We start from the raw sequence: 101,442 nt of genomic DNA on the forward strand, positions 1-101,442 counted from the left end.
CATGTGTAATAAAATCTTACTCAAGGTGTACCATAAATGTTTCTTAACTCTGAATGAAGACTCCAATTTATTAATAAATAATGCTAAAAAGCCACAAATTCAAATTGGAATTCGTTTTTCGGGATCTCGAAAATCCCGTGTGTGTCTGCGGTCGAAAGGAAGTGCGTCCATAGGAAAACAAAAAAAGACTTAAAAAACGTATACAAGTTTAATGTAAGTTAAGTCAAATTGAAAGTCATATTTAGAATATAATCCCTCATGTTATTGCGATTTATTCTAAAAAAGAAAAATAATTACAATTGTGTGCCAAATTACACCTCATGAAATTCTAATATAAAAATCTAAGTAATTACAGATGTAAACAAATAGATAGACAAATATTTTACTACATCTTCTGTTAGATGATTGAAATGGTGATGGACAAAACACAATTATTTTATTTTGGTTAAATTGTTTCAAATCACAAACTAAAGACTACAACGACATAGCTTTACGAAACAGATAGCGCTCATATCTTGCGAATCTCATTAGATGATTCCTCTTGCAGAGTCGAATTATCACTCAGCAAATTACGATCACACTTGGTAGCCTGGAAGAGAAAATAAAAACAAATTACAAATGTGGCGAAAAAAAATTATAAAAGGAAAATAATATGAAATAGTGGCCTCAAAATGGTTATGTCTTTTAAAGTACTATATGTGTGTTAACTCCCGAAAGTTAGCATAGATTTGCGAACATAAAATGTAGCCGAAAAGTTCTTGCTAAAGACAGTCTCTAATTTCCAGATCTAGCATCTAAAATCCAAAACGCCTTATAATAAGATTAGTTATCAAAAGAGAAACATCTTTAGTTGATTGACTACTGCAATCAAATATTCTCAATTTAATTTTATATGTTCACAATACCTTCTTTTATGAAAACATTTTGTGAGAATCGATGCCACTTTTATGGAGTGATATCTTTATTATACTAAATCCAAAATAGAACAATTTAAGACAATTATTGTCTCGAGGTCGAGTTTTGATTGTAGGTTTGGAGTACAAACATACATTTGAAATAAAATAACCAATGTTTATGCATTGCATTGTGACCTTTGCATAGAAATATAATCCCGTCATTTGTGTGGCCACTTACCTCTCTAAACTTATGTAGATATACTCCCAAGGGATCCAAATAATTATCGAAACCCAAAGTTGCAAAAGCGTATAGCAAATCGTCACCATTAACTGTTTTCCGATTTTCGGACATACTCCTTTCAATAGCCTCAGATGTAATGAACGATATAAACTCAGATACACATTCTTGTATGCATTCTCTTGCATCTTTGGCAATCTTGCCATTTTCCGGAACGGGAATTTTCATAATTTTTATAATATTACAAATTGGCAGAAAACGATCCTGTTCCCTAAGCATGTACGCATTAGGATTTTGTCGATTATCAGAGTCTTCATCTGGAAGAGGACAAAATACATCCCAATAAACACAGGATGAGCGTTTTTCAAATGCAACAACTTTTCAGTTTGAGGGTAACTATAATTATCAACATAAATTCAACTTGACTTGAAACAGCTCATATTCAATACATCTTCAAATTGTTTGCGAATTACTTCCAATTTGCCAAAATGTTGACGAAATCTTTGAAAAGGGGTTGAAGATCATATGAGAAAACTTTGACAAAACACTACCCTAAAATGCAACGAAAAAAACCATGTGGTTTTCAATACTTGTTTGTGCAACGAAGTTCGTGGTCAATTGAAAGAAATAAAAAAGATTTTAGACAAAAAACTGAATTTACTCCAAATAGTTTCTAATAATACGTAAGTGAAAATAAAAAAATGATATGAAACTTTAAGGAAGACACTAAATTATATCTCTTTGCCCAAAACTAAAATTATGGATTCTACGTTCTTTAAAACATTAAAAAGCTGACCGATGAAAAAATGTTGGACAAGTAACTGGAACTGCTTCAAATAGTTTATAATAATTGGTAAGTCAATATGAAAAATTAAATCAACACTTTAGAGAAGTCACTAAATTTAAATCTCATTGCAGAAAACTAAAATATTTGGATGCTGCATTCTTGGAAACATTAAGAGGTTGACCAATGAAAAATGATGGTGGCTTATCGAAAAGAGAAAGTTTCCATAAATCAAAGTACAATGAATTAAACTTGGTATTTATGCTTTTCCATATCAACTACTGGGTGATAATTCGCATCACGCATATAGTTTAATTTACATCGCATCATCGGTTTAATTTGATATTTTGTGAATTGAAATTGCTGGAAATTTATTCTAACTTTCTAGTCATCAAGTTCCTTGCTAATTTCCCGAATTTTAATGAGTTTTACAACAATTTTGTGACACCAACGTTCTTGAGGAATTTTGTGGTTTTCAATACATTTTGTGCCACGAAGTACGTGCTCAGTTATTTTTATTGACATAAAACTGAAATTAATCCAAAACGGTAATTATAATTGGTAAGTCAAAATAAAAAGTGAAATGAAAACGTAATGGAAATCACAAAACTCGATTGTTTTGCAGAAAACTAAAATCATTGGATGTTATATTCTTGGAAGATGTTGACCGGTGAAAAAATGATGAAGGAAACAACAAAGAAAAGATTCCAGAAAACTTGCAAAGTGCAACCAATTAAAACAAAGTAATCATCCAAACCACCATCTTATGGATACACAACCACCACCCAGGAACGTAAGGGTTGATATACATAATCTAGAGCGCGAGATCCAGCGCTATAAAAGAGAGCCTCTAGATCAAGCAGCGTACCAGGCAGGTTTGAACAGGATTCATGAGGATACTGTAGCTGAAGCGGTGAGAAGCTACAAGGTTAATCCTGTTCTTGGAGTCCGACCACCGCCCATAGCACCGGAGGAAAGAGACCTCCCACGGCAGACTAGGGTAGTTTTGGCCCAATTAAGATCAGGCAAGTGCAGCCGCCTCAATTCCTACTTATCGGTGATTGATAGCAGCGTAGCTGACGTTTGTCCAGTTTGCAACCAAGGGCCACACGACACGCGTCATCTTTTCTCTTGTCCAGCCAAACCAACCCGACTTACCACCAGATCACTCTGGACACACCACACCTTAGTCGCAGAGTTCCTTGATCTGCCAACAAGCTGATGTACCAAGCGTATAACATGAAATGGATGAGATCACAATAAACTGTTACAACAACAACAACAACAAAACAAAGTGCAACAGTTCCTAAATCAAGAACTTCTGGATGAAAATGTGCATTACATCAATTTACATTCCGTCATCAGTTTGATATTTTGTGAATTCCTCTTGATGGAATCTATTCTAACACGCAGGCCATCAAGTTCCTCGATAGTAATTATTTGAAATTGTCAGCATATTAATTAATAATGAATTAATTAACAGTTATGTGACACCAACATTATGGGGGAAATTATACATGAAAAATGTTTAAGTTATTTAAAGTTGTATTGATAGTTTTAGCTATTAATACCTTTAATAAGATAATTATGTTTTGATTGGTATTATAACATATTATTATTTTTATATATTGTTAATGTTATTTTTAATATTATTATATTTTTAACGAAAAAATTAATAAAATGTACAAAATCACTAGAAATTTAGTGTTGACTTTCAGTAAGAACTGGGATTGACTTTCATGCAAATTGTGGTTAGAAAATATTCGCAGCAATATTAATTTTTAATTTGTCTCACATTGGAAACTGTTTGAGAAATTATTGAGTAGCAATGCATTTCAATTTGAGGATTACAATTGAGAGATTATTGCTATTGTGTTGAATTTTACTGTTGAGGGTAATGTCTGTTTTTTGTTGAGAACGCGATTTTCTCAACAATTTCTCAACTTGAATATTACCCTAATCCTTTGAAAAAATGTTTGAAAAATTATTGCATTTTAGTATTTTTCAAACGTTTGTGTTTATTGGGATGGAATAGAATGTCAAATTAATTTGCTCAGATATATTACTTACCTGCGGACATTTCTTCATCTTCACATTTAACGAATTCATACTGTTGCGAATCGTTAGAAGTCATTTTAAAGATTGTAAATGAAGTAAATTAAAATTTACTATAATGCCTATTTTGCTATTTGATTGACGCAGTAACAAAAAAATGTTTGTGTTTACATTTATATTATATCACTCTCTTTTGTGCTCTCAGCTAGCTGTCAAATAAAACAAACGTGCAGAGTTGTATTCAACAAATGATAAAAACCACACATTTCATTGGTATTTGAATTCAACATACATTCAAGCATTTTTCAAATATATCCGAATTCCAAGTAGAAAATTAAAAAAAAACAGTTATTACTGCCAACCGTCGATGGCACCAAAATCTCAAACTTTGTCCTCCAATTTAAATGCATCACAGCTCAAAATCAATTTTCAATCTTTAAATATCCAAAATACATTTCAAATTTATAATGAAACACATTACAATTTTAGTTAAACTTTCATGGGATTTAGAAAATTTAAATATTTTGACTATTGTTTTTTTCTGGATTTTAACTGTGAAAACCAAATTTGCCTCTATTTGGAAGCTATTTTTCACTATTTCCAAGAATGGCTGTTATCGTAAACTTTTCTTACTTCCAACAGTCTTTAGAGACAATTTCTATATACATACATATTTATTAAAATGTATATACTTTCGAAGAGTTTTTAATTGTTGATTCTAGGTAACAGACCAACGTGATAACTTTTCTGAAATTAGCGTTTTTGATGACAACAAATATCCAAACGTGATTATTTTTTCCTGTCCAGGTTTTATTTATTTTGTATAAAGTATTTATCATAAAAATACATAAATAAGGACATACATAAATGAAGTACAAAAACTCTGTTAAATGTAGTATAGAATAATTCATAACGATTATATTAATGTATCTTGTAGACAAAAAAATGTGATAATGACATTCCAAAAGCCGTAAAAATGTATTTTCAAACATAAAAAAGTTGCATTCGTATGATATACATGTGTTTATTCTTTTAGAATATTATTAACTTTAAAAAACAACAATTATTCAAATTATAATTCAAAGCGAAGAACACAAAACATAAATTCATATACACATTTTTAAACATTAAATAGAAGAATAATTATATTATTGTTCTTTGTTAATAAAACGATTACCAGAGTTAATAAAACATGTTCACTTTTCAAAAACAAGTAAGAAAAATTGGACAAAGTAAAAAATAAAAACTACATATAAAATAAAACAAAAATAGGTAAAGTATAAAAAATTAATATAATAAGTGTCACAGACACCTAAGAAATAAAACGATAAATGGTATAAAAATACTTAAAGAACAGTATTAATGGAATACTCGAACAAAAATTCTTTTAAAATGCTTAATCAGCCATGTAAATATTTCTATTAAAATCGTTTATAAAACTTAAATTTGAGTTTTTACGAATCTTGTACAAAACTTGCATAGAATTATTATGCATGAAGTTCTGAATTATATCCCGATTTTTCATTCCTTGTGATGATAATTCATCAGAATATCTGGCATTTGGAAAAGATTTATCATTGGTCACATTATATGATAGATTTTCGTCAATTTGTTGTCCTTTAGAAATTAAAAAGTTGTGCAGCGTAACGCATGCAGATATTATATTGGAAGCATTTTCATGATCGAAAGGTAAAACTGTATCAAGACACCTAGAAAACAAATAAAGCACACATAAAACATATTCATGCATTTATAATTTTAGATCGAACCTAAAACGGGCTTTCAATAATGCATACGATTTTAATGCCACAGTTTGAATTTCATTTAATGCGATATTCACGGATTCCTGCATGATGTCTTTGGGTTTTCGATATGGATTAACAACACAAGAACTTAAATGATATTTACGATCGGCTGATCAAAGTTTATAAATTAGGGATGGAAACAAATTAAATTAAATATGAATATTTCACTAAATGGCGATAACAAAGGACTTACCTACTAACCAAGTATTTGGATTAATTTTCTGTGCGTTTTGAATAATGCTGTTTATATGACTGCGAGTCCAAATATAATTTGGACGTGTTGAACCAGAAAATCTTGGATTGACATCCAAGAAGAGGCACTTCTCATCGCATATCTGAAATGGGGAAAATTGGTTGTCCGTATATTGTCATTGAAGCTTGATTGTAAAATGAGTAACTAAATAATTAAAAGGCGGACCGAATATGTACATTATTCATTAAGTAAAAGCTGATGTTGGAAGTAACCGACATATCTGATGATTCGCACTTGCTATAAGTAGCTTAAAATCTTGGGGTGTGTGGTTTGATTTTTTCGTTAAAAACCACATCATTAAAGACCAATATCGACGACTTTCAGATTAGTTTAGTCAATTCTATTATCGAATGGACACAAATCCAGGTTCAACTCCATGATTTAAAAAAAAACATAAATTGCAACAAATTATCTAAATGTATTCATGGGTATATATTTACCCTATTGTAATCTCAAGTAAAGTTTGGACCACCGTGGTGCAATGGTTACCAAACCCGGCTTCCATACAAAGGCTCATGGGTTCAATACCTGTTTCAATGGAACACCCCAAATGTTATCCAGCTGTGATTTATCCCCTCTAAGAAATGTGAAACTCCGTTCGGATTCGGCTATAAAATGGAGGTCCCTTGTCATTGAGCTAAACATGAAACCCGGCAGTACTCAGTAATAAGAGAAAAGATTACCACTGTGATATCACAATAGACCGCATAGTCTACTGAAATAACGGGCTGTACATATACGTAACTTAACCTTGGATCATAAGTTTTTGCATGCTTTTAGATGTTTATGACAGTAATATTTTAACTCCAATACAAGTGTAAGGCCTTGATCAGTCTTTTAAATTGCAATCCCATTAGTCCAGTTTAATTGTCGTTTCACATGAATTGCATCTACCATTTTTACCGATTCACTCATTTTCAATTAATAAGAACGTTAAACTTACCAATTGAACGGCAATTGTAGCCGCTGATGAACACCGTTTATTTAAATACATAGACTCTTCATGTTTAGGAACTTTTTGAATGTATACATTGTAACAATTCAATACCCCAACGACACCTGGAACACCGAATTGTTTGAGAAATTCGGTTTTTTGTAACTCTTGATCCTTTTGCGAAAATGGAAATCTAAAAACAAAAAGTCAATTCAATAATTTTGTGCGAGAATGTCAACATTCCTACCTCACATAATCAGGACTTAGAAAGTGTACAATTATCCGACAAATATCTTCCACACATCTGACAACAGTTGGAATTGTAAGGAAAAACTTAAATTCATTCATTTGGAGCACAAGTTCCAAGTCGCCCATTAGATATGATAAAGTGGCCAGCACTAACATATCAAAAGACAATGTATTATGGAATACAATGCACTGGTGATAGGTCCGATTGCGGAGCTCCATCAAAAGACATCTGATCATGACTTTATCGAAGCCAAAACATTTGCAAAATATTTCGTCGTTTAAGCTTTGTATGATATTTTCAACAGTGTCATCCAAGCTAACAAAAATCACGTCTTGTTGGAACCATTGCCATATGTTGTCCCCTCGAAAGTTTTCTTCGATATGGTCACGAAAGTTTGCAGCATTTATATATGAGTCCATTTCAACAATAATAATTGAATTTGAGAAATATACAAAAAAAAACACTAGCGTCAACCAACGAAAATCTACAAGCAAGAAGAAAGAAGAAGCAAAACTAACGGTATCTCAAACAATCAATGGCCGCAAATACAATAAACAATCAGGGTTGTAACATCTCAGAGCAAATTAAGTCCCTATTAGAGAAATGCTTGCTTTCAAGCCGATTTTAAACATACTTTCAAAAAATTAACTGATATAGCATTCAAAAATATTATCAAATTAAATTTTATCCACAATCTGTTCAATTTATAAAGAGAGCCCAATAAACACAGGATGAGCGTTTTTCAAATGCAACAACTTTTCAGTTTGAGGGCAAATATAATTTTGAACATAAATTCAACTTGACTTGAAATAGCTCATCTTCAATACATCTTCAAATTGTTTGCGAATTACTTCCAATTTGCCAAAATGTTGACGAAATCTTTGAAAAGGTGTTGAAGATAATATGAGAAAACTTTGACAAAACACTACCCTACAAAAAAAAACCATGTGGTTTTCAATACTTATTTGTAACGAGGTTCGTGGTCAATTGCAAGAAATTAAAAAAAAATGGAAAATTTTAGCCAAATAACCAAATAGTTTATAAAAATAGGTAAGTGAAAATAAAAAATGAAATAAAACTTTAAGGAAGTCACTAAATGTATATCTCTTTGCAGAAAACTAAAATTATGGATTCTACGTTCTTGAAAACATTAAAAAGCTGACCGATGAAAAGATGGTGGACAATTAACTGGAACTGTTTCAAAAATTTTATAATAATTGGTACGTCAATATGAAAAATTAAATCAACACTTTAGAGAAGTCACTAAATTAAATCTCTTTGCAGAAAACTAAAATCTTTGGATGCTACATTCTTGCAAACATTAAGAAGCTGACCAATAAAAAATGAGTGGCTTATCGACAAGAAAAAGTTTCCAGAAACATTACAAGTGCAACCAATTAAAATTGTTAAAAACAACAAATTGTTGAAATCAACAACTTCTGGATGAAAATGTGCATCACATCGTCAGTTTAATTCATATGCTATTATCAGTTTAAAATGGATATTTTGTGAATTCCTTCTGCTGGAAATCAATTCTAACACGCGGTGCAGTACGTTCCTAATTTCAAATTGCCCGCATGTTAATAAATTTTAATGCTGTTTTATGACACCAAAAGGAAGGAAATCGAATTATCAATGCAAAAGTGTTTACTAATAATGTTTAAGATATTTAAAGTTTTGTTGTTTGTTTTGCTTTTTTTTCTTAAGGCCGGTACTATGTTCATTCTTGCGAAAAACTTTTATAGAAACCATTATTTCGCACATAGAAAGCGGTGTTTATTTAGGTAACTTGGAGCGCTATTTTACAGGGAGCGATATTGAATTAAGTTGGTGGTTGCTGCTTGTTATTACAAAATAAACATTTTATTTTCCTTGGGCAATTGATCTGCTACTCCTTTGATCCTTTGTATAGTTTCGGAACAAAAATATAATCCGTGTTTGTGTTATAAACCCACACAAATAGTTTTAATAAATAAATTATTTCTAAATTCACATTGCAAATGGCGCCATGCTATAAACGTCAGTTTTTCAACTCGAAAAAACAAAGTACCACAAATGGAAAAATTTCGCTAGTTTTTCGCATTTTTTAATTTTGTATGGAGTTTCAACGCGAAAACCGAACAGAGTACCGGCCTTTATTTGTTGATATGTTTAATAAGATTATTATTTATCAATTGGTAGTGTAGTGTACTATTATATATTTTATTTTGATGAAAATGAATAAATTATACAAAATTCATAGAATTTGGACTTTGACTTTCAATTTGAAGTGGGGATATCATTCATACAAATTTAGGTTGAAAAGTATTTGCAACGATGTTAATTTTGAATTTGACTCGCATCGGAAATTGTTTGACAAATTATTGAGTAGCGATGCATTTCAATTTGAGGATAACACTTGAGATATTATTGCTAATGTGTTGAATTTCACTGTTGAGGGTAATGTCTGTTTTTTGTTGAGAACGCGATTTTCTCAACAATTTCTCAACTTAAATATTACCCTTATCCTTTGAAAAAAAGTTTGAAAAATTGTTAAAATTTAGCATTTTTCAAACATTTGTGTTTATTGGGAGGGTTCAAATGTCCAAAATGTGAATCTTGTTTGTAATATGTAGAAATCAATGTAAGAGATTGTTGAGAAAATTGAGGGTAAAACACAGGCATATGAAATTGAGATTAAATTCTATATTTTACAAATATTAGAGAATGATGAAGCAAGCATTTTGTATAGCATCCAGTACTAAAAGAAAAGCAGGCTTATATTACGTTCACATTATTAAGGTGGGTATTAACCCTGCCAACATTTTTTGAATTTGGGGGCGCTTCTGAGAATCCCCAGTACGTCGAAAACAATCATATACGATATCAAAAACTCGTCGGAAAAGCGCCGTCACTATTGAGAAGTTGTACCACGCCAAGTTACTACAAAAAGGTTTATCATGAGTGCAATTATTAGGTGCCTTTATAGATCAATTTAGAACGACGCCAATAAGAGACCCTCCAAACAATCAGAAAAAGCACATTTTAAGATAGTGGTAAAAGAATCATTGTGGTCGAGTAAAACACGCTTGTTTAGATATTTAATAATTTGATTAATTATTTAAAAATTCTTAAAAATATAACATTTATACCACTATCACATCACATTTAACATAATTTTTTGCATTAATGATGAGGTAAAGTTACAAGTAGCGAGTTACATGTTGCAGCGTCTATCAGCCAGTGTTTTTATTCGATGGAGGCAGCGTGTCTGTAAAATATTTGAAAAACAATCACTTTATTCCATTTGGAAAATCAAAAATTGTTCACCAATATACCTTTCACAATTTTAAGCGTAAAATCTATGTTTTCAGAACTTTATTTTCGTTTTTATTTAAATAAAATATAACAAGCTGGTTGCGCTTGGCGTTTCACAAAAAATAAAATGGCTTTTGTAAAAGTAGTGATGGCAAAATACATGTATGAAGTACATTTTGTACTTTATGATATGCTGCCCCCCATCACAGTAGGATGGTTGTAGTGACATTTACGAGTCTGTGGTAGCGATGAAGATGAAATGGAACTTTGAAATGCTGGCAGGGTACAATCACACAACTTAAAATAGATGTCAGCTGAAATTTCGATCGATTTCAGTAGATTTACAACGAGGAAACTTCAGTTGTATCTTTGTGGATTTCGAAAGTCATTTCAGTCTTTATGTTGGTCAAAAACAAATGGAATTCAATTCGTAGCTCGCCCTACCAGCATTTCAAAGTTCCATTTCACCCTCATCCTACCACAGACTCGTAAATGTCACTACAACAATCGCCAACTGTGATGGGGAAGTATATCAAAAAGTACAAAATGTACATGAAAGTATTTTGCCATCACTATTGTTAGAAGACCCATTTTATATTTTGTGAAACGCCAAGCACAACTAGCTTATTATAACCTGCCAACATTTTTTGAATTTGGGGGCGCTTCTGAGAATCCCCACTACGTCGAAAACAGTCGTATACGATATCCAAAACTCCTCGGAAAAGCGCCATCACTATTGAGAAGTTGTACCACGACAAGTTACTATAAAAAAGTATTGCATGTGTGCAATTATTAGGTGCCCTTCTGGATACATTTTGAAGGACGCCAATAAGAGCCCCTTCAAACAATCAGACAAAGTGCATTTTAAGATAGTTGTAAAAGAATCATTGTGTTCACGTAATACACGATTGTTTAGATGTTTATTAATTTTATTAAACATTTATAAAATCTCATAAATATAACATTTATACGACTATCACATCACATTTAACATATTTTTATGCATTAATAAAAGATTGATGTTGAGTTACAAGTTGCAAGTTACATGTTGTCTATCAGCCAGTGCTTTTATTCCCAATGGAGGCAGCGTGTCTGGAAAAATATTTGAAAAACTATCACTTTATTCCATTTGGAAAGTCAAAAATTGTTCACCAATATACCTTTCACAATTTTAAGCGAAATGACTAGTTTTTCAGCACTTCATTATCATTTTTATTTAAATAAATTATAAGAAGCTAGCTGTGCTTGGTGTTTCACAAAATATAAAATTGCTCTTGTAACAATAGTGATGGCAAAATACTTTCATGCGAATAGTTATGGCAACATACTATCACAGTTGGCGATTGTTGCAGTGTCACTTACGAGTCAGTGGTAGCGATGAGGATGAAATGGAACTTTGAAATGCTGGCATGGAATTTATTTAAATAAAAACGAAAAAAATGCTGAAAACATACATAGTTATTACGTGAAAGGTATTATTGTGAAAGGTATATGGAATAAAGTGATTGTTTATTTCAAGTATTTTTCCAGAAACGCTGCCTCCATAGAGAATAAACAAACGGCTGATAAACGCTGCAACATGTAACTTGCTACGTGTAAATCAACATCATTCTTTTATTAATGAAAAAAGTTTTATTAAATGTGATGAGATTAAGTATTAAGTTCGAGTTTAGCTGCTAAAATCGTCATTTTTTCACGGTTACTTTTCTTTAATAATCCATTTTTTGGAATATAAACTTTGTGAAAATGTGCTTTGGGCTTATCCCCATCAAGTTATAATAAAATTTACAATAAATATGTATAATTTTATGCATTTTTCTTACTGATTTTAGCGGCTAAACTCGAACTTAGTACCCAACTATAAACGGAACATTCGTGTTTTACTTGGCCACAATGATTCTATTACAATTACATTAAAATTCACTTTTTCTGATAATTTCTCGCAGATCTTATTGGCGTCGTTCTAAATTGATCTAAAAAGGCACATAATAATTGCACTGATGAGAAACTTTTTTGTAGTAACTTGGCAACTTCTCAATAGTGACGGCGCTTTTCCGAGTTTTTGATGTCGTATCAAGGCATATTAATTAAAGGTAAAGTCACGTGCAAGCGTGTGTACACCCCATGCTATTTAGAAAGTCAAACTAAAATGACAGGTCACTTAAGTTGACATTTTGTGTATGTGTAGTGTTGTTGCATGTAAATAAATGCAATATTTAGGTACACAAAGAATGTAAACAAACCTACTAAACGTAAACAAAGCCTTTGACAAGATGAATGTCGATATTAGTCACCTGATTGCATGACTTTACCTCTTTAATATTCTCAGTAGTGCCGTCAAATTCAAAAAATGTTGGCAGGGTCTTATGTTATGTGCCGTCCAGTTTATTTCTTCAGTTTGTAAAGAAAACATATACTAATGGCCATTTTCTTATCCTCCGATTAATTTTAACCGGTGGATAGACCTCCGGTTAGTAAATTTTTTGTATGGGATCAGCTGTTTTATCGACACGATAAATAATAACAAGACATTGAGAAACTGGCCCTAAATTCGCAAATGATCGAATTCTTAATATTCCAGGGATTCATAAAAATTGATCCCTATTAATGTAATCAATGTGGATACACTACTTGTGCATTTGTATCATGCATATGAGAAGCACAATTGTAACTTATTGGGTACCTCTTTTTACAACCAAGTACCGGCGCCCTGTATAACCTACAATAATTTTGATTAAGCATTGAAAGTAAACAAACTTTAACAAGTTTAAATTATTAAAATGATGCCTCTAAGCTATGCAAATATATACAAAACGCCAGACGAACATAAACCGCCCGAGGAGACCGATTTGGCCGATGATACGGAATATCCAAATTTAAATTCTCGAGACTACGCCAGGCGTCCATTAAACCACACAGTTCGCATGCATGATGCTTGGGAATGCATATCCATAAGCACACCATGCACAGAAGAGCAAGGAAATGTGTCGATTTGTTGCAACAAGTTAAGTGGGCGCGAATGGACGGGAACATTGTGGGGATTCGATAAAGTCCAAGTGGCCAGAAATAAAGAAAATTCTATATCACCTGAATCATCGTGTTTCAAATTGCAATGTCCAGCTATAATAAATTGTATGGAATATGTGACCACTAATATTGTAAGTTGGTTAATTGAGTTTATCCATTTTCACTAATTGGAATCTTTTTAGTTAATACTTGCTTTTAATAACGGAAATCTTCAATTATGGTCTACACATTCAGAAGTACGCAATGCTAAGAATCCTTATTGTTTATTTAAAATTGGCGAAAGATGTGAACATATGAAACCCATAACATCTTTAGCAACCTGCAAGGCCAACCAAAACAGTGCGATCACTGGCAGTAAAGATGGTTGTATAAAAGTAAGTTTGGCATTACAAGCCTTGTGGTGCTGTACGATTTGCAAGTACTAGATAGATTTTTGAGTGTCTTTTTAGATATGGGATATGGGTACAGCTGATTTAATTTCTAAGGGAAGCTATCGTTTTGCCCATACTGATTCTATAACAGCAATAGCTACATCAAGAGCAGATGAGAACATTTTTACCACTTGCTCTTTGGATAAAACATGCCTTTTTTGGGATGCTCGGGAAACTCGACCTGCTATAGGTATAATACATAGTTCCTAAAAACTATACACTGAGTTTTTAAAACGAACTATTTAATTTCTTTCTAAAGCCTTAGTCGATAATCATGAAGTACGCTTTAATTACGTATGCCCAAACGATAAATCTGAAGATATCTTATATTTGGGTGATGAATCTGGTTATGTTTTAGAGGTAGATATACGACAGCCAAATCAAATACAAAAGAAGGCGCAATATTTTGATCGACCAGTACGAAAAATGAAACCAAATGGGTATGTAAATAAAAAGTTCGCATTAGACATGTTTTGATTTTTGTATGTATTCCTTACAGAGAAAACTTTGCTGTGATCGCTGATTCAAATTTAACAAAAATATCAAAATTATCAGATCACTGTATTTTCTATGAAAATGAAGATACACAAAATTTTATAAGAGATGGCGCTTGGATTACGCCCGAAGAATTTATAACAATAGGGTTTGAAGGAAAATTAAGAAGTCACAAAATCTAGAACTATTTTAAAAATAGATTTAGATTTCTTTTGAATAAAAATGTAGCTGTGAATCGATACATCTTAAAATGTCATATATTAACTAAACGGTGGCTAGCTATTCAATGAAAATTTTGTAATTCGTTCAGATTTTTTTTTTATATAAACTTTTAATCAAAATATGAAGAAAAAACTTTCGCTGATAAACATTGTAATTTCTTACGAAATACCACTAAGTTATAAGCAATACGATACGAACTAAACACATATTCATGAGAAATTTGAAAATTTGCTTAATTTTGTAATATATATAATTTCTGTTCAAAATCTTTGAATGAATATCCAGTAGTTTTAGATAGACTATATAGTTTTAAGCAGGACAATGCTAATGAATTAGAAATTTTGAAAGATTCCAACAAAACTATGAGTAACAATATAAATATAAACTTAGGAATATTTAACAAATTTAAAGCAATAGTTAAAATGTAAATTAATGTTTAAATATATTCATTAAATGCAGTATGGACAACTTATTTAATTGATTGTTTTTTTTTCGTTATTTTGAATATGCATTTTCCTTAATTGGGGTTTTTGTTGCGAAACAGCATTTTTTATCAAAAAATCATTCATTGGTTTTATCATTCATTTCTGAACTTAATTGCTTAATTTCAACTAATATGTGTTTTTACAGGAAATCAGAGAAGAGAAAAACTGCCGCCAAACGTTTTTTTATATCCTGCAAATAAATATCATATTAATGCTACACCAGTTCCCAAAACGATTTAGGTCATCTCGTAGGAAGCAAAACTCGTCTAAGCTATCAGATGGGAAGAAATTCTTCACATCATCCGCATATATAAAAATTCTAGAATTAGCTACGAATTGGGGCGAGACGTTGATAATAAATAAAAAATAGAATGGGTCCCAAATGACTAAGGCATACCCGATGGCTGAAACAACACGAATATGACACCCCGAATGATACAGTATGCGTACGACAATCGAGATATGACGAAATCCAGTTGATAAATGAAGTGGCGAGACAAATCCCATCCACCTTATATAAAGAACTTATGACAAAGCCTGTCGAATGTGTTACTAAATTCAGTATAAACGACATCTGCTTGCTTACCCAGCACAAAACTGACGAATAACACGCGAAGTAAATTGTAATAGATTCGATTGTAATTGTAATAGAATCCTTACGAAACCCATGCTTGCAAGGACGCAAACCCGAAGAAACGACATGGGATAAAATATCCATAACAAATTTTCTTAAAAATCTTCGGGATAGCAATCAACCTTGCTATCGTGCTATAATTCCCCACTTCAAAAGGACTTCTGTCCAAATATGAACACAATTTACGGCACCGTGTTGACTTTTTGTTTTTCGTAAAGGCCGGTATGCACCTCTTGCGAAAAATTTAGTTCCCATAAGAAATGCATTGCTATTTATGCGAACGAAATTTTCGGTAGCGTTCAATTTCGTAAGCTGGTACGCTCGTATAATGAACATTTTTGTTCATAACAGGGTTGTCAAAGGCATATTTTGGAGAGATGTTGACAACGCATGGCAGCAAACCTTTAATTTATTACAATAATTGTGTGAGTAAAAGTTTTAAGAGATCTGTAAATAATCAACAATTTATATGTATTTGAAACAAATATTAACAATTTTTAAATGCGATTAGATGGTTTAAAATTTGTGTGCATTATCGGCCTTATAGCCCGAAAGGGGTTCACATCCCCATTTCGTAGGGATATCATACGCACCATGATACGGATCATGGCGGGTGGTTTCAAACCTAAACAGTTGACATTCATGGAACAGGTGGCATTTTTTTAATGAAATTCTCCAAACATAATAACGTCCAAGGCATATTAAACAAGGTTCTTTCAATATTACAAAAACAACAATGTCACCACCATATTGCCATTTTGATTTACAGTCAAAATCAAAACATTATTCAACAAGTGGTAGATGTAAGCAAAGGCAAAATGAAGCTATCAATCCAACCAAATAAAACAGTTCTGTTATCATTTCATAGCAAGTTCAAAACTTTTTTTATAAAATAATTTATTTTATTTTATTTGTCAGAGTTGAAGAAATAGACTGCATTGTATTTGGCAGGAGGAGATGTCAAACCCAAAGTCTTCCAAGCTATCAAAATTCCTCGTACGTCGGTTATTTAGTGTAAGTAATTGAATCAGCTTCAATGTTGAAGTATTGTACAAATTCTACTCTATCCATACTGACGATCCCACTTCTGAAAGGTTTCACTGTATGCCGTTAAATTTCGAAGCGAAAAATTCACTTTAAAGTATCAATTTCAATTTATTAAGACAATACAATGAGCCAAATTTGAATGTGATTAAAATTGGCAAACAAAACTAAATGATATCGTATTTAGCGGACAATTTTTTAGCATGAGGGAAACCCTAACATTTATTTAAAATAAATAATATGAACGTAAATATTTGAATATTCTTTTCAAACTTATAAAAAATAATAATGGTTCAAAAATAACAATTTCTGGATGTACTTATGCATGAATGCATATCGCTAAAATATGCTGTAGAGAATTTAAATATAACAAAGTTTCCATATACCCACATTTATAAGGTATGCTGGATAAAGTGCAATCAATCAGTTTTCAAATTAAGAAGTAAACTTAGAATAAAGACAAATTTCTAGCTCATCACAGATAAAATGCACTGCACTATATTTTCGGGAATATTCAGTGGTTCGTCACATAAATCTCCTGTGTTTTTATCAACCATAAAGATCTCATTCAAAACTTTGTCAGGATCGTCGGGATCCAGCGTAGATACCAGAACTAAAGAACCTTCGGCCAATTCAGTAAGTATCTGTTGAATATCTTGCTCATTTAATTCACGTTCGGACATAATCGAAGAAGTGGTATCTCCACATGTAAGATCAGGTGGTGGAACGATGGATTGCGGTTGAACGATAGATTGTGGTTCTTGTTGTATTTCTGCAGGGTAAATTTGCTGAGGAGATACCAATGTTGGTGATGGCATTGGCAATGATGGGGGCGAGGGCGATGGCGTTGGTTGAGTTATTATGGATTGTTCTTTATATGTTGTTTGTGACATGGACTGTTGCCGATTATTTATTGTTGTCAACGAACCATCGTCTAAATTGACAAAAGTTCGACTTTCAGAGTATAGCTCTACATCCGGGGAATTATTATGATAACTATTTCCATTAGCATAAGATGATGACGAATCTGTACTCGAGGATTCAGTTATTTGCTCTGAAGATATTGATTGTAAAGGAAAACTGTTTTCCTGTAAAGGCATACTACTTGAATTGTCCTCCATAATATCGGAAAGCACGTAATGGTTCCCACTTTCTTCCCTTTCTACATCATCATTGTCCCGGTTTACTTCCATTTTTGTGGTAAATAGTGGCATTTGTTGTGGTTCATTCTTTACTTGTTCGACCTTAATAGATTGTGAAAGAAAAGCTGGTGCTGGCGACGGTGGTGCCGGAGACGTGACGTCGGACTGTAGAACCGACTGTGATGGCTGATTACCCATTGTTTCTGTTTTATGTGTAACAGTATTGGCTTCCTTTTTAATGTTTGGTACACGACGTCGACGTCGTTTGACTTTATCATTTACGCTTTTTATTTTGCTATTTGAATTAATTTCGGAAACTTCGGCGGATGAGTTTGTGTTATTGTTGATTTCGTCAATTTGAGATTGAATAGTTGTTGCGGCAGGGACAATATGTTCTATGTGTTTGGATTGTGTTTTACGTGGCTTTTTCTGCTTTTGTTCATTCTCAGTCTCATTTTGGTAAATATTAGCACCTTTCAATGCAGCATCCGCATGACTTCGAACATATTTTCTCTGAAATTATAAAAGAATTTTACAATATTAAAAAATTGAATAGTAGTCTATTGAGTTCCTCCCATATTGTTGGTCAACGTGCGTGAGTAAAGTTTTTCATCGTGACTGCGTACGTGAGTGAAATTTCACTCACTTTCGCACACAGATTCCCTTATACTAACAAATACATTGTGAATCCGTAGGCCGTGATATTTTCTCAATGAATGAGAATTTTTTTCTCACTAGGGGTCAAGCGAGAGATTTTTTATGAGAGAAGTTTTAGGAAGTTTAAAGGAAACAAATTGGGAAGGCTCAAACCATCCAAATTGCAAAAACATGAGTCCGAATCTTTGTGACGGTATCAAAATACATTTTCTCTGAAAAAAAATGTAATCGATTAAATAGGAGAGCATTTTCTGTATTTTATATATATTAAGAATTGAAGAAGAATTGTATATTAAGAATTGAAGTGCCCTGCTTTCATCTCATGTTCACAATTTATGTTCCTTGAAAATTTTTAGGGAAATAGGAACATCTATTTTAGAGGCTACAATTAGATAAGGAAAAAAAAAATAAATAAACTGGAAACATATCGGCGAGTATTTAGTGTCAGCCCTTTAATATAGGCTTACTTAGACTATTCAATCCATTATAGCGAATTTCTCTCCTATCAATGAGCGCTGTCCGATTCCATATTTAGTTCTTTTTTATAGCATTGTTTCACATTATCGGGCAGCACTCAGTGATAAGAGAGAAGTTCACCAATGTGGTATCACAATGAACTGAATAGTCTAAGTGAGCCCGATACATCGGGCTGCCACCTAACCCATAGACCTTGTAATACATACACTATTCTCTTAAAAAAAAAATGTGTCAGTTCCAAAAATTTATTTTCTGACATTTTGTTTTGATTTTTTCTTAAAGAGTCAGTCCCAAACATTAATTTTCGTGCATTTGATTTTGTGTTGTTCGTAAAGAGCAATGCTGCTCAAAATTAAATATCGTATTTTCGCGGTTTTGGTCACAATTTTTTGTTCAACTATGAACTTTTAATATATTAATTTATTTATAAATCCTCTGTTGCATCATAAACGTTCTAATTTTGTGTAAAATTGGCAAACTACAAAAAGGAAAACGAAAGAGATTGTAAGCGTGCTCTTATTTTTCTCGTTTATTCTTAATCTTCAGAACTATCAAACATAGTTTGACACCCATGGCTCATATATGTATTATAAGGTCTATGACCTAACCTAACCTTCCCATTACGGTGAAAATACTTAGAGAAGCTTCGAAACACTCAGAAATGTCACCAGCATTACTGGGAGGGGATAATGTACCACTGAACAAATTTTTGGCGTTTTGGTAAAAACTGAAATCGGGCATGCACCATGGTTGAAATTTTTCAAAATTGTATACTTTAATGCTTATGTTCCATATTTAGACTTACCTTCTTTACTTCTTTGGATGCCGCTTCTTTAATCCGTTTATACTTTTCAGCTTCCTCTTCTAGTCTTTTATCCTCCTCTTCTATTTGCTTTTTCAGCTCTTCAATATTAAACTTTTTCGGATATAGTAATGCTTTGTTTATCAAATGACCATTAATACGTTCCTCTTTTTTAAACTTCAATTTTAAATCACGCCGCGTCCTGTTAGGAAACAATGGTACCATAAGAGAGAAATCTGTCCCCACTGTTTGTAGGCAACGGTAAAATTTTATTGTTTCCGAGGAAGGCCAATCTCGTGTTCGTTTTTGCCTTGAATAGAAACCATTCATTCCGGTATTCTCGTCTAAGTAAATCAATGAGGAGTTAGCCAAAACTTTGCGAGCTTCTTGCTCTGCAGTAGTTTCAATTACCAGTGACGTATCATCTAAAATCAATTCTCCATTCGAATTGAGTTTAAGCTGTGGTACCGGCATTGATCCTTCGGCACTATCTTTCTCCTTTTTTTCTTTGAAAGGTTTCATATCTGAGGTATTGGTTGATTTTCCACTATTTTCAATTTTTAAATTAAGATTAGGCTTTTGTTCCATAGGATTAGTGGCAGGATTATAGAATATCAAATCCGACATTTTTAACAGTGACTTATCTGGGATACCGTTTACGAATCTTGCTTCAAAATCCCTTTTCAAATTTTGTTTGTGCTCATCGATTTTACGGGGTTTATGAGTATTAACCATTGTATCGGAAAATACCGAACATCCAGATTCCGTTCTTACTCGACCCATTCCCCCATTGACCACACCATTGGGTAGATATTTATGTGGAGTGTGATGAGATAGACTACTGGAATTTGAATTTGTACTAAATGAACTGGAAATGTGTCTTTCCCTTCTTTGGACAGGGACTGCAAAATCATTATGATCATCACTTGTATGGGGAGACGGCGAGGATCCCAAAAAACTATTACGCCTTTGGCCAAACACGGGTGTTGCCTTAATACGCTGTCTAGCATGAGCATTTTTTGATGGTGATGAAGGAATCTCATTTTGAGACTTTTGAAGATCCAAGTGTAAAGCATTCTCTTCAATGTCTGAGTAAAAAACATCGTCGGTTCCAGCATTTTGTTCATTATTAACAGAACGTTGATATTCGACCTTGGGCGGACATTTAAATGCAGTTTCACACTGTTCGTCTTTCTTCGTAGGAGAATTTCCAGAACTTGAGCTATTTATAGACTCTTCATTGTTGTTAGCCCCACCCTTCTTCTCATTAAAGATATCACAACGTGCATTACTACTACTGCATAGATTATCTTCTGCATTCGTGTCACTTGTGCTGTATGTGGATGAGGATATAACCTCTTTTTCAGAAAATGTGTTTGCAGACTCTTCAATTCGATCGCACGACGATGAAATGTCCTTTGTGTCTTCTTTACCAGCAGATTCTTTTTCCAGGTCTAATTTGCTTTCTCCTGAAGGATCATCTTTAATGCTTTCACCTATCTTAGGTTTCGCTTCTGCTAACTTTGATTTCCGCTTTGAGTTTAGTTGTATGTTAGCTTGCGCTTTTATTCTTGGTCTTCTCATAGCCATCCTGATAGATTTAGAAATTTAGGTTCAAGTTTTCATTGAGATTTACGGAAGATTTGCAATTCTTGGATTGAATTACCAAAATAAAAACAAGACATATAACCAACCAACCACGAGACAGTTCAAAAGCGTTGCATATTTTTGTATTATAGTACTAAGTACGTTTCACTTACAACTTTGTGTTGAGACATATGAAAGAGCAGTGCTGCCAATTTGATGCTTGTAGCACCAAATTTAGTGCTTTTTGATATCCTAAAAGCAACAAATTGCCTTTTTAGTGCCTTTTCAAAAAAAATCACCAACTTGGTGCTTTCTGGCATATGCTTTTTTCAATTTATACAGTATTAAGTTTAATTGATGGTATCTTTTCGTACAAATATTTGAATTAGACTTTCAAAAGTTTAAGACTCTGAACTATTTTGCCAAATATAGAATTTGATTGTTATGATTCTTGATTCTTTTTATTGATTCTTTTTTTAATCAATATTAGTATTTAGGGTATTCTTCAGAAATGTCTAGGGACGGGTGCCGAATTTCGGAACATCCCTGCCAGCATTTCAGGTTCCATTTCATCCTTATCGCTACCACAGACTCGTAAATGACACTGCAACAATCGCCAACTGTGATGAAGGAAGCATATAAAAAAGTATGTACATGAAAGTATTGTTACGAATTTGATAATTGTAGATTTAAGTTTATATCTAATTATACAATTATATATATAATTAGCTATAATGCATTTGGACGTCAATTGCCTGTTTCGGTATCAGGCTAACATGTAATATGATTTAAGTTTATTTAAATTAGTTTCCGTTAATTTAAAATTTCAAATTGTAACGATAAAATTTCGTTATCACTTGTTGGAATCATCTATTCATTTTCTGGTACTTTCCTAAATTTCTTTTATGTTCTTTTGTTTGCTTATTTCCATATCGAAATGTTAGTTCTTAAGCTACGGTCAGACTAGTCAAATATTTGATCAAAACTGTCAAATATTTCTTTGCCATAGACTGACCAACAAACTTTTGTTTGAAGCAACCCAATAAACACAGTATGAGCGTTTTTCAAATGCAACAACTTTTCAGTTTGAAGGCCGGTATGCACCTCTAGCGAAATTTTCGGTAGCAAAAATTTATTTAAGTCTACAACAAAAAAACAGGGCTGTGTACACAAATTTTAAACCAGCTAATCGCTTTTAAAAATTGTTAATATATGTTCCAAATATTCCTCAAATAAATTGTTTATTATTTACAGACCTTTTAAAACTTTTACGCACACAATGATTGTAATAAATTAAATGTTTGCTGCCAAAATATGCTTTTGACAACCCTGTTATTTTCATTAGAGGTGCGTACCAACTTACGAAATTGAACGCTACCGAAAATTTCGTTAGCATAAATAGCAATGCATTTCTTATGGGAATTAAATTTTTCGCTAGAGGTGCATACCGGCCTTGAGGGTAAATATAATTTTCAACATAAATTCAACTTGACTTGAAATAACTCATCTTCAATACATCTTCAAATTGTTTGCGAATTACTTCCAATTTGCCAAAATGTTGACGAAATCTTTGAAAAGGTGTTGACGATAATATGAGAAAACTTTGACTAAACACTACCCTAAAATGCAACGAAAAAACCATGGTAACCCAATAAACACAGGATGAGCGTTTTTCAAATGCAACAACTTTTCAGTTTGAGGGTAAATATAATTTTCAACATAAATTCAACATGACTTGAAATAGCTCATCTTCAATACATCTTCAAATTGTTTGCGAATTACTTCCAATTTGCCAAAATGTTGACGAAATCTTTGAAAAGGTGTTGAAGATAATATGAGAAAACTTTGACAAAACACTACCCTAAAATGCAACGAAAAAACCATGTGGTTTTCAATACTTATTTGTGCAACGAAGTTCGTGGTCAATTGCAAGAAATGAAAAAAATGGAAAATTTTAGACAAATAACCAAATAGTTTATAAAAATAGGTAAGTGAAAATAAAAAATGAAATAAAACTTTAAGGAAGTCACTACCCTGCCAACATTTTTTGAATTTGGGGACTCTTTTGAGAATCCCCACTACGTCGAAAACAATCATATACGACATCAAAAACTCGTCGGAAAAGCGCCGTCACTATTGAGAAGTTGTACCACGCCAAGTTACTACAAAAATGTTTCGCATGAGTGCAATTATTAGGTGCCTTTATAGATCAATTTAGAACGACGCCAATAAGGGACCCTCCAAACAATCAGAAAAAGTGCATTTTAAGATAGTTGTAAAAGAATCATTGTGGTCGAGTAAAACACGTTTGTTTAGATATTTATTAATTTGATTAAACATTTACAAATTCTTAAAAATATAACATTTATACCACTATCACATTACATTTAACATAATTTTTGGCATTAATGATGATGTTGAGTTACAAGTAGCGAGTTACATGTTGCTGCGTCTATCAACCAGTGTTTTTATTCCATGGAGGCAGCGTGTCTGTAAAATATCTGAAAAACAATCACTTTATTCCATTTGGAAAATCACCAAATTGTTCACCAATATACCTTTCACAATTTTTGAAAAACAACAAAACTTTAAATATCTTAAACATTATTAGTAAACACTTTTGCATTGATAATTCGATTTCCTTCCTTTTGGTGTCATAAAACAGCATTAAAATTTATTAACCTGCGGGCAATTTGAAATTAGGAACGTAATGGACTGCGTGTTAGAATTGATTTCCAGCAAAAGGAATTCACAAAATATCCATTTTAAACTGATAATAGCATATGAATTAAACTGACGATGTGATGCACATTTTCATCCAGAATTTGTTGATTTCAACAATTTGTTGTTTATAACAATTTTAATTGGTTGCACTTGTAATGTTTCTGGAAACTTTTTCTTGTCGATAAGCCATTCATTTTTCATTGGTCAGCTTCTTAATGTTTGCAAGAATGTAGCATCCAAAGATTTTAGTTTTCTGCAAAGAGATTTAAATTTAGTGACTTCTCTAAAGTGTTGATTAAATTTTTCATATTGACGTACCAATTATTATAAACTATTTGAAGCAGTTCCAGTTAATTGTCCACCATTTTTTCATCGGTCAGCTTTTTAATGTTTTCAAGAACTTAGCATCTAAAGATTTTAGTTTTCTGCAAAGAGATATACATTTAGTGACTTCCTTAAAGTTTTATTTCATTTTTTATTTTCACTTACCTATTTTTATAAACTATTTGGTTATTTGTCTAAAATTTTCCATTTTTTTAATTTCTTGCAAGACCACGAACTTCGTTGCACAAATAAGTATTGAAAACCACATGGTTTTTTCGTTGCATTTTAGGGTAGTGTTTTGTCAAAGTTTTCTCATATTATCTTCAACACCTTTTCAAAGATTTCGTCAACATTTTAGCAAATTGGAAGTAATTCGCAAACAATTTGAAGATGTATTGAAGATGAGCTATTTCAAGTTAAGTTGAATTTATGTTGAAAATTATATTTACCCTCAAACTGAAAAATTGTTGCATTTGAAAAACGCTCATCCTGTGTTTATTGGGATATATTTTATTTTGATGAAAATGAATAAATTATACAAAATTCATAGGATTTTGGCTTTGACTTTCAATTTGAAGTGGGGATATCATTCATACAAATTTAGGTTGAAAAGTAGTTGCAACGATGTTAATTTTGAATTTGACTCGCATCGAAAATTGTTTGACAAATTATTGAGTAGCGATGCATTTCAATTTGAGGATAACACTTGAGATATTATTGCTAATGTGTTGAATTTCACTGTTGAGGGTAATGTCTGTTTTTTGTTGAGAACGCGATTTTCTCAACAATTTCTCAACTTGAATATTACCCTAATCCTTTGAAAAAATGTTTGAAAAATTGTTGAAATTTAGCATTTTTCAAACGTTTGTGTTTATTGGGATGCTGCTAACGAGTCAGTCTTAATTAAAGCGTCAAACGAATAACATCAGTGTTAACGAATTGTAAAGTGAATTAGTGTAAAGTCATAGTAAGTAAATTGTAGATTAACATTATTGAAAAGAACAGTATTTTAATTGACGGGTAATTAAAAACGCCTAAATATAAAAACGTAACAGTATTTTGCCATCACTATTGTTACAAGAGTAATTTTATATTTTGTGAAACACCAAGCGCAACTAGCTTCTTATAATTTATTTAAATAAAATCGATAATGAAGTGCTGAAAACATAGTTATTCCGCTTAAAATTGTAAAAGGTATATACCCTGCCAACATTTTTTGAATTTGGGGACTCTTTTGAGAATCCCCACTACGTCGAAAACAATCATATACGACATCAAAAACTCGTCGGAAAAGCGCCGTCACTATTGAGAAGTTGTACCACGCCAAGTTACTACAAAAATGTTTCGCATGAGTGCAATTATTAGGTGCCTTTATAGATCAATTTAGAACGACGCCAATAAGGGACCCTCCAAACAATCAGAAAAAGTGCATTTTAAGATAGTTGTAAAAGTATCATTGTGGTCGAGTAAAACACGTTTGTTTAGATATTTATTAATTTGATTAAACATTTACAAATTCTTAAAAATATAACATTTATACCACTATCACATTACATTTAACATAATTTTTGGCATTAATGATGATGTTGAGTTACAAGTAGCGAGTTACATGTTGCTGAGTCTATCAACCAGTGTTTTTATTCCATGGAGGCAGCGTGTCTGTAAAAAATCTGAAAAACAATCACTTTATTCCATTTGGAAAATCACCAAATTGTTCACCAATATACCTTTCACAATTTTAAGCGTATTATCTATGTTTTCAGAACTTTATTTTCGTTTTTATTTAATTAAAATATAACAAGCTGGTTGCGCTTGGCGTTTCACAAAAAAAATGGCTTTTTTAACAGTAGGGATGGCAAATTACTTGCATGTACTTTTTGATGTACCTTTTCATGATGGTTGTAGTGACATTTACGAGTCTGTGGTAACGATGAGGTTGAAATGGAACTTTGAAATGCTGGCAGGGTAGGTGAACAATTGTGACTTTCCAAATGGAATAAAGTGTATGTTTTCCAGATATTTTACAGACACGCTGCCTCCATCTAGAATAAAAACACTGGCTGATAGACCCCTGCCAACATTTTTTGAATTTGGAGGCGCTTCTGAGAATCCCCACTATCCCCTTCTGAGAATCCCCACTAGTAACTTGGCGTGGTACAACTTCTCAATAGTGACGGCGCTTTTCCGAGGAGTTTTGGATATCATATACGACTGTTTTCGTCGTAGTGGGGATTCTCAAAAGCGCCTCCAAATTCAAAAAATGTTGGCAGGGTCATTATCGTTTTTATTTAAATAAATTGTAAGAAGCTAGTTGTTGTTGTTGTTGTTGTAACAGTTTATTGTGATCTCATCCATTTCATGTTATTCGCTTGGTACATCAGCTTGTTGGCAGATCAAGGAACTCTGCGACTAAGATGGGGTGTGTCCAGAGTGATCTGGTGGTAAGTCGGGTTGGTTTGGCTGGGCAAGAGAAAAGATGACGCGTGTCGTGTGGCCCTTGGTTGCAAATTGGACAAACGTCAGCTACGCTGCTATCAATCACCGATAAGTAGGAATTGAGGCGGCTGCACTTGCCTGATCTTAATTGGGCCAAAACTACCCTAGTCTGCCGTGGGAGGTCTCTTTCCTCCGGTGCTATGGGCGGTGGTCGGACTCCAAGAACAGGATTAACCTTGTAGCTTCTCACCGCTTCAGCTACAGTATCCTCATGAATCCTGTTCAAACCTGGCTGGTACGCTGCTTGATCCAGCGGCTCTCTTTTATAGCGCTGGATCTCGCGCTCTAGATTATGTATATCAACCCTTACGTTCCTGGGTGGTGGTTGTGTATCCATAAGATGGTGGTTTGGATGATTACTGCGATAACAACCCAGGAGATACTGCTTTGACAGCATGTAGTTGTGTCTTCGCACAGGGATGATCTTTGTCTCCACATAAAGGTGATCCAGGGGTGTGCTGCGGAGACACCCAGTCGCAGTTCTAAGAGCAGCGTTCTGGCAGGTTTGTATGTTATTCCACTGCGTATCACTGGTTTGCGGTGTCCACACTGGCGCTGCATAGTTTACCACTGACCGGCCAATTGCCTTATAAGTAGTTAGCAAGGTTTCTTTGTCCGCACCCCAAGTACTGCCGGCTAGTGACTTGGGGACCTTGTTTCTACCACGGAGCTTATTACAAATTGCAGTGGCATGGGCAGATGACCTAAAAAGGCTGTCGAATGTGACCCCAAGAATCTTGGGGTAATTTGTGGTCGGAATTATTACTCCATCGACTCTGATATTCAACTGCCTGCGCACTTCTGCCGTCCATGTAGTAAATAGTGTGGCTGAGGATTTGGTGGGGGATATCCTCAAGTTTCTCGCAGTGAAATAACTGGTAAGATTAGCTATGTAGACGTTCAACCGATCGCAAATGTCATCAACATTGGGCCCAGATGCCAAGATTGTACAGTCATCCGCATATGATACAATCTCGACGCCGTCAGGAGGGGGTGGAATCGAGGACATGTAGAGGTTAAACAGTGCCGGAGATATCACCCCACCTTGGGGAACTCCCTGTTTAACTCTACGCGGTCTTGACTTTCTGTCCCTGAATTCCACGTACGACTGGCGTCCACACATATAATTCAGCACCCAACGCTTCGCTCCTGCCGGTAGGGACGTATTCTCGATGTCCTCAAATAATGTGGCATGGTTGACCGTATCGAATGCTTTCGATAGGTCAAGCGCCACGAGGACCGTCCTGTGACACGGCCTGGGCTGGTTAAGTCCCTTATTAATATGTGTCGAAATGGCATGTAAGGCTGTTGTCGTACTATGTACCTTACGGAATCCATGTTGATGGTGGGCAGCTGGAAAATTCTCCACAATGCTGGGGAGGAGTAATGCCTCAAGTGTCTTGGCTACTGGCGACAGAAGGGATATCGGTCTGTACGATTCACCTTTGCTCGAATCTTTGTCCGGTTTCAGTAGTGGAATCACCCTTCCCATTTTCCAGACATCGGGTATAATGTGTGATTCCAAAGACAAATTGACGAGTCTGGTCAGGTACTCAACTCCCAGTATTCCCAGATGCTTCAGCATTAGCATTGAAATTCCGTCAGGGCCCAGCGCCTTAGATGGTTTCGCGCTGTTGATGACATTGGTAACTTCGGCTGCAGTAAATTGTGGTGTGTCATCGGCTCGGAGACCACGTACACGACGGGTGGCTCTCCTTTTCGCTCTATCACTCTCGGGATGCTCGACAAACTGTCGGTTGAAGTATTTGGCGCACCTCTTCGGATCAGTCACAGTCACGTCGCCAAATATGACTGAAATCCCATCATCCCTTGTGGAGGGGTTCGAGAGGGCTCTAACTGTTGACCACAATTTACCAGTTCCTGTTCCTAAGTTACATTGCTTCAGGTGCTCTAACCAAGTGTTCCGCTTGTGCTCGTCGACTATCTTACTAATCTCTAGATTTAGTTCTCTGATTCTAGGATCAGCAGGGTTAGCACGACGGCGTTCATCACGCTCGTCTGCGAGTCCCGCCGCTTCGGCTGGGAAGTTGGGCCTCACTTGGGCAATTCGACCAGCGGGTATGAAGCGAGCGGCTGCTGCGTTGATGATGTCCCGGAACTCCCTCTGGGCAACATGAACATGTGAGGGGGACGGGAGCTCACTGAAGCGGCGATCGGTGTATTCTCTGAAGCCTTCCCAGTTGGCTTTCTTTTGATTAATAAACGTCCGGCGTTCAGAGGTTATGAAATCGGAGGGTCGGTTGATGGTGAGAATTATGGGGAGGTGGTCCGAACCCAAAGAAATGACGGGTTGCCAGGAGACGTCATTTATCAGACCAGGCGATGCTAACGATAAATCTGGCGAACTGCTGCAGTCACCCATAATTCTCGTGGGGGCCTCTTCGTTCACCGTGCAAAATGTGGAGTCGTCTATCTGCTCTGCCAAAGCTATGCCCCTCTGGTCATTACCCAGGAGAGAATGCCAAAGTTCATGGTGGGCATTAAAATCTCCTAAAACCAATCGGTTATGCCCGCTCAACAACCACTCAATGTTTGGGCTATAACCAGGAGCACAGCTACCAACCGGCGGTATGTACACATTGTATAGCTCTATCTCGGCAGCCCCACACTTAACTGCTACCCCCATACATTCCATGTACGTGTCATTAGTGTCTACCACAAGCGTAATAGGTCTATACTGCACGGAACGGTGTAATATGAAAGCCAGGCCACCACCTCCATTTCTTGTGCGATCCTTCCGTAGGACATTGTACCCATCACAATGTCGTAGGCTGCAGGTGGGATTCAGCTTTGTTTCCTGGATCGCCGCGACCCTTATCCTTTTCCGATTCATAAAGTCTACGATCTCACTAATCTTACCACGGAGCCCGTTGCAATTAAATTGCAAAAATGATGCACTCTCCGGAACTGGTACAACAATATTCGGTGTAAGATGCTGCGGCGGAGAATATTGTTGTGCGGGAGAAGTCGGTGGGGTCACATAATCAGATGACCCACTGCTGCTGTCATTGGCACAGCATCCTGCCACGAAGTCAGTTTGACTATACTCCCGCAGCGATGTTAGGCCGGAGCAGTTCCGGAAGTGCACCCATTCCATGCACCGGTTACACCTCACCGAAACCGAGCGATGGTGAATTCGATTTCGGCAGACGGCACAGTACCATGGTCCGGGGTTTTCCTCTATCCCGGCTCGGACCAAAAGCAGGCGGAGAAGGCTCCCCGGGATGCACCTTCTCCAACACGAAAAAACGGACGAGACAACACGTACACTGAGGTGGCAGCCGCTGGCCGATGGCTGGTATCCATCGGGTCAATCCGGTGCGTAGAACCCGCCGCCGTGGGATTGTAAGAAGCTAGTTGTGCTTGGTGCTTCACAAAATATAAAATGGCTCTTCTAACAAAATGCTTTCATGCGAATAGTGATGGCAAAAATACTATCACAGTTGACGATTGTTGCAGTGTCACTTACGAGTCTGTGGTAGCGATGAGGATGAAATGGAACTTTGAAATACTGGCAGGGACGCTGCAACATGTAACTTGCCACTTGTAAATCAACATCATTCTATTATTAATGAAAAAATATGTTAAATGTGTTGTGATAGTGGTATAAATGTTATATTTACAAGAATTTATAAATGTTTAATCAAATTATTAAACATCTAAATAATCGTGTTTTTTTTTACCTCAATGACTCTTTTACAACTATCTTAAAATGCCCTTTTTTTGATTGTTTGAAGGGGCTCTTATTGGCGTCGTTCTAAATTTATTAAAAAAGGCACCTAATAAATGCACTCCTACCCTGCCAGCATTTCAAAGTTCCATTTCAACCTCATCGTTACCACAGACTCGTAAATGTCACTTCAACCATCATGAAAAGGTACATCAAAAAGTACATGCAAGTAATTTGCCATCCCTACTGTTAAAAAAGCCATTTTTTTGTGAAACGCCAAGCGCAACCAGCTTGTTATATTTTAATTAAATAAAAACGAAAATAAAGTTCTGAAAACATAGATTATACGCTTAAAATTGTGAAAGGTATATTCCCTGCCAGCATTTCAAAGTTCCATTTCAACCTCATCGTTACCACAGACTCGTAAATGTCACTTCAACCATCATGAAAAGGTACATCAAAAAGTACATGCAAGTAATTTGCCATCCCTACTGTTAAAAAAGCCATTTTTTTTGTGAAACGCCAAGCGCAACCAGCTTGTTATATTTTAATTAAATAAAAACGAAAATAAAGTTCTGAAAACATAGATTATACGCTTAAAATTGTGAAAGGTATATTGGTGAACAATTTGGTGATTTTCCAAATGGAATAAAGTGATTGTTTTTCAGATATTTTACAGACACGCTGCCTCCATGGAATAAAAACACTTGTTGATAGACGCAGCAACATGTAACTCGCTACTTGTAACTCAACATCATCATTAATGCCAAAAATTATGTTAAATGTAATGTGATAGTGGTATAAATGTTATATTTTTAAGAATTTGTAAATGTTTAATCAAATTAATAAATATCTAAACAAACGTGTTTTACTCGACCACAATGATTCTTTTACAACTATCTTAAAATGCACTTTTTCTGATTGTTTGGAGGGTCCCTTATTGGCGTCGTTCTAAATTGATCTATAAAGGCACCTAATAATTGCACTCATGCGAAACATTTTTGTAGTAACTTGGCGTGGTACAACTTCTCAATAGTGACGGCGCTTTTCCGACGAGTTTTTGATGTCGTATATGATTGTTTTCGACGTAGTGGGGATTCTCAAAAGAGTCCCCAAATTCAAAAAATGTTGGCAGGGTTGGTGAACAATTTGGTGATTTTCCAAATGGAATAAAGTGATTGTTTTTCAGATATTTTACAGACACGCTGCCTCCATGGAATAAAAACACTGGTTGATAGACGCAGCAACATGTAACTCGCTACTTGTAACTCAACATCATCATTAATGCCAAAAATTATGTTAAATATAATGTGATAGTGGTATAAATGTTATATTTTTAAGAATTTGTAAATGTTTAATCAAATTAATAAATATCTAAACAAACGTGTTTTACTCGACCACAATGATTCTTTTACAACTATCTTAAAATGCACTTTTTCTGATTGTTTTGAGGGTCCCTTATTGGCGTCGTTCTAAATTGATCTATAAAGGCACCTAATAATTGCACTCATGCGAAACATTTTTGTAGTAACTTGGCGTGGTACAACTTCTCAATAGTGACGGCGCTTTTCCGACGAGTTTTTGATGTCGTATATGATTGTTTTCGACGTAGTGGGGATTCTCAAAAGAGTCCCCAAATTCAAAAAATGTTGGCAGGGTAATAATTGGCGTGGTACAACTTCTCAATAGTGACGGCTATTTTCCGACGAGTTTTGGATGTCGTATACGATTGTTTTCGACGTGGTGGGGATTCTCAGAAGCGCCGTCAAATTCAAAAAATATTGGCAGGGATGATAAAGATATCATTAAAATCGTTTGTAGTGAATTCACAGAATCACTCATGAATGAAATTAGAAATAGACTCCCACTAAATATTAATATTTCATAATATTTGCAAATTTTATGTCGAAAATGAAAAAAAAAATATTTGGAAATTTGAAAGACATAACTGGTCGAAATGTATTGGATGAAAGCATTAAAACTGATCAAGGTGCACACTTGAATAGAGGTTCAAAATTTCATAAATTAAAAACGCTTCAAATCAAGCGTTTAGCTTTTTTTAGTAGAACATTGAATTTTAGCAGGCTTTAGTATTTTCGTGGTGGGAGGTGGTATGTTGGAATTTATAATATATTTTTGGTGCTTTTTGCCCTTCGGGATTTGGCATCACTGTGAAAGAGTACTTAGTATTATGAAATCTGACAAGTTCGGCCCATAAAAATTCTAAAACAAATCTATTGCTGATAAATCGGAACAAAGTCTTCATTATCGTGGGCATTTAAGAAAAACGGTATTCACTTTCAAATTTGTAATTTTAAAAAGTATTCCCGAAAATAAAGTTATATTCAATGGATATTTTTCAATATGATTTTCCGTTAATCAGCCACCGGCGTTACAAAAAAATCTCATCGGCCTTGTTGTGCAATCATACCTTTTTATGTTACCACTTAGTACGGAGATCTGATTTTAGGTTAGATTAGAGAAATGTCATAAAATGTAAACAAAGTAGAGTGCTCTCTGAAACGGCTGTGGACAAATTCGGGAAAAACGCCATATTTTTGTTGGTTTTTTGTCAATAAAAACACAGGTTGTTAAAAAAACATAAAACGTAAACATATAAACAGTTCTTGTAGTATATTTTTAGGGTAGCTACTACCAGTAAATATTTCTTATTTCATTATTCAGAACAAACGCATTATGGGGAAAAACATGGTGCAAGATGCGATGTTATGCAAGCAATAAAACAAGAACATTACATTTTATTCTCGAATCATATGTAAGAAACTAAAAGACGGTCTTAAAAATGGTTTTCAAACGAATTGTTTTGAATATAAAACATAGTTCCAATGCAACTTTGAGAGCATGGTGTTATCAATGCGAATCCATTTTAGCTCAACGGTCCCGAAGACTACAGCAGCTATGTACGTTTTATAATCGCGTCTATGGACCTCAGGGACTTAAACTTTTGATACGATCCTATCATCGTCAGTTGCCACAATTTAAAGGTAAAAATGTTCTATTAAGTGCCGTAGGAGCCATGGGGTTATCTATAAACGGAGCTTCGGCTTTCGATTGGTCAAAGGAGCGTTTAAGCCTGGCTAACTTTGAAAGCTGTCAAGGTGATGTAGAATTTATTAATACCCTCTCCCAGAATAAACTATGCGACATGTGCAAAGAATATAAAATGAGGTATTGCTATTGTCTGGTCGGTAACAAAAAACGGACAGTGAATACAAACGGAAGGGGACCATCAAAAGGTGTCGGAAAAAACGTATTGAGCCTAAATAGGGAAGGGGCTACAGAATTAGGCAATGCACTAATTCAAAGCGCCGAAGAACAACCTTGGGAGCCATACATGAGCAAAGATCAATTTACAATTTGGAGGCGTGAGGAACGCTCTGCTATGTACTCATACAAAGTGTATGCCCGTTTTAATGATATATCAGCAGCCGATTTAATGCATGTACAGATCGATATAGACTATAGAAAGGAATGGGATAATACTGCAATCGCTCTAAATATGATTGAGGAAGACCCAATGCCTGGTACTAATTCACATTTAATATATTGGGAAATGCAATGGCCTAAACTGTTCAACAATCGTGATTATGTTTTCTGCCGCCGCTACATACGTGATGATAAGCGTAAACTTATGATGGTGGCTAATCGTGGGACAACTCATCCAAACTATCCGGAATATACCAATAAAGTAAGAGTGACGGATTATTGGAGTTTTATGGTAATTAAACCCTTTCGCAGCTTTCAAGAACCGGGTGTTCATTATGTACTAACCTATTATGACGATCCCGGCCTACCCATACCACAAAGTGTCAAATCTTGGGTTGCCCAAAAGCAAATGCCCGATGTTTTACGTAATATGTACCATGCAACCAAAAACTATTCATATCGAAAAGCCAATGCCATGAAAGATGCCTTCACCAATTTTACGGCGAAAGACGACAACGAATATACGGGCAACAAGTCTAGAGAAAGTTGGTTCCAAAAATTCCTATTAAGACATAGTAACAACGAAAGTATGAAGGAAAAAGAAAATTAATTTTTAATAAGCGATGATATTAAAAATGCATATTAATTAAAAATATGCAAGATTCTATAGAAAGCCCAAAAAATTAATTATTGTGAAAGATAATGAAAAAGAACCTACTATATCGATCGAATACAAAAAACCAGAAAATAAAATATAGTAACATATGTAGCAAATAAAAAAGGGTATGGTCTTCGGCCATAGATGCTTCGAGAAAGAGGCAAATTTTGAGAAGATGTAAAAGGGTAAATGAAATCTGGAATGGGTTTTGTAGAACGTATTAAGATGGCATATAGTGAATATGATAGTTATTTAAAGAGAATATTAAGCCAAAAACTATGTTAAATGAATTACTATGTAATCTTTTATCTTGTGCCCTTTCACCCCTCACCACCATACTCGAATTTAACCGGCAAAACTGTTTCTTTACCTCGCTGCATCTTTATGTCTAATCCACAAAAATTAAGTTGTCAATGAGAATTGATGAGAAAGAAAGATTTTTTCCCCTAGTAATAGCGATTACACTGGAAAATAATCCCCACAAATGTTATACATTATATTCTTATTTCTCCATTTAAGCTTATAACAACTCCCAACCATCAATGATAGTGAGTTTATAAACTGTGATCACAAAATGAAAAAAAGCTATTAGACAAAATATATTTTCCAATTTTCTTTTAAGTGGTCACAGAGCTCTGTTTTTCTTTTTGTTGTTTTTTTAGTACACACCTTGATTTGTGCAATATTTCTGCATTTTAACGATAAAGTGTGCATTTGGTTATGAACTACTTTTGTTTTCCGTTTCAGAAATTAAATTCAAATTGATTTTCTTTCTGATTTATTATAGCAAGCGATCTCACGTTAAAAGAGCGAGTTAAAGAATGGAGAATTTAAGATTAATTACTACATACTTTAGATTTTCTATATACACAAACAAAAAATGAATATACGAATAAATCTTTGTTGAAATTTATTGATAAAAACGTTCATGTGTTTTATTACAAACTAAATACAACCAAAGGCAAGTAATGATAAGGATTTTCAATGCTGTAGAATTGAGTAAAAGCTATTTTACAATTTACTTTAAACCACAGTTTAACGAAAAGAAGAGCAATCTGGTTTAATAACATACCGCGAGGTCGTAACTTCCCTGTCTGATGCAAAAGTATCGCTAGGCCTCTTTATTATTTGAATGGTGATTCGTGCAACGATTCCAAAGAGTGTCTGAATGCTCAACAATGTCGTTGTTTGATATCATACGAGGAAGGCTCGAAAAGACCGAAGTATCGCCGGTAAGGATATGGTAAGAGCAACTTAACTGGTGAATGGAAAAATTATCTCAGTCTTATCACGATAAAAAAGTACGAACTACTGTCTAATAGAGCTCGACTGAAGCGGGTTATTGGCCGAAGCCTGTGTTCGGCAAAAAAGCAATAATCGTCCGAAGCCGATTATTTTCTTCAAATTTGTTATTAAAGAAATTTGGTGTGTTTTAGTTCAATTAGCATATTTTTTCAATAAAGGCATAAATACGACAACAAAAAGGTAATTCAGTCCATGTCTTAAAATATTCTTTTAGAACTAAAAGACTAGTATTCAAAGTATTCAAAATTCATTAGTTTGATATTATAATGACAAAAAATGATTTCTTATATTCTTTTTTTGGCGTTTTATTTGTACTGGGTGTTTTGACTGAGACAAATTCAACACTAGCACAATTCAATATGAAATAAATTATTCAATTATTCAAAAAGCTTCGGTTAATCGGCCTCTTGACGCCGATTATCGATTTTTGGCCGAATGCCGATGCTCTGCTGTCTAATCCAATATATTATCCTAATTGGGTCCCGTGCAATTTCTTTTTGCTTTTAATCTTAAAAAAACTTGCTAGGCACAAGCGTAAGTAGTTGTTAAAAATGGTGGAACATCGCTGAGCCAAGGAGAACAAAACGGTAATCCGGTGAAAAGAAAATTGACACAATTCGAAAGTTTTATTAGTGTTACTTATCTAATTATCCTGCTGGAAGTTACGGCTTCTATCGGACTATATCGGAAATATTTTAGTTCTATAGATAATACATAGAAACACATACCGATATGACAGTTGAACCTGCCAGTATGGAATTAGATTCATGTCAAGTCTATATCAGGGAGCTAATCATAGCATTCGATAACGAACATTTTTGATCGAAATCAAAATTTTCGGGATCACGAGGGTCGACATTTTGGATGGAAGTTATGGAAGAACTCGAAAAATAATTTACGTTAACCATAACAAGACGTACAAATGGAATACATCGTTTACTCCAATATAGTAACGAGTTAAAACAATGTTTCTTACTGTTAAGGTATGCATAAAAGCCTAAGGAGAAGTAAATACTCTCTAAAATTTTTAAAAACGAGACATTTTCAATTATTCTCATACTATATCAGCAAAACTTTTTAGGAAATCATACATAAACACTGGAGACAACGATTAACGAGTAATCGGTCGTGACTGTTGGATTTAATCGTTATTAAAAAAAGTATTCAATTATCAGAACGACCACAAATAACAGCCGAGTACAGATCATAGCTCTACATAAATATGATAACCAAATCCGGTTATTTGTAAAAAAAAAATATTGCTCTTTATGTAATATTAATAGTATTTGCTAAAAATCTTAATATTTATTCAAAAACAATTACTTGTATAGTATAAAATTACTAATACATAAATACAAAACTAACCATAACGTTTATAAAATAGTATGTAATATTATAACTATTTCTTTTTTCGATCCTGCGTGCATTTTGGACAAAACCATTTGCCTTTGGGTTTTGTGGTAAGGCCTACACATGCAAAGTGGAACCATTCAATCGGACACTGAAATAAAACGTACGTGTTCAATATACACTCAATAGTCAAGTTATCATAGTCAACACATATGTTTGAATATGCATGAGAGTCGTCATATTTAGAATAACAACTTACGTCTGGATTGTCACATCCTATCATTTCTCCATATGAAACCTGATGACATAAACAGTATGTTGGTTCATTTGGATCCACTGGCATATCCAATACATCACTAGGATGTGTTGCCGATGTAAGACATGATTCCTTTTCAGAGTCATCCAAATCAATATTTTTCTGCTTTATGATAAAAATAAAAAAATATTTTTACAATTAATTTTTTTAATATAAATTATTGCTAAAATTTACGATTATATGAGCATGCATTATGAAATGGCGAGTGGTGAAAAAAAAAAATTAATCGGTTAGATACGATGAGCACAGGATTACGCTGATAACTAGGTTCCATTATCTGCGAATGCCAGAAACAGATTCCAAAACTGTTTATGGCAAAACATTTCAAAGTAAATATGATAGTAATCCTCTATAAAGCATTTATTATTGAAGTGGTATCCCCGTTATTGAATACTCATTAAATGCCCTTCGTGTTATGATATGAGAATAAACTTATTGGACCGAAATCTTTGCACCCAAAATAGAAAATTTTCCTGGATATGCGATGATGTATGCATTTCCGAAAAAGATTATTTCTGGTAGCCACAGTTTACATTGTTGCCTAAGTAATTCCGACAAAGTGGCCATATCTTCTTGAGGATAAGAAATTCATTTTCTCAATACATATTTTATATTTTAGTAAAGGTATTGTCCAATTACACCGAAAAATGTGCCTCAATTTGCTATGTTCGAGATTTGCCTCTTTTCAATTTTGAAAACATTCTTTTTATTTCTTTCAAACTTAATTTTGAATCGAAAAGTTTCACCTCTTATCATTGTCGTACTTACAAACAGATACATACTATATATACAAATTCAAATTTTAAAATAAAAATTATAAATGAACATTTATGAATGAGATGAATTACCTTTTGACCCCCCTTGCGTGTTTCTTTTTCTTGATTTACCTTCTGCTTTTTCTTTTTACCACCTTGACCACCAGTTGATGAGGCCGCAATAGTCGAGTTATTGTTGGCCTCATCATCCGAAGAAGTAACCTTTTTCTTTTTGCCGGTCGCCTTTGCATCTTTAGTTTTCTTTCTGCCCTCTGAAATAATTATATTCATTATTGGGGAATATGTTGTACATGCACCCTCAATAACTTACTTTTAACTTGTGCCTCTTCAGATTTACCACGCGTTGATGAAGCCTTTTCTTGAATTTCTCCTTCAAATCTGGCCAAATCATTGTCTAATCGCCGGATTTGCTTATCCACCAACTCATATGTTTGTATGGCCAATTGGACCTTGTCATCGCTGTATTCTTTTGCCTTTATAAATAACTGTTGTATGTCGGCAAGGCGTTCTTTGCGCTCCTCTTCCGTCATTTGTGAAGAACTATCAGCTAATTTGCGCATAAACTCCTTTGCATGGCTGTCTATACTTTTCATTGCCGTTTGTGCCCTATCGTCCAATTTTCGCATAAGCTTAAAATTCCTTTCTAACTCAGTGGGTAAGGACTCTAATCCTATATTGGATAATACTTCAATTGGTAACAATTGGTAATTTTATGTTTTGTATTCATTGGGTTGTGATATTTTTGTAATTAAAAACAATTGGTGATGAAGGATGTTTTGGTAGAGGTTGTTGGTAATGATGGATGATGATGTGTTTTGATGTTTTTTTAGAAAGAAAATTCAATTTCAATATGGTTGTATAGGACAACAAAGTGTTTTTGTGAAATAAGTTTCAATGATTTTCTTTTGTCTGTACTTACCATCCAAATAATTTTCCAAATATATGGCCGATGACATTTTGCACACGATTTTTTAGTAATTCTAAAGATTAAAGCAGTTTCTTATTATAAATTTAGGAAGCGATATGTAGCGGGTATGTGTTTTTTCATTTTCTGTTTCTACTCATCCTTCTTCTTCAACATTTTCTCATTCTATAGGTGGCGTTTTTACACAACAGCCTCTACATTACCACAAACACAATCAAGACGGAATGCAAAAAGCGAACTCCATTCTATATGGGCTTATGTACTTTGGTGTGTAAACATAACCATAGCGGAATATGATACAGTGTTGCAATCTTTTATCAATTTTTTAACTCACAACTACGCTATTTTGTTGTGTGGTCGCGTGGAAATTGTTTTATCTTGAAATAACTCAACAAATAACAAGTCATTACGTGTGCAAATATAACCATAGTGATAGTCGAACACTTATTATGTGCATTTCTTATGAAAAGTCCAAAATCCATGACTCTGATTTAAATCAATTTAAAAGATCACTGTTTTTTCGTTTAGAGGCATTGTCGTTGCAACACTGTCGTTTAGAGCCATTGTGGTTGCAACACTGTTTAGTTGCAACACTGAATAGTTGTAGCAGAGCTTCCCAATTTGCTTTGTGCCCTCAAAACTTTCCAAATGGAATAAAGTGATAGTTTTTCAAATATTTTTCCAGACACGCTGCCACTGATAGACGCTACAACATGTAACTTGCAACTTGTAAATCAATATCAATCTTTTATTAATGCATAAAAATATGTTAAATGTGATGTGATAGTCGTATAAATGTTATGTATATGAAAATTTATAAATGTTTAATAAAATTAATAAACATCTAAACAATCGTGTTTTACTTGACCACAATGTTTCTTTTCTCAACTATCTTAAAATGCACTTTCTCTGATTGTTTGAAGGGGCTCTTATTGGCGTCCTTCTAAATGTATCCAGAAGGGCACCTAATAATTGCACTCATGCGATACTTTTTTGTAGTAACTTGGCGTGGTACAACTTCTCAATAGTGACGGCGCTTTTCCGAGGAGTTTTGGATATCGTATACGACTGTTTTCGACGTAGTGGGGATTCTCAGAAGCGCCCACAAATTTAAAAAATGTTGGCAGGGTAGTTTTTAATATTTGGTATTATTACTGATAAAGTACATTTCAAATCAGTTTCAACAAGAATGCAATGCCGATATTTTGACTTTATGCTTAGTACACCCAGAAAACAAATTCGTTGCCTCAACCGAATTATTTGCCAACCGAAAGAAGGTGGCTCCATCAACTATCAATGATATCTGTCAGCACAACTAACATTTGGCAATTGTAACTGCATGTTAGTATGTTGGATCAACTTTGCATTGGTTGTCGCAATATCATATTAATTGTTTTGTTTGTTGGTGCAACCGCCCTCGATTTTCTTTATTATTATCCTAAACAAATTCCAATATTAAATAAAAGGGCAGATTATATTGAGATTTTATTAATTTATTGCAATATTTACAATCATAATAAACTACGAAAATAAATACAAAAGGTGCTAACAACAAAGGCTTTTGATCTACATATACGTGAGATCAATTTACATTACAATTTACAATATTTTGTAGGTAAGGTTTGTATACCAATGACAGATGGTTATTAGGTTGCAAACTACAGAACCTAATTCAATATATACTTGCCAGAAATTTCTTCCTTAATCCTCTAGATATAAATACAGATCGACTTAGACTCGTCCTGTATGCTTAATACAATAAAAAAAGTCACTTGCCGTAACGAGTATTTGTGTTTGTTGGTGTATGAATCCTGCAATTTTTATGGAAACTTTTGTAATATTCCTTTTTTATAAATCGGTGCGATACTTACCTGAAGGCAACTTCTTTTCTATGGGATAAACTTTATTCAATGTATTGCGGACTAATATCAAGTAAATGCTGTTCCCCGTTTTGCAAATTTTGTAGCGTCATACCATTTACCATGTCGATGTTGATATAAATATTTATTTGTTGCAACAACTACCTTACGCCCGTCCAATAATTGAACTAAGATTCTATTAGTATACTAAACTTTTGGTTGTACCAACCATTTGTTGATTCCCATGATGTAGGTCTCTCTATGCTGGTGGTTAGCTCAACAATTTTATGCAGCATACAAACAAATTTATCGGCATTGGTTATTGTAACCAATTGAATGGTTATGGGAATTTCGTTTTGATCCTGTGAACTTTTTTATGGTCGTGTTGGATGTATAATGGAGAAAATAATCAAAACATTGTTCTTGTAACAAAAAATAAGTTACTGACATCATTTCCTCATTGTAATGATCGAATTGCAACCAACCATTTCTCTGGGTGTACTAAATTCGCTTCTGCGAAAAACGAATATCTTCATCTATCTCCGTAAATAGGGTCTTAAAGGCAGGGATGTTAACTTATTTATGCGACATAATATGTCTGACTATTTTTTGTGCGAAAAATCCAAGGTTGTATAAATATGTGTTTAAAAATGCTCAAAACAAAGATTTCGCATTTATTCCGCGCTAATGCTTAGTACTAAGTTCGTTTCTGCGAAAATCGAATACTTCTTCTATCTCCGTAACTAGGGTCTCAAACCCAGGGTGTTAACTTATTTATGCGAATTAATATGCCTGCCTATTTTTTCGTGCGAAAAATCCAGGGTTGTTTAAATATTTGTTGGAAAATGCTCAAAACAAAGATTTCGCATTTATTCCGCACTAACGTTTTTTATATGGAGTATAACAGTTCTTCGTGCGAAAACGTGATCTTAGTACTAGGCTTAACGTTTTTTTATATGGAGTATAACAGTTTTTCGTGCGAAAACGTGATCTTAGTATTAGGCCTTATGTCTAAAAGTGTCGAAGAGCTTTTTTGTGTAGCACTGAGATAGAGGTTTATGCCAACATAAAGTCATGAAGTTTGCGTCGATGTGGCGCTTAAATCAACTCATGGCTCTTACAACTTGACAAACATTTTAAATGAAATCCTTAAACGTAAACATTACAACACTACTAAAATAATTAATCTAAAAACAACACAAGTACTTCATGGTCTATCGAACAACACTTGTACCACAAATATTTTAAAGAACCAAAATTACTTTTTTTATTATTTGCAATCATTTTGTGCCTTAATTTCAGAAAAATCCTATTTATAAGCAAATACAAGACTGATAATTATTAAAATTGAAAGAAAAAAGTTAAATGGAGTTAAAAAAATTTTAAATGTCTTCAGCGCTATACAAAGTACAAAGCCGACACAATTGAAGTAAAATTCAATCATTTTAGAAAATTAAGAATACAATTTGATTAAAATTGTCTAATTTTAGAAAAACATGAACTATTTCGTTTCACTTGTAGTCCATGTCATTAAAGTAAGCAAAAAATTGAATTGGTTGTATGATTGTGTTTCTTCAAAAGAAATCTAACAACCTAATGCCAAAGAGATTGAAGGCCTCGATATGTTTCGAGGGTATGGCAGTCCGCCACCGTCATATACTCTCGGATGCAGAGTGAGAGAGTAAGAACATGTGCGTTTTATTTTGTCTCAGTTAAAGTACTGTTACCCTCTTTGCAAAGCAAGTAAATGAATCAACTCTCATCACAACAATAACAGAGAGTATGAGTGAGAGCAAAGTACCAACAAACAAAGACATTTTCTTGAACGTGACATTTTTAGTCGAAATCAGTCAGATGTCGGGATACAACGCAACGGTAGAACAATAATAACGGCACAAACGACGAACTAATACGACAAGTCATTCAATGTAGTTCGTAGTCCAGTCGAAAAATAATAATAAAATGGTACAATAAATACTCGTAGCTACGTATTATTATTATCAAAAAGCATCGTGTTGTGCATGTAAATAAATTTTAAATAGTTTTAATTATACTTAATACAAACATAAGCGGGCGATAAGCATTAGACATTAGCATATCAAATTTAGAAAGAAATGTTACACTATTAAACTTACATAATAAAACGATTATTTTGCCGTTGCTTCTTGCAAAATAAAATCACAAAAAAGAAAATAAAAGTGAAAATACATACAACAACAATAAGGGATTATAGAAAGATACCCACAAAACCTTGGGTAGCTGCAGCCCCAAGAATCTGCCAAACCAAAAGTTTACAGTCACACACGAACGAATTGTGGCATAGAACCAGAACAGCATTTAAACGAAGAAGTGCACAGATGGATTTATATTTCGTGAAACATATGTGTGGAGGTCGATGTCACTGTGATTTTGAAATTTAAGAAACGGTCATAACAAACAAAGCCATATAAACATACATGTTATGCGTGAGGCTTGTTTTGTTTAATAACTCGGTGACAGAAGTGTGTGCATAAAATAATTGCAGTGAGGCTAATTAGTTCCTTGCTTATATGCTGTGGCCTTACAGTCTGGTGGGTAGTGATCAATAAAAATTAGTCCATTTCAATGGCCACACTAGATTTATATACAATGGCATGGGAGCATTTTCGACCTGGTAGTTCACCAGTAGATTGGTGTGAAGGAAATTATTTGATATCAGGGAATATTGCCGAATTTGTAAATACAGTAAGTATTATAAACGTATATGCATAGTGATACACTTGAACAAAAAATTGTTTTACTGTTATGAATAAAAAAATTTGAAATTTGATCGTATTTAAGTACAACCTTTTTTTAAATTACGAAAGAGATTTATTTATTAATTGTTTAATTTTTAATAAATGTTCCATTATATAAAGACAATTTTCATATTTTAGGGACATGTTCCCGTGTTCTGGATTACAAATTTGGAAAACGCAAAATTTGTGTATTGCCAGAAATCGTTCACGCTTTTAATACACGTATTTGTTGGTCGTTCTAAAATTTCGAATTACAACCCTTTGTACACTCAAAAAAAAAAAACGTTATTTCGATCCATAGATTTTGACCTTCCCCCAAGTGTTTTGGTATTTATTCTTAGCCAAGGACGCGGCTTCTTCAAAATAAAAAAAATTAGAGACCTCTCTGCCTTTAAAACTAGGATCAATAAAATTAAAATTAGGGTACAGATCTTATTCATTTTCCTTTTCTTTTTGCGATATATTAACCCTGGACAGTCATTCTTCGTCAAAATGACGACGCATATTGGGAAATGATAAATTTAAGTTAAACTAATTCAACCATTTTATGAATGTTTGTTTTCCACTAAAAAAAATGAACGCTATATTTCACTAAAGACGATTTTATTCTATTTTAGTTCATGGAATTATTACGTTTTAAGAAAGTTTCCATGAATTTTATGCATACGTTTGTTAAATTAACTAAAACAAAGGAAAAAATTATACACAAACGAAGCATAAAGATTAACTAAATTCGTGTCTCCCACAAAATAGCTCAGAATTTCTTAAATTTTGTAAATTTTACCAACAAGGCGGCCATCATGAACTTCGAATGCAAGACATTTTTGCAATTTTGAACTCCAATTTTTCCCTTCAAACTACGAAATTTTCTCTAATCAATGAAAAATAATTATTTTGTCTAATAAATTTCTTGACTTTGTCGAAAATTATTTACTTATTTTTGTGAAATCGGCGTGACATGTGCATAAGCGTAGGAAGGCCTCTGGGGAGGGGGCTTAGACCCCCCAGAAAAATTTTAGCCCCCCCCAGAATTTGAAAACCTATTTACGATTTTACATTTTTCTAAAAATTAAACAAGTATATACGACTGCACAAAGTTCCGCTAAAGACATTCATGCACAATCGAATTACTTTGGTTGTGGTAGCAGTTGCCGATGGCAATGTCTGAAATCTGATATTTATAAAATAAATCTGTGGTTGAACTTTTGATTTAGTTGAATAACTAATGCTCCTTTATTATTTTGTTTAGTCTGGTTTAGTTGTGATCCAAATTCAGTGTTTTGAATATGAATTAAAAAATTTTGTTATATTTTCCCAAATAATTAATTTTTATATTTTTTATGATTTTTAATGCATTCTAACGCTTGTTTGAAACGTTTTCCCTCGAATATTTTCAAAAATTCTATAAAAATTTCTATAATGAATTTTTCATTTTTGTGGCAAAATTTGAATAATTTGTACCATTTTATTTATTCTTACTTTTTTTTTTAAAGAAAACAAAAAATTACGCATTAAAATATGAAAAAAATGAAGTAAAAAAACTTCCTGTGTAGTTAAAATAATTAACTTCTTTGTGAGGACATTTTTGGAAGTGCTTTTAAAGTTGTGCCTTTAGAACAACTCCCAATTTTTTTGCTGGGAAAAGTGTGGAACTACTTTTAATTGCTTTATTATAAATTAATTGTCGAGTTATTTTGATGCCTATATTGTTATTAATTTTTATGTAATAAAACATTAATTGAACCTATAAGTTCAGTCTATAAATTTTCAGCTAGGGGGGCTATAGCCCCCCCTAGGAAAATTGTCTAGCTACGCTAATGAACATCTGCGCTTCTAATACAGTTTATTTAAAATTTTATAAAATTAACTAAAATTTTCTTTCCTGGTGAGTTCACTGTTTTTTCAGTGTATACTAATTAATCACAAATTGAATAAGAAAATAAACTCAATTTTTTTTTGCGTACGATATATATTAAAGTGTGTTGAAATAAGCCGTAGTCAAAATGACGAAGGATGACGTTAGTATACAAAAAATAAAGATGACTTTCCAGGGTTAATAAAGCTTCATGATTTTCATAATTCAAAAAAAAAATAAACTTTAAACTAAAGATTAACATCTTTAAAATAAATCTTAGCCTATATTTGAAGCGTTTTATCTTAATTCAAAAAATTCAATAAATCAGTTCATTTAAAGACAATTTCTTTTAATTAAAAATGTGTTTCTTGGCTTTAAGGAAATTTTGCCTTTCTACAAAGACCTACGACTTTAACAGAGGAACATAAATTTTGCAAAATTTTTGTCCTAAATATAAGGAAACATTTTTTGAAGCAACGATTATTTATTTTAAAGAAAATTATCCTTAATGCCGTCCTAAATGTAGGTTGCATAATCTTTCAAATTAGGTTACTATTGTTTTCAGTGTATACTGAAAGTTTAATTGAAACTAATGATTTTGACTTTCCCTTAGTGATTTTGGTATTGATTCCGAACCGAAGATGACGCTTCTTTAATAAAGACGTTTTTACGGTAACATCTAGCTTCGAATCCACGTTGTAAAAATTTAAAATTAGGATTCAGGACCTGTTCGAAGCCGAAACTTTTTACTAGCACTGGTAAAAGTTTGACGTAAATCGACGTGATTATAATATCACTAGCCAAGGGGGGCCAGTAAGAAATTTGACATTTCTTGACATTACATGGCTTAGCATATTTTGATGACCTCAAAACCAATAAAATGTAGTTTTATTTGTTAAAGAAGTAAGTACATTAAACTAGCAATTTTTTCTCACCATAGTAAATTGATATCTGACCATAGTAAAAAGTTTCGGTTTCGAACAGGCCCTCAGATCTCATTTTCGTTTTCCTTATTCGAAATATCAGCAACGGTATTAATATACAAATAAACGCCGGCTTTCATATTCATAATTATGACAGATACTTCAAAGCAAAAAACGTTAAATCAAAGATGCAAATTCCTCAAAATAAGTATTAGCTTATTTATACCCTTTCGCCCGATATCTACTAATATGGCCCCAGAAGCCAGAATTTCAGCTTGATTTTCTTTAAATTTTGCACAAGAAGTGCAATTGATAGCGTCGTAAAGTGTGCCGAATTTGGTTGAAATCGGTTAAGATTTAGATGTAGCTTCTATATATATCTTTCGCCCGATATGCACTTATAAGGCCCCAGAAGCCAGAGTGTTGCCCTAATTTGCTTTAAATTTTGCACAGGGATTAGAATTAATATTGTAGCTACACTGAAAAAAATATTGTCGTGAGACCAAAGATTTCATGTCCTTAAAATACGAATGCAAATTTTGCTTTTTTTTTGCAAAGGAGACGCATTTCTCTAATATAAAGTTTTTTCCTTGTCCAAAAGTCGATAAACTTTTCAATGAAGTCGTATTATCCCTATAATTAAGTGATTTGACTTAAAAATGGGTATCATAACATGAAAGAAAAAAATTTTCGACTAAGGTCAACTTGACTTTAATAACTCATAAAAATTCTTTAAAATTAATGAAATTGTCCTTAAATTTGTTGTCTTTTTGCATCTTGAGTACAAAGCAAAAAATCGTTCAAATATAGGACACTTTTTTTCAACACTTTATTTTAAAGACGTTTTTACTTGAAACATAGCATAAATTCTACTGGAAGTCGAGTCTGAATTTGGAAAATAAAGTTGCCGTTAACTCGTTTTTAAAGGACTTTGATGGTATATGAAGAAAAAAGCTGAAAAAAAATGAAAAATTAAAATTTGCTTCCTAGAAGCAAGTACACAAAACCCAAATTTAAAAGAGAATTGTGTCTTAAAAGTATGCTTACTTGTATTCTCCGCTTCTTTGGCTCGGTATCAATACCAAAATTGTTAAAGTAAAGACAAAATCTATGGAACCGGGCATGTTTTTTTTTTCAGTGTATGCATGCAAATCGGTTAAGATTTAGATATAACACAAAATACCCACATTTTCCTTGTAAGTGGTGCATAATATAGTATAATATAGTCGGCCCCGCCCGACTTTAGACTTTCCTTTCTACTGTTTTTTCTTAACTTTAACGGAGATTTGAATTATTTCAACGACATATGACTTTAATGGATGAAAATTTCAAAAGTTCTTGTCCTAAATTCAAAAAAAACAATTATTACATATCAATGTAACAAAATCATCGACCTGGTAAAAATGTTCTCAATCATTTTTTTTGTTTAAGAAAAATTTAAAAAAATCGTTAACGCTTTACGAAGTTAAAGACAGACACGATTTAAATAAAATTATCATTTTAAATACAACAACAACTTTTTAGTTTGAGGGTAAATATTATTTTCAAAATAAATTCAACTTGACTTGAAGCAGCTCATCTTCAATACACCTTCAAATTGTTTCCAATTTGCCAAAATGTTGACGAAATATTTGAAAAGGTGTTGAAGATAATATGAGAAAACTTTGACAAAACACTACCCTAAAATGCAACGAAAAAAACATGTGGTTTTCAATACTTCTTTGTGCAACGAAGTTCGTGGTCAATTGGAAGAAATAAAAAAAATTGTAATATTTTAGACAAATAACTGCAATTACTCCAAATAGTTTATAATAATTGGTAAGTGAAAATAAAAAATAAAATACAACTTTATGGAAGTCACTAAATGTATATCTCTTTGCAGAAAACTACAATTATGGATTCTACGTTCTTGAAAACATTAAAAAGCTGGCCGATGAAAAAATGTTGGACAATTAACTGGTACTGCTTCAGATAGTTTATAATAATTGGTAAGACAATAGGAAAAATTAAATCAACACTTTAGAGAAGTCATTAAGTTTAAATCTCTTTGCAGAAAACTAAAATCTTTGGATGCTACATTCTTGCAAACATTAAGAAGCTGACCAATAAAAAAGGAGTGGCTTATCGACAAGAAAAAGTTTCCAGAAATATTTCAAAGTGCAACCAATTAAAATTGTGAAAAACAATAAATTGTTAAAATCAACAACTTTGGATGAAAATATATATCACATAGTCAGTTTAATTTACATCCTATTATCAGTTTAAAATGGATATTTTGTGAATTCCTTCTGCTGGAAATCTATTCTAACACGCGATCCAGCACGTTCCTAATTTCAAATTGCCCTCATATTAATAAATTTTAATACGGTTTTATGACATCAACAGGAAGGAAATCGAATTATCAATGCAAAAGTGTTTACAAATAATGTTTAAGATATTTAAAGTTTTGTTCTTATTTGTTGATATGTTTAATACGATTGTTATTTTTTAATAAGTATTGTAGTGTATTATTATATATTTTATTTTGACGAAAATGAATAAATTATACAAAATTCATAGAATTTTGGCTTTGACTTTCAATTTGAAGTGCGGATATGAGTTATACAAAATTTGGTTTCATTTTAGGTTGCGCACACGGATGAAAAAGACTGTTTTTCATATGTTTGGCTATAAACATTATATGTTTGGAATACAAATTTTTAAACACAATATTTTTGAGTGCAAGCATATAATGTTCATAAACTAGCATAACATGTTTGGGACATATATGTTAATATGTTAGAACATATTATGTTTGGGACATAAAAGGTAAAATTAAAATAAAATAAAAATCATAAAATTGAATAATTTCTTCTACAATGTTTGTATTACAGAAAAAGGTGCTAAGAACTAAAAAATCTCGTGGAAGTGAGAAAGATGTGAGGGAATATACAATTAGGCAGAAACAAAATTTTGAGCATTCAGGTCGAAAACCTATGTTGTTAGCACCTATATTATCTGTTTATTTTCATAATTCATTATGATTGTAAATATATAAATAAATAAATAAATACAATTTTGAGCACAATATTGTTTGGGAGAATTTTTTTTAAGCATATAATATTTTTGGGTGCAAAATGCTTCCAAACATATTATATGTTCACATAATAACATATTGTTTTTTGGAAGACAACATTATTGAATTTGGATGCAAAAATACAAAATGTTTGGAACTTAGACTATCCAAACATATATTGTTTTGACCAATATGCTTTCAAACATATTATATGTTGGAAGAGATCAAACATATGAATGTTTGGGCAATACCCAAAAATGTATATGCTTGAAGCAAAATATGTTTGGGAGTATATGTTACAGAAGCGATTTTTTGTGAGGGTGCAGGTTTTGTAGCATTAAACAACACAAATTTGTAAATCCAACAAAACATCAATAAGATACTACAAAAGAATGTACGAAACATTTCGAATTGTTAATTTATAACACTGAATTTTTTTCAGTGTATCTATTCAAAAAAAGCTATACGATACTTTTAAACATATAAAGTCAAAATATCGGTCTTGCCTTCAAGTTGAAACTGATTTGAAATAGTACCAAATATTAAAAAACTAGTTAATGAACAAAAAATTTCAAAATTTTCCACTAATTCCACTCTTTTATATTTACATACATTAAAATTGTTATTCTTAAGTAGTTTTAATCATTGTTGATCATATTATATAATTTTTACGTGAATTTAAATAAAAAAAACTTTTGCTTTTGTTAATGGAAAGTTCTGCTCAATGAGTTTATTTCCTTAATACCGGCCTTTAGAATAAATAATTTTATTGTATTTTTTTTTTTTTTTGAGGTTATAATGTTTTATTAAAGTCACAGATGACTTTTTTTATTAAATTAAAAAATCCAATGAATAGTAGGTTTTGATTCAATCACGCCATTCATTGTTTCAGTTTTTAATTTTTAATTACAAATGGCAGCATCATTTACAGAAATATTTAAAATTTTTTTCTAATTTTAATTATAGATGGTGTTTTCTTTGGATTTGAGTAACAATATAACCAAAAATTTATTTTTTAATTTAAATTAATATATTAATTGAGGAATTTTTATTTATTTATAATTGTATTTTTATAAAATAATTATTATTTGATTTTATAAGTATTTATATGTTTTTTTTCGATTTGAACTATAGTTGGATTTTTTCTGGATTTAAGAAAAAATTTAATGATCTATATAAAAAAATATTATTTCCGATCAAAATTTTTAATTTTATTTTCTGATTTTATTGAATTAAAATTAAGATTGGGACAATTAATATTTTAATTCAAGACTTATATAATTTCCATCATTTTCGTAATTAAATTATTTTTCAATTCGATTAAAAATTGAATTGAATCAGTTATTTTTAATTGATTACATTTTCAACTTCAATCAACTTTTTAATTTGGCACATTTTACTGACATGTTTTGTTTTCAATTATATTTATACCCTTCACCACTACTGTGGTTCAGAGTATAATAAGTTTGTGCACTTGTATATATAAATTTAATTCTTTATGCTTCACTTATGTATAATCTTTCCCTCTGTTTTAGTTAATTTAACTAACGTACGTAAAAAATTGTTAAAGTCTTGAAAATTTTCTTAAAAAGTAACAAGTCCATGAGCTAAAATAGAATTAAATCGGCTTTAGTGAAATATAGGGTTCACTTTTTTTTTAGTGTATATCTTTCGCCCAATTTACACTCTTATGATCAAGGAGGCCAAAGTTTTACTCTGATTTTCGTGAAAAATGCAGAGATAGTATCATTAACATGCGTGCCAAATTTAGTTAAAATCGGGTCAAATTCAGATATAGCTCCTATATATATCTTTAAATTTTTGCACAAAGAGTACAACTGATGGTATCGTTAAATATTTTTCAGGTTTAGTCAAATATGACCAAAATGCCCACATTTCTTTATATTGTAATCATATCCTACATACTGTAATGACAGAGTTTCCACAGAATCGTTTAAGATTTAGCTAAAGCTCCGACTTGTTTACACGGATGAAAAAGACTGTTTTTCATATGTTTGGATATAAACATTATATGTTTGGAACACAAATTTTTAAACACGATATTTTTGAGTGCAAGCATATAATGTTCATAAACTAGCATAACATGTTTGGGACATATATGTTAATATGTTAGAACATATTATGTTTGGGACATAAAATGTTTGTAAATATAATATGCTTGGATGCAAACATATATTAATTTAGAAATAGCCTATAAACATATATGTGTTTAGTAGCTTGGAGCGCTATTTAACAGGGAGCGATATTGAATTAAGTTGGTGGTTGTTGCTTGTTATTACAAAATTAACATTTTATTTTTCCTTGGGCAATTGATCAGCTACTTCTTTGATCCTTACAAACTGTGTGGTCCGCTGTTCGAATCCCCGTCCGGCAAAAGGTAAAAGTAAAATAAAAAAAATCATACAATTGAATAATTTCTTCTACAATGTTTGTATTACAGAAAAAGGTGCTAAGAACTAAAAAATCTCGTGGAAGTGAGAAAGATGTGGGGGAATATACAATTGGGCAGAAACAAAATTTTGAGCATTCAGGTCGAAAACCTATGTTGTTAGCACCTATATTACCTGTTTATTTTCATAATTCATTATGATTGTAAATATATAAATAAATAAATAAAATTTTGAGCTCAATATTGTTTGGGAGAATTTTTTTTTAAGCATATAATATTTTTGGGTGCAAAATGCTTCCAAACATATTATATGTTCACATAATAACATATTGTTTTTTGGAAGACAACATTATTGAATTTGGATGCAAAAATACAAAATGTTTGGAACTTAGACTACCCAAACATATATTGTTTAGACCAACATATAAATGTTTGGGCAATACCCAAAAATGTATATGCTTGAAGCAAAATATGTTTGGGAGTATATGTTACAGAAGCGATTTTTTGTGAGCGTGTATATATTGTTCGATTGGCCAAATAATATCTCACAACCCACAATTGACCACTTATCTTGGCGAGATCTAGCCAATATCATTGTAAAATCTCCACTGCTAAATAACAAAAATTGTAAAAATGCCTAAAATTGTCCTATTCCTCTAATACATATATAACGCCGAAGTAGTGTTGCCAGTATTGGGGATTTTCCCCAAATCGGGGATATTTTTTCGTGGATGGGGACAAAATTTGGGGATTTTTGTGAGAAATTTTCGAAATCTGGTTAATATAATATATTAGTTAAAATAAACTAGTTAAATTTAGTTAGGGTTTATATGAAATTCCTTACTTCTACGTGCTTAAAAAGGGGGCTTAAAGAAGTACAGAGAAAATTCAATATATAAAAAAAATTCTATTCCAAGAGCTACTACAATTTACTTTGTTTCTAAGAAATTTTTTACTATTGTGATATTATTTCGTAAGGACTTGGGTCGAAGTGTTGGTCCCTCATCTGCGTACATAACTGATTTGGAAAATATATACCATACTATAGAGTTCATATCGGGGCAACATCGCCTTTTGATCGATCACCCAATTTTATTTCTTTGATTTATTATTTTGATTCATAAATACGCATGTTGACCCAACTCCCATTTTTATTTCTCGAGCATTTAGGAGACGATTTGTATAAGATACAAATTCGATGACTCTTTATACCTATAATTAATTCTGATGAGGGATTGTATCAGACAATATTTTGAGCACCCGTCTCATGTTTTTGGAATTTGAAATCTTAATCTTATTGTAACTCACAAACTGGTATAACAAAAATTTTATATTTTTACAATTTTTAAATTGCTATTCCTTTAAAAAAATTGCCAAAAACTATATTGGGGATTTTTGTGGGAACTTTTAAATAAAATTGGGGATTTTTGGGGATGAAAGCGTCTTATTTCGGAGACATGAGCCCGAAAAATACTGGCAACGCTGCACCGAAGTGTAGAAAAATTTGTCCAAATCCATGTATAAATCCAATTTAGAGCTTTATACATCTCATAATAAAATTTGATGGATATACGATGGTACACATACAATACATATTGGTTGTGATAACCGAATTTATTGCCAACTTCCCTTTGGCAGTTAAACCAACTATCTGTTGTCAGTTGTGTCACCCGACAAATTCGGTCGACTCAATCGAATTATGGGAAATCCAACTAATACTATATATGGAGTTGGTTGTATCAGACGATAGAATTGGTCGTTGTTCCTTCTTCATTTGGTTGTGTCACCCAACTTTAATAGCACTATAACTGAATAAAAAAAAATTCATTTAAATTTTATTTTATTTTTATAGTTGGTTTAAATACATTTAAAGATTTTTATTAAAGGTGTATATCTAAATACAAATTAATGTCCTTAAAATGTTTTAGCGATTGGGCACACAAAATTTAATACACATCCCATTATGATTTTCAGTTGAAAGTGAAAGGGTGTGTATAAATTTAAATATTAAAAGGTACAAAAATGGACCCGTATTACCAGTTTGTGCATATGAGTTAATTTTGGTCGCCATCTGTTCCCACAGGCACGTTTGGACAAGCAAACCAATTTTGAAACCACAAGTGAGTGTGTCCCGATAGTGTGCTAGACACTATGAAAAATAAATAACTTTTGAGTGTTCGGTCGAATCTGACCTATGGCCCTTTGTATCCATTTGGGTCCGTTGTACAATGTTGGCATATTTGATTATTACTTAAAAATAAATTAAATAAGATTAGTTAGATTTTGGTGCACTCATGTTTATTCAGAACCTACCACTTTATTCACTACAACATCTCTGTGAGGTTCTAAGTAGACAAAGCATCCTGGATATATATATTTAAATCCGATTGGAGTGTACATATGATTATTTGTGCCCAACATATATGATCCACTTCAATATCGTGACCTGATATCAAAATAATACTTTGGACTGCATTGTGGATGCAAATAAAATTTGCATCGGCTTAAAAATCGTCCATTGTGATGTTTAATTTGAAAGAAAAAATATTTCTTTGAGCACCAAATAATTAACAAAAATTGAAGTGACATTTAAAAATATTTCAAATAGGATTCGGTTGTGAATATTGTATGTCAGTGATGATTACTAAATGACAGTTACGAAATTTATTTAAAGTTCGTCGTACCAACTGAATTGAAAACAAAAGCTTCACAATATATACATTTTGTTGCTTCAACCATTTGTCTTGTATCACAAACGAAATTCTATTGAAATGATTGCCAAATGATAGTAAGCATGAAGAAATGATTGCATTAAAGGAAATAGATTGACACAACTAACATATAGTTCTAAAAGTAGAATTTTCATTATCAGAACCTTATTTCAGTAACATCTGCTATATTTAAATAAACATAAGATCTTATTAGAGATAAATTCCATCACTCCAATATTCGCCAATTACCTTCATTCATACTCGTCCAATTCGCACATTACATTTTATTGTTGTTAGAATGGTTAAATTTATTTGTACATTCGTGGCTGGTATTTGTTTAGTCGACCTTTTAACATATTCGTGAACATATACATATATGTATATATACTCAAAATAGCTCAGCTAGGAAATAAAATGATTATGTCTCATTTTTTTAAATGAAATGCATATTTTCTATATATCGATTGTGGTTATTTTGTTAAAAAAAAACTAACCTGATATTGAGCTAGATATACAATCGGTAAGGACTCGTTAATAGGATGAAAGTTGTACCACAAATGGTTTTGTTAATCGAAAGACTGTTTTCTTAACGTCCGATTATTGTTTAAGAAGATTATATCGTACAGAAAATGGATCAAAAAATATTTCTTTCCTCCCAAACGAAATTTTAGACAAACAAAGTATATAGTTTTTGTGTTAAACGTTTATTCTTTTCCATGATGTAAAAAACAAATTTTAGCTTTCGCCTGGACGGAGAATCGAACCGCGGACCATACAATTTGAAAGCCAACACACAATCCACTGGGCTACGTGGCTGTTATTGTCATCAACAGTCAAACAGTTATATTTATACAGCATTTTTTTCGGTGCCCAGTAGCCGATTAATCAAACTTTATTTAACAGAAACATACATACAGAGAAGAAACATGATTGTCACAATCATATTCGAAGAGCAAAATAATATGATAGGAGCTATTTTTGCGGCGAACATGTAAAATTTTCCTGCAAACATGTTGGCTCAGTGAACATAGTTCTAAGAAAAATAAAATTGTCCACATCTAAAATGTTATTATATTGATAAAAAGAATTTTGTTTGAATCAAAAGACAATGGTCACGATATAAAATGGTATGGTGTTCGTCAAAAATTTAAAAGAACATGGTCACAACCTAAAATGTTTTGATCTTTATGAAAAAACTTTTTTCGTCGTCGAAAAAAGGACGCTACTTGAGAAAAGAAAACATAAAATTAACTTTATTTGTTTATAAACTTATTCATTGTTTATTTGTATTTATAATGTCGTGCAAGCAAACATTACATATTTTTACACATTCTATTTTGGTTCAATTTCAACAATAAGTAATCATTCCACATTTACTTCGTGCCCATCAAATGTACAAACGCAGACATCATGTAACTGCAAATAAAAATAAATTATACCATATATCAAAATGCAGAACAAAAACATGTGCAATTTTCAATTAAACTTTTTTTTTGTATTCACATAAAACCACATGCCACTTCTGAACAAATAAATTAACACAAAACACAGTAATTCCGTATTCTCCGTCTATTCCAAGCAACAATCAACAAACGACTGACGCGCAAAATTAAAATCGTATGTACCTGTTCAATGTTTTTATAAAATTCTTTTCGCTGCAAAAAAGTTAGAAAGTTAAATGGTCACGAAAACGATGTACATGGTCTTTTTGGCCATGTAATGGTCATGTCTATACGTAACCTATAAAAATACTTTTTTCCCTGCAAAAAAGTCAAAAAATTGAATGGTCAGGTACATGATTTTCCCGACCATGTAATGCTCTCAAATTGTATCATTTAAATATGTTTGCGGCATTTGAGAACCATTTTAATGCTTATTGCCAGCATACATTTTTCTCTGCTCGAAAATTATTTTTACAAAGACAAAATACATGGTTTTCGCGACAATTACATGCTCTACTTAATCATTAAATGGATGCGGCTACCATTTTCAAACATGTTTTTTTTCTGTTCGTGTACATTTAGTTTGCCACCGTGGAGCAATGGTTAGTACGTCCGCTTGATTACCAAGGGTCGTGGGTTCGATCCCTGCTTCGACCGAACACCAAAAAATTTTTTTACATATATTCTAGGTATGTTCTGAATATTCCGAATAGATGTTCAACATTAAAGGGTGATACGGTCAAAATTTGGTCAATATAAACTTGACGTATTTATTTCAATTTTGCATTTAAAAAACCTGAACACCCCTCATTTTGAAGGTGTGTGTGTGTAGAATGTTGCTCCTATTTTGATTTTGGAATTCACTCTTCAGTTGTCAAAATGCCGTCCAAGCAAGAAGAGCAGCGCATCAAAATTTTGCTCGCGCATCGCGAAAATCCGAGCTATTCGCACGCAAAGCTGGCAAATGTAATTAAAGTGTTTGGGGAACGTTTGTCGACAGCCAGGAAGTCTGGATCGGGGGGAAATCGAAAACCGGAAGCCGCTGAGACGACAAAGAGAGTTGCCGGTAGTTTCAAGCGAAACCCTAACCTCTCTCTCCGAGATGCCGCAAATAAGCTGGGTGTATCGTCTACAACCGTGCATCGAGCCAAAAAACGAGCCGGACTATCGACTTACAAGAAGGTAGCGACTCCAAATCGCGATGATAAACAAAATACGACGGCCAAAGCGCGATCCCGGAAGCTGTACACGACGATGCTGACGAAGTTTGACTGCGTGGTAATGGACGACGAAACCTACACACAAAAAAATTTCACATTTTTCCAATTAAAATTTTAATTGAGTTTTAAAAAATATTCAATTAAAAATTTAATTGATTCAACAAATTTTTTAATTGAAACAAAAATCAATCACAAAAATAATAGTATTAATTAATTTTTTAATTGGATCAATTAACTTTTTAATTGACCTTCAATTAATTTTTTAATTGATACTATCATTTCTGTGATTGAAGACATTTCAATTAAAAATTAATTGGATCAATTAATTTCGTGATTGAATCAGAAAAAAATTTTTTTGTGTGTACGTCAAAGCCGACTACAAGCAGCTTCCGGGACAGCAGTTTTATACGGCAAAAGGAAGGGGAAAGGTAGCAGATATTTTCAAGCACATAAAACTGTCAAAGTTCGCAAAGAAATATCTGGTTTGGCAAGCCATCTGTACCTGTGGCTTGAAAAGCAGAATTTTCATAGCTTCCGGGACTGTCAACCACGAAATTTACGTGAAATAGTGTTTGAATAAACGTCTGCTGCCTTTCCTGAAGAAACACGGTTGTTCCGTACTGTTTTGGCCGGATTTGGCATCTTGCCATTACGGTAAAAAGGCCATGGAGTGATACGGCGCCAACAACGTGCAGGTGGTTCCCAAGGACAATAACCCTCCGACAGAGAGCTCCGCCCAATTGAGAAATACTAGGCTATTGTCAAGCGGAAGCTAAAGAAGACCAAAAAAACTGCTAAGGACGAGCAGCAGTTCAAGGCAAACTGGCTTTCTGCGGCGAAGAAGGTGCACAAGGTGGCTGTACAAAATCTGATGGCAGGTGTCAAGCGTGAGGCCCGGCAATTTGGATTTGGAAAAGCGAAAGCCTAACTGAATATTTTTCCTGAATTTTATACTAATTGAACTTGAAAAAGGAATTTAATTTAATGATTTTTTAAATAAACGATTTCACCGATTTACACGCGTTTTCCCTTGACCAAATTTTGACCGTATCACTCTTTACATACAACTATATTAAATTTTTATTATGAAACTGTAAAATGTGTCTTATTAAAGACTTAAAGTCAGAAAAGAATAGTGCTTGATATAAACGAAATGGACTGTGTTTTTGGTTCAAAAAGTATTTTTTTTATTGAAAAAATACAAATTTTGTAACAAACGAATTTTTTTGGTGATAAAAGTTTAACATTTTTGAAGAAATTCAAAAAAAGAACTCCAATAAAAGAAAACCGTTTTAGGTACACATTTTCCAAATGTTTTTTCCTTTGCGTGTGTTGTGTATAGATCAGTCCTAATAAATTAATTGAATCTATTAGAGTTTCAATTGATTTTTCTTTAAAATAAGGAAATTTTTTTGCGACCTATCTGGCTTTAAATCTAGGTTCTATAAAATTAAAATTAGGATACAGATCTCATTTATCGAAGTAAAATAAATGAAAAAAATTTTCCGGTATATTAATAAAGCTATTCATATACAAACAAATGCCTGTTTAAGAATCCAAATTATGACGGATACTTCGAAGTAAAAAATATTTTCTTAATTCCAAAAAAACTTAAACCAAAGATGCTAAAACCTCAAAATTAGTCTTAGTCTATATTTGAAGCGTTTCTATCTTAAATCTAAATATTTCAGTTAAACGATTTCTTTAAATCAAAAATGTGTTTCTTGACTTTAAGGAAAATTTGCCTTAGGTTAAAGACATGCAACTTTAAAGAAGGGACGCAAACTTTCAAAATGTGTGTCCTAAATTTAATTAAAAAATTTTTTGAAGCAAAGTTCACGTAAATAGTTTTTTCAGTGTATGGAAATATCTGACATCTTGCCTATAAATTCCATATGCCAGTTAGAAATTTAACAGTTGAAAATGTTTCAGTTAAAGTTAAATGTGTGTGAAGATAAATTTGAATTTGAAATTTGTTACAAAAACTTAGCCACTACCAAAAATACTTTTCAAATTCGAATTTCGATTTTGAGTATTTTGCTTATTATTCAAAAACTAAGCCGCGTGCGGTATGGAGACTAGGTTCATTGGAAAGGGCTTGAGCTCAGCTTTCATACCAACGAAAGCCTTCATTAGAAAAGTATTTGTGAAAAAATAAAAAAAATAAAATTTTCAAGAAATTTTTAAAACGGGCCCACTGTGCGAAAACTAAGCCGCGTGCGGTATAGAGTCTAGGTTCATTGGAAAGGGCTTGAGCTCAGCTTTCATATCCACAAAAGTCTTCATTAGAAAAGTTTTTTTTTCCAACGGGCCCACTGTGCCAAAACTGAGCCGCGTGCGGTATAGAGACTAGGTTCATTGGAAAGTTGAGCTCAGCTTTCATACATATGAAAGTCTTCATTAGAAAAGTATTTGGGAAAAGCGGAAATTTGAAAATGCTTTTTCAACAAATTTTTCCAACGGGCCCACTGTGCCAAAACTGAGCCGCGTGCGGTATAGAGACTAGGCTCATTGAAAAGGGCTTGAGCTCAGCTTTCATACACATGAAAGTCTTCATTAGAAAAGTATTTGGGAAAAGCGGAAATTCGGCTTAGTTTTTAAATAATAAGCAAAATACTAAAAATCCAAATTCGAATTTGAAATCCTAAATTCGAATTTGAAAAATATTTTTGGTGCTGGTTTGTGTCTCGGCTAAGTTTTTGCTGCAAATTTCAAATTCGAATTTATCTTCATACACATTAAAGTTAACCGGAAAACAGATATTTGCAATTTACTTTCTATTAACAGTGGCAGTTAAAGCCTAACGGAACTACATAAAAATGGCCGGTAATGTGGGTCGAATTTTTTTACCGATAAATGGACATAATCCATTTTGCTAGAAATAAAGCAAATAGCAATAATTCAATATTGTATGTAAAGCGATAGTACATATGTTAGTAATGCAATACCTGTGTAAATTAATATATGTGAAATATAACAGGTGGAATATAATAAACTATTTCGAAGGCACAACTTAATATGTTTTGCCTGGTGTATTGCAAACGATTTTGAGCTAAACCCTTAAAGTGGAAAGTTTTTTTTTGGGGAAACCTGTGAAAAATGTCTAGGAATTGGGAAATATGCGTGTTCTTAAAAAGTAATTATTTTGGACAACTTCTTAAAATTTCTTGGATGTTTACTATCAACATTATATAGTAACATGCATAAAAACTGACCACCCAAAAAATATTTTTTTTTTTTGCTTCTTAAATTTCAAGGAGATAAGATAGGTCTTACTATTGGACTTTGGTTTAGAATAATTTAACGTACTATGTACATAAATAAGTATGTGTAACGATCATTTATATAGATAATGTTTGAACACCATCGAAAATTTCTAACAAAAATATTTTCAAAAAAAAAAAAAAAAAATATATATATATATATATATATATATATATATATATATATATATATATATATATATATATATATATATATATATATATATATATATATATATATATATATATATATATATATATAAATGAGTTATTTTCCTAATTTGTTCTACTTGTCTAATTTATTGTATTTTTTTTAACTATTTTTCAGATAAGCAATTTCTTATTTTTGTTACTACCTCCTGTGCTAATGTATCTATTCAAAGAGTATGGACGCTTTGTAACCAATGGCATACACTTACTCTGGGCCTTATTGATTATTGTTGGACTCAGTTCGATGTATTTTCATGCCACACTTAGTCTGATTGGCCAACTTTTGGATGAATTGGCAATACTTTGGGTTTTTATGGCAGCATATTCATTGTTTTGTCCAAAAAAATATTTTCCCAAATTTTGCCGAAGTAATAGGTATGTATGTATATAACAAAAACAATTGTATTTATGATAAAACAATCTTAAGATTTTTTTTTGATACTGATACTTTTTTGGCACATTTTTCTTGTGTCACTAAATTCCCTACTATTAAAACTCCTAGTTTTCTCAATCAATTTTTTAAAATAATTCTGCAGCTTTTGGTCAAGATATCAACACGAAATTTCTGTTTTGTGTGAAAGCTGAGGTGAAATTGTAGGAAAGTTTGTGGGTTCCAAGCCACTCGTGCCAAAAATAGTCTAAAAAAATTTAAAAAGGACATTTTACCAAAAAACTGTAATTTTAGGTTTGTCAAAATTTTATTTCTATAGAAAATTTTGTTAAATTTTTATTTCTACCGAAAATTTTGCCAAAGTTTTATTGCTTTAGAAAATTTGTCAAAATTGTATTTCTATTGAAAATTTTATCAACATTTTATTTCTATAGAAAATTTTGTCAAAATTTTATTTCTATAGAAAATGTTGTCAAAATTTTATTTCTATAGAAAATTTTGTCAAAATTTTATTTCTATAGAAAATTTAGTCAAAATTTTATTTCTATAGAAAAATTTTGCCAAAATTTTATTTCTACAGAAAATTTTGTCAAAATTTTATTTCTATAGAAAATTTTGTCAAAATTTTATTTCTATAGAAAATTATGTACGAATTTATTTCGGCATAAGCCGGCTATCATGTAAAACCTTTTTTGGAAGGTTCAAGTGTGGTTCATTGTTGGGTTTAATGAACTGCCTGAATTTATTCTGATAATTGGTTGATAGTTTTGCTGCAAGTAGAGGATTGCAGTCTATAGGGCTTTGCCCAAATAAATTTGACAAACATTCTTTTCCTCTGTTGGTTAAGCTACACTTGTAGTTTAGTCAATGTATGGTTTTAAGCTGAAATCAAAAACAACAACAATGATTAAAGAACAAAACCAACAATAACAAAACAAAACGAATGAAAAAAGAGGAAGCACGCTCAAAATAAACCGAGCCAACTGCACTCAAATCGATGATTTGACGGTGGCAAAGGAAAAGTGATATGTTTGTACGAAATTATTTCGGCATAAGCCGGCTATCATGTAAAACCTTTTTGCGGAAGGTTCATTGTTGGGTTTAATGAATTGCCTGAATTTATTCTGATAATTGGTTGATAGTTTTGCTGCAAGTAGAGGATGCTGATGAGGAATGTGGTAATTCCGAAACGTGCGTCCATCCAACCATCTTGCAGTCTATAGGTCTTTGCCCAAATAAATTTGACAAACATTCTTTACCTCTGTTGGGTAAGCTACACTTGTAGTTTAGTCAATGCATGGTTTTAAGCTGAAATCAAAAACAACAACAAAATTTTATTTCTATATAAAATTTTTGACAAAATTTTCTATAAAAATAAAATTTTGACAAAATTTTCTTTAGAAACAAAATTTTGACAAAATATTCTATAGAAATAAAATTTTGACAAAATTTTCTATAGAAATAAAAGTTTGACAAAATTTTCTATAGAAATAAAATTTTGACAAAATTTTCTATAGAAATAAAATTTTGGAAATATTTTTTTATAGAATTAAAATTTTGACAAAATTTTCTATAGAAATAAAATTTTGACAAAATTTTCTATAGAAATTAAATTTTGACAAAATTTTCTATAGAAATTTTGAGAAAATTTTCTATAGAAATAAAATTTTGAGAACATTTTCTATAGAAATAACATTTTGGCAATATTTCTATAGACATTTTATGTCTATAGAAAATTTAGTTTAGTTTTTTTAAACAAAATAGAAAATTTTGTCAAAATTTTATTTCTATAGAAAATTTTATTTATATAGAAAAAAACCGACTTTCAACTTTTTAGATTATCGATAAATTAAATTAAAATTAGAAATTAAATTTTGACAAAATTTTCTATAGAAATAAAATTTTGAGAAAATTTTCTATAGAAATAAATTTGACAAATTTTTCTATAGAATTAAAATTTTGGCAATATTTTTTATAGAATTAAAATTTTGACAAAATTTTCTATAGAAATTAAATTTTGACAAAATTTTCTATAGAAATAAAATTTTGAGAAAATTTTCTATAGAAATAAAATTTTGAGAACATTTTCTATAGAAATAAAATTTTGGCAATATTTTTTATAGAAATAAAATTTTGACAAATATTTTTCAACATTTTATTTTTATAGAAAATTTAGTTTAGTTTTTTTAAACAAAATAGAAAATTTTGTCAAAATTTTATTTCTATAGAAAATTTTATTTATATAGAAAAAAAACCGACTTTCAACTTTTTAGATTATCGATACATTTTTAGCATAAAAAGAGCTACTCCGCATTCCGAAGTTCGAATAGTCGGTTTTGGTCATTATAAAAAGTCGAATAGCCGATATTGGCCAACATCAAAAGTCTATTAGTCGATTTGACTAGATCTTCAAAAAATTCAGATACTGAGTAGTCGAAGAAGATTACAAAAAGTCGACTTCGATGTTTAGATTAATGTTAAATAAGATTGTATGCCTAACTTGCTATTTTTATTCACTCGTGTGTAACAGCAATGAAAAATAAAGTCTGTGTGTGAAAAGAAAGAAGTGTCTAAAATTTTTGCAAACTGTAAAGTTAACCTTAAATTTGTAAATTCTGCCAATAATGCGGCCATCATGAACTTTCTATGGTACTAAAGACATTTTTACAATTTGGAACCCCAATCTTTTATTTCAAACTTCTAATTTTAACAAGTGAAAAAGAAATAACTATGTCTAATAAATTTTCTAACACAATTCTTTTGGTATAAAATGCATATTGTATTAATTTTTTTATTTGAGGTTAACTCTACATATATGCAATTTACTATCATTAACCAATACTTATTGTTTATCTTCTTTTCAATTTCAGGCGTACATTTGGTTTACTAATGTTTGTATGTGCAATAACTGCCACTGGATTGTCGGTATGGAAACCTATTGTAAATGCCTTTGTTCTTATGGCAATGGGAGTTCCAACCATGGTTATGCTGTACACTGAATTAAAAAGGTAGATAGTACGTTATATTTATGTAATATATGAAATTCCCGGAGGGACTTGGTTCATTCTTTATTCCTTTATTTTATTTATCGATTAATTGCATTTACAATGAAATTATAAATAAAATTGTAAGCCATAACAATAGGCTTATTTTGAATAGTCAATAGTCATGACGGACTAAAAACAAACGAACTCACTCGGATAGAGAATATTGGTAAATTTTAGATTGTTTTAATTTTTTTTGTAATATACTAACGACGATATGATATAAATAGGTAAATATATTAGTTAATATACAGCTAAAGTAAATCAAAAATTATTATATGTTAGTGAAGGAAACTTTCTCACATTGGGGAAATTTTATTGGGTAGCTGACATGAAGTTTACACACTGATATATCTATTAAACTAGACAGCGTTATATACAGAAAAATATTTCCAATTAAAAAGTAGAATGCAATTGTATCAAATTGAAAAATTAAGTCAAATTGGAAAATGTTTACATTTTTAAATAAAATATCAATTATCCTAAACTACATTTATGTTGAAAATTTCGGTCGAATATAATTTGTTTCTAAATTCAAAATTTATTACTGTCATACGATAATAAATACTTTCAGATGTCAGAAAATATAGTTTGTTAAAATATGCGCCAAAAAACCGTTATTTGCCAGGGCTGACAACATGTGCAATTTTCTGCACGTGTTGTGATTTTTAACATATCAAGAACACTTTGCAAAGTAAAGTGAAACTATATTATAAATATTTATAATATGGAAATGAAAGATGATGGTATGTACTTTAATTATCAAATAACAAAATGTGAAAATGTTAATGTGATATGAAATAATAGTGCTATTATATAAGCTCAAATTTTAAACATCAAAAATGTTCGTAAAATTAAATGGAATAAAACTAAGCAAGTCCACCTTATTCCACCTTGGCTTTAAAACAGGATGATTCTAGAACATCTCAAGTGTTAAATTCCGCTTTAATCGTCTGCTTTTATCTGCTTTTTAAAGAATAAATGCGTTTTTATTTTAGGCACTTTTTGTTTCAAAAACCGAGATTTGCTCAATGTTTGGTTGAATTCACACCAGAAAGAAGAAAAATTTGATAACGTTTTTAACCATATTGCTAAAAACTATGGAGATCATAGCATTTCAGCGGAATATATTCACTATATTAAAATAAAAGTTTTTTTATTGTGTAAAATTGAGTCAAAAGAGTCAAAAAGTAGGCAGACAACTCGACAGATTTAATTTAGACAACAATGCTTGGCTTCAGGGAGAAATCGATATTTCGATGTGTCACAGACGGAATGACAAAGGTATTATAAGCCATTCTATGGTGGTGGGTATAAAAATATGAAAGCAGTATAGTTTGACACGCTGTCTCCCACCCTGTATTGGGGCAGGCGGGTTCAAACATGCATTAATCTTAAAGGTTTTGTCCTTTTGAATCAATGTCTAGAATATTTTGTGGTGATCAGAACAACCGCTTAAGCGCTATAATTTTTAGCCAAAAAATTGGGGCCGCTAGACCATAGTGCAGTGGTTCCAAATCGTTTTTTAATAATTCCGCAAATTTTGAACTGATAAAGATGTCAACATAAAATTTTCTTTGTGTGAAAGCTATACAGAAAAATATTTCACTTACATTTTTCCAATTAACCCTTCTGTGCGTGATGTGGTCCCGCTGGACTTTTTTTATTCCTACATAACTTTATCTTTTGCATGATTTGCAGCGTGATGGTTTATGACTTCTTGTATTAAAGTGTTTTAAGCTGAAAACTGTAAATTTTTATGTGATTGAATCATTAAATCGGTTTTTATAGGTATTTTAAAAAGTTTAGTGCGATTCTGCGTGATGAGGTCCATTGGGACCTACCACTAATTGCATTAGTGGTTTTAGCGCAGTTTAAAAAGTTGCATAAAGATAATGCGATTTTTGTATTTGGAACAATTAATAACAACAACATCCTTTCAGAAAATACCGTTATTTAGAAGAACTTGTCATTTTTGAAGTTTCCATTGGTTTCATTGCTTCATAGTACATAGTTTTATGTGTTCCGAGTATAGTGGATATATATAGCGAAACTATAAGTGGAAAAAAAGTTATTTGAACTTCATAGAAATCATGGTCGATCTAAGTTTTTATATTTCTATACATATTCCAGACCCATAGGCTCCTGGAATTTGGCAAAATGTTCCTCAATTTTGACCAAGTTTGAAGCAACTATTGCACATAATACTGCGAATAAAACGAACGTCACTACAAAAAATCGGTTTGTTTTTCCTTCAAACATCCAGTTTGTTCAGACCATTCAACTTCTAAAACAATATATTGTTGCTTGGTACGTATAAGGATACTTATAGGTACCACGCCTGTGACAAACATCAGGGCCTCTAGAATACTAATCAAAAATTTAAACATTATCTGTATTCTATTAAAAATAAAAAAAAATCTTTATTTACAAACAAATATCTATATATGCAATTTGTGAGTCGTAGAAGACTCCACCCATAGTAAATAATCGAAAAATATCGTAGGGATAACCTCTCTACCATTCGTTTTTTATTATAGGTCCCACGGGACCTTATCACGCTGGTATCGCATCCGGTGTTATCACATACACAAGGGTTAAAATCTTGAGTTTTAGAAAATATTCCATTAAAAATTTAATTGATTCAACAAGTTTTTTAATTGAAATACAAATCAATCACTAAAATTAATAGTATCAATTAATTTTTTAATTGGATCAATTAATTTTTTAATTGATGCTATAATTTCTGTGACATTTCAATTCAAAATTAATTGGATCAATTAATTGAAGACAAAAAATATTTTTTATTATATTTTGCGAGATATAGGCACCACAATTTATTTTTTGCTATATTTTAACAATGTTTTCTTTTCTTAACTGTATTTCCTACAAAATTCTATGCATTTAAGAAGAAAAAATTGTATACCTATGTGCTTTAGATTAAAATTGGAATGTAAAAAATTCCGGAATTCGACCAATTTTTCCGGAAAAGGCACCTATTGTAACATTTTTATTCTCGACTTTAATTACGACAATTGAAACTTTTTGGTGCAAGTAACAATTTTTTTTAATACAAGTTTTTGGGAATTAAAAATTTGAATTGAAACCTTTATAATGATTTTTATATGAGTTTTGCAGAAAAAAATGTTTTAAGAAATATTGCTGAAAGTACTATTCCCAAAATTCGTATAAAAAATCCCCAAAGTGGGGAAATATATTTAAAAAAATTATTTTTGTAATTTGCATATTTCTCAGCTGTTGAAACAGTTAGTTAGTGATGTCACTAACTAATGTGGCTTTTTGGAAAAGAGAACGGCTTAGTCATTGATGCTTTGTCAAATGAGAATTTTTTAAAACTATTTTTTTCTTTTTCAAAAATGGCCGATTTGGGTTGAGAATAACTCATATACTACTTGACCAAAATGACCGATAAAATCTTAAAACGTATCTTTTTTGGTGTTCTATAACAATCAAAGAAAATTGGCAGAAGTCTAGAATACAAATATAACAGAATGGATGTAGGTTCGTTTTCCGAAAAAATTGGCCAAATTTCGGTATTTTTTTGAAATTCCTAATTGTAGAGTCTGCAATTTTTAATCTAAAGCACATACATTGGTGGCCATAGAATTAGAAACGGTTGGTTTTCAGTTACATTTGAGTTTACAACTTTCCCAAAGTGCATCTCTCTCTTCCGGTATTCCCGTTATGTTCTCACTCAGATGGAAAATGCTACGTTAGAAGGCCTCTGAACAAATCATTGGATCCTAGATACAGTCGACTCCGCTTTACTGAAACGTTAAAAATGCAGCCATTTAATTTCAGTTATCCGAAGTTTTTGCTAAAGCGGACTACGGATAACTGAAAAAAACTTCCAGTAATGCGAACTTCGGATAACTGAAAAAGTTTCAGTAAAACGGACTCCGTATAACTGGAAAAAAATCCACTCAATTTCAGTTAACCGAACTTATGACCAATGCTATGTACATAAAATAATAAAAACAAGGTGTTTGATTCCGTGTGTGTGCCATCTACAATTTTACCTTTCAGTTGATTTTATTTACAGAGTGATTTAAACTGTTTTGAAAGTGCCATCTTCACTTGAAATAAAGCGTTCTCAATACGGAGAAGAAAATGTACTCTCTCTCAATAGCGAGAATGTGGCATTTTCAGTAAAGCGAAGTCATACTAATGTGACGAAACTCATTTGAACACAAAAAACTTTTCAGTAATCCGATTTTTTCAGTTAAGCGGAGTTTCACTAAAGCGGAGTAATTTAAATGAAATGGACAGAAAAAACAACTGGGGAATGCGATCGATTTCAGTTATCCGAGGTTTTTCAGTAAAGCGCATTGCGCTAAAGCGGAGTCGACTGTACACCATGAAGACAAACACGGAGGTGGAAATGTGATGGTAAGGGGAGCATTCAGTTGGTATGGTATTGGTCCCATACACCGCATGGATGGACGCATGGACCAACATCAATATAAAAATATATTGGAAAATGGAACCATACTCATTCGCAAATATGCCGGTAACGTACATTTTTCAACAGGATAACGATCCGAAGCACACTTCGCGCGTATTAAACCAACAGTTTACGGATACAAAAACCACGGTTTTGTCTTGGCCATCGCAAAGTCCGGATTTAAATCCCATAGAAAATCTATGGGGGATGTGGAACGAATGCTAAAAACGAAGATACCTAAAAATAATGAAGATCACTTTCGAAATATAAGGGAAGTTTGGAATTCGATACCAATTAAAAATAAGGGGTACCCAACGAAATACTAAGTTTATTATTGTTTCTTGTTATATTGATTTAAATGTATTATATTTCGCAGAAAATTCGATTCTCAAAAAAAAAATGTTGCCTTGGTGTTACCTTACTTTTTTCCTCATTGCATTTTCGACCAAATGATAGCGTCATTCCAAAGTTATTGTTAATTCCTAATATTGTGAGAGATACAGGATCCAAAATCTATCACAGTGTCCTTCATATCAATTTCGAGAATGTTGCACCTTTTTTCCCAATCGAAATCGCTATTAAATTTTGCTCTGTAGTAGCTAAGGTGATACAAAAATTCAATCTACAAATAACGTTTCTAATTGTATGACCACCATTGTAGGTACACAATTTTTTCTTCTTAAATGCGTAGAATTTTGTAGGAAATACAATTAATTTGGCAAAAAATAAATTGTGGGGCCCATATCTCACAAACTGTAAAGGATATTTTCACACATACTCGAACTTGTTTGTGGGGTTGAAGTTCTATCCAGCAAAGGAAAAGCTATCGAAATCGGTTCATAAAGCAAAATCAAATACCCCCGGGGTGACCAATTTTCAACGCCTACAGGTCAGCCCGTGGACTTACTAGGAATCAGAGATCTGCAACCGGTGTTTTTTTTCGTATTGCAATGTTACCCACAAAATGTCGGTGGTAGTGAGTAGACACCAATTACCATGCGATCTTTTACATTGATACAAATGCGAGAATAAAAACACCACTAGTATATAACAATGTTCGTATGCAGTGTCTTGCAATCTTAAACCAATCGACATCGTAACAACGCTCGGTAAAAAAAAAACGAGTGTGGCACAGGGATGGAAAATGCAGTACTATAGTACTTTTTTCAATACTTTTTCACCCCGGTCAGTACCGTAGTACCCCCGCGAAGGATTAAGTACCTTTTGTGTAGAAATTTTTGAATCGATATGAGATTTATGGTACAATAGCTTTGACAAAATATTTTAATATTTTGAGAAAGTCTTTATCAACCTTATTTGCTAATAGTCTTTTACAAATATGGCAAAACAGACATGTTCACGTGAGAAGAAAATCTCGATTTTGTAAAAGATATAGTCAAAAACAGGATTTTATTGAACTTCAAGAATGTTTTAGTCGAAAAAAAGAATGCGATTCTATATTATCGATTTTTTATTTCGGTAGAAAATGTTGTCATTTTATTTCTATATAGAATTTTTTCAAAATTTTATTTTTATAGAAAATTTTGTCAACATTTTATTTCAATTGAAATTTTTGTAAAAATTTTATTTCTATGGGAAATTTTTGCAAAATTTTATTTTATAATCTTCCAGTGAAATTTTTATTGAAATTTAGTTAAAAGTACATTTCCGCTCAAAAAATACCTTTTTTGTACTTTCTTAAAAATTGTATTTTCCATCCCTGGTGTGGCACTTAAGTGTGATTGCAGTCAACAACAACAACTACCAGCAGTTGGCATTAGCTCAAGAGAATTGAGAGAGTACCAAATAAGAGAATACCAAACTGCTAAGATATGGGTAACCAACAGGACTGCCAATTTTGCCGATTTATCGACATTTTGACGATTTTTTACTCAAAAAGTAGCAAATGCCGATTTTCCGATTTTTGCTTCAAAAATGACGATATTAGCTCCGTTCAAAAATTTTGAATAGAAGTAGTTCGTTTACACGTTTAGAGCCAGGCAAAAAGAGTTTTTGCTAGAAATTTCAGACATCTAGGAGCTATACCTCATTTTACATCTACAGTATTAGTATCACGGTTGCCACTCGTGCCAAAAATAATCTACCACCAAACTTTGAAGAAAATTTTACCAAAAATCTATCAGAATAAAAAAAAATTATTTTGAAGTTTTTGTGGTTAGTATATCAAAAATTTTGTTTTATTCCTAAGAAATGTTTTATATTGAATTTACAGACAATTTTGTTAACATTTTATTTCTACAGAAAAAGTTGTCAACATTTTATTTCTATAGAAAATTTCGTCAAAATTTTATTTCTATAGATAATTTTGTCAATATTTTATTTCTAAAGAAAATTTTGTCAAAATTTTATTTCTATAGAAATTTTTTGTCAAATTTTCATTTCTATAGGAAATTTTGTCAAAATTTTATTTCTATAGAAAATTTTGTTAAAAAAATTATTTCTATGGACAATTTTATCAAAAATTTATTTTCATAGAAAATGTTATCAAAATTTTATTTCCATAGAAAATTTTGTCAAAATTTTAATTATATAGAAAATTTTGTCAAAATCTTATTTTCATAGAAAATTTTGTCAAAATTTTATTTTTATAGAAAATTTTATCAAAATTTTATTTCTACACGCACAGAAAAAACATTTTTGGAAATGGTTGCCGCATCCATTTAATGCTTATCTAGAGCATGTAATTGCCGCGAAAACCATGTTTTTTTGTCTTTGTAAAAATAGTTTTAGAGCGGAAAAAAATTTATGGTGGCAATAAGCATTTGAATGGTTCTCAAATACCGCAAACATATTCTATCATTTAAATGATAGAATTTGAGACAATTAAATTGTTGGGAAAATCATGTACCTGACCATTCAATTTTTTTACCTTTTTTTATAGGTTAATTATAGACATGTCTAGAACCATTACATGGCCATAAAGACCATTTACATTTTTTTCGTGACCATTTAATTTTTTAACTTTTTTGCAGCGAAAAGAATTTTATAAAAACATTAAACAGGTACACACGATTTTCATTTTGCGCGTCAGTCGTGTGTTGATTGTTTCTTGGAATGGACGGAGAATACGGATTTACTGTGTTTTTTGTTAATTTATTTATTCAGAAGTGGCACGTGGTTTTATGTGAAGACAAATAAGGAAAGTGCAATTGAAAAAAAGTACATGTTTTTTGTTCTGCATTTTGCTATATGGTATCATTTATTTTTATTTGCAGTTACATGATGTCTGCGTTTGTACATTTGATGGGCACGAAATAAATATGGAATGATTACTTTTTGTTGAAATTGAAATAAAATAGAGTGTGTAAAAATATATGATGTTTGCTTGAAAGGCCTTATAAATACAAATAAACAATTAATTAGTTAATCAATAAATAAAAACAAATAAATAAAGTTAATTTTGTGTTTTCTTTTCTCAAGTGGCGTCCTTTTTCCGACAATGAAAAAAGTTTTTTCATAAAGATCAAAACATTTTAGGTTGTGACCATGTTCTTTTAACTAGAAGAAAAACATTTTGAATGAATACCATAACGTTTTAAATCGTGACCATTGTCTTTTCATTCAAACAAAATTCTTTTTATCAATATAATAACATTTTAGACGAGGACAATTATATTTTTCTTAGAACCATGTTCACTGAGCCAACATGGTTGCAGGTGAAAATGTTACATGGTCGCCGCAAAAATAGCTCCTATCATATTATTTTGCTCTTCAAAGATGATTGTGACAATCATGTTTCTTCTCTGCGTGTATAGAAAACTTTCTCAAAACTTTATATCTGTAGAAAATGTTTACACATTTTTATTTCTTTAGAACAATCTTGTAAAACTTGATTTCAATAGAACATATTTGGCAATTTTTTATAGTAAATTCTTGCAAAATTTAATTTCTAAACAAATTTTTGCAAAATTTAATTTCTATAGAAAATTTCTTCAACATTTTATTTCTATAGAAGATTTTGTTAAATTTTTTTTTCTATAAAAAATCTCACCTCTTAATTTAATCGTGGCCGGTTATAGACGTAAATAATAAAGATCTTTATTTTTATTTTTAAATAAAAACTTAAATCTAATCATAAAAATGTTTTTTTTTTTTTATGTTATTTTTATACAAAACTGAGTTCATTACGCTTTTGTTGATGCAATGCATAGTCATGTATGTTAATTTTCTGTTCTTTATATGAAATTATTAACACTATTGTTTTTAAGCAAAAAGTTAGTTTGTTTTAATATTATTTAAATTTGAGATTTTTGGCGATTTTTAAAATAGAAGAAATGATTATGACGATTTTTTCGGAAAAAAGTGACAATTTTTCTTGAAATTTTATTGGCAGACCTGGTAACCAATTTGTGTGATTGCTTTACTACGGTATTTTCGAGAGACCAACACTCATACTAACAAACACCGACAGTCGTCGGTTGCATTGAATATTGGTGGTTGACATTTTTTTTACCAATTGGTGTTTTAAGATTGCAAATATTGGTGTTTACTAAATGCACTGGTCGGTTGCGGGGAATCCACAATCCGTTCTCTGCTAGGAATCCACAAACTTACAAACTCAGAGGAAAACACCTCAGCTTTCACACAAAGAAAAATTTATGTTGATATCTTTATCCGTTCAAAAGTTGCAGAATTATTTAAAATAAAAGCGATTTGGGACCACTGTGGGACGTTTGATTGGTAACACTTATTTTTATCTACTCTGTATTATTTCGAAAGGAAAGTAAAAAAACATTTCAATTGTAACAATCAATTATATACTGTTTTTGTTCTTCAGTCTTTTGTTTCAAAATAATAAAGAGCATTCAAGACTTCCCTGTACAAAGTACATTTAACGTATCTTAGTACAGTAGTAATACAGTGACTTACTCGTATTTATTGGCCCATCTTTACTGATTTTTATGGATGATAAATTCATCAATTACTCAATTTAATTTTGTTATCAATAACTGCAAAAATATTTTTGGTTTATGAATAAACAATGGGTTTGCCCGTAGTCTACTTAAATATAAAATAATTCTTTCTATTATCATATTTTGTTCAACACTAGATAAAGAAATAAACGAACGCACATATTATTATTTTTTTTTTTTTGAGGAAGATAAATTGTCTATAGGAATTTGAGGACAGTCCTACAAATTCACAAAAAAAAATCATAGATAAGGTAAAAATATTGTTAAGACAATGTCGTGTTTACGATATGCAATGATAATGCAATATGTTTTCGATAAATCAATAATAGAAAAACAAATGTGTACGTCATTATAAACATTTAGTGTTAGTGTTAGGATAAGATAATTTCATTTTTATGTACCTTAATTTATTAAAAAAAGAAACACACACGCGCGTATATGCCGATACACAGTTCAAATTGATACCCATAGTCTATTGCATTAAGAAAGTATGGTAGATTATTACTTTGACAGTTTTGTACATTCACATGCAATGATTGATACGGTTCAAACGCTGTCATCAAATCAATTACAAATAAATATTGGCAAAATACATTTTAGAGAACTTTCCGATTACTACACTAAAAAAACAGTGAACCCACCAGGAAAGATAACTTTCGATTAATTTTAGAAAATTTGGAACTTTTTTAGAAAATTTTAACTAAATGGTATTACAAGCGCTGGCATCACTCCGATATAGCAAAAATAAGTAAATATTTTTCGACAAATTCAAGAAAATTTATTAGACATAACTAAATTTTTTCAGTAGTTAAAGAAAATTTTGTAGTTTTAAGAGAAATCTTGGAGTTCAAAATTGCAAGAATGTCTTTAGTGACATACGAAGTTCATGATGGACACATTTTTGGTAAAATTTACAAATTTGAAGAAATAATGAACTATTTTGTAAGAAATACGAAATTGGGAAATCTTTATGCTTTATTTGTGTATAACTTTTTCCCGTTTTTTAGTTCATTTAACTAACATACGCAAAAAATTATTTGACTAAAATAAACTTTTTCCAAACATAATGAGTCTATGAACTAATATAATGTTAATATGGCTTTAGTGAAATAGAGAGTTCACTTTTTTTGAGTGTAGTTTCACTGAAAAAATATTGTTGTGAGGCTAAAGATTTCATGTCCTTAAAATACGAATGCAAATTTTGATTAGAATAGTAGGTGCATTTCTCTGATAGAAAGTGGTTTTCCTTGTCGAAAAGTCTGGTTCTTGTAGTAAATGATTCGACCAAAAAATGGGTATCTACACGCAAAGAAAAAAAAAACGTTTGGAAAACGTGTACCGAAAACGTTTTTCTTTTGTTAGAGTTTTTTGAATTGCTTCGAAAATTTTAAACTTTTATCACCAAAAAAATTCGTTTCCCGTGTAAAAATTGGAGGATCCAATCCTATCTAATAATATCAAATTGGATCTAATTAGATCTGTTCAGATATTAGTTCAGACATAATTGGATATGCACAGATATGGTATATATGATGCTAGATCTGGTTAGATATAATTGCAGATCTCATCATATATAGTATAATATCTAATTATATCTGGCATATCTAATAATATATGCTTGGATAGGACCGTATATAGCACTATAATAAGATATGGTAGATATAACATCATATCTGACTATATATGGGTTTAAATACGGTCCAAAATATAATTAAAAACAATCATGAACAAATTAAAAAAATATTTGAAATATACGTCTAAAAAACTATTCGAGATATATACACAAAGTTACAGATGGGAAAAACAACTTTTGTTTATTTAACGGACTTACATAATAAATTTTAAAGTATTTACAAACATGTTTTTCGAGTTTCAGAACATGGTTGAGCTCCTTCACGTCATATAGTTTTAACAATCTAAAGCAGTCAGTTTTGGAAATGGATATAATATGATCAGCGCCAGTTTTTAAATGTTTTATCGGATACTGCTGGTTGACGTCAAAAAGTGTAATAAAAATAAATTGTTGAAAATGCGCAAAGAAGCAATTAACAGACCCATTTAGTATTTGTCGTTCCCATGCGTTTGGAGTATAATTAACCTTTCATCCAAAGCATTATTTAGTATCCAAAGTAGATTGTAAAATTAATTTTTATTTTGAAATATACTCATATAAAAAGACTGCTGTTAATAGGAAACACTGACTGCTGTTTTTTCGGTAAACAAAAATGTGTTGTTTTAGCAGTTTTTCTGCTAAAGTAGCAAACAATCTGTTGGTTTGGAATAACAGACGTACAGCCCAAAACTTAGTAGTTTTCTTAAATAATAGAAATTCAAACTTTAAAAAACATTTAGTAGATTTTGATTGTGCAATAACATTTCTGAGCAAGTCGTCCTTTTTAATATATGTCCCACTCGGACATCACCAAACAGTCGTACCTTGAGGATGGGGCTTCTCAACAATACCTTCTTGGTTTTCTAAGCAATTTTGCTTACTGACGCAGGCGCCGAAGTGGATGGAGCCTCATTAGTCAAGATGATTTTAATATTTATATTGTAAATTTCATTTAATACGTTTTACTGCTATTAATTGCGTAAATTATACTTGTTAAGTTTCAAATAACAAAAGTTTCTTCTTCTTACATCTATCATACGTTCTAATAAATGGGTTCTATACATTATATACAAATTATGGGCTTTTATGCGTTGAAAGATCTCGAAAGATATAATTGTATCAAATAATATACAATTATATCTAATTAGATCTGATTAGATGTGTCTCATTTTTGAGATCTGATCAGATCCAATTTCATAGCATTTAGATCTGACCAGATATAACCATTTTTCGGATCAGCTCAGATCTGGCCATGTCTTGGCTCAGATCTAATCATATCAAATCAGATCCCCCAATTTTTACACGGGTTGTTACAAAATTTTTATTTTTTTAATAAAAAAAAGTTATTTTTGAAACAACAACACAGTCCATTTCGTTTATACCAAACACTGTTCTTTTCTGACTTTAGGTCTTTAATAAGACACATTTTACAGTTCAAAATTTAATATACTACAATGTAATGTTGAAATTTTATTCGGAATCTTCCGAACATATCTGGAATATATGTAAAAAAAAAAAAACAAAACAAAACTTTGGCCGAAGCAGGAATCGAACCCACGACCCTTGGCATGCAAGTCGGACGTAGCAACCACTGCTCCACGGTGCCAAACTAAATGTTTGTTTCTGTTAAATAAACTTTGTTTATTCGGTTCGTGGGCGCCGCAAGCTATGCTATATAAATATAACTTATATGGATATTTATCTATTGATGACCATAACAGGTACATAGCTCAGTGGTTAGTGTGTTGGCTTACAAAGTGCATGGTCCGCGGTTCGATTCTCCGTCCAGGCGAAGGGTAAAAAAAATTTTAAAAATTTATAAAATCGTATAATTTCTTCTACATTGTTGGTATTACAGGAAAAGGTGTTGAGAACTAAAAAAACCTCGTGGATGTGAGAAAGATGTCAGGGAAAATGCAATTAGGAAGAAAACAATGTTTTTTTTTTTAGTTTGTCTTTATGAAATTGTTTTTACATCCTGGAAAAGAATAAACTTTTATCACAAAAAGTATATAATTTTCTTCCAAATACACTTCCTTACAGCGAAAAGCAAATGAGAAACGAACTTTGTTTGTCTAAAATTTCGTTTGGGAGGAAACAATTATTTTTTTGCGTGTAACATAAGCATGAAAGAACATTTCGTTTGTCTAAGGTCAACTTGGCTTTAATAATTCTGAAAAATTATTTAAAATTAATGAAATTGTCTCCAAGTTTGTTGACATATTTCTATTTTAAAGACTTTTTTACTTCAAACATAGCATAATTTCTACTTGAAATCGAGACTGAATTTGTAAACTTAAGTTGCCATTATTACGTTTTTAGAGTACTTTGAAGAAAAAGGCTGAAAATGAATAGATCATAGAATCAAGTACGCAGAACTCAAATTTAAAAGACAATTGTGTCTTAATTGTATCCTTACTTCAATTCTCCGCTTCTTTGGCTCGGAATAAATACCAAAATCATTAGTGTAAATACAAATTCTTGGGAACCGAGCATGCTTTTTTTAATGTTATTTGTACTACGCTGAAGAAACAGTGAACCCACCAGGAAGAAAAATTTTGCTTAATTTTAGAAAATTTAGTTTGTTTTTTTTTTTTTGTATATTACAAACGCAGATGTCCAATTTCACAAAAATAAGTAAATACTTTTCGACAAATTCAAGAAAATTTATTAGACATTAGCAAACACGGCGAACTCCGTTCGTTTAACGTAACATTTCATTTGGTTATTAAAAAATGAAGAACATTTTTTTATTTTGTTTTATATTTGAAATGGATTTTCCCATTGGACTGGATCGGGAAATATTGCATGTTAAAGTATCAGTTGTGTTTAAATTGAGTGGCAACTTAAGCGCAGAATGTGCAGTACGACCGCCATCTAGAAGAGTCGCCGCAATTCCAGATGATGCTAACGCCAAAGCTATGTCACATCTTGTTCGAATAGTGGCCAAAATCAATGAAATGACAAACGTTTTCCCTGTTCCTCCAGGTGCGTCCAGGAAGAATAGACCACCAGTACTATTGTCTACTGCTTGAATTATTGTTTCGTATACTTGTTTTTGCTATTCATTCAGCAACGGCACATTATTTCGAACGATTTCCTGCAATGTATCAACATTGTATTGCAGCTCTCGATTTAATTCTTGGTTGAATGCATAGGGCATCGATCGATTTGGCGCTATCATTCCTACTTCAATCAGTAGCTTGTTTGCAATAGTCAATCAGAATCAATCCTTCATTGTAGATTTCATCGGTTATTTGGATGTCAGGATTATTCGTTTGAATGCGCAAGCGATGCAAAATATGTCGTCTTTGTATTTGTTCCATAACTGAATTGGTTGTAAATGAAAACATGTGGTGATGAAAATTGCGAACAGTGTTCGTATTTGGTACGCATTTGATGAAATAACTGAATCCGCAAGTGTTAAATCCAAATGAAAATCGTTCTGCAGCAAACCCAATAGTTGACATGCTTCTCCATATGTTTTGCATTGGTGGCCATTCACAGTTTTCAAACGCGCGAATGATTTTGGTCCACGTACATTTACCAACAGTAGTCGCAAATAAAAACATTCATCACTTCTAGGATGAACAGTATACATGCGTATCCGTGGAAAACACCTATGGCCAATCTGTAACTGGGGTTCCTTGTTTGCGTTGTTGGAATTTCTTTGTTGATTGATTCCAAGTGTAATACTTGGGCATTTCAACGTACATCTGCGTCACTGCGAATGGATCTGCTTCACACATTGCAAAGAAGCTACTCAATCTTGTCGATGGTGGTCTATCAGCTGAGAATAGCATCACGCAAGTGTATATAGTCCTCAGATCGTAGATTTACCTGATTGAATCGGATGAACCCTGAACGTTCGGTCTCGACTTTGACATGCATATCGACAGCGAATTGCTGGAATAGCCGACGGCACTTCAGAATGACATTCTCCTCATGTGTACGTATCATCATATGATACGCATAGTAATTTATTGGGTTTAGATTGTTATTCGTTGATACGCCTGTAATAGTAATAATTTGTGTGTGAATACTCTACCTGTAATTGGATCGACCATCTTCAACGTGATGTCGTATCCGTTTTGCCCTTGCCAATAAATGATTGGATATTGTAACGCATCGTACAAACGATGTGTCTCGTTTACACGGTGCATGATATTGCTTTTTCGCTGAACGACAATGTCTCGCTATTTAGTTGGATCGCCAACAATAATTGCGGCAACATCATTAACGGTGGGTGCATTGAATCTTCGCACATGTTCACCGGTTGGAGTACAATCCGCTCTTATGAAAAATTTGTGCGTATCCGATGGCATTCGTTGCAATGCTGTTTTATACATATTAACGACAGCCTTATTAGCGTGAAAAAATGCTTGCAAATTCTTCAATAATTCGTCTCTTTAACTGTTGTATTCCCTTTATATTGCACCGCACATTCAGCTGATCCACCATCGACGAAATGAAATAAATTTACAGAAATTGATGCGGTTCATCTAATGTTCGCACCATTGAACCAAGAAAATGATATATTTGTCATTGTATCTGTATTTGCAAACAATCATTTATTCAAGAAATACGGTGTATCTTCTGATCGTGTGGGTTATACGCAGTTGTTATGTGTTGCAATTCATTGTGTTGGCGTGAATGATTGGTTATGTTTGTATGTATGTTTTTATGTATCTTTTACCTTGAAAGTCGGCATGAGGGCGCCTTCTCTAATGATATTAGCTCCAAAGGGAGTCATGCGAAAGCAGTTATTGTATTCAAGGATGTGTTGAAGAAAATGGCTGGGGTCGGGACTACTTCCATCGAACAATGATTTCAGTGGCTGGGGTGGTGTAAGTAATGGATCCTGTTGATTTTTGGACTTGCACAGCACAATCCAGCCGTTCTTCTTTTGTACATTAACGCATTGCAATATCGGCATATAGTCGTCATTGTCAAATATCTAAATTTTCATCATCACTTTAGTTTGCAGTGGGATCATATTGCAATGCCAAGCGATTGTATGATGACAATGATCTTCGTGTACTCACGCGTTGTCTCATTCGGGCATATTCTCTTATTATATTTTGTCTTTCTTTCCTTAAATTCTGTGAATACACTTGTTACTAGCTTGCATGTCTTGTGCGGCGGCCGATGTTCGCACGTCGCCCTATAGGCATTTTGGACTATTGACAGAGTGGTGAATTTAACGTCAAATGTACGATCGACATAATTTACACAGTCCAACTTACCAATTTAAAGACAAATGTCTGCTGTTGAAATTCACTAAAAATTTGCACAATACACGTAATTGATTTGATGATTTCCAATTGAAATGTTAGGAAACGATTAGGTTATTTTTTACTATGTTTTTTTTTTCACAATTTCACAGTGTACACAATGGTTTGTCACATCACTTTTGCAACTACTTAAATCTTTCGCAATATAAACATTACCGAATATGTTTTATTGACTGACAATTCATGTGAAAAAATAAAATTATTTTATAACTGAAGCAACTGTGATTAATTCAAATTATAATTGTTTGTGATGTATGCTGTATATAAAAAAAGATTTTCCCGTCTTTCCGTTGAAACTTTTCTTGAATTTTCTATATCTATAAACGTCACAGAGCCGGAGACCTTTCCATCGAATGCAAAACCGCGGCAATCGGTTCCTGTGTTCCGGAGTTGCATCAGAGACGGCGCTGTATGTAAAAAAGATTTTCCCGCTTTTCCGTTGAAACTTTCATTGTATTTTCTTTGCTATAAACCTCACGGAGCCCGATACCTTTCCAACGAATGCAAAACCGGAAATCGGTTCGTGCCTTCTGGAGTTATTGAGTCAGGAAGTAAAAGATAATTAATTTTTTCACTTGTTAAAAAAAATGTAGTTTGAAGGATAAATGGAGTTCAAAATTTCAAGAATGTCTTCAGTGCCTTACAAAGTTCAATATGGGCGCATTTATAGTAAAATTTACAAAGGAATATTGAACTATTTTGTGAAAAGTACGAATTTAATAAATCTTTATGCTTCATTTATGTAAAATTGTCCCCTTTTTTTTGTTAATTTAACTAATGTACGCAAAAAATTATTCGAGTAAAGGATACTTTACCCAACATAATAATTCCACGAACTAAAAGTTAAATTGGCTTTAGTGAAATAGAGTGTGCACTTTTTTTTCGAGTGTTGAGGTCAAAGATTTCTTGTCTAGTCATATTCTTGCGAATTTGGCTTAGCATAACATAGATGAAGCATTTCTCTAATATAATTTTTTTTTTGTCCAAAAATCGTCAATGAAGTCGTTTTGTCCTTATGGTTAAGTGATCTAACTTAAATAATAATGGCTTCAATAATTCTTTAAAAATGTTGTATCTTTCTTACAAAGCTAAAATGCGTACAAAAATAGGAGATGTTTTTTAACACTTTAGTTTATTTATGTTACGTTTTAACCCAATTTCTACTTGAAGTCGAGTTTGAAAACGTGTAACCACAACCTCAAAAAAAAACGCTTCTGTAACATATACCCTTAACACATTTTACTTCAAGCATATCTATTTTCAGGATTGGTCCAAACAAAATATTGTTTGTATTGTTCAAACATATTATGTTTCACCTTAGGGAATACACTGGTAGTAAAAAAAATTTTCTTTGCGTGAATATATTTTTAAGACGCCAGTTGGTTACTTCCATTATTTTACTTGCAGCATAGTCTCTACGTCTCTCTTTCTAAACACATATATGTTTATAGGCTATTTCCAAATTAATATATGTTTGCATCTAAACATATTATATTTACAAACATTTTATGTCTCAAACATAATATTTTCTAACATATTAACATATATGTCCCAAATATGTTATGCTAGTTTATGAACACTATATGCTTGCACTTAAAAATATTGTGTTAAAAAATTTTAGTTCCAAACATATAATTTTTACTCCCAAACATATGAAAAACAGTTTTTTTCGTCCGTGCAGTTGCTTCGTACACAGGAAAAACTATAGCCAATATTTTTTAAATTTAACTTCTAATTAACTATCCTAAACTAAAGTTAGTAGAATCACTTAAATTATTAAGTGGATTAATTAATTAAAAAAAAACTTTGGTGATATCAATCATTTCCGAGATTGAAGGAATTTAAAATAAAAATTACTTGGATCAACTAATATCGTGATTGAACCCAAAAAAATACTATTTTGTGTATCCAGCATCACGAAAAAGCACCAAAGTTTTAACTGCACCATAAAAATATTATTTGTCATCAATAACGAAATTAATTGATCCAATTAATTTTTAATTGAAATGTCTTCAATCACAGAAATGATAGCATTAATTAAAAAATTAATAGATCCAATTAACAAATTAATTGATACTATTAATTTTTGTGAATGATTTTTGTTTCAATTAAAAAATTTGTTGAATCAATTAAATTTTTAATTGAATATTTTTAAAACTCAATTAAGATTTTAATTGGAAAAATTTTCGTGAAATTTCAAAAATTTAATTCAACAAATTTTGTAATTAAAACAAAACATCATAAAAATTAATTGCATCAATTAACTTTTTAGTTGGATCAATTAATTTTTTATTTGACGTTGGCATCACCAAATATGTAGCACTGAAATTTTTCCATATTTAATTTTTAGCGGAATTTTAATAAATATTCAACTACAAATTTAATTCAACAAATTTTGTAAAATAGGTTACAAAAATTAATTGTATCAATAAAGTTTTTAGTTCGACCAATTAATTTTTGAATTGTTTTTGGTAATTGAAGCTGAAAACTTTTTCAACTGAAAATTGATGCAATCAACTTTTAATCAAACTCGGAAGACTCAGTTAAAAAATGATTGATTTTTTTTTTTAACTTTTAATAAAAAAATGAATCGATACAATCAATTTTTAAGTAAAAATAAAACACATAGTCAATTAAGAAATTGATTGAAAATAATAATGTTTTTAAATCAAACTAAGAACACTAAGTTTTTAAGAAATTGAGTGAACATTTTCGCGGCTTTTCTTAAACAATTAATTGTTCCAATTAATAATTTAATTAAAAAATTGAATCTATGTCGATTACATAACTCAATTAATTGTTTCACTGATTAAAATAAAAGGATTGATTTTTGAAGTCAACATCAATTAAGTTTTTAGTTGAATCAATTAAAAAATGAATAGTTTTTTGCAATGAACATCAATCGTCAAGCTCATACTGCGTGAGAAGGCAGTTATGATGGCGAATGTCCTATGGGAGAATTGCAAGTGTTGCAACGACACACCCATCTAAACTTAAACCGCACACTAGATATGTTAGTGTTTTCAAGACGTCAGATATCACTCCTCATATCTGCTATAACGGGTAGTTGTCTGATAGGCGAGTTTGCAAAAACTATAATGACTACTGCCTGAGAAGAAAAGGTATCGATTAAACACCTCTTGTGTGAATGTACTGCATTTTGAGTAAGGCGTAAGCGAATATTAGGAGCATACAGCTTTAGATTACTGGCGGGCCTGGCAAATGTTAACTTAAGCAGTCTGCTAATGTTTTTAGAACAATCTGGTTGGTTCAACAGAAGAAAATAATCGAGTAGGTTCAGCCGTTAAAACTAGAAGTGCCAATATGTAATAGGTACTTTTAGTTAATGTGGTATCACAATGGACTGAATAGTCTAAGTGAGCTTGAATAGGGCTGCTACTGTAATCAGTGAATCCGTCTGTCTGGTCATGTAGTTTTATGCGCAAAGTACAGGTCGCAGTTTAAGTCCGATCCTCCTCAAGTTTGGCATATGGTCGTTTTTTGGAACAAAGACAATCGCTATTGATTTTGGAAAAAATCGGTTCAGATTTAGATATAGCTGTCATATATATTTATCCCCGATTTGGTTATAATTGGCGTGTTTATCATCCGATGTTCTTCAAATTCCATACATTCGACTATTTTATGATTTTGCACGAGAGGTACTTTTAACGGTGTCGTTATGTGTGCCAAATTTGGTTAAAATCAAACGTCAGAGTTTTGCCCAATTTACAGTCATATGACCACGGAGGCCAAAGTTATACTCCCATTTACGTGAAATTTTGCAGAGATTGCAGAATTATTATTCTAAGTATGCATGTCAAATTTTGTCAAAATCGGTTCAGATTATATATAGCTCCCATATATATGTACACCAGAGTTGGCTGTTTCATATTTTAGACCCATTTTCAATGGGATTTTCCTCCAATTGACTGGATAGTTTCCACAGAGAATATATTTAATATGATATTTAAGTGTGTCAAGGTTTAGATAAAGCCTCCATATATTCGGTTTTCCAGTTTATATAAATATGGCCAAAACTTCCACACTTTAACAAAATTCTGTGATGATTTTCCCATATCTTACTCATATCCTACACACTGTAATGCCAGAATTGCTACAAAACGGTTCAGTTTAAATAAGGCTCCAAGTCGCCCGATTTGACCAAATAATATATCACAACCCACGCTTGACCACATATCTTGGCGGGATCTAACCAATATCCTTGTAAAATCGCCACTGATGAGTAGCAAAAATTGTAAATATTACTAAAATTGTCCTATATCTCGAATACATATGTATCGGCCGGTAAATCATAAATGCTCTTTTGTAAAATTGCATTAACATTTGTCTCGCTTCATATTTCCCATATTTTTTTACTAACATTGTGTTTCATCCCAGGGCGTTAGCCGATTTAAATTTTAATTCTAAAGTTTTTGTAAAAGTACAAAAAATTGTCTCCATTAAAAGTATTTGTATTTGGAAATACAAACCTTTATATAGCTCCCAGCAAATTTGAATTAGTTGTAACACAAATGTTTGTCTACATAGTGGTGAAGGGTATAATATAGTCAGCTCCGCCCGACTTTAGACTTTACTTACTTGTTATTTCTTATTCAACCGTCGAACTGAACGGACGTGTTTTCTAATAGCGGAGTATTTCATCGTAATAAGTACTTATTACGAATTTCACGTGTGGTGGAAATAATAAACCACCATGCAGCGAAATTCAAAGTCATCCACTGGGTTGCTAACTTCAGGGCCCAGTGGACGGGTAACGACTGAAGTTATAAATTTGGGCATCGACCAAGAGTCAGGCCCAATTAGTCGACCTGTAGACGGGTCGACTGGCGGTGACACTTTGGCAAGTCGAACCTTTTCTAAGGTGACGACATCAAAAGGAGGCAATCCCTCTCGAAAGAGATTCAAGGAACGAAGAAATGCTTTGTTTATCAAAGCATTTCTTCTTAGGATCAGTCGACCCAAGCACGTTGTCGGCTAATCAAAGCGGTTCCTTAAAATGGGCTCAAGGAATTCTTGAAGCTGGAAAAAGGGAACGATCACCGGATGAGCTGCCATCCTCTAAACGGGATCAAAGATCGTTTGCCTCAGTTGCAAAATACAGCCTTGTGATGGCTATTATTAATAAAGGAGCATTGGACGGTATGATTCCAAGGCAAAAATGGGGGGAAATTGAGAACGCGATGTCTGGTGTCTACTCAGAGGTGCGAAAAAAGTTTCCCGGACCAAGTCCTCGACGGCAAGATGCTGGATGGTATCAAGGACGATATAAGTTAATAGCTTTTGCGGACCAGAGGTCTATGGATTGCTTTAAAGCAGCATTGATGCTAATTGGTGAAGTTTGGGAAGGAGCCGCTTTGGAGTTAGTCGATAAAAAAGACATACCGGCTAAACCTAGAGCACATGCATGGATACCGGCAAACCCTCCTGATCCTGAGTCAATACTAGAGAGACTAAAAGAATGTAAACCAGATATTCCAACCGCCGATTGGAAGGTTGGTCGATTGGATGAGGTAGATGGACCAAGACGACATGCGGTGTTTATATTAAACATAGAGTCGCTGCCACATCTAGCCCAGTCCCAAGGACGTGTAAGTTATGGCTTTCATGATATCCATATGAAGGTATACAAAAGCGATCAGCCAAAGGATTCCGAAACGGACAAGCCTCCGGTAGAGTCAGCAGTTAAAAAATCTCCTAGCGAAGCCAAAGGAGACATAAAACCTGCAGACTATGGCGAAAATCATATGCGGGAAGTTTCTACAGGCTCAAGCCTCACCAAAGCTGAACCGCGGATTGTTGCGAGAGTCACCGAGATCTGTGAAGATGAAGCCCTTGATGACTCAATTGAAGCGGCTGATGTGAAAGTGGTTGAAAATTTGGATGGTTCTACGGTTCCTCCAGATAAATCTTCACCATTGTAAGGCCGCTTGTGCTGCCTTAAAAGTTCTCCTGATGAAAGGAGACATAGATATAGTTCTTATTCAAGAAACATACATATATAAAAACAAGATCTGTGAATTAAGCACTCCGGGTTTCAAACTTTTGCATAATACCGGTAACGATATAAATCGAGCATGTATAATTGCTAAAAACGAACTAAACTTGTTTCTGCTCCCTTCATTGAGCAATGCAGACACTGTCGTAGCCAGTCTAGAGATATCCACATGCAAATATTGGGTATCTTCGGCCTACATGGGACATGATAGGGAGATGCCACCCTGTGCCGTTAAGACCTTAGTTGAGGAGTCACTAAAAACAAAGACAAAACTCATTATGGGATGCGATGCAAATGCACATCATAGTATTTGAGGAAGTAGTGATCCTAATGCAAGGGGAGAGTCGCTAATAGAGTTTATTTTGCGTACTAACCTGGTAGTTTGCAATAAGGGAGATGCACCAACCTTCGTCACCAGAAACAGGCAAGAGGTTTTGGACGTCACGTTGACCTCTCCGGAATTGAATGATAAGATATCTGAGTGGCAAGTTTTGAGGGAACATAGCTTCTCAGATCATCGCTACATCAGTTTCAGATTGGCTGTTCGTACTTCAAAGACCATATTTCCGCCAAATGTTAGGAAAGCTGATTGGAATAGGTATAGGGAATCGTTCAATTTGATGATACCGGAAATGCCGGAGACAAATATGAGCACTGTGCAAGATATCGAACACGCAGTGGAGCGGATTACTAAGGCCTTCAACATTTCACTGAAAGCTGCTTGCCCTAGAGGAAAGCCAAGGGGAAAAATCGGCCGCCATGGTGGACTACGGAGTTAAGTAATATGAGGAAATCCTGCAGAAAGCTCTTTAACAAAGCAAAGTCCACAAGAGCTCCGGAGGATTGGGACACTTACAAGATGAATATGAGAAAATATAAACGAGGACTGAGAAGGTCTCAACAAAACTCTTGGGATGATTACTGTAGCAGTATTGAGAATATGTCAGAGGCTTCCAGACTACGGATGGTACTAGCATCCACTAACACCGCTCCAGGTTTCATTAAAACATCGGAGGGAAATTGGACAACGTCCAGTGAGGAGACGTTGGAGGTACTTTTGGACACACACTTCCCTGGAAATCAGACGGTTGAACCATGTTCCGGCGGTGTAACAGAGGCTCAGCGATCATTTCCTATCGAGGAAATTGTGTCGGAATCTAGAATAAAATGGGCTTTAAATAGCTTTGGACCATTCAAATCCCCAGGACCTGATGGAATTACTCCGGCGGAGTTACAGGCAGTGGCTGAAAGAATTATCCCCTGGTTGACGGTGATATATAAACGATGTGTAAACTTAGCATATATTCCAGAAAAGTGGAGGGAAACAAAAGTCGTCTTCATACCTAAAGCAGGAAAAGCCTCTCACTCGAGTGCGAAGGATTTCCGACCAATCAGCTTATCCTCATTCCTACTTAAGACCCTGGAGAGGATGGTAGACATGTATCTTAGAACTAGCGTGGATTCAAGGTTGCTCTCGAAACGACAGCATGCATACTCGAAGGGCAGGTCTACTGAGACCGCATTGCATGAACTGGTCAGCTTTATTGAAAGCTCACTATCTGTCAAAGAATACACAATCGTGGCGTTTCTAGACATCGAATGGGCGTTCAATAAAGTTCCTTCCGAGCTCGATATTAAATGGACTGACAACTCTGAATGTTGATCCAGGTATACTTAGGCTGTTAGACGAACTTCTAATAAAGAGACGTATTTCGGCCACACTAGGGCAAGCAAACATACAAAGGTATGTGAACAGAGGCACTCCCCAAGGAGGAGTTCTATCACCTCTTCTTTGGAATGTTGCTATAAACAACCTTCTGGTTTCTCTAGAAAAAGAAAGGATAAAAGTGGTGGCATACGCAGATGATGTGGCGCTAGCAGTCAGGGGAAAATTCCCATCCACAATCAGAGATATTATACAGAGAGCTCTCCGGATGACTGAGAAATAGGCGAAAGATAATGGTCTTGGTGTAAATCCAGCAAAGACAGAAATAGTCATGTACTGCAAAGATCGCAAAACTCCCACGGTTAGGCCCATTTCCTTAGGGGGTACTTAAATTCCCTTTGGTGAGTGTGCAAAATACCTTGGCGTTATTTTGGACAGGAAGCTGAATTTTAGGCTTAATATTGAAGAGAGGGCGAGAAAAGCCACGGTAGCTTTGTACTCGTGCAAAAAGGCAATAGGGAAAAAGTGGGGACTAAGACCAAAAATTGTGCATTGGCTATACACGGCAGTGGTTAGACCTATAATGCTATATGGTGTTGTAGTCTGGTGGCCGGCACTTCAGAAACCGACTTGTTTAGATAAAGTTCAGCGTATGGCGAGCTTATGTATCTCAGGCGCATTTAGTAAGACAGGAACAGACTCCCTTAATGTCATGCTACATCTATTGCCTTTAGACATTTTGGCCAAACAGTCAGCTGCAACAACGGCTGTGCGGTTGCGCGAGCTATCGCTGTGGTCGGAAAAAATGTACGGTCATAGTTCGGTCCTCAAAGTAATGCCAGATGTGCCTAACGTAGTGGATTACACCCTGGCAAAACCACTTTTCGACAAAAAGTTTGAAACTCTAATTCCCAACAGTGAGGCGTGGTGTACACAGACCCCAGGGAATAAAAGATATATAGATTTCTATACTGATGGCTCCAAATTGAATGGACAAGTGGGGTTCGGAGTATATTCTAAAGATCTGGAAATTCGAATACCGAAAAGATTACCTAATCACTGTAGTGTTTTTCAGGCTGAAATATTGGCAATAAGAGAGGTGGTGAATTGGCTGAGAAGTAATGTTCCAACAAATATTGGCATTAATATATACTCAGACAGTCAACCTGCAATAAAATCCTTGGACTCTGTGTTCCTTAACTCAAAAACGGCCATAGACTCCCGCAAATCTCTCAACGAGATGGCTGACAATATTCACCTAATATGGGTGCCTGGCCATAGGAACATACCGGGGAACTGCGAAGCAGATGTGTTAGCAAGGCTAGGAACTACCTTACATATTCCATGGGAACTAGAATCTGTTGGTATGCCTCTGGCCACCTGCAAGCTCTTACTGCGTGAGAAGGCTGTTATGATGGCCAATATTCGATGGGAAAATTGCAAGGGTTGCAACGACACCAAGCAAATATGGCCCCATTTAAATTTAAACCGCACACTAGATATGCTAGTGTTCTCAAGGCGTCAGATAGCACTCCTGATATCTGCTATAGCGGGTCGCTGCCTGATAGGAGAATTTGCAAAAACTATAGGTGCGAAGTATAATGACTATTGTATAAGCTGTCATGATGTGGAGGAAAAGGAATCAATTAAACACTTCTTGTGTGAGTGTCCTGATTTTTGTGTAAGGCGTAAGCGAATTTTAGGAGCATATAGCTTTAGATTACTGGCTGACCTGGAAAACGTTAACTTAAGCAGTTTGTTAATGTTTTTGGAGCAATCTGGTTGGTTCCACAAAAGTAAATAATAGAGAAGGTTCAGTGGTTAAGACTAGAAGTGCCCATATGTAATAGGTACTTTTAGTTAAATGTGGTATCACAATGGACTGAATAGTCTAAGTGAGCCTGAAATTTAATCGGGCTGCCACTTTAACCTAACCTAACCTAACCTACTTGTTTTTACTACGATTATAAGGAACCACCGACTAAAAACACCTGTCGCCATTAGCTAGTTTTAACCCTATTCGACTGTACTTGTTTTTATACCCACCACCATAGAATGGTGACGGGGGTATAATAAGTTTGTCATTCCGTTTGTAACACATCGAAATATCGATTTCCGACTATATAAAGTATATATATTCTTGATCAGGGAGAAATTCTAAGACGATATAACGATGTCCGTCTGTCCGTCTGTCTGTCTGTCTGTCTGTCTGTTGTAATCACGCTACAGTCTTCAATAATGAAGCAATCGTGCTGAAATTTTGCACAAACTCGTCTTTTGTCTGCAGGCAGGTCAAGTTCGAAGATGGGCTATATCGGTCCAGGTTTTGATATAGTCCCCATATAAACCGACCTCCCGATTTGGGGTCTTGGGCTTATAGAAATCGTAGTTTTTATCCAATTTGCCTGAAATTTGAAATCTAGAGGTATTTTATGACCATGAAGAGGTGTGCCAAAAATGGTGAGTATCGGTCCATGGTTTGGTATAGCCCCCATATAGACCGATCTCCCGATTTTATTTCTTGGGCTTATAGAAACCGCAATTTTTATTCAATTTACCTGAAATTGGAAATCTAGAGGTAATGTAGGACCACAAATACGTGTGCCAAAAATTGTGAGTATCGGTCCATATTTTGGTATAGCCCCCATATAGACCCATCTCCCAATTTTACTTCTTGGGCTTATAGAAACCGCAGTTTTTATTCAATTTACCTGAAATTGGAAATCTAGAGGTACTGTAGGACCACAAATACGTGTGCCAAAAAGTGTGAGTATCGGTCCATATTTTGGTATAGCCCCCATATAAACCCATCTCCCGATTTTACTTCTTGGGCTTATAGAAACCGCAATTTTTATTCAATTTACCTGAAATTGGAAATCTAGAGGTATTGTGGGACCATAAAGAGGTGTGCCGAAAATGGTGAGTATCGGTCCATATTTTGGTATAGCCCCCATATAGACCGATTTCCCGATTTTACTTCTTGAGATTCTAGAATCCGAAGTTTTTATCCTATTTGACTGAAATTTGAAATCTAGAGGTATTTTCGGGTCATAAAGAGGTGTGCCGAAAACGGTGAGTATCGGTCCATATTTTAGTATAGCCCCCATAAGAACGATCTCCCGATTTAACTCCTTGGGTTTCTAGAAACCGTAGTTTTTATCTGATTTGCCTGAAATTGTAAATATTCTGGTATTTTAGGCTCACAAAAACGTGTATTGGATTAAGTTTTTATCGGTCCATTTGGTAATGCCTCCATATAGACCGACTTCACTTCTTGAGGGTGTAGAAGGCGCACTGATCATGAAAATTGCTTGAAACTCAATGCAAAATTTACTTCTACAGATTTAAGATTTCAAATCAAGACGTTATTTTATAATTTTCTTGCACACTTACAAGAGATATTAACGAATCCTCTAAAACTCGAACAAAAATGGTTCTTATAAATCCAGAATCTCATATAGTCCTCATAGGTGAAATCCTTAAATTTATCTTCGGGAAGTGTCCTCAAGTCCTCAAGCCCTCCTGACATTTCAAAGGAAACCCTAATATTTGGTTCATGGTGGTGGGTATTTAAGATTCGGCCCGGCCGAACTTACTGCTGTATATACTTGTTTTACTATACTATTGCAATATAGTAAAATTATTGATATTACAACCTAATACATAATGAATTGATGCTAAAAAATTTGTTTATATTTTCTTTCAGAGTTCAAGATAAACGAGTCTATCGTTTGGGTCTACGTTCAACCGCTGTCTGGGGAATTGCCGTGTTCTGCTGGGTCAACGACCGCCTCTTCTGTGATATTTGGTCAGCAATCAGTTTTCCATATTTACATGGATTCTGGCATGTATTCATCTTCATTGCTGCCTACACCTTACTCGTCGTCTACGCATATTTATATGTGGAAAGTGAACTGCCTCAACGACAACCATTGCTCAAATATTGGCCAGTTAATGAATTCGAATTTGGCATACCTTTCATATGCATACGCAATCCGGGTAAAGAGTTCAAAAATGCTATTTAAATTCCCATTTTGAAGATGGGTGGGAAACCAAAACCAAAAAAAAACACAACGTGATAAAATCAGGACTAAATCAAATAACGAAATTTTTTTACTCTTAAACGAGAGGAATTTTTAGTTTTGTGATAAATATAGTGCAACAACACCCATAAGTTGTTCATAAGACCAAATTCCAAAAAAAAAGTAATAATAATAATTTAATTAAATTCCGTCGTACCTACTAGGGTTCAATTAATGTAGTCGTATCCAAATTTTTAGTCGCCATTATAAAAAAAAAACGTCAGTAAGACCGAGGTTATAAAATTGATAATAATTCATTACATTTAATGCACAATATGTAATTGTTATACATATAAACAGTATTAGGTTTTTAGGATACTATTTAAATTATATTTATATATTTAATAAGTAGCTTAGGAAATTTAAAAGCGATGCTTAAGTAGTTATAGTATAATAAAGTTTTCATAATCCCCCATGTTCCGAAATTCGGAATCGCATATTGCAAGATTTTACTTCTCTTACAGGACTTAAATCCAATTATAATTTTATCTTGTCATTAAAGATAAATATTTTGCCGATTTTTAAATTTGTAATATGTTTTAGGATTAAGAAAATATCGTCAAACGAAAATTTTACCATATGCGAATACGAATATCGGAATATGGGCTAATATCATTTTACGAATTAAGGTGGGTATTAAGTTCGAGTTTCGCCATTTTTCACGATTACTTTTCTCTAATAATCCATTCTAAATAATATAAACTTTGTGAAAAATTGACTTGGGGAATTCCCCATCAAGTTTTAATAATATTTGCACCAAAGAGGTATACTATTATACTGTTTTTACTGATCTTTTTAGCTGCTAAACTCGAACTTAATACTCACCTTTACTTAGACAGTTTCCGATTAAATTTAATTCTTTGAATATACGAGTATCACACATTTTTTTATAATGAAATTATTCTATATCATATTTTGACAAAATAGGGAACAAATCTTTCAAAATATATATAATAAAACTTCAACTTCATCAAAACATGCCTGGTAGTTGAGGCGACGCGTTACCAATTCAAATAATTGTTATTTTGGTTGTGAAATTATTTTTTATTGATTCAAATGGGATAAATGGAATTAAATCGTTTTTGCAGTGCAAAAAAATAAGGTGAATTTAAATATTGAAGCTGAACATAGATACAAAGAAAAAGTTCGTTACAACAAAAAAATAATCTGTTCTAGTTTATTTTTTTTTTTAGTTTTCCCCAGTTCAACGAAAATTCATTTTCTAATGTTTGGCGCCAACGATATTTATACCCTGCGCCACACTGAGGAATAGGGTATTACAAGTTAGTGCATATGTTTGCAACACCCAGAAGGAGACGAGATGGACATATGGTGTGCTTGGCAATATTGCTCAGGGCGAGTCCCTGAGTCGATATACCCTTGAAAATTTCCACAAAGAGAACAATTAGTACTATAATCAAGTATGCCAATTGAAATCGATTTATATTTAGATATACCTCCCATATATTTATTCGCCCGATATGCACTTATATGGCCCAGAAGCCAGAGTTTTACCCCAATGTGGTTGAAATTTCGCACAAGGATAACAATTAGTACTGTAGTCAAGTATGCCAAGTTTTATTTTTTTATATATCTTTCGCCCGATATGCACTTATATGGCCCCAGAAACCAGAGTTTTACCTTAATTAGCTTGAAATTTTGCACTAGGAGTACAATTAATAGTGTAGTCAAGTGTGCTACATTTTATTGAAATCCGTTCAGATTTAGATATAGACCCCATATATATTCATTCGCCCGATTTACACTAATATGACCACAGAAGCCAAAGTTGTATTCTGATTTACGTGAAATCAGGGATTCAGAGCGAGGAGCGAATCCTTTTTTGGCCGGAGCGGAGCGGTTTTTCTTTTGGAAATCGCTTAGATTTAATCAAATGCGATAATAGTTTCTTTTTTTTCGTTTGCTCTGGTATAAATTTTGCACAAAGAGTACAATTCATAGTGTGGTAATGAGGTCAAATTTAGTAAAAATCGGTTAAAATTTAGATATAGCTCCCATATACATCATTCGCCCGATATCCACTTATACGGCCCCAGAAGCCAGGGGCCACAGTTGTACTCCAATTTACATGAAGTTTTGTACAGGGAGTATAACTAATATTCCTATTATGCATGCCAAATTTGGTTGACATCGGTTCAGATTTATATATAGCTCCCATGGAGACCAAAGTTTCACTCCGAATATTTTGAAAGTGTGCGCAGAGAGTACAATTAGCATTTTAGCAAAGTGTGCCAAAATCGGTACTTCTAATACGTAATTGTTGTTCTGAAAAACCTACAGAATCTAGACCCCAACCTCCAGATTTCCAATTTCATGCAAATTGGATAAAAACTTCGGTTTCTATAATCCCAAGAAGTAAAATCGGGAGATCCGTCTATATGGGGGCTGTACCAAAACATCGACCAATACACACCATTTTCAGCACACCTCTCTATGGTCCTAAAATATCTCTAGATTTCTAATTTCAGGCAAATTGGGTAAAAACTTCGGTTTCTATAAGCCTAAACCCCAAATCGGGGGATCGGTTTATATGGGAGCTATATAAAAACCTGCACAGATATATCCCATATTCGAACTTAGCCTTCGTGCAGACAAAAGACGAACTTGACGAAAGATGAACTTGTAAAAAGTATTTTGTAAATCTTACGAAAATCAATTAACGTTTAGTGACTTAAATAAAAATGTAAAATTTCTTAAAACTTCTCACAAAAATAATTTCCCAACAAAGACAATTTTTTTTCTGTATAGAATATAGAAAAATGCATAAAATTAGCACATTTTTTCCCTTTGATATTTGTTGTTACACATTAATAACGATAATATAAAAACATTGTACAAAGCTTAACAATGTAATCATCTTTTCATGTTGATTTTATATTGTGACATGTCAATTTTTAATTAGGGGCAAATGCCCGATTAGTACTGGATATAAGCGTGTTTGGCATTATAATAATTAATACAATAATTATGAATGTGCTATTAGAATATTAGGTAGACCTAAAACACTTTTCGTATTTTGTCAATAGATATCGTTGTTGTCGTCTATCTCCAATGCTAAAAATCACATTGTATCACATCATTGTGGTGTTGCTCAGAAAAAAAGTTAACTGTTTTATAGCAAGAGTGAATTACGTCGTACGAAAATTGAACTAAATCGTACACTTTTTGAGATTTTCACAAAACGTTGTTAAAACCCGGAAAATTTAATGCTCTGGTGTTTTTAACTGCACTTAACGTAATTACACCGCCTCATAGAAGAAACAAATGAACTGAAAGTAAAGAATGAAATCATTGGCGCCAAATCATGACCATTTTAAACATACAGTAGATCATTCTTACTATTTTTGGGAATCGTACGAAAATTTTAATCTGCCTCAAGAAAAAAATATTTTCGATCTTGGAAAATGGTTTTTATAAAAAACATGTTTTTTTTAACTACGACAAAAATATTGAAAGTTTTTTTTAAATCTGTTGTAGTACATATCAAATAAAAAATTTGTGGAAGTCAAATCTTAGAATTTCAAAAAAACAACAGGTGAGAAATTTTTAAAGTTGTAAAGTTGTCTGTGGGCAACTTTGGACAATTAAGTTAGTAAATTTACATTCTTTTAGACATGAGACCTAAAGAAAATGGTTTGACAAACAATGATATTGAAAAAATTTTGAACTTTGATTGGGATGTCCCAATGACGAGGAATGTGCCGTTGATATGGAAGACATATGTGCAGTGCTGGGAAGGGATTTGGAAGGAATCTTAAAAGGGGGAAAGCCATAGATATCGGTCTTCTTGACTTTATACTGGTGGATTAGTTTGAGCACCGATATTGGTGTTTTGTTATTCTTTGGTTGTTTTGATCAAAGACAATAAACTCTAGGATGATAGGAAATTGGATACTGAGGATACTGAGATCAAACCATTCACCGTGTTAGTTTCATACTTTTCGTTTATCGAACCAAACGTGTATACGACAAGTATTGACATAGCATTAAAATGCAAATAAAAAGAAATTATAAGTGCACGAAATAAATTTCTTTAAATTCACGCTCACGACAAAATTCACATTCACGTTAACCCATTCACTACCGATGTCCACCTAGAAGGACATTCAAAAAAGACACCAAATTCTAATTTCCCACTTAGTTTCCATTTATTTCTCAATGTTATTTTAAAGTAGAGGCTTTAATCTAAATAAGCTATACCATATTGGTGAGCACTAACATACATTTTTAATAACTTCTTTAACAATAAACGAAAAATATGAGAATTTGAGACAATTCTTCGACTGTATGTTTCTAGTAAATGGACATTTATACAAAAACTATAGCTGATACTTTTACCGGTTCTTTTTTGAATTTTTTCTCACACTGTGAAAGATGTTATAGGCCAAATAGCGCTTATTTTCGTAAGGCCATTTTGTCACAATTCAAGAATCAAATTTTCAGAACAAGCTCATATAGCTCTTGAAGTAATTGAGGTAGGTTCTCAAATTGACAATTTTTGTTCTACATGCTGTTAGTACAAGTAAAAACAGAAAACAAAAATATTCGATGTTATGAAATCTATTTGTCTTTTTGTGACTGTTATCAACAAAAGTTGGAGAGAAAAGCCAAAAATTAATGTTCAAAGAAATTGAAAACACAAAGTATTAATTTCCACCAATTTGATATTTTATTTCAAATCAAAATTTTTATTCTTATTGGTAATAGAATTCTATAAACAAAAATGAAGAAATATGTGCTCGTTTCCTTACATTTCAATTTAATTGAAACTAGGCTGTCCATTATATCTCTTTTAAAGAGAACATGTTCTCTTTTTGTGTTCGTATCTTTTTGTTCACTCTCTTTTTTGGTGCCGTATTTTTATGTCCAACAGTGCTCTTTATGTACTCTATTTCAAAAAAATCCTAGATTGATGGAATTTTATTTATTTAGTAGGAATTCGCCACTTTACTGGGTTAAATCTGTTGACAAATTAAAGGCCGGAACACAATTGCGACGTTTCGACGAACGGCGTAAAAATTAGAAATAGATGTCATTGAACGTACGACGTAAATACGCCAATACGTTGTCGTCGTCAATTTATTTTGTTTATTTTTTAAGAAGATGTGATTTTTTTGTTTTTTATTGTTTTATTATATATTTAGTTCGTTGTTTCTATCATTAGAAACTATTATTATTTTAATTTTAACATCAATAAAATTATTAATTATTTAATAAAGAATTTTTTTATTGTAAAAGAAGACAAAACATATTTTTTGTGTGTATGATTGGACTCAATATTCGTTCTCCTTTATGATTATCATCAGGGGGTGAGGTACTTATTGAACAGACCTCGTACTTATAGTGCACAAATAAAAATGTTTCATAGCGGAAATCAGAGAACGAAGCAACCAAGTCACGCCGCCGAGCATTTTTTTCCATTCGGCGCCGTCGCCAAATATGCCGACTCATCTCAAATTTACTCACCAATTTATTAAAAATATGGATTAATGTATTAATAATTGTGGTATTTTTTGCCAAAATTTTGAATTTAACCCACAATTTATCAACATCAAACGGCTATAATAATTTTGCACAAATTTAGGTCAGAAAATTTTAATGAAATATACATTTGATTGTATAACTAATCTCATTACCATTCGGATAACTTCAGATTAATAGACAAATGTATATCGGCTTTTATGCGCCTTGCAGACTATAAGTTTATCCGGACGACAGTCCCTGCCAGCATTTCAAAGTTCCATTTCATCTTCATCGCTACCACAGTCTCGTAAATGTCACTACAACCATCCTACTGTGATGGGGGGCAGCATATCATAAAGTACAAAATGTACTTCATACATGTATTTTGCCATCACTACTTTTACAAAAGCCATTTTATTTTTTGTGAAACGCCAAGCGCAACCAGCTTGTTATATTTTATTTAAATAAAAACGAAAATAAAGTTCTGAAAACATAGATTTTACGCTTAAAATTGTGAAAGGTATATTGGTGAACAATTTTTGATTTTCCAAATGGAATAAAGTGATTGTTTTTCAAATATTTTACAGACACGCTGCCTCCATCGAATAAAAACACTGGCTGATAGACGCTGCAACATGTAACTCGCTACTTGTAACTCTACATCATCATTAATGCAAAAAATTATGTTAAATGTGATGTGATAGTGGTATAAATGTTATATTTTTAAGAATTTGTAAATGATTAATCAAATTAATAAATATCTAAACAAACGTGTTTTACTCGACCACAATGATTCTTTTACCACTATCTTAAAATGTGCTTTTTATGATTGTTTGGAGGGTCTCTTATTGGCGTCGTTCTAAATTGATCTATAAAGGCACCTAATAATTGCACTCATGCGAAACCTTTTTGTAGTAACTTGGCGTGGTACAACTTCTCAATAGTGACGGCGCTTTTCCGACGAGTTTTTGATATCGTATATGATTGTTTTCGACGTACTGGGGATTCGCAGAAGCGCCCCCAAATTCAAAAAATGTTGGCAGGGGTGGTCGTGTCGAACATATCCCATATATTGGCCACATTATAAGTTAAGTCCGAAGGCATAATCGAAACTGTTGCATGTTTATGGGATCGATAACACATTTACCGATTATTTAGTCATCAACGAATTGTCGTATCGATTGGACACACTGTAAGATTCTTTACAAATACAGAGATTCCGTCCGGAAAAACGTATAGTCTGTAAGACGCATTTAGTGGCAGCCGCTTCATTCTCTGGTGGAAATGCGTTAGCTTGGTTGAAATTGCATTCCCAAGCCCAGCACTACATTATGCATTAAAAATTTTAAATTTTCCTTTTTATTAGTGATTTTATTTTAAAAGCTGATGACACGGTTATGAGAATGTAATCTTTTGTATGTGAAACTATAAATAAACAAACTTAAAACAGTTGAATACTTTAGTACTTCTTCTGGCTAAATTTTTATATGTTTTCCTTTATCCAGTACTAACAGAAAACACGCCTTATATACCACATCAGAATATAAAAACAAAAATACACGATAAGAAATAGTTTGCTATTCGGAGGAAACACAGCTCATTATGCAGAGAGAAGAAGTACAGAGAGAGAGAGAGAAGTACTATCAATACTGCCGAGCATTAGAAGTATTACCAGTGATTAATATGTTTTCGTTATTATTTTCCCTACAAATTTAAATTTAATATTTATTAATAAATTAATAACGGTCGGTTTAATTCGCCGTCATTTATCAAAAGATAATTTTTTACTGAATTTAGATACCGATGTTCAAATTTATAAGGCGAAATGATAACGAAGCGGCATCTTTTACTAGAAATACTTCTGATACCAGTCGTTATTAATGTATTTTCTCTAGGTCTAATTATAAAGACAAAATGAAGTGTTCATTTATTAGTCTATAAATACGTATGAATATAGTGCTATATAACTACTTAAAATCTAATCATAGATAAAAATTATAAAATTATTTATATCCATTAGAACTTCCAACTAGAAACTTGACCGATTAATAATATATAGAAAATTAAATTAATGTTTAACATATAAAATATATATTATTATATATTAAGATACATTATTTAAATAAAAATGGTTGTACATTATTTATAATAAACATTTATCTAACTCCGACTCTTATCAATTCTAACTCTCAGCACGATTTCAAGTTTTATCCATTTCTTAACTTTGAGTATATTTATAATACGCGAGCTTAATGAACTATAAGCATACAGTAAATTAGAAACGAACATTTATGAAAGTCTGATGTTATCTAAAGGTGGGTATTAAATAAAGCAGAGAAAATAATATTTGTTTTACTTTCCAACTTTTTTTAAAATTTTGAAAAGTTTTACGATTGCAAAGGGCAGAGTATTTCAAAACAAATGGGCTATTCGAATTTTATACTAATAAAAAAAAACCCACTGTTTTTACAGCTGACAAATTAATTATATTTTAACAGTTTTTTTTTTTTTTTTTGCACATATGCTATTTTGTAATAACAGCCTTGATGCCAAAAAATCTGCAAAAGTTTTCTCTTCTTCACAGGTACTTAAAGGTAAAGTATCATTGAATAGAAAAGAGAATCGCATCATGGACAATTGCACCCATAGAAAAAATCATGAACGGCGTGCTCATTTCAAAACGATCCGTTCATGAAAGTGAATCAACACACATGTGGTGACAAACGGAGAACAGATGGTGTCAATCTGACAACGATATAATGACACTATGCGCTGTCAAAACAACAACCAGCGTTCATGATCTTAAAACGTGATGGTTACGAATTTATAAAAAATAAAAATTCCGCTACGGTGACTCGAACCCGGCTTGCTTCCACCATAGGCGCTAACAGCACGGTTGCCATAATTGGTAGTATTCTACCAAAAATGGTATATTTTTTTAGTATTTGGTAGAATTCTTGATGTTTTGGTAGATTTTGCAAAATATTCCTCTCCACCTAAGAGGTACTTCATAACATAACACAAAACAAAATTTTCCATAGAAATAAAATTTTGACAAAATTTTCTATAGAAATAAATTTTGACAAAATTATCAATAGAAATAAAATTTTGACAAAATTTTCTATAGAAATAAAAATTTGACAAAATTTTCTATAGAAATAAAAATTTGACAAAATTTTCTATAGAAATAAAATTTTGA

General features: G+C 32.7%; 7 protein-coding genes, 3 long non-coding RNA genes and 2 pseudogenes across 19 annotated transcripts; 6 read left to right on the top strand and 6 right to left on the bottom strand.

Annotated features, from left to right (window-relative positions):
- Positions 1–240: 240 nt before the first annotated feature.
- Nf-YB (nuclear factor Y-box B) lies at positions 241–4,147 on the bottom strand. Its single transcript, XM_075294057.1, has 3 exons — positions 3,989–4,147; positions 1,135–1,451; positions 241–589 (listed from the first exon to the last, which is right to left on the bottom strand). The coding sequence occupies exons 1-3, from the start codon at positions 4,050–4,052 to the stop codon at positions 509–511; spliced, it is 462 nt and encodes a 153-aa protein (XP_075150172.1). The 5' UTR covers positions 4,053–4,147; the 3' UTR covers positions 241–508.
- Positions 1,494–3,618, top strand: LOC142224289 (uncharacterized). Its single transcript, XM_075294058.1, has 4 exons — positions 1,494–1,817; positions 1,926–1,987; positions 2,053–2,479; positions 2,544–3,618. Exon 4 carries the CDS (start codon positions 2,685–2,687, stop codon positions 3,138–3,140), a length of 456 nt encoding a protein of 151 aa, XP_075150173.1. The 5' UTR covers positions 1,494–1,817; positions 1,926–1,987; positions 2,053–2,479; positions 2,544–2,684; the 3' UTR covers positions 3,141–3,618.
- Positions 4,148–8,145: 3,998 nt separating the features above from the next.
- Positions 8,146–8,674, top strand: LOC142224290 (uncharacterized). Its single transcript, XR_012719109.1, has 3 exons — positions 8,146–8,265; positions 8,330–8,435; positions 8,500–8,674. It is a non-coding gene; the product is annotated as an uncharacterized LOC142224290 (long non-coding RNA).
- Positions 8,675–13,200: 4,526 nt separating this feature from the next.
- Positions 13,201–15,159, top strand: vls (valois). The gene is made up of 5 exons (XM_075294060.1): positions 13,201–13,670; positions 13,722–13,913; positions 13,989–14,160; positions 14,230–14,410; positions 14,470–15,159. The coding sequence occupies exons 1-5, from the start codon at positions 13,293–13,295 to the stop codon at positions 14,645–14,647; spliced, it is 1,101 nt and encodes a 366-aa protein (XP_075150175.1). The 5' UTR covers positions 13,201–13,292; the 3' UTR covers positions 14,648–15,159.
- A 1,782-nt stretch (positions 15,160–16,941) lies between these two features.
- On the bottom strand, positions 16,942–21,654 carry Bdp1 (transcription factor TFIIIB component B'' homolog Bdp1). The gene is made up of 2 exons (XM_075294059.1): positions 19,932–21,654; positions 16,942–18,505 (listed from the first exon to the last, which is right to left on the bottom strand). Exons 1-2 carry the CDS (start codon positions 21,516–21,518, stop codon positions 17,318–17,320), a joined length of 2,775 nt encoding a protein of 924 aa, XP_075150174.1. The 5' UTR covers positions 21,519–21,654; the 3' UTR covers positions 16,942–17,317.
- A 4,385-nt stretch (positions 21,655–26,039) lies between these two features.
- On the bottom strand, positions 26,040–26,517 carry LOC142227524 (uncharacterized). The gene is made up of 2 exons (XR_012719879.1): positions 26,291–26,517; positions 26,040–26,233 (listed from the first exon to the last, which is right to left on the bottom strand). It is a non-coding gene; the product is annotated as an uncharacterized LOC142227524 (long non-coding RNA).
- A 4,363-nt stretch (positions 26,518–30,880) lies between these two features.
- On the top strand, positions 30,881–31,632 carry LOC142227525 (uncharacterized). The gene is made up of 2 exons (XR_012719880.1): positions 30,881–31,361; positions 31,419–31,632. It is a non-coding gene; the product is annotated as an uncharacterized LOC142227525 (long non-coding RNA).
- A 1,571-nt stretch (positions 31,633–33,203) lies between these two features.
- Positions 33,204–35,778, top strand: LOC142224299 (stAR-related lipid transfer protein 7, mitochondrial). Of its 4 annotated transcripts, none has more exons than XM_075294064.1 (2): positions 33,204–33,337; positions 33,436–35,778. In XM_075294064.1, the coding sequence occupies exon 2, from the start codon at positions 33,554–33,556 to the stop codon at positions 34,805–34,807; it is 1,254 nt and encodes a 417-aa protein (XP_075150179.1). In that variant the 5' UTR covers positions 33,204–33,337; positions 33,436–33,553; the 3' UTR covers positions 34,808–35,778. The 4 variants fall into 4 exon arrangements, with proteins under 4 accessions (XP_075150179.1, XP_075150180.1, XP_075150181.1 ...); XM_075294065.1 differs by having other exon boundaries at positions 33,211–33,337; positions 33,395–35,778; XM_075294066.1 differs by having other exon boundaries at positions 33,227–33,358.
- Positions 35,779–37,425: 1,647 nt separating this feature from the next.
- On the bottom strand, positions 37,426–39,679 carry Ing5 (inhibitor of growth protein 5). 7 transcript variants are annotated; one of them, XM_075294073.1, is made up of 5 exons: positions 39,522–39,679; positions 38,913–39,287; positions 38,714–38,853; positions 37,770–37,928; positions 37,426–37,661 (listed from the first exon to the last, which is right to left on the bottom strand). In XM_075294073.1, the coding sequence occupies exons 1-5, from the start codon at positions 39,556–39,558 to the stop codon at positions 37,560–37,562; spliced, it is 813 nt and encodes a 270-aa protein (XP_075150188.1). In that variant the 5' UTR covers positions 39,559–39,679; the 3' UTR covers positions 37,426–37,559. The 7 variants fall into 7 exon arrangements, with proteins under 7 accessions (XP_075150188.1, XP_075150187.1, XP_075150184.1 ...); XM_075294072.1 differs by having other exon boundaries at positions 37,770–37,931; XM_075294069.1 differs by having other exon boundaries at positions 38,675–38,853.
- A 3,543-nt stretch (positions 39,680–43,222) lies between these two features.
- bwa (alkaline ceramidase) lies at positions 43,223–98,031 on the top strand. Its single transcript, XM_075294076.1, has 4 exons — positions 43,223–44,110; positions 61,371–61,627; positions 64,514–64,651; positions 92,384–98,031. The coding sequence occupies exons 1-4, from the start codon at positions 43,991–43,993 to the stop codon at positions 92,700–92,702; spliced, it is 834 nt and encodes a 277-aa protein (XP_075150191.1). The 5' UTR covers positions 43,223–43,990; the 3' UTR covers positions 92,703–98,031.
- Positions 78,760–79,483, bottom strand: LOC142227571 (uncharacterized; annotated as a pseudogene).
- Positions 79,485–80,112, bottom strand: LOC142227572 (uncharacterized; annotated as a pseudogene).
- Positions 98,032–101,442: the final 3,411 nt, after the last annotated feature.

Source organism: Haematobia irritans, chromosome 2 (assembly GCF_050003625.1).
Source record: "Haematobia irritans isolate KBUSLIRL chromosome 2, ASM5000362v1, whole genome shotgun sequence".
NCBI lineage: Eukaryota > Metazoa > Arthropoda > Insecta > Diptera > Muscidae > Haematobia > Haematobia irritans.

Excerpts from the sequence above, each read along its gene's own strand:
- LOC142224289 (XM_075294058.1), top strand. The coding sequence starts at position 2,685 with ATGGATACACAACCACCACCCAGGAACGTAAGGGTTGATATACATAAT.
- Nf-YB (XM_075294057.1), bottom strand. The coding sequence starts at position 4,052 with ATGACTTCTAACGATTCGCAACAGTATGAATTCGTTAAATGTGAAGAT. Across the intron at positions 1,452-3,988 it reads AGATGAAGAAATGTCCGCAG|ATGAAGACTCTGATAATCGA; the intron begins GTAAGTAATATA and ends GTCCTCTTCCAG. Across the intron at positions 590-1,134 it reads ATCTACATAAGTTTAGAGAG|GCTACCAAGTGTGATCGTAA; the intron begins GTAAGTGGCCAC and ends TTTCTCTTCCAG.
- vls (XM_075294060.1), top strand. The coding sequence starts at position 13,293 with ATGATGCCTCTAAGCTATGCAAATATATACAAAACGCCAGACGAACAT. Across the intron at positions 13,671-13,721 it reads AATATGTGACCACTAATATT|TTAATACTTGCTTTTAATAA; the intron begins GTAAGTTGGTTA and ends GAATCTTTTTAG. Across the intron at positions 14,411-14,469 it reads CGAAAAATGAAACCAAATGG|AGAAAACTTTGCTGTGATCG; the intron begins GTATGTAAATAA and ends TATTCCTTACAG.
- Bdp1 (XM_075294059.1), bottom strand. The coding sequence starts at position 21,518 with ATGGCTATGAGAAGACCAAGAATAAAAGCGCAAGCTAACATACAACTA. Across the intron at positions 18,506-19,931 it reads CATCCAAAGAAGTAAAGAAG|AGAAAATATGTTCGAAGTCA; the intron begins GTAAGTCTAAAT and ends TTATAATTTCAG.
- LOC142224299 (XM_075294064.1), top strand. The coding sequence starts at position 33,554 with ATGGTTTTCAAACGAATTGTTTTGAATATAAAACATAGTTCCAATGCA.
- Ing5 (XM_075294068.1), bottom strand. The coding sequence starts at position 39,558 with ATGTCATCGGCCATATATTTGGAAAATTATTTGGATG. Across the intron at positions 39,288-39,521 it reads TTTGGAAAATTATTTGGATG|TATTATCCAATATAGGATTA; the intron begins GTAAGTACAGAC and ends TACCAATTGAAG. Across the intron at positions 38,854-38,912 it reads TGAAGAGGCACAAGTTAAAA|AGGGCAGAAAGAAAACTAAA; the intron begins GTAAGTTATTGA and ends TAATTATTTCAG.
- bwa (XM_075294076.1), top strand. The coding sequence starts at position 43,991 with ATGGCCACACTAGATTTATATACAATGGCATGGGAGCATTTTCGACCT. Across the intron at positions 44,111-61,370 it reads TTGCCGAATTTGTAAATACA|ATAAGCAATTTCTTATTTTT; the intron begins GTAAGTATTATA and ends ACTATTTTTCAG. Across the intron at positions 64,652-92,383 it reads CTGTACACTGAATTAAAAAG|AGTTCAAGATAAACGAGTCT; the intron begins GTAGATAGTACG and ends ATTTTCTTTCAG.